Below are 144,179 nucleotides of genomic sequence, written 5' to 3'. Positions count from 1 at the left end.
TATACACACCATATGCACATATACATATATAAAATAATTGCTATTATATATATATATATATTTGAGGAAATTTAGTATTTGACAGTTGAATATTCTTAAATAATAATTTAGCATAGTATATTTCATATAAAGGTACTTCTATTGTTTCAAAGAAGTCAATTCTTCCTTCAAACTATACTACAACTATGCAATACAAATCAAATGACTAGTGGCTTTTTGTTTTAAGTATATATTCTAACCTTATGTGCACACATATAAATTTATGTACATATGAAATAGTTTCATGGTAAGAGATGGTAGTTCTATAATAATCTTAACAGTATGGCCTACTATAATAAATAACAGTTTTATTAATGAACCGATGCAAAAACTACAGAAATTCACTAAATGTATGTTCTTTATGCAAATTATTTTGACAGCATTCTTTTAATCATTCGTCATATTTAATTTCAATAAAATAACAATTTATATTTTAGAGATTTAGAAATTTTAAATTTATTTTAGTATTAATAATAAACATAAATACAGAATTAGGAAGGCAGCAATAAGAAAAGGCAACATAATTAAGCTTCTGTGTTGTGATTCAATTTTGATTATCATGCAGTAAATGAAATTGAGAAGTAGAAGTTGCTTCTATCATCACAAATTTCTCCCTAATCCCTATGCTACCCCTTCTCATACAGCCATAGATTTTCTCCACTATAGAGTATAATTTTGGAAAAGATGTTTCACTGTGCATTTATATCACACTCCTCTATTAGCAAGTACTGCTTAAAGCTGTACTTAAAGCACTGACTGCTCTTCCTGAGGTCCTGAGTTCAATTCCCGGCAACACATGTTGGCTCACAACCATCTGTAATGAGATCTGGTACCCTCTTTGGGCCAGCAAACATACATCCAATCAGAACACTGTATACATAATAAATAAATAAATAAATAAATAAATAAATCTTTAAAGAAATAAAGGGTTTATTTAAAAAAATAATTAAAGTAAAGAGTATCTAAGAAAACACAAATTCACGAGGCTGAATGAAACTGGTGAGTTTGAGGTTAGGATAAAGAAAAGAATAGGAGATTTAGTGCAGGCATCAAGAAATCCAGAAAATCAAAAGGGGGAAAGTTGTGTTGTTTATCATGAGCCATGGTGAGAATTTTGTCTTCTACTCTGCATCAACAAAACAAACATCAGCAATGTACATTGAGGAAGGTCGTCACTTAATTGTATACTAAAATAATATAGAATACAAATGACTACCAAGGATATTATATGAAGCTCTCAAACACTATTTTTAATATATTTAAAATTGGAGTTATGCTTTCCTTAAAGGTAATTTTTATTATTTTCACTTTTACGCTTGCAAAAGAAAAAATGAAATAAATTGTCTAATTAAAGCTCTCTAACTCATAGATATAAAACACAAGATTGGGAGTTGTTAAACACTCTTCAATCGAAACCATATTACTAAGCTGGAAACAAAGCAAGAGAGAGAGAGGAAGGTCAAAAAAAGTAACCACATTAAAAAGAGATGTGCTACTTCCATGGTTTACCATTCATTCAAGCCCAGTCTTGTGTTGTTTGCACAAATTAGAATTCATACATATAAGCGAATCCTGTTATTTCATGGTGGGTGAGATGATTCTGATTCAAATATGACCTCATGACACCTTTGCCTCCAGAGGCCAGTCATTTTCTCCTTAGAATTTCCAAATGCCAGTTAGACCCAGGAGAGCCAGTGACCTTGGAGACTACTATGTAAGGAATACTAGGAACAAACACTGAAAAAGAAACATCACAGACATATATACACCAGTGTCACTCCTAGAGAAGAGCCTTAAAGATAATGGCAACACTCAGGCCAAGATTTCTTCCATAACCAGGTAAGAAGTGACATTCTGCTGATGTTTGCAGTCGCTCCCTCCCTCAAGTCTTCCATTAATTTTCCTACTCAGAACTTGTCCAGTTGTGCTGAAGCTACACAGAGTTGATGCCTACATATAACACTTCAACAATCCTATGTACAAAGTAAATATTCCCTCAAATGCTCCTCTGTTCGTGCAAATGCTAGAGAAAATTTGATGAATAAAATGAACAGTTCTTGTGCAAAAAGAACATTTGTTTGACTGAGAACTGGCTTTCTCCTAAGAGACTTTGAATGGTTTGAAAGAAAGTATATGTCAAATACAGATCCATGGTTGGAGGCAACATAGTAAAATGAGGACAATTGTTGGGAACAGTGAGACCCCAGATCCTGAATTTCTTGTAATCGCCTGATCTGAGTGCCTTCAACTGCTCTGAGCACGAGACCTTCAGGAGTTTCTGATGGCAGGAGAGTTGTTTTTGGTGGGTTTGACTGGGGTGTGGCTATCTCTATATAATCTGCCCCTGATCACAATAAAGAAGGCATTCTTAGCGAATTCAAGGATGATCCGTGTTGCTGTCTCTCTGTCTGTGTGTATTTGTGTATTTTAACCTCCAGCCACTTGCCCGAAGCTCACGAACTGTGTGCCAGCGCACAGAGTACAGACACGGGGCGCGGTGCTCGGCAAACAATCTTCTCAAGAAGTGAGATTTAAAAACGTGTTTTAATGGGACTCCATGTGTTTTATAACTTTCCATTTTAATATGGATATATGATGAAGGAGAATAAGCTTTATCTTGGTGAACTTTTAAAGGAAAGTGTCCTGTGCCAACCAAGTCCCCATTGTTTCCTTCACAGCACACGCAGAGAGATTTGCCACAGAGGTCTGGAAATGGAAGTGCAATCTATACATTCGCACATCCGAAATTTGAGCAATACGGACCAGTATTAAATTTGTCTGATTTTCTATTCCATTTGTTTCCCAAAATGCTGATGTGAGTTATTAAAATTATTTTAATTACTCAGGTGAGTTCATCAGTTTTATTCTAACAACTTTCTTTCAAAATGGGCTTTGAATCTACGAATTAGAAACTAGATGGTTAGGACAGAACATGTCTTGTGTCATAGATAGATAGATAGATAGATAGATAGATAGATAGATAGATGATAGATAGATAATAGATAGATAGATAGATAGATAGATAGATAGATAGTAGATAGATAGATGATAGATGATGATAGATAGAAAGAAAGAAAGAAAGAAAGAAAGAAAGAAAGAAAGATAGATAGATAGATAGATAGATAGATGATAGATAGATAATAGATAGATAGATGATAGATAGATAGATAGATAGATAGATAGATAGATAGATATAGATAATAGATAGATGATAGATGATGATGATAGATAGATAGATAGATAGATAGATAGATAGATAGATGATGGATGGATAGATAGATGATAGATATTTATATTTGTGTATATATAGCAAAATAGTAGATATAGATATAGATGTAGATATAGATATATATAGATATTTATATTTGTGTATATATAGCAAAATAGTAGATATAGATATAGATGTAGATATAGATATATAGTTGATGTCTAGGTTTTAACAAACACAATGGGCAAAAATATATAGTTTTAAACATATATTAAAAAAGGAAGTTAAATTAAAATGATAAATTTTCAGATCACCCACACCAAACTATCAAAAAAGTGTTCTTATCATCAAATGAACGTGAATGAGAGGGCAGTGTTCTTTCTCTTTTGGATATGATATACTAGGGAAGTAAGCAACTATTGAACAATAGCCACAGCCCAGTTGGTTTACTTTATGTTATTAAAATTTGCATATTTGCTTTGAAAATTGGAAGCTGTTGAGAGAGTGTACAATTGATATATTTGCTGTGCTGCTGTATTGAACAGCATTGTCTCACAAACCATTACACAGAACAGTTGAATTTGATATCAATGTCTTTGTCCCCCAGCAATTTGTCTTTTTAGTCTTACGTTGTTTGTTTTTTCTTTTCAGCTGTTAACGCTTGAAGAAATGCCTAAAAGGAACTACACTGGTGTGACAGAATTCATTCTGTTAGGGTTTGCAGTCCATAGAGAGATAGAAATCATTCTCTTTCTGCTCATTCTAGCCGTCTACAGTCTGACTGTGGTGGGAAATGTAGGGATGATTTCACTAATCAGGTTGGATTCTCGACTTCACACCCCCATGTACTTCTTCCTCAGTAATCTGGCATTTGTGGATCTTTGCTATTCCTCTTCAGTAGCCCCCAAATTCCTGGAGACCCTACTCACCAATAGAAGGTCTGTATCTTTCTATGCTTGTGCAACCCAACTTGGGTTTTTCCTGAACTTCTTGATTTCAGAGATGTTCCTCCTTGCTGTCATGGCTTACGATAGCTATGTGGCCATTTGTAACCCTCTTCTGTATATGGTGGTCATGTCTCAGAAGGTATGTCTACGGCTTATAATGGGTCCCTACTTATACAGCTTTGTGGTTGCTTTGCTCCACACAGTAGTTACTTTCCAACTCATTTATTGTGGTCCTAATATAATCAATCATTTTTATTGTGATGATGTCCCTTTGATGGCTCTTGCCTGCTCTGACACCAGCCTCAAGGAGATTCTGATATTCATCTTTGCTGGATTCAACATGATCAGTTCTTTGGCTACTGTTCTTATTTCTTACTTGTACATTGTGGCTGCCATATTGAGAATCCAGTCCACAGAAGGCAGGTGCAAAGCCTTCTCAACATGTGCTTCTTATCTCACGGCTGTGACCATATTCTATGGAACACTCATCTTCATGTACCTGCAGCCAAAATCAAGCCATTCCCTCGACACAGACAAAATGGCCTCAGTGTTTTACACAATTGTCATACCCATGCTCAATCCCATGATCTACAGTTTAAGGAACCAGGAGGTAAAGAATGCTCTGAGGAAAGCCCTTGAAAAATGCCATGTAGTACCTCTAAGGCACCTCAAGAAAGGAATTTCTTGACCAGGACCAATGCAATACACAGAAATGTCTCTTTGTATCTCTGAAATAAATTCATTTTTATCATACTTCTGATGAGTAAAGTCCTTCCATTTCCCACCTAAATTTTAACATGTTAATGGACATCTATAGTCTCAGTATTCCTATGGGAAGATTGGAGGCTGGGACAGAAGATCCCAGAAGCTTATAAGCCAACTAACATTATGTGGGCTATGAAGAATGGTAGGAGATGTGTCTCAAACAAGATAGGAGGTGACAGACAACAACAGAGATTATTTTCTGACCTCCACACAGACGTAATGGCACAGGTGTGCCTCTACTAACACATGAACACACACACACACACACGCATACACAAACACACTAGATTTTTTTCAAAAGACACTAGTTTAAGGCTTTGATAAACTATTTGTTGACTGAAATTTAGCCCTGATGTCACTGAACAGAAAGTGAACACAGTTGGTAAATCTAGCTTTGGCTTTCTACTTTCTTTTCTGTTCAATGCATTTAGTAAAAGATTAGCAGTTAAACCAGAGTTATTCTAGGAAAAACTTTTAAAATGTACTTATTTTTGCTAGTAAGTTTATTTCCTACCTGTCTGTAAAGTTCATCATGTGCATATCTGATATGCTTGAAAGCTAGAAGAGAGTATCAGATTCCCTAATCCACTAGTTGCTGCTGGGTCTCTAACCATGTTCCTATGTAAAAGAAGCAAGTATTCTTAACTATTTGGGATACCTCTCCTTGCACTTTATCTGTACCATGTATGCTAGTCATCACGTTTCACTGTATCTTTTACAAACAAAATAATTATGACTTTCTGAAATTAATTTACGTCACCATTAAGGTTATGTGCCAAGTGGACTACACAATGTTGCCAATTCTTTATCTCTAGGTGTATCCATAAGGGTTTTCTAGAAGAGGTTAGCACTTAAAATCAACAGAGAAAGCCATCTCACTAATGTGGAGAGACATAATCTGATCTGTCTAAGACACAAACAGAACAGAAAATGTAGTTATAGGGTGATTTTTCTTCCTTGGTCATTAAGCTGAGGTGTCTGCCTCCCCTCAGACATCGGATAATGATTTTCAAACCTTCCAACTTTGAGACTTATGCCAGCTCATCCTCATCGGGCTTCATTTTCAAGCCTTCATGCTGAGGCTGGAAGACTTTTGAGTTCACAGGGTATTCAACACATTTTGAATTAAATAATCTACCAATGCATATTTTTCTTTGCAAGTATTTTGGTATATTCAAGCCAAAAGTCACGTGAGGGAATGCCTACAAATTCATGGAAACTGAACAGTCAACTACTGAACCATACCTGGATTAAGGAAGAAATTAAGAAAGAAATTAAAGTCTTCCTGGAATTCAATGAAAATAAAGAAACAACATACTCAAACTTATGGGACACTATGAAAGCAGTCCTAACAGGAAAGTTCATAGCACTAAGTGCCCACTTAAAGAAAACAGAGAAGGCTCACATTGGAGACTTAACAGCCCACCTGAAAGCTCTAGAAAAAAAAAAAAGAAGCAGACTCACCTAGGAGGAGTAGAAGACTGGAAATAATCAAACTGAGGGCTGAAATCAACAAAATAGAAACACAGAAAACAATCCAAAGAATCAATGAAACAAAAAGCTAGTTCCTGGAGAAAATCAACAAGATTGACAAACCCCTATCCAAACTAATCAAATGACAGAGAGCAAATTTGCAAATTAATAAGATCAGAAATGAAAAGGGGGACATAACCACAGACACAGGAGAAATTCAGAGAATCATTATATCTTACTACAAAAGCCTATATGCCACAAAACTGGAAAATGTAAAGGAAATGGACACTTTTTTAGATAAATACCATATACCAAAGTTAAACCAGGACCAGGTGAACAATCTAAATAGACCTGTTAGTCGCGAAGAATTAGAAGAGGTTATCAAAAACCTCCCTTCCAAAAAAAGCCCAGGACCAGGTGGTTTCAATGCAGAATTCTACCAGAACTTCCAAGAAGACCTAATACCTATACTCCTTAATGTATTTCACAATACAGAAACAGAAGAGGCATTGCCAAATTCCTTTTATGAAGCTACAGTTACTCTGATACCAAAACCGCACAAAGACTCAACCAAGAAAGAGAATTATAGACCAATCTCACTCATGAACATCGATGCAAAAATCCTCAACAAAATACTGGCAAACCGAATCCAAGAACACATCAGAAAAATTATCCATTATGATCAAGTAGGCTTCATACCAGGGATGCAGGGCTGGTTCAACATACGAAAATCTATCAATGTAATCCAGCATATAAATAAACTGAAAGAAAAAAAATCATATGATCATTTCATTAGATGCTGAAAAAGCATTTGACAAAATTCAACATCCCTTTATGATAAAAGTATTGGAGAGATTAGGGATACAAGGGTCATACCTAAATATAATAAAAGCTATATACAGCAAGCCGACAGCTAACATCAAATTAAATGGAGAGAAACTCAAAGCCATCCCACTAAACTCAGGAACACGACAAGGCTGTCCACTCTCGCCATACCTCTTCAATATAGTGCTTGAAGTTCTAGCAATAGCAATAAGAAAACATAAAGGGGATCAAGGGGATTCGAATTGGAAAGGAAGAAGTGAAACTTTCGTTATTTGCAGATGATATGATAGTGTACATAAGCGACCCCCAAAACTCCACCAAAGAACTTTTACAGCTGATAAACAGCTTTAGTAATGTGGCAGGATACAAGATAAACTCCAAAAAATCAGTCACCCTTTTATACACAAAGGATATGGAAGCAGAGAGGGAAATCAGAGAAGCTTCACCTTTCACGATAGCCACAAACAGCATAAAATATCTTGGGGTAACTCTAACCAAGGAAGTGAAAGATCTATTTGACAAGAACTTTAAGGCATTGAAGAAAGAAATTGAGGAGTATACCAGAAAATGGAAGGGCCTCCCTTGCTCTTGGATTGGGAGGATCAACATAGTAAAAATGGCAATTCTACCAAAGGCAATTTATAGATTCAATGTAATCCCCATCAAGGTCCCAGCAAAATTCTTCTATTTTCATTTTATCTCTTTTTTATAAGCAGGTCTTTTAATGAGTACTGTTTATAGTTTCTTAGTTTTCAAATGTGCTCATGTTAAACACACAAAACAGTAGATTTGAAAGTTGAAACCACCCACTCATGAGAGAAAATGTGCAGTATTTGCCTTATTGCATCTGCATTGCCTCTCTCAGTGTCTTAGGTTATGTTTCAAAAAGCATTAAGTTAGATAATCATCTTTGAAAAATGTATAGGCTTAAGTCATTCTAACCATGGGAGAACTTCATTCATTCAAGGAAGGAAGTGGTAACTCAAAAAGGACAAAAAAGCATAACCTGTTTCTCTCCCCCTCGATCCTGCCTCCAACCTTCCTTCAGCACCCAGCCCACCCAACAGGCTCCCTCTAGTTCCCATCCTGCCATTCCCCCAAACTCTACCCCAGTTTACCTAGAAGATCTTTTCTACTTTCCATTCTCAAGGAAATCTATGCATTCCTCTTTGGGCCCTCCTAGTTATCTATCCTGTTTTGGGGCTAGGGAGAAACCCTGGTGCTAGGGAAACCCCAGGAACTCAAAAGGATGACCTCAACTAAGACTCTAGCAATAGTGGAGAAGGTGCCTGAACTGGTCATCAACTGTAACCATATTGTTGATTTCCCTAATTGCTATCAGATTTACTCTATTTGGTAACTGATGAAAGCAGAGGCAGAGATCCACAGATAAGCACTGCATTGAGCTTTAAGCGTCTTACTGAAGAAATGAAGGAGGGATTATACCAGCCAGGGGGTGGCCATGATGGGGGAACTCACAGAGACAGCTGACCCGAGCTCAGGGAGGCAGGACCAACAGTAAAGGAGGCTGCAGAGACCGACCTAGGCCCTCTCCAAGTGTGTGACAGTCCTGTAACTTTGTCTCATAGTAAGGTTTCTAACAGTGAGAACAGGACCTCTCTCTCCCTTCCACCCTTTCTTCTCCACCCACCCCCACAAGGACTTAACCGTACTTCTTGTACTGGTTTCTAGGGAACCTTTTCTCTTTGGAGGGAGGCATTGCTCAGCCTAGACATAGTAGGGAGGGACTTGGACCTTCCCCAAAGCAGTGTGCCTTACCCGCTCTGGGAAGTAGATGGGGGGTAGGGTGGGGGAATAGTTGGAGGGACTAGGAGGAGGGGAGGGTGAGGGAACTGTGATTGATATGTAAAATGAAAAAAGATAGTTTGTTTTCTTTTAAAAAATACATGAATTAAAAAATAAAATAAAAACCACTAAGTATCGGATTTCCACATTAACATTTATTAGCCAAACCTATTAGTGATTACCTCCAATTGAATTAACACAAGTTTTTAAATAATATATGTTTTCATAACATGGTTGAGTATGTAAGAGAAAACATGCTTATTTTTTAAAAGACAATCATGTTGCAAAGCTGGATCTTAGAGCTTGTGTAAGGGTTGTTCATAGAAAGGTTTCAAGCTAGGGATTTTGTGCTTGGTCATACACATTTGTATTAACAGGCCTATAAAATATCTGCTTCTCTGTCATTTTCTCAAGTTTGCCTTGGCGATTGCCTTGCTGGCGGCTTCTTTCACATCTTTGTTCCTGAGACTGTATATCATTGGGTTCAGCATGGGAATCACAGTAGTATAAAACACAGCCACCATCTTTCCCTGCTCCACAGACTCCTCCGTTGGTCTTCTGAGATACATGAATATAAGAGTTCCATAAAACATGGAAACAGCTGTCAAGTGTGATCCACAGGTGGAGAAGGCCTTTTTCCTGCCGTCAGCAGAGCGCATGCGCAACACCGCGACCACAATGAGCGAATACGATATGAGAACTACAGACAGGGAATATGTGAAGTTAATCCCGGCAATCACAATCATCGTGTACTCTTTGATGTACACGCCTCCGCAGGCAATCTTGATGAGAGGAGGATCGGCACAGTAGAAATGGTTGATTTCAAAGTTTCCACAGAAGTATAAACCATATGTCCACAGAGTGCAAATAAGACTCACCGAGAATCCGTAGACATAAGGCACAGAAATGAGGCGGACGCAGACAACCCTGGACATCTTGCTGCTATAGAGCAAAGGGTTGCAGATAGCCATGTAGCGATCGAAGGCCATCACAGCCAGAATGTAGACCTCCACGTGGACCAGGGCAATGAAAAAGTAGCACTGGATCAGACACCCCACGTAAGAAATTGTTTTTCTCTCAGATAATAAGTTTTCCAGCATTTTGGGGGTAACATTGGAGGAGAAAAACACATCCACGAAGGACAAATGACTTAGAAAAAAGTACATAGGACTCTGAAGATGAGGGCTGACACTGATCAAAATTATCATACCAATGTTGCCCAGCAGAGTGAGCATGTAAACCACCAAGAACACCACAAAAAAGAGAACCTGTAATTCCTGGCGCCTTGTCAGGCCCACAAGAAGGAATTCTGTTACATCTGTAAAATTTGGCATTGCCTTAATATAGAGCCTGTGGTTCCTGCAAAGAAAAACCTTTATAAATATATTTCTCATTCTTAAAAGTTTTGATTTAAATTTTTCTGTTCCTTGGTATACACTTTAAAAATTATGCAGTTTTTTTTCCCATGTGTCTACTGTTGGAATTAAATATACTATATGTAAAATGGTTTGCTTGATTGTGTAACAGAAAAGGTTCTAAATTTTCTAATCTGATACAGGGTAGTTTGGGACAGACACAGAGAATTTTATTTAATCTATAGTTAGGAAATTTTATAGGTAATAAACTATTAAAATGATGGAAGATGCAGAAACTCCAAAATCAAGATTTCCACAGCAATGCTTTACTGTGTGATTAGTCCCTAGTTAGCATGTCTTATCATAAACAATCATTCTAAGTGTAATGAATTTCTGCTAATTAAGTATTTTGGGGTAATTTGCAAATAAGTTTTAATTAATACTGTTCGTGTGAAAATTTCTTACAATAGGAGGGAGGGGAAACTGTAGTCAGGATGTATTTTGTGAGAGATGAATAAATAAAATGCAAAAGAGTTGAATATTACCTCTTAGGACAATTATTATGCAAATCTTTCCTCATTGTAGATTTTGTAAAATCTATAGCTTCAACATAAATAACAAAATCAGAATTTATTTATTTCTACACTCATTTTGAGGATCACAGAAATTTGATGATTTTGATATTCAAAATATATGGTGGAATGTTCATATACAATTTTTATCAGTGAAACTTCATTGAGAATATACAAGCATCTTTATAGCCTGAAGTTCCCTCAGTTTATACAGCTGAAGTCATGGGCACTCCTATGTAAAAAATACCTTGACTTAAAGTAAATAATACATATTTTCTCATTAGAATTTAATTTGGCAGTCCTTGCAATTGGTATGCCAGTTTTACATATAAAAACAGAAACTACAGCATTATAGCCTGTTCTCAAATGTATTTGATAACATAGTCTAATAATATTTTAATGTTAACTAACATTTATTGTTGAATATTCTCTAAGACAGAAACAAATCATTCAATTTCCACTTAAGTTTCTCTGTAACCCCAGAGATGTCTAGCCTTCAGAGACAAAGGGCTGTCACTTCTTTATTCTGTGCTAAATTCTGATGAACTCTCAAATGACAATTGACTTCTGCAAAAATATTATTTTATTACATAAATGAATATCATCTACCAAAATGGTAGAATGTGTAATTTACAGACAGAAAAATTTGATTGTACTAACATTGTACATTTCTCAAAAGGATAAACAACAAAATTATATATAACTGGATTAGTTACTCAAATAAATTCCCAAATTCATTCATGCATATTTAAAAAAAGTAGTCCAATAAATTTCTTTGTTAACAAAATAAGTCAGCGAAAATGGTATTAATTTTTCTTTTAAAGTGGAATGAAATATTACTATGTTCAACTATCAATCTACACTGCAACTACCCTAAAACATGCAGACCTACCTTGAAGGCAGAAGAGAACAATAAATGGTCATTTCCCACTATTTATCATATCATCTTGCTCATTAAGAACACTGAGGTAATCTCCCAAAGGTACTCCAAAAATAATTATGAAAGAAATCGTGGCTGAAACACTAGCAACATCTCCTGGGTGGAAGTTGAGTAAACTTGATAAAAATAATAGTTCTCAAAAATGAGATCAATATTGTTGACATTGTCTCATTTGCTTTTCACTGGCACATGGTTCTGTCCACTTTCCTCTGCAAAAAGTCAATTACAGATACAAAACATATGTGTGAGGATAGATCACTTCAACAATATGTGCTGGATTCTTCTTTGTGTCAATTTCAGATGTCAAAGGGGTTGGGGTTCAACATGTAAGCTACTTGTCAGAATTTGGATGGGTGGATGGAACTACACAGTAAATTAGGAAATCAACTATGAAGTTCATCCTTAATCAAGCAACTGTGTCAATATTCTATGTGAATTTGTGCAAATGTCCCACCTTTGATCGTTTTGTTTACAAAGAATAGAAAAGGTTTCATAGTGTGAGTGTGGGATCTCAGATAGCATGGGATAACATGCTCTGAACAATTGCATATGAAGAATTAAAATATATATAATTATTTGTATGATCTAACTTTAACATAGTTAAGTATCTGACTTTATGGGTTTGGTATTGGTGTTAACCTCAGACTGAAGAAAATATTCACATGTAAAATAACTGTGAGGGAATATCTTTAAATCCAGTTCAGACAGCTGACAAATTCATGAAATCTCAACTAGATTCTTCATAAGTTTTGTTTGCTAAGTTGGGGACAGAACTATACTCAGGCAATTTTTCCTCCACATACTTCAACATCTAAGAACTCAGTTTTCCTAAATTTCCTCATACCTATTGTGAAGAAATTCCATTATAGGAACACCTTTGCACAAGAAACTAATGACTTAATACACAAGAACTCCAGAAAACGAAGCTGTATCTTTTCTATACCAAAACAAAGTTGATTTTTTAAGAATATGAATTTTAATAGAATAAGTTGAAAATTTTCTGCAGATCCTTGTACTTTGTAAGTGAACACACAAAATCATATATCTTTATTTGTCAGATTCCAATATAACTGTTAAACACAGAGTATCCTGAATAAATTTTCATTGAAATGAAAAAATTAACTAAAATATAATGGTGCCTTATACGCACAAAATATTCCAGAGAAATGCCAGCTTAATTCTATAAGTTAACTCAAGAGAACATATTTTACAGAGGTACATCTACTTTCAAATTTTGACCTTTAGTCAGTATAAACATTATTCATAGAAGAAACATGAGAAGTGGGATATGTGGCCACATGAATATTACAATTGGAAGGATGGGAGAAGAGTGAGAAGTCTACTATGTCTAAAAATAACTGTAAAAGCATCTTTAAAAGCCAGGTTTTTATTATGAAAATCATAGTAATTTAATGAATTATCCCCTTCACATTCAAAGAAACTATAAAATGAAACCATCACATAAGCATTAAAAAAAAGACAGACTTGTGTGCTCTAAAAAAAAAACAATGATGATATTTCATAATTCATTCTGCAAAACACATATTGGTAATAAATGGGAGATTCATGTGAATCACTTGGAAGGCAAATGAAAAGGTGAGTGATTCAACAGGACTATTAAGAAGAAGCCAACTATTGCAAGTTGGCCCCCACACACAAATAAATAGATGTAATGAATTTTTAAATGAATGCTGTTTTTCATCTTCATGTGCACATGTATGGATATGTTCAAATGTTTTCACACATACATTAGATCCATGAAATTATCTGACATAAAAGGTATGTTAAGCTTAAAATTCTATGTAAACCATTATTAGTGAACCTTTATTTGGGCCATTACAATGTCAGTATAGAGGCATGCATAGACTCTGAGTTCTGAGAAAATATAAATAATAAACGGACTGGTTTTACTAAGTAAAAGACCTGTTTAGATCACCATGTGTGTACATTATTAAGGGGAATACGACAAACTAGCAAATATTTAAAATGTGTGTTTTAGAAGAATATATAAACAATATTACATTCAAAGTAATAATATTTAAATTATAACATTGAGGATAAATAATGGTGTAGTTTAGTATAGAAATGAAATCTAAAACTGTCATTTTTGTGTAATAGTAAACCGAAATAAACTCTTGGGTATAAACCAACTTTGAAAAGCAATGTTGCTGACAAAAATAAGGACATTCCATGGCTCTCTCTTTTCCATTTATATCCAAATCAGCAAATGCAGTTCTGAATCGATGCTCCAAATTCTGCTGGCTGGTGAAGCACAAGAAGCTTGTGTCTTAGTCAAGGAGTTGGCTTCAGTGTCCTGAGAAGAAACTCCCACTTCTTTGACTGCATAAGCACTTCAACAGTCTTGGATAATAGCACCCAAAAAGTTGTGTTGTCTGTTTTTATTTTTCTTATAAGGCTACACTCTCTACAAAAATAAACTACCCGAAGACTCTTCACAAACCTCTTGACACTAGGAGCAATGAATCCCTTATGAAGATGTTTAGTAAACACTGCTGTCTTTGCTCAAACAACAGATGAGAAAAGTTACCAAAAATACACCATAAAATTGATTTCTTTAGCATGACAATACTTACAAAAATATACTTCCTTTTTTTTTAAAAGGAAGAAGTTTCATTCTAAAATTACAAGTCATTGTACTCGTAGCACAGAACACTAGTGGATAATATTTCAACTATAGCACAAACATCGAATACTTTGTGCAGCCTGAAAAAGATGGATTAATAAAGAAGAAACAAGGAAAGGTATGAAAGACACTTAGCTCAAGAGATATGATATTTCACTGGTTAGATCAACCAAAAAATATTCATTAGGACACAGGTACCCATAATTTTTTATGTAAACCCTTTTTTGCCTGCCTCAAGGCAATAAATAGGATCTAGAAAGATGACTCACCAGATAAAATCCCACTTTGGTCTTGCAGAGGGTCTGAGATAAGTTCTTAGCACCTACAAGGTGACTAACAACCAACTGTATCTCTAGATAAAGGAAATCTAATGTTCTCTTCTAGTCTTCACTGCATTTTATCTCTCTCTCTCTCTCTCTCTCTCTCTCGTGTGTGTGTGTGTGTGTGTGTGTGTGTGTTTTACTCTACAATAGAGAGAGGAAAGGGAAAAGAGAAATATTGCAATTAAATTTTAATTTCAAAATAAACAAATCTCTGGGTATGGAGAGACGGCACAGCAGTTAAGAGCACTGGTTGCTCTTCCACAGGACTCAGCTTGATTCCCAGAACCCACATGGCAGCTCACAGCTGCCTGTAGCTCCTAGGGATTGATACCCTCTTCCACTCTCAAAGAGCTCCAGGCAGACATGTAGCACAGAGACACACACTCACTCACACACACACAACACACCGCAAGTATAAAATAAACAGACAGGTCTGCGAGCTGCCCAACCAGCACGGAGGCCTGATCTTTCGGCGCCAGGAGACCCAGCATTGGGGTGAGTTTCTGGCCCACGGCGCCAGCCTGGGACGGGGAGCTCGGGGGGTTTCTTGGCCCCCTGTCCTGCTTGGGCTCTCTGCAGGGCCTCTACTCCCCGGGTGCTGCCTCTTTCTTCCTGGCCCACCCAGCTTCCGTCCAGAGCCCTCCCCACTTCGCCCCCACTGCCCTCTTTTGGCGCGTGGCATCGCCCAGCCCAGCCTATCTGGGCGCTGAGTCCGAGTACCCGGGGCTCCCGGGGGGCAGCAGTTCCTTTGTTTCTGTGGCCTGCCTGCACCAAGCGGGGTAGGCGCTTTGTCTGCGAGCTGCCCAACCAGCACGGAGGCCTGATCTTTCGGCGCCAGGAGACCCAGCATTGGGAGAGCCAACATTGGGGAGAGACAGCATTTGGTAGGCAAGGAGACCTAATCCGGTAAAAGAAGATCCATAGGGAGCATTTGGAAGAAGAGATGGGCCGACGTCAAGGCAAGAATTCGCCCAACAAGCTGAAAAGCAACATGAAGCTACCAGAAACAAGCGACCTCACAACGGGAGGACAAGAACCCCTTAATCAAGAGGAAGGAGAAAAGATTGACTTCATGAAAGTGATTGACACCCTTAAAGAGCATGTAAAAAACGCCCTTATAGAAATGGATGAGAAATATAACAGAAAGTTTGAAGAATTGAATAAATCAGTGAATGATACCCTAGAAAACCAAGGAAAAACAATCAAACAGATAATGGAAACAGTTCAAGACCTGAAAACTGAAATAGAGGCAAAGAAGAAAACACAAACAGAGGGCCGTCTGGACATGGAAAATCTAGGTAAACGAATAGAGACTACAGAAACAAGCATAACCAGCAGAATACAAGAGATAGAAGAAAGACTCTCGGATTCTGAAGATACCATAGAGAAAATAAACACACTGATCAAAGAAAACAGCAAGTCCAACAAAATCTCATCACAAAACATTCAGGAAATATGGGACACAATAAAAAGACCAAACCTAAGAATAATAGGAGTAGAAGAAGGAGAAGAAGGGCAGCTCAATGGTCCAGAAAATCTATTTAATAAAATTATAGAAGAAAACTTTCCCAACCTAAGGAAAGATTTTCCTATGAAGGTGCAAGAAGCATACAGAACACCGAATAGGCTGGATCAAAAAAAAACATCCCCTCGCCATATAATTATCAAAACACAAAGCATACAGAATAAGGAAAGAATATTAAGAGCTGCAAAGGAAAAAGGCCAAATTACTTATAAAGGTAAACCTATCAGACTTACACCTGACTTCTCCATGGAAACCATGAAGGCCAGAAGGTCCTGGATAGATGTACTGCAGAAACTGAGAGACCATGGGTGCAAGCCCAGATTACTATACCCAGCCAAGCTTTCATTCACTATAAATGGAGAAAATAAAATTTTCCAGGATAAAAACAAATTTAAACAATACGCAGCCACAAATCCAGCCTTACAGAAAGTAATTGAAGGAAAATCACTAACCAAGGAGTCCAACAATGACCACAATAACTCAGACATCTAGAGACCCTTCACCAACACAAAACAAAGAAGGGAAACACACAAACTCTACGACTAAAAAAAATGACCGGAGTTAACAACCACTGGTCATTAATATCACTTAATGTCAATGGACTCAACTCACCTATAAAAAGGCACAGGCTAAGAGATTGGATAAGAAAACAGGATCCAACATTCTGCTGTTTACAAGAAACACACCTCAACCACAAAGACAGGCACCTACTCAGAGTAAAGGGCTGGGAAAAGGCCTATCAAGCAAATGGACCTAAGAAACAGGCAGGTGTGGCCATACTAATCTCTAACAAAGTTGACTTTAAACTTAAATCAATCAGAAGAGATGGAGAGGGGCATTTTATACTCATAACAGGAACAGTTCATCAGGATGAAGTCTCAATCCTGAACATCTATGCCCCTAATATAAAAGCACCCACGTACATAAAAGAAACATTGCTAAAATTCAAGGCAGCCATCAAACCGCACACACTAATAGTAGGAGACTTCAACACTCCTCTCTCACCAATGGACAGGTCAATCAGACAGGAACCTAACAGAGAAATAAGAAAATTAGTGGAGGTAATGAATCAAATGGACTTAACAGACATCTATAGAACATTCCATCCAAATAGGAAAGAATATACCTTCTTCTCTGCAGCTCATGGAACCTTCTCGAAAATGGACCACATAGTCGGTAACAAAGCAAACATCCACAGTTACAAAAAAATATTAGTAACCACCTGTGTCTTATCAGATCACCATGGATTAAAGTTAGAATTCAACAATAATGCTACCCCCAGAAAGCATACAAAGTCATGGAAACTGAACAGTCAACTATTGAACCATAGCTGGATTAAGGAAGAAATAAAGAAAGAAATTAAAGTCTTCCTGGAATTCAATGAAAATAAAGAAACAACATACTCAAACTTATGGGACACTATGAAAGCAGTCCTAAGAGGAAAGTTCATAGCACTAAGTGCCCACTTAAAGAAAACAGAGAAAGCTCACATTGGAGACTTAACACCCCACCTGAAAGCTCTAGAAAAAAAAGAAGCAGACTCACCTAGGAGGAGTAGAAGACTGGAAATAATCAAAATGAGGGCTGAAATCAACAAAATAGAAACACAGAAAACAATACAAAAAATCAATGAAACAAAAAGCTGGTTCCTGGAGAAAATCAACAAGATTGACAAACCACTATCCAAGCTAATCAAACGGCAGAGAGAGAATTTGCAAATTAATAAGATCAGAAATGAAAAGGGGGACATAACCACAGACACAGAGGAAATTCAGAGAATCATTAGATCTTACTACAAAAGCCTATATGCCACAAAATTGGAAAATGTAAAGGAAATGGATACTTTTTTAGATAAATATCATATACCAAAGTTAAATCAGGACCTGGTGAACAATCTAAATAGACCTGTTAGTCGCGAAGAATTAGAAGAGGTTATCAAAAACCTCCCTACCAAAAAAAGCCCAGGACCAGATGGTTTCAATGCGGAATTCTACCAGATCTTCCAAGAAGAGCTAATACCTATACTCCTTAATGTATTCCACAAGATAGAAACAGAAGGGTCATTACCAAACTCCTTTTATGAAGCCACAATTACTCTGATACCAAAACCACTCAAAGACTCAACCAGGAAAGAGAACTACAGGCCAATCTCACTCATGAATATCGACGCAAAAATCCTCAACAAAATACTGGCAAATCGAATCCAAGAACACATCCGAAAAATTATCCATTATGATCAAGTAGGCTTCATTCCTCAGATGCAGCGCTGGTTCAACATACGAAAATCTATCAATGTAATCCAGCATATAAATAAACTGAAAGAAAAAAACCATATGATCATTTCATTAGATGCTGAAAAAGCATTTGACAAAATTCAACATCCATTTATGTTAAAAGTCTTGGAGAGATTAGGGATACAAGGGTCATACCTAAATATAATAAAAGCTATATACAGCAAGCCGACAGCTAACATCAAATTAAACGGAGAGAAACTCAAAGCCATCCCACTTAACTCAGGAACACGGCAAGGCTGTCCACTCTCGCCATACCTCTTCAATATAGTGCTTGAAGTTCTAGCAATAGCAATAAGAAAACATAAAGGGGATCAAGGGGATTCGAATTGGAAAGGAAGAAGTTAAACTTTCGTTATTTGCAGATGATATGATAGTGTACATAAGCGACCCCAAAAACTCCACCAAAGAACTCCTACAGCTGATAAACAGCTTTAGTAATGTGGCAGGATACAAGATCAACTCCAAAAAATCAGTCGCCCTCTTATACACAAAGGATATGGAAGCAGAGAGGGAAATCAGAGAAGCTTCACCATTCACAATAGCCAAAAACAGCATAAAATATCTTGGGGTACATCTAACCAAGGAAGTGAAAGATCTATTTGACAAGAACTTTAAGGCATTGAAGAAAGAAATTGAAGAGGATACCAAAAAATGGATGGACCTCCCTTGCTCTTGGATTGGGAGGATCAACATAGTAAAAATGGCAATTCTACCAAAGGCTATTTATAGATTCAATGCAATCCCCATCAAGATCCCATCAAAATTCTTCACAGATCTGGAGAGGACAATAATCAACTTTATATGGAAAAACAAAAAACCCAGGATAGCCAAAACAATCCTATACAATAAAGGATCTTCTGGATGTATTACCATCCCTGACTTCAAACTCTATTACAGAGCTACAGTAATGAAAACAGTGTGGTACTGGCATAAAAACAGAGAAGTCGACCAATGGAATCGTATAGAAGACCCGGATTTTATCCCACAAACCTATGAACACCTGATTTTCGATAAAGGAGCTAAAAGTATAAAATGGAAGAAAGAAAGCATCTTCAACAAATGGTGCTGGCACAACTGGATGTCATCTTGTAGAAGAATGAAAATAGACCCTTATCTATCACCGTGCACAAAACTCAAGTCCAAATGGATTAAAGACCTCAATATCAGCCCGAACACACTGAACCTGATAGAAGAGAAAGTGGGAAGTACCCTACAGGAGCTGGGCACAGGAGATCGCTTCCTATGTATAACCCCAGAAGCACAGACATTAAGGGCAACATTGAATAAATGGGACCTACTTAAACTGAGAAGCTTCTGTAAAGCAAAGGACATAGTCAATAAGACACAAAGGCAACCTACTGATTGGGAGAAGATCTTCACCAACCCCACAACAGACAAAGGTCTGATCTCCAAAATATATAAAGAACTCAAGAAACTAGACTTTAAAATGCTAATTAACCCAATTAAAAAATGGGGCACTGAACTGAACAGAGAATTCTCAGCAGAGGAAGTTCAAATGGCCAAAAGACACTTAAAGTCGTGCTCAACTTCCTTAGCAATCAGGGAAATGCAAATCAAAACAACTTTGAGATATCATCTTACACCTGTCAGAATGGCTAAAGTCAAAAACACCAAGGATAACCTTTGCTGGAGAGGCTGTGGAGGAAGGGGTACCCTCATCCATTGCTGGTGGGAATGCCATCTTTTGCAACCACTGTGGAAGTCAGTGTTTCGGTTTCTCAGGAAATTCGGGATCAACTTACCCCTGGACCCAGCAATACCACTCCTGGGAATATACCCAAGAGATGCTCTATCACATGACAAAAGCATTTGTTCAACTATGTTCATAGCAGTATTATTTGTAATAGCCAGAACCTGGAAACAACCTAGATGCCCTTCAATGGAAGAATGGATGAAGAAAGTATGGAATATATACACGCTAGAGTACTACGCTGCGGTAAAAAACAATGACTTCTCGAATTTTGCAGGCAAATGGATGGAAATAGAAAACACTATCCTGAGTGAGGTGTCCCAGACCCAAAAAGATGAACATGGGATGTACTCGCTCATAATTGGTTTCTAGCCATAAATTAGGGCCACGGAGTCTACAATAGGTGAACCTAAAGAAGCTAAGTAAGAAGGTGAACCCAAGGAAAAACATATAGTTATCCTCTTGGCTAAGGGAAGTAGACCCAATTGCCGGGGAGAAAATTAGGATCTTGGGGGTGGGGTGGGATGGGGGTAAGGGGAGATGGGGAGAGAAAAGGTAGAAGGGAAGGAGGGGGGATTTGGGGAATCAGGAGAATTGGGATAAAGGAAAGGTGGATAGGGGAGCACGGAACCACAATTCTTAGTTAAGGGAACCACTTTAGGGTGAGCAAGAGATTTGACCCTAGAGGGGCTCCCAAGTGCCCAACATGAGGTTCCCAGTTAGTTCCTTGGGTAGCTGAGGATTGGGAACCTGAAATGACCCTATCCGAGAGCAATACTGACGAATATCTTGCATATCATCATAGAACCTTCATCTGGTGATGGTTGGAGACAGAGACAGAGACCCACACTGGAGCACTGGACTGAGCTCCCAAGGTCCCAATGAGGAGCAGAAGGAGGGAGAACATGAGCAAAGAAGTCGGGACCACGAGGCGTGCACCCACCCACTGAGACAGTGGAGCTGATCTACTGGGAGCTCACCAAGGCCAGCTGGACTGTGACCGAAAAAGCATGGGATAAAACCGGACTCTCTGAACATGGCGAACAATGAGGGCTGATGAGACGCCAAGGACAATGGCACGGGGTTTTGATCCTACTTAATGTGCTGGCTTTGTGGAAGCCTAGCCAGTTTGGATGTTTACCTTCCTAGATATGGACGGAGGGGGGAGGACCTAGGACTTACCACAGGGCAGGGAACCTGGACTGCTCTGTGGACTGGAGAGGGAGGGGGAGAGGAGTGGGGGAAGGGGTAGAAGGTGGGAGGAGGGGGAGAAGGGTGGGAGGAGGGGGAGGGAAATGGGAGGCTGGGAGGAGGTGGAAACTTGTTTTTTGTTTATGTTTTTTTTTCTTCTTTTCTTAATAAAAAAAATTATTAAAAAAAATAAACAGACAAATCTTTAAAAAAAATAAGCTAATATTTAAAGAAAGAACTGTATGGAAGTACTGGGCTTCTACCTGGGCAGAGAAGAGTTTTTTGCTGAAAGGGTTTCTTTTGTTGTTATTTCATTTGTTTCTTTGTTTGTTTTTGTTGTTGTTGTTTTGGGAGGGTTGTTTACTTCTATTGGTTTTGAAAATGATTCTTACAAGTGAAAAAAAGTAAGTAACTGTCAGGGGCTGAAACTGAAGGTAAAAAGTAGTGTCACCAGCACACCTCCTGAAAGTCCTGTGATACGTTATGACGGAACTTCTGTGTGGTTACAGCTCTGTCCTTCAGTCTGTGCTTTGTCAATGTTGTGTCTATGTGTACAAGCATAATTACACGTTTGTTTGTGGGCATATACATCCTTTTTCTTAAAGCTTTTAAAACTACAAATAGTCTTTCTGGGAATTACTACTAGAAGATGGAGAAGGAGGACACATATAGTTCACTCGTTTACTTTGACATTTGTTTTAAGATTGGATATTTTACTGCAACAAATACATAATTTTTATAATGTAAAGGTCATGAATATAAACTTGTAAAACAGGAGAATAAAACTTCCCACATTTATACATGCATTGGTCTTACACATAGCATGTAAACTGCTCATCTTTAGAGCCTGTGCATTACACATTTTGTTGTAAGAATATAGTTTTCCTCTATAAAACTAAATTTCTGCAATAAACTTAGACGTCATTCTCATAAACAGAACTTTTATTTGATTTATAAAGGTGAACTGATTTTACTTCGAAAGCATATTTCTTTTGACCAGCTTCCAAAAAGCATGTTTCACATCCTTGTTCCTCAGACTGTAAATGATGGGGTTCAACATGGGGCTTATAAAAGTATAGAACACAGCAATGATTTTGGATTGTTCGACTGACTTGTCTGTGGGAGGTCTAACATACATGCAGAACAGAGTTCCATAAAACACAGTCACTGCCACCAGATGAGACCCACAGGTAGAAAAGGCTTTGCGCCTCCCTTCAGCAGAATTCATCCTCAGGATGGCAATGAGAATGAACAGGTAGGAAATGAGAATTATAAGCAGGGAATTGGAGAGGTTAAATCCTGCTACCACAAACATAGATGTTTCCTTAATGAAAGTGTCAGAGCAGGAAAGTCTGATGAGAGGAGGGTCAGCACAGTAGAAGTGGTTGATGATATTGGAGCCACAGAAGGTCAACCGATATGTCCACATGGTTTCCATCAGGCCACTAAGAAAGCCATAAATATAAGGACCAGCAATCAGACGTACACATACCCCTTTGGACATCTTGCTGCTGTAAAGCAAAGGGTTACAGATGGCCATGTACCTGTCATAGGCCATCACCGCCAGCATATAATATTCAGTAATAACCATAGCAATGAAAAAATAACACTGAACTAAACAGGCAGCATAAGAAATGGTTTTCTTCTCTGATAAGAAGTTCACCAGCATCTTGGGAGTCACGTTGGTAGAATAGCACAGATCCAGGCAGGACAAGCTGGCAAGAAAGTAGTACATAGGAGTATGCAGGCGTGAATTTACCCTGATCAACACGATCATGCCAAGATTCCCTCCAACAGTGATCAGATAGATCGCCAGGAAGAGCACAAAAAGGATAGGCTGTAGCTCTGGACGGTCTGTCAATCCCAAGAGAACAAATTCAGTCACCAGGGAGTAATTGCCTTTGACCATGTTCTTAGGTGCCAGCATGATCACTTGGATGGATTAGAGAAGTGTAAATGAGAATGCTTGTTAGATATTTTCTCTTTTTTCTCCTATTCCCCTACCTCTCTCTTATTATTTATCCTCAAAACTGTTTCAAAGGTCTTAGAATGTCAGAACTACTACCCTGGATGTTCAAATCCTTAAAAAAGAAAAAAAAAAGGAAACTCTTTCTTTGGTGTGTATGTATGTGTGTATGTGTGTGTGTACACGCACTCTCAAGTGCATGAGTGGTATATGCACACTACAGTGTGCACGAAGAGGTCAGTACAAGCATGGGTGTTGTTCCTTCCCTCTTGCCTGGTTGGGGCAGACTTAGCATCTCTTGTTACTAAATTACCTTTTCAATATAGGGAAACTGAGATTACAGACACATATTACCACAATCAGTTTAAATACGTTATAGGGAATGCATGACCTCATGTATATGGTGAAAGGATAAAAGCAGGTGCTCTATGCACTGAGTTATTCCCCCAGTCAGGTCTCATAATCATGAGGGCTCATAATATTGAAGATCAAACATAGCCACATTTAGCTAAAAGCACAGGTGAGGTTCATTTCTACCCAGGAAGGATTCTTTTTTTTTTTTAAATTTTTTTAATGAATGATGACTTTATTGAACAGAATTCTGTAGAGAGGATATATCTTGTTTTAAAAAGACAGAGACAGGCATTCATATGTTTTCTTTTTTGTTTCCTCTAGACTTGTAAAGATTAGATAGTTCTCAACCATATTGTGGAGATCTCCACTACACAGCTTTCCAATTCTCAGACCAATTTTGGGTCTCTGAGACCCCTTACACCCCATGTAACAAGGTTTTTACCAGTGACCTAGATTTCCTTTAGCTTAGTTGATAATGAAGTCTAACTCTTACAGCAATTTTCACATTCATGAATTTTGTTCCTTATAAATGAAAGAAAGTGAATGTGAATAAACACGATGCAGATAATGCAGCTGAACACTCACCTACCATGCAGTTAGGGTGTAAGTTTTGATTTTAGTGCAAGTCACTTTCATCCACTGCTTTCTTAGTTTGATGGAGGAAGGTCATTGGCTAATAAAGGAACTGCCCTGGCCCATTTTATTGGTTAGAGGATAGGTGGGAGGAGAAAACAGGACAGAACACTGGGAGGAAGAGGAAGTGAGCTCAGAGACTCCACAGCTCTCTCGGGAGCAGACGCCTCAGCAGAGACACCATGCCCCGCTCCCGGCATGAAGCTCCGACCCAGGATGGACTAGGCTAGAATCTCCCCGGTAAGACCGGTTCTCACAGATTATTAGAGATGGGTTGATCGGGATGTGAGAATTAGCCTGTAAGTGCTAGAGCTAAAGGGCCAAGCAGTGCTTAAAAGAATACAGTGTCTGTGTAATTATTTTGGGGCATAAGCTAGCCATGTGGGCGGCCGGGTGTGGGGGACGCAGCCCTGCCGCCCCATATTACTACAGCCGGGGTGCTGGGGACGCAGCCCCGCCGCCCTTACTACTTCAGTTGGCGCCCAACGTGGGGTTCCAACTGAAGTAGTAAGGGCGGCGGGGCTGCGTCCCCAGCACCCCGGCTGTAGTAATATGGGGCGGCAGGGCTGCGTCCCCCACACCCGGCCGCCCACATGGCTAGCTTATGCCCCAAAATAATTACACAGACACTGTATTCTTTTAAGCACTGCTTGGCCCTTTAGCTCTAGCACTTACAGGCTAATTCTCACATCCCGATCAACCCATCTCTAATAATCTGTGAGAACCGGTCTTACCGGGGAGATTCTAGCCTAGTCCATCCTGGGTCGGAGCTTCATGCCGGGAGCGGGGCATGGTGTCTCTGCTGAGGCGTCTGCTCCCGAGAGAGCTGTGGAGTCTCTGAGCTCACTTCCTCTTCCTCCCAGTGTTCTGTCCTGTTTTCTCCTCCCACCTTAGTTGGAGCACACCATTATACCTTCTGCTCCAGGAACTGTTAAAACTAGTTTTCAGGATTCTTTCATACTAACGTAAGATTTTTTCACCTTTGTTTAGAAACGGTGGAGAAAAAGAATGGACTGGCTTTCAGCTGTATTTGATAGCAACCAAATAATATTATATCATATATATAATTTCATAATTATATATATTCACATATATATAATTATATATAATTATGAAACTAAAGGGTCTGAAATTCTCAGAACTTGTCAAACATTTGGAAATCATTATATTAGCAATGGCAGTGTGAAATTTTATGTGCAGAAGGTATAATGGTGTGTCCCAGGAAGGATTCTGTGTTATTCGATTGCCTTAGGATGAGGGAGGGAGTCATGATGCAATAATAGTCCAAATGGGAATGAACTTCCAAATTCACATCATAGTTTGTTGTGAAACTATAGTCTCCTTTTAAAAAAAATTAGAAAAGGTTTTCCCAGTGACTGGCTATAATATTAAAGTTTTAGAATATAGCATTTTTGTGGAAATGCAAAAGCATGAAGTTACTTGGAATAACAAAGATATATGTGAGTTACTAAATAAAGAATTTTACACACAGCAGTCTATATGACATAGATAAAGGAAATTTAAATCACTAATAATTAGGTCACATTTTCATCTTCTTATTAATTTATTTTCTCATTATTTTTCTGAAATGAAATATTTCACAGCCTATGTTATAATGTTGGCAACTCTGTTGTGGTAGTGGGTCAAAAATTTGAATTTAATTGCATTAACCACATGGAGAAAACGTTCAACTGTCTGTGTTATAGTAAAGCAAACATGAATGAAAGGAGTTAGAGTTACTCTTAGTACAAAAAAACATAGTATCATTTTTTTATAATTACAAGATTATACTTTCTGTGAGATAAAACCATACACTGGTATTCAAAAGGATTTTGTTAACATTTAATTCCTCGTGATGAATATCTAAACTGAAACAAACAAAAAAGTTGGAATACAAAAGTCATGATTTCCATTCCTACCTGAACTCAGGTAAAATTCTCCAAGAAACACATAAGGCCCAGCCAAGGAGCTGCTGAAAATGATTTATGCCCTATTTGTAATTGTCAGTGTTTATCCTTAAACTAATTTTCATCAGACCCCAAAGTAATAATTAAAGAAAACAGTAATTGGTTTAGACGTGAAATCACTTGAACCTTGGGATTTGAGAAATGGGATTGCATCACCTTTTAACCATCTTGAGTTACATATTTTGCTTGATTATGAATTGATCCTCAGGTTTTTTTTTTCATTAGAGATCACTACTGTTGCAAGAAAATTGCTAGAATAATTAGTAACAGTATAACGTCTTGACATAATTCATGGAATTTGGTTTTTTTTTGATCCTTTCAAAGCCAGAACTATGTACTGTACAACCCCTCACAATGATGAAAACATGAGTAGTCAAGTTACAAAACTCAACATGAAATAAATACTTTCTAATAATTTTCTTATTTTAGTGATTTCAGGCCAGAAAAATTATGTAATTAAACTTGATAAAATTATTAGAAAGCAAATTTGTACAGTATAGACATCTGTCAAATATATTAAGGATTTTCAGCAAGAGATAAGAACATCAAGTTTATCAATAAATAAGGTAATACACCATTCAGATTTGACAGAAGTCAGGAAACCATACTACATCAACAAATTCTTCATTAACTAAAAAAGAAAATAAGAATAATCACAGATATAGAAATTTAGTGTTGTATTGAGAACTGAAATCTACCTAAGCGGGGGTGGTACACACCTTTAATCACACACATTTGGGACCAGAAGCAGGTAGATCTCTGTGAGTTCGAGGCAATCCTGGTCTACAGAGCTAGCTATGAGACAGTTAGGGCTGTTACACAGATAAACCCTGCCTCAAAAAACAAACAATAAAAAAAAGAAGAAGAAAGGAGAGAGAGGGAGAGACAGAGAGAGAGAGAGGGAGAGAGAGAGAGAGAGAGAGAGAGAGAGAGAGAAAGAGAGAAGGAGGGAGGCAGGGATGTAGTAGGAGCTGCGGGCCTCTTCCCACACCCTGGCTCCTGGCCTCCTGGCTAGCTTATGCCCCAAAATAACAACACACAAACTGTATTCTTTTAAGCACTGCTTGGCCCATTTCTATAAATGTGTGTAGCACCCCAAGGTGTGCTTACTGGGAAGATTCTAGCCTACATCCATCCTGGGTCGAAGCTTCATCACATCTGCCCTAGAGAGGAGAGCTATCGAGTCTGAGCTAACTTCCTCTTCCTCCCAGCATTCTGTTCTGTTTACTCGGCCGACCTATGTTCTAATCTATCAGGGCCAAGCAGTTTCTTTATTATCCAATGACCTTCCTCCATCAGAGGGAGGGAGGGAGGGAGGAAGAACTCAAACCTACATTACATTGATGAATGGTGGAGTCTGAAGATGACTAATAGATGACAATGATCAGAATGAAGGACGACAAAGGAGGAGAGTACAGGATTGATGTAGACAATACTCAATATATAATAATTACTTATATGATAATTTACTTACTAATATAATATACTGTGAACAATAAAAATGAACAATGAAAACTGCAAAGGTATAGGTAATTCTTTCACAATATATGTAGGAAATAAATATCGCTAATAATGGGGATGAAGGATAGGCACCTATTCACCTCTTCACAAAGTTGTTGTCCCAGGATAAGTAAATAAAATATAAGAAATGAAACTAATAAAATTCAGTGGTATAGGAACAATTTTACTTACAGATGAAAAATGAAAATATTAAGGAATATTAATTAAGTAACTAAGAGAAACTAAGTAATCATCAGGATAAAAGTAGAAGCAAACATTTAAATGTTCCTACCATACAGCCTTGCAACAAACAAACATGGAAAAAGCAATGTGACATAAGACGTCACATGGCCTTATAGTTCTGAATTCTGTTTGAATACTGACTTGCAATTATATTCTTACCTTGAAAAGTTGAGATCTTTAACATTTGAATATATTTGACATAATAATCAAATATAAATATTTAAATATAAATATTTATTACATGTTATATATTTATAATATACTATTATCATAATGTGATATATTATTTATTATATATTATAGTAACATTTGAATTTAAACATTTATTTTTAATTATCAAAATATTCATAACAAATTATCTTTTTTCTTAGATATTTTATGGGTCAATGAATTATGAAGTAGCCAAGGTGATTTAAAATAAATAATAAAAACAAAGCATGCAATGATCTTAGGATATAATTTCTTAGTATGTAACTTAGTATGTAATGAATATGTGGTTTTATTTTATTTTAATGGTGAAATATAGCTTGCAACCATATTTAGCATGTGAGATGATCTGTATTGCTCCTCAAGTTCATCCTCTTAACACTGATCCTGGAGTTTTGAGATTTTGTGCTGTCAAAGAAATTTCTTTATTTGTTTACAGAAAAATCCTCAAGAACTACTGTTACTAAAAATAAAGCAAACTTTCTATCCTGAGTGTAATTGGGATGAAAAGGACCAGTCAACGCAAGGGGATCACTATCTGCAGCTTACTGCTGGCTTAGTTTCCCTGTCTCTTCTTTCTGACTTGAGCTTTACTCTGCGGTTAACCTTCTCTGAACTGTCAGATGAAGATGAAAACGAAAGTGATATGCCAGACCATAATCTTAGCAGGAAGTAGGCTGACAAAAGAGAGACCTGGACCAGCAAGCAGTCTTACATCTATAAAAGCATACTCCATCAGTTTCATGCTACTTGTATGGCTCCTTCTCAAGCACATAAGTAAGAAACATAAAAGCACCATCATGATCCATTTCCTCATTTTCATTAGCAAGTGGGGGAGTACAGCCGTACCATTGTTTCTTAAGTGTCCTTCATCAGGAAGCCTGATGGGTCTGTCTATCAATGGAAGGAAGCAAGAGCATGTTTATCCTGTTAACAATTGTGAACCACAAGTGCCTGTAGGAATGCAGGCAGACCACTTGGCATTGCACTGGGAAGTTTACACTTAAAATAGTACTTAAACAAATCTGATGTGCATATCAATTTGGAGATGTGGATTTGAATGGGCAGATATGAGGTGGATCATGATTCACCATTTCTATCTGCTATAGGGATATCTGTGTTACTAGTTTGTGCCAGCTGATGTGTTTTTGCTGAGAGAAAATGTCTGACAGGAGTAACTTAAGAGAAGAGGAATTTACTCGGGCTCATTGTTTAAGATGACAAGATCTCCTGAGTAATGTAGGAGCATGGGGACCTTGAGAGAGGGTTGAAGGGGAGGGGAGAGGCAGGGAGGGGAGCAGAGAAAAATATAGAGCTCAATAAAAATAGTTTAAGAAGATGTATAGTTATCGTGAAAGGAAAGCAGAGAGGCAGGAGAGAGGTGGCTCAGTCACAGTGTGTTCCCACTCAAAAGGCATGAGCTAAATGACTGTCTGTGCCTTCTTCTGTGTTCTCTTATATTCAGCCTATATCTTCAGAAAAGGGGATGATGCTGTGAGTTTTCAACATGAATATTTTACCCCAGGTTGTCCACTGTAGAAGTACCTCCTCAGGCAGAGGAAGAGATGTGTCTCCTAAGTGATCTTCAACCTAATCAAACTGACAATAAACATTGACTATCACTGATGCATCAAATACAGAGTGCTAAACAGGACAGCATATAAGGCCAGGTGATTTATCTCAAAACACATAACTTTTAGCTGGAACACAAAAAATATGGACACAGAGAATATTAAAAAGTCATCTAAATACAACTTTATTCATGACAAAACTATAGTTTCAGCTTATTTAAAAATGAGGTATAATTTCTGTCCTGATAACTTTTTGTCTGAAAATTTTTTTCAAAGCCTGCTTCACATCTTTATTTCTCAGGCTATAGATCAAGGGATTCAACATTGGACTTACAAAGGTGTAGAAGACAGCAATTATTTTGGATTCCTCAACAGTCTTGTCAGTGGGTGGTCTTACATACATGCAGAAGAGAGTCCCATAAAATAATGTGACAGCCATCATGTGGGAACCACAGGTAGAGAATGCCTTGTGCCTTCCTTCAGCTGATTTGATCCTTAGGATGGCAGCAATAATGAAAATATAAGACACCAGAATAATTGTGAGGGAACTGGAGAGGTTGAAACCAGCAGATATCAACATGGCATGTTCTTTTATAAAAGTATCTGAGCAGGAGAGCTTAATGAGTGGAGGGTCAGCACAGTAGAAGTGGTTGATGACATTGGATTTACAGAAGGTCATACTGAAGGTCAGGATGGCTTGGAACAACCCATCTGAGAAGCCATAGACATAAGGGCATATGGCCAAGGAAATGCAGACTCGCCTGGACATTTTCACACTGTAATGCAGAGGATTGCATATGGCCACATAGCGGTCATAGGCCATGACTGCCAGCATGTAAAACTCTGTGAGGAGAAGGGCGATGAAAAGGTAGCACTGGATAAAGCAGCCAACGAAGGAAATCGTCTTCTTGTCTGATAAGAAATTAGTCAGCATCTGTGGAGTGGCCGTTGAGGTATAACACAGATCTACAAATGCCAGGTTACTGAGGAAGAAGTACATGGGTGTGTGAAGGACAGAGTCCAGGCTGATCAGGGCCACCAGGCCCATGTTACCCAAGACAGTGACAAGGTAAACAAGCAGAAACAGCACAAAGAGGAGAGGCTGGATTTCTGGGCGATCTGTGAGCCCCAGCAAAATGAATTCTGTAATTTCAGTGCTGTTTGTGAGGGCCATTTCCTGAGAGTTGGGTTTTGGACTCATGCTGTGAAAATATAGGTAAAAGTGAAGATATGGTATAGTCCAGGAGTTTCCAACCCTGTTCTCAGAACTATCAGCATCTATGGAATGCTAAGAAGGGAGAAATTGTCTTTATCCTCAGTAGAGCACATCACTTGGTTATCTATGACCAAATCTTGAGCCCTGGAATCACAGATACAACATCGTGTTACAGACTGAGGAAGTTATACTTACGTATGTAGCAAAACACACAGAGACACACACAGAGTAGACACAAACATATGCATCCACATATGCATGTACATACATATGTGTGTTGCATCAACTATAATAAAAGAGTTCATGAATTTGCAACAGAGATATGAGGAATGCATGAGAGTGTTATTGAGGAAGAGAAGGAAAAGGGAAACGGTAAAATTACATTATAACCTCAAAAATTAAAGAGATCGTTTCTGTAAATAAATATTTTTAAAATAAAATTTTAATGACAGTTGAAAATGTTTTTCTAAAAATTATACCTTCTGAAATAGATTATATTATGATCTTTTTAGTATTCTTACTAAGTCCATGTTTCATTTGTGTAGTAATAAGGGCCGCGGGGCTGCGTCCCCAGCACCCCGGCTGCCTGGCTAGCTTATGCCCGAAATAACAACACACAAACTGTATTCATTTAATCACTGCTTGGCCCTTTAGCCCTAGCCCTTACTGGCTAATTCTGATATCCCAATCAACCCATCTCTAATAATCTGTTAGCACCGGTCTTAGTGAGCACCGGTCTTACCAGGAAGATTCTAGCCTAAGTCCATCCTGGGTCGGAGCTTCATCGTGTGCATCTTCCCTGGAGCTGGGAGCATGGCGTCGCTCTGAGGCGTCTGCTCCCGAGAGGAGAGCTGTGGAGTCTGAGCTCACTTCCTCTTCCTCCCTGCGTTCTGTTCTGTTTCCTCCTCCCACCTATCTTCTAACCAATGAGGGCCAAGCAGTTTCTTTTTATTTAACCAATGACCTTCCTCCATCATTTCCCCTTTTTCGGTTTAAACAAAAAAAAAAAAAAGGCTTTAACTTTAACATAGCAAAATTACATATAACAAAACAGTTATCAAGTAAAAGTTACAATGATCTTTATCATAATAACTAAGGAAAACTATAACTATAACTAACTATTCTTAACTCCATCAAAGACTCCAGAAAGATACAATACTACCTAAGCAAACAAGAAAAAAGCAACTTTTAAAACTCTAGAAATGACAGAGACATCTCACTGCCTGGACAGTCACCCAAAGTTCCTCTGTACCGTTGGGGCATCCATCTTCAGCCTTCAGGCCCATGGTATCCAGCAGACATTTCCATAAAGCAGGAAAATTCAAAGTCAGTTCAGTCACTATCTGTTGTGTCCTGCAGAATGTCTCACAGACTCTTTCATGAATCAGGAACCCCAAAAGATCATCTTACCATAGGCAAGTTCAGTAGTCCTCTCTCTGTGGGTTCTCTGTGTCCAGTTTATACAATAGTCCAGGCAAGAGCAGTTTCTTGCCCAAATGGCTATCAAACTCCATAAGGTGCCTCTTCGATGCCCATCTTCTTCTTGAAGAAAATTGGTGCTGCCAGGAGCAGACATGTCTTATTGTCATGAAAAGCCCTAAGTTATTAAAACATTTAAAATGCCATATTCTATAATCTTTGAAAAATATGAAGAATGCCTATCTAAAATATATCTATGTACATCTAGAAAATCTTAACTAACGTGACTACAAACTTGACTATTATGATTATCTATTAACAATCTATATTTCTAATTATACATTACATTTTTAAATGAACTATACAATCACAGTACCTTAATCAAAATCAGAAACACATATACATATAAAAAATGACCTTAAATTTATATCACTAAAACAAAATCCATATCAATGTAAATTATTCATATCTCTATCATATCCCCCTTTAAATGTAAAAGTACGTTTATAAACCATATTTGGGAACCTGGGCGCAGTTTTTTCTCTCCAAACTGCTTCCTGCTGAATGGGGGCGTCGTTAATTAGGTCTTTCATGGTATAACCTGTGTGCTAGTTTCATCTCAGTTGGCAGTTGAGCGAAGCAATTTTCTGAAGGTGTTCACACCAACCCTTCAGGAGGGTGTGGTCCATCATACCAAATCGGAATAGAAGAAATGAAACAAGGTCTCATCCTCTGTGAAAACAAAGTAAGAAACTCCTTTCCAAAGCATCATGTCCTTAGATCCACATTTCAAATTCAAGGCATTTTCAAAATATCTATGTTGGATTAGTTCAGCAGCATTTATAAACAAGTATCTTTTAGTAGTTTTTGCTCTTTCCTCAGCATTCAAACAATTCAAAGAGAGCATAATAGCATACAGTATCAAAAGTCTCTGTATTTTCCGTCATCATGCGGCTTTATTTTAATCTCTATTTCATTTCTTTTTACTTCTATTTTATATTCTTTGTATATCTTTGACCTGGAATAACTCTGTAGACCAGGCTGTCCTTAAACTCTCAGAGATCTGCCTGTCTCTGCCTCCCAGGCATTGGGATTAAAGGTGTAAACTACTACACCTTGAACTCACAGAGATCTGTTTGCCTCTGCCTTCTAGGCACTGGGATTAAAGGCATGTGCTACCATACCTTGAAGTCACAGAGGTCAATCTCCCTCTGCCTTTCAAGTGTTGGGATTAAAGGTGTGTACTACTACACACAACAACTCTCTTCCTTTTTTTGTTTGTACACGTGAAGAATCCTGGTTAAGATGTGGTCCCTCCTATCATTGGCCCATCCTTATCTGTCCTGTCTGGGCTTCAGCCTCATCCTATAAGATAGTCCTACAAGCTGTACTGTGTGAATTCCTTTACTAGAGACAAGTGCCCCTCAGGTTGGCAAAATTTTCCTTCTCCCAGAATTAGAATCTTGGGAGAAATTCCCATTTCTTTGTGGTCCTTTGTTTCAATATTCTGAGAGCCAGATTGAGAGACACAATGTCTCTTTAGAACATCTTAATTTTTCCCAGTTAGAACATGAGTTTTGATTGCATGAAGGCAGAAGAAGAAAATGCAAGCTGGATGTTTCCAGGAAGCAAAGGTACTTTTCCCCTGAATGACTGACACTTGTCAGTGAATATACTAAACTTCAGTATCTGCCATGAAAGCTGTCGAGTGGCCTGAATATGCTTTTAGAAGACAGTTCAGCAGGGGAAAATACCACTGTGCCATTCTGTGCTCGTAAAAGAGGAGTTACGCAAGTATGTTTCAGATGAACAGAAGAAACATAACCAGCTCTTCTTGAACAATCATTGTTACGGTGACTTAAAACCTGAATAGTCAGAACATACTAACTGCTGTTAGAAGCACAGTTCATACTGCTCAGAACTGACCTCCTTCCTAGACTTCTTTGGTGTGCTCTTAATCACAGGAAATACCAAGATTCCTGTTTACCACTGATTTCATAATTAAAGAAAATCCTACCTATTTAGGAATTAAAGTTAAGCGATCTCTAAAGCAGGCCAAATTAGTTACTTGGCCTGATTTAGAAAGCAGTTATTTACACCTGAATACAGAGAGGGAGGAAAAACACAGACCAACTTACGGCTCTGACATGCACCACTCTTCTTAGTCTCTGTAGAATTCTCTTGATGCTCTATAAAATGTAAAAATATTCCCCTGTTTATAATTGCTTGAGGGAAGTGGGCCAAACTAAGCCAATCTGCAGAGGGAATGAAGAATGGGAAGATGAGCCTCACAGCGGGGACCACTTCTTGGCTTTAATAGGAGCATTTGGGGATCCAGAAACTAATAAACTACCTCAGTTGGCTTATATTCCACACTTCGATATTTAAAAGTATCTTTAATTTGAGCTCTGCAGAGGACATAGTTTATTGTCTATTTAATATGCTAAAAATAAATTAGGCAAACTCAGTCACTTTTGTCTATTGTTCTCTAAGAAATTATAAAATCCTATTATTTGATGATTGAAGTAAATAATAAAAAAGAATTCCATTTAAATTAAAATTCTAATAAATAAAAATAATTATATTAATAGCGATAGTGTTCAAGTGTGAGATGCTGAGCAGGTGAAACCACTTGTTTTTAATCCTGATGATATGATTCTTTTCCCTGGGACTCACAAAGTGGAAAGAGAGAATAGGTTTCTCAGTTGTCAGTTAATTGCAACAAATACCCATGGCATGTACATACCTATACAATCCCACCCATGCTCATAGGTAAATCTAATTAGAATTTTTTAAGGACCTCTTCAGAAACTGCAACCATTCTTTAATATTCTTCATTCTTCTCAGTATGTATATACTTATTTGGAGATTAGTTATTTTACTTGAATAAACAAAGGGAGTGTTTTTCTTATTTTATTTATATGTGTGTGTGTGTGTGTATGAGCATGAAAACACTCCCAGATGTATTATGTAATAAATGTGTACAAACACATATACATATTTAAATATATGTATAAATGTTTAAATCATGTAACAACATTTAAGCATTTAACAGAATAAATAATATCAACTTTTATATGATATAAGTTTTTATATATGTCTACAATGCACGCATGTAAAAAAAGAGGAGCATGCGTTATTTTGGAGCTTCTTTTATATTGGTATTGTGTTACATTTTTTCTAAGCATGCTATTCCAAGTTTAACTGGCATCATGAATTCCAACACCATAACTTCATAACCTAAGTAGTACCTTTGCTAAACACAACATGTACTAGAAATGAATGTCCCTAAATTTTCAAGATGAGCTATACATTTTTGTGTGCTCCTGTCCCTTCCTCCCTTCTTCTCTTCTACCATCTCAAATGACACATGCTCTAATTAACTCAGGAGATCTTGTCATTTTCCCCTTTCCGTGTAGTTCCATGTATGTCTCTTTGAGGTCCTCTTTGTTGTCTATATCTTTAAATCATTTGCTCCCTTATGAGCCATAAAGTCTATTGAATGTGTCAAAGATGAGCAACATCGGCAGCTGTTTTAGATTCAAGAAAGATTCAACTCTTAGCCTATGTACTTGCAGAGAGACATGTCCTTCCTTCTCCCCCATCATGACACAGAGATCTAAATGGAACTTTTGGGTTGTCTTTCAAGTTTGCATGCAGTAAGGCATGCAAAGTATGGTTTAATATATCAGTACATTCTAGAAGGTCTCCCTAGTTTCCCCATTTATTGCATATAAGAATCAAACACATCACCATTAATACTTTTCCATATTTCTTTTTGCTTTATTAATTCATCTTGTAACTCATTTGAGATTAAGAAGAAATGAGTATCTTTTTCAAAATATTATTACTTTTAATTATTTGTAGACATTTGTGTCTGCATGTGTTCATGTGCACATGAAAACAGATGTTTGGTGATATCCAGAGGTACATGACATCCTGAAGCTGATGTTACAGACAGTTGTGTCCCAGACATGAGTCCTGGAAACCAGACTTCTTTAATCCTGATTGTACAAATGCCTTGTTTTTTACTTGATAGATAAAATTATCACGATGATTTTTTGCTTTGTTTGATAACCATTCAGCTTAGCTCCAAAATATGGAAAAGTCTAGCTCTAGGTATGAGTTATAAACCTTCAAGTTGTTGGTCACAGAGAACTTATTGACTTCCTAAACAGTATAGACTATTGCCATTACTCTTGGTGATATACTAGAACTTGATGTTAAGATCCTATCTCTGAAGAGATCACACACTGGGGTCACAGGACATGGAGAAGTCAAGTCAGTACCTACCTGGAGCATTCTTCTATTGTCTAGTTTAAATAGTGCCATAAGGTGCAATATGGGATGCTTAGAGAGAAAGCCATGAATAGCCTGACTCAGAGGTGAGCATGGCAACCAATGCTAACAATCAGCCTGGCAAGAAATGCTTGTTGTTGCAATGAATGTTATTAGGATAACCAGCCAAATTCTGCCTTAACATAAGGCTTAATCCAAGAGACAGAATTCAAGCCTTGTACTGTAACCTGAGTCAATAACCTATGACAGGATAAAAGTCAGGCCCTAGGGAAGAATCTACTACTATTATATGATAAATGAACATAATACCAAGATATCATCTAAATATCCATCCTTACAATCATTAATTAGTACTTCTCTCAATCGTATTCAGAGAAGCTTCTCCTGATGGGAGATGTCATTCTTTATATGTGTTGTTTTTATTAGTTAATGAATAAAGCTGTTTCAGTCTATGACTTGGCAGAGTAAAGCCAGGTAGGAAAACTGGACTGAGGTTTATAGAGAGAGTAGGTGAAGTCAGAAAGATGCCATGGAGCTGCCAAAGGGAAAAGACACAAGTCAACCACCAAGGAAACAAGACATGTAGAAAATGAGGTAACACCATAACCTTATGGCAATACACAGATTAATAGAAGTGACTTAATTTAAGACATAGAGCTAGGTAGGAATAGGCTAGATGTAAATATTCGGGTCTGGGGAGCCAGGAAACATACATTCTTCATTGCAGTGGATGGCACTGTATATAGTATTATAACTGTATGACGTTGTACACCCATTAATATATGTGCTTTACCCACAAATGTCTGATCAACTTAAGTTATAGAATAAATGTTATGCATTGTACTTGTTGCAAAGTCAACAGAATGGATATTGTATCTTCATTCACTATGCTTGAAGTCTGGACTTGGAGAAAGACATCAATTAACAAGCAAAATGTTTCTTGCCTTGAGTTTTTGTATTTACTACGTGAAGGGAAACTAGCCCAGTGGAACGTGTGTCTCTGGCAGACCTTGCCCTTCTCTCCCATTCCCTCTGACTTGCTAAAACATTAAATTATATTCCTAAAAGAAGTCACCAAGATCTATTCCATTTTTTTGGCCACTTCTTCCACCTGAGGCTTACTACCAAAGTTCAGCAATCAGAAACCCCCTATGCTTCACCTAATTAAAAAGCCCAGTTGAAATTAACAACCTCATTCTAAAATGGGTTTCTCCCAATCTGTCTTCTCTCTATTCAAAGGCAATTATTTGCCACCTTGGAAGAAAAACTCCTTCCACCTTCCCCTTCATCTTTGTTCACTATCTCTTCACCAAAGCATCCTAGCCCATTCTAACACATATCTCCCCTTTTCTTCTCTTAAAATTATACCTGCAAGGTAATTTTGATGGGGGAGAGTCTTCTGTTTTGTGTTAATTTCATTGGTTAAATAAAGAGACTGTCTTGGCCCTTTAATAGGACAGAAAATTAGGTAGGTGGAGTAGAAAGAACAGAATCCTGGGAGAAAGAAGCAGATTCAAGCAGTTGCCATGATTCTCCCACTCCAGACAGACGCAGGTTAAGTTCTTTCCTGATAAGCCAGTTCGTGGAGTTACACACATTATTAGAAATGGGTTAGATCAATATGTAAGAGCTAGTCAATAAGAGGCTTGAACTAATGGGCCAGGCAGTGTTCAAAAAAAGAATACAGTTTCTGTGCAATTATTTCGGGACATAAGCTAGCCAGGTGGCGGGAAGCAACCCTGCTGCTCATATTACAACAGGGTGCACCCAACATGGGGATAAATCCACTTAAAAAACCGGAGAGGGCTTAAAAAAAAGAAAGAAGAGAGAGTTTAACACAGCTTTTGTCTGTTTCTGGGTGGCTGCTGCAAAGAAATTGTCCTGACTCAGCAGCAGGAAAAAAAAGCTGCAGTTTTAAAATGCCGACTTTCTGGGCTGTGCCGCCATTGCGATCTCTGTCTGGCTCCTGAGGCAGACAGAGCTTTTGAATGGAGCATTTGGACTAAAGTGCTAAGGCTTGCTTGATGGTAATGTGGACTGCTGTGTGCCTGGAACTGTGTGTGGCTCAGGGACACCAAATGGCTCTGAGGCAGGAGTGGCTCAGCTCCTCCATGCTGAACTGTGCTGGTCTCAGGCAGGAACTACTGTAATTTCCATAATAACAGGGCAGTTAAGGTTTAGACTCCGCAGGACACAGACGGTACCATATTACCCCTACATGGTGCAACTTAAGTTTTTAAGAACTGCTTAACATTTTAAGAAATGCTTCTGGATAGTAAAAAAATTTACAGATTCACAATAAAACAGATTCAGACATAAAAGACCACTAAATGAACCACATTGTTGGATGAGTGTACGTAGGCTTGAGAGAGAGAAGAAAAAGAATATAGAGAATAAAGTTAATGGTTTAAAAGAAAGGGTAAAGTCTTTAAAGAGACAGAATAAAGTGATAGAATAAAAATAAGCCACATAAAAATGGAAAATCACAGAGTCTGGATTCTTTGTATTATTGTGTTTTCTTTAAAATTTTTGACTGTAAAGGAGCTAAGTACAGAGAGACATTTCATTATATGGGCTGCCAAATGGAACCAGAATGGATATCATAAGGGTATTATGACTTCAGAATTTGGGTCTAAGGATATAATGTTTTGGAGAGAGTCTTCTTTTGTTTTCACAGAGGATGAGACTCTATAGATTGCTTCTATGCCAATATGGTATGATATACCATGCCCTCCTGAAAGGTTGCTGTGAACACCCTCAAAAAATTACTTCACTCAACTGCTGACTGAGATGAATCTAGCACACAGGTTATACCATAAAAGACCTGATTAACAGCGCCCCCATTCAGCAGGAAGCAGTTTGGAGAGAAAAATCTGCACCCATGTTCCCAAATATTCTTTATAACTGTTCTTTTACATTTAAAGAGGGATATGATATAAATATGAATAATTTGCATTGATATGGATTTTAAGGTCAATTTTGTTATATGTATATGCATATTTCTAATCTTTATTAAGGTATTGTGATTGTGTAGTTCATTTAAAAATGTAATATATAATTAGGAGATATAAGTTGTTAATGGATAATCATCGATAATAGTAAAGCTTGTAGTCATGTTAGTTAGATTTCCTAGATATGTAGAGATATATTTCAGTTAAATAGGCATTCTTCATATCTTTCAAAGACTACAGAATATGGCATTTAATGTTTTAATAATATAGGGCTTTTCATGACAATGAGACACTCTGCTCCTGGCAGCACCAATGTACTTCAAGAGGAAGATGGGCATTGAAGAGGCTCCTTATGGAGTTTGATAGCCATTTGGGCAAGAAACTGCTCTTGCCTGGACTATTGCTTAAACTGGACATAGAGAACGCACAGAGAGAGGACTACTGAACTTGCCAAAAGGTGAGATGGTCTTTCGGGGTTCCTGACTCATGAAAGAGTCTGCGAGACATTCTGCAGGACACAGCAGAAAGTGACTGAACTGTCTTTGGAATTTCCTGCTTGATGAAAATGTCTGCTGGATACTATGGGCCTGAAGGCTGAAGATGGATGCCCCAACAGTACAAAAGAACTTTGGGTGACTGTCCAGGCAGCGAGATATCTCTGTCATTTGTAGAGTTTGAAGTTTCTTATTTCTTGTTTACTTAGGTAATATTATATCCTTCTGTAGTCTTTGATGGAATTGAAGAATAGATAGTTAGGTATAGTTTTCCTTAGTTATGATAAAAGATAAAGTAGATGTAAATATTGTAACTGTAATTCTTGTTTGATAGCTGTTTTGTTACATGTATTCTTACTATGTTAAAGTGAAAGCCTTTCTTTTTTGTTTAAACAGAAAAAGGGGAAATGATGGGGGGAGAGTCTTCTGTTTTGTTTTAATTTCCTTGGTTAAATAAAGAAACTGCCTTGGCCCTTCAATGGGACAGAAAATTAGGAAGGTGGAGTAGACAGAACAGAATCCTGGGAGAAAGAAGCAGATTCAAGCAGTTGCCATGATTCTCCCACTCCAGACAGATGCAGGTTAAGTTCTTTCCTGATAAGCCAGTTAGTGGTGTTACACACATTATTAGAAATGGGTTAGATCAATATGTAAGAGCTAGTCAATAAGAGGCTTGAACTAATGGGCCAGGCAGTGTTAAAAAAAAATACAGTTTCTGTGTAATTATTTCGGGACATAATCTAGCCAGGTGGCAGGAAGCAGCCCCGCCGCTCTCATTACAACATCATTTGCTGCTTTTTTGGCCAGAGTTAGAAAGCAGCCACTTTAACTCTTCTACCCTGACTAATTAAGTGTTGCTCTGTGAAAACAGGTGTTTAGGTAGTGTTTGTGCCTAATTCGGGGCCTTAGTAGGGAACCTCGCTGTTCCAGAATCCCCTTCACAGTGTGTCTACAGTAATGTTCTTCCACAAAAACTCATGTGGCAGTTTCTCTACTCAAGGAGGCCTTACTCAAATGTTATTTCCACTGAGAGCTGGAAAATATTTAGACTTACATAATTTAATTTGTCACTTGGTTTTCATATTATCGAGAACGTGGAAATATGCAATGATACTTTAAGAATAGAATGGATACATGTATCCTGTCTAGTATTGGCATAGAATATATCAATGCAAACATGTTATTTGAGTCAATATTGATATACCTAACAATGCTAGTTAAAAGGGAAATAGTTTGCAGAAGCACAGAGGAATTTCATCTCCATCAAGGTTTATAATTCTACAGATAGATAAACACCTAACCACTGAGAAAACTCTAATAGTGATAAGATACATTAAGTTACAAGATGCGTTTTTCTGAAAAAAAATATTTTAGTATCAAAATATAATGAATCAGTTTGATATCATGTAACAATTTGGGAGTTATAACAAGGGTCTCATTACCTTATTTTCTTTTTTGGTTGAGGTTGAAAATTGTTCCTCTAAACAAATAATCAATAAATACCTAAAATTAATAATACATGTAATACAAACTTTATTGCATTTTTGAAGAAAGCTAACTCCTGATAAGACCAAAGAAAGAACCAATAAAATAAATATATTTGATAATATGCAAAATAAAAGGTATTTTTAAAATATATGACAAAAATGAGTTAAAATGGAGACTATGCATGTGTATAACTAAGTAGCAAGAAAATTATAATACTTTAAGATAAAAATCTCAAGTAAATTTAACAATATAGAAATATAATAATTGGTAAACAGACAATACAATGCATTAGGCTTTATCACAAAAGAAACTAGAACAAGCAATGAGTAGTCTAAGCTGTGATCATAAGATCAGAATTACACAGATGCACAGGAAGACCATTCATTGATAAGGTTAAAACATCAATGGAAGCTAGCTATTCACAAAGAACACGCAAGGCCCTGTACCTGTCTTGGCAGGAATGAGGATGTTCTCAAGGGACAATTCTGTTCCTCTCTTCGCTATCACACTACAGAAACAATGGATCCCCACTACCACCTCCACTGGAATACTCTAGAAATCTCATGCTGGATAGAGGAAACTCCTGAGAATATGGTGCCAAATAAAGGGGAGCTTATTCCCCTAGAGCTGATTGAGAACTTGTCAATTCATTTCGCAGGAAAGACTAGAGCTGAGACATTGGAGATTGACAGGACCACAGAGCACTTTGACCAAGACTTTATAATTATGCATAATTCCTGCCTTGTATTTAAATCTAATACTTAGGATCACAAAGATGGACTTGGGCTGTCACTGTACGCTTTTCCTCTTCTTCTAGATGTGGCCTTATTGAATAAATAATTTTTGCCTTTGTTTTCTCTGCTTCTCACTGTTAACTGTGTTTTTAGTTGGGCTACTGAGGAGGAGTCCCAAAGCCTGGCGTATTAGAGCTGCCAAGATCATGAGGCACAAACACCTTCCATAACTCTAATAAAGGAACGGAGATGTTGCAAATTGAGTGTGGTGATGGTTTGTTTGTGCTCTAACAAATAAAGCTTGCCTGAAGATCAGAGGGTGGATCTAGCCACTAGTTAACATTAGAGGCCAGGTAGTGAGAGCACACACTTTTGTTCCCAGAACGTGGGGCCTCATGCCTTTGATCCCAGTCCATATGAGTGAGCCATCCACCTTTTATCCTAGCACTAGGGAAGTGGAAACAGGAATATAAGGCAGGAAGAGACAGGATCTCAGCCATTCTTTCTGAGGATTTTACAGAGGTAAGAACTCTAATGGCTGGCTGCTCTGCTTCTCTGATTTTTCAGCTTTTACTCCAATATCTGTCTGTAGGATTTTATTATTTGACCATTTCAAAACTAGCTACAATTGACAGTCATATGCAACTATAAAAAAGCACAAAGCACAGTCGACAAAAAAAATATACATTTCAAATAAACATCCATATGCAATGATGTCATTAGTTCAGCATTGTCAGTTGAAAGACACATTTTCAAGAGATAATATGATGAGTTATATATCCAAAAAACATTTTATTGCCTTACAATATGTATTAAAAATAAACAAACAAAACTTCTTCTCTCTATGGATAAAAAAAAATCTGCAAAGACTGAGGGTTCACTGAAGGTGGCTCCAGGATTTATCCCTACTGCTTGGACTGACTCTTTGGAACCCATTCTCTTTGGATGGGGACCTTGCTCGGCATGGTTATAGTGGGGAGGGCTTTGGTCCTTCATTGGAGCAATGTGCCTTACCCTCTCTGGGGAGTGGATGGGAGTTGGTGGGGGAAGGTGGAGGAAATGGAAAGAAAGGAGAAAGTGAAAACTGGGATTGGTATGTAAAAATGAAAAAAGATAGTTTGTTTCCTTTTGAAATAGAAAAGAAAAAATCTTCAAAAAATGGTAGCTATCACAGCATTCAATAATTATATAATTTACCTCTATAAGTCAGTGTGGGTCTTATGGATACAATAATCTTTATTGATTAAAATAAGCTCTGTCCCTTCTCCAGTTTTGAAATTATGATTCTACAAAAAAAAAAATCACCAAACTTACATTTTAATTCCCAGCTAATGAATAAAAACTAACTAGTAAATTCTACACATGAATTCAGAAATAAAAATTTTAAGCAGTGGCAGAAGAAGGTTTGTTTATTTAAAACACTTTGTCAGTTAATAAGAATGTTTTATATACCTGTAAGCCTGTCAACTTCACTCAGCAATTATTTCTGTATAAATTTTCTTATCGCATTTTTCACATCTTTGTTCCTCAGACTATAGATGAATGGGTTTAACATAGGACTTACAAAGATATAAAAAACAGCCGCGATTTTCCCTTGTTCTACAGATGTCTGTGAAGGGGGCCTGAGGTGCATGCAGAACAATGTTCCAAAAAAGATGGTCACAGCTGTCAGATGGGATCCACAAGTGGAGAAGGCCTTGCGCCTCCCCTCCGCGGAGCGGATTCGCAGGATGGCTGTAAAGATGAGGACATAGGAGATGAGGATGATGGTGAGGGAGCAGGTGAGGTTCGATCCGGCCACCACAAACATGGCCGTTTCCTTCACATAGGTGTCCGAGCAAGCAAGGACCATGAGAGGGGGGTCTGCACAGTAGAAGTGATTGATCTCATTGGGTCCACAGAAAGTCAAACGAAGCATCAGGATTGTCTGTATCAGACCATTAACAAAGCCGTAAATGTACTGTACAGCTACAAGAGAGAGGCAGACCCCTCTGGACATTTTGCTAGTGTATAACAAGGGCTTGCAGATTGCCACATAGCGGTCGTAAGCCATCACTGCAAGCATGTAATAATCTGTGATCACAAAGGCGATAAAAAAGTGGAACTGAATAATACAGCCAATAAAAGAAATGCTCTTTCTCTTGGATAAAAAGTTAACCAGCATCTGAGGGGCAACGGTGGTGGCATAACAGAGATCCACAAAGGAGAGGTGGCTGAGGAAAAAGTACATGGGGGTGTGAAGCTTAGTGTCACTTCTGATTAAGAATATCATGCTCACGTTGCCAACCACTGTGATGAGGTAGATGATTAGGAAGACCACAAAGAGCATAGACTGCAGCTCTTCTCTGTCTGTCAGTCCTAGGAAAATAAACTCAGTCACGGCTGTGTAGTTTTTCTTTAACATTTTGCTTATTTGGCTCCAGACAAGGTCTAAAGAGGAAAAAATTTAAAGCTCATAAATATTGTACATGAAACTAATCATCATTCTGCATGATCCTGAACCCTCTTTTTTCAAACTTGTAAATGCACATGGAAGAAAAATGAGCCAGTGCACTGGAGAAATAGCTCAGAGGTTAACAACCCTTTTTGCTCTTGTAGAAGATTGGATTCAGTTCCCAGTATCCATCTGGAACTTCAGGACCAGAGACGACACTGCCCTCCTCTAACTTCTGCAGTCACAAGGTACACACATGCTGCACATACACACTTGCTGACAAACTACTGATATACATGAAATTAAATAAGCAAATCTAAAACAAATTAAAATTAAGCAGCTTAGGGATGTACGGTTAATGTTTAAAATTCTATCAAATTCATATAGAATTCTTTGTGTGTGTGTGTGTGTGTGTGTGTGTGTGTGTGCGAGCACGCAAAATTTTTCTCAATATTTTCTCTGTTTTCCCTAAACATGGTTTTCCTCCCCCAAAACAATTTTTGCCTAAAATGATGTTTTTCTCCAAATATACTTTAAGATTTCCTTTTACAAATGTTAGCCTTTGAAACTTAAATAATTTTCCCTAGCTAATTCAGCTGGGGGATTAAACTGAAGCATGACACATATCCATGTAAGCATAAGCTCTCTCTACTTACTCTTCTGATCCCAAGATATCTTCCAAGCTGATCCCTCATTCTTCAGCTGAAGTTCCTCATCCCAAATAGCTTACCTCACAAAGCTCTCATACCAACAAAACTCTTGGTTTATAAAAAAAAATAAGATTAGTATCTGCTTTTTTGCTCATGCAGAAAAATAATTGTTTTGGGAGAGAAGGCACAAGTCAATATTAAATATTTATGTCCACAAAATATTCATACATAAATGTATATGGCATACATGAGAGAATTAAATTCTATACATAGACCTGTGTGTGTAGATGTACATGTGCATACATTGGTTGGTGTCATGTGCTTGTGAGGAGCATTGAAAATTTTGTGCTAGGATGGTAGGGGAGAGTGAAAATATGCTGAGAAACAATTCCTCAGACCATAATGAATTGCTACATCTTTATCTCAGTCTAAGACTCATAGAAAGTTTCAATCAATGCTAAAACATAAATTCTACACAGGTTTCCAAAAGCATAAATTCTATATTCATTTGTAGCATGATGAAACAATGATCATGTTATGAACCTACCTGAGATAATACTGCAGGCATTACTGCAGAAATAAAGAGCTCCAAGATATTATACCATGGGACCCTTGCACTCTTTTTGATGCCATAGGGCCACACATAGCAGGGGTATTACCCCACTCTTTCATGACAAGCACAGTACCAGGGACAGAAAGAAGTTGTGTACCACTCCGTATAGCCTTCTTGCCCTTTGTTATTCTACAAATAAAGAGTCAAGTTTTCTTGGATAGGGTATTAAAATACAAAAGTAAAGTTATAATTGGTAAATGAATACCTGCTCTGAGAAATATAGATGATCATAAGTAGTGATATTACTAAGTCATTAAAGTAGAATTCAGGTAAACACTTATTTTGTCTGTTAAAATGCGTACCTCTAGATATTAAAATTGAGAAATGATGATCGCTGCTCCTACCTGTGAAAGGAGAATGACTTTGCAATGGCAGCACCAATGTAAAGTCGCTGAGTAGTTTATAAGAACAAGCTCTCACAGAACCAATTCCCAATGGTTCAATTACCACTTAGAAAAAGTAGTTTGGATTATGAAAAAGCCCCAGCTTCCTGTTCAAAATCCCTAAATCCATTGAGAACAGTTTTTCCCACTCTTCACAGTCATCAGAAATACAAATCTTCCAAGAATGGGGAACCAAAGGACTCTTTTCTTATTTAGTTTGTGCTAAGGATCCTTATTTTTAATTGTTTTTCTTTATATGCATATACTAATTATATACTGCTGATAGGGGCCCCAGGATGAAGCCCCCACTTTTTATCTAATACTAAGCGGTCAGTCCTGAAATCATATACATAAAAACCACTCAGCAGGTTGCATTTGTATATTTATGTTTATATATTCGCATATAACAACAATAAAAATCAGAGTATTAATTTGAAAAGGAGTAATAGGGCAGAGAGAGGGTTGAAAAGAGGAAAAAAGAGTAGAAATTTATTGATTTATTATTATTTGTTCTTTATATAGAACCTTGGCTATAGCGCTGGTTAGCCTGAAGCTTCCTGTGTAAACCAGACTGGTCTAGAGACTTAAATCTTCTTGCTTCTTCTTAGAGTGCCTTCTGGGTTTAAGGCATACATTATCACACCTGACCTTAATTATATTTTAATTAAAATAAAGATTACTATATAAATAAAATAAATATTTTAAAATATACAACATTTTGAAATATTGACTGACTATTTTGGAGTCTAGAAAGTGATGAAGGTTCAGTCAACTTACCTTGAACTGGCTGTTTACCCATTTTGAACCTCTCATCTGGCTTTTTTAATAGAAATAACAATTACTACTCGTGTATTCTCAGATATAGCCAGTCAGATGAGAAGACTCCCTCTTTGTTCCAGTTGTATTCTCTTTTATTCTCATATTTCTAATTATTTCCCCAATCTGGAGTTATAGACTTACATGTAATTAAGTTGGTGTTCACTAAACTAAAGCTGACTTTGACTAATGGGAGGTACAGGGAAATGTCAGAGGCAGGGTAAGAAAAGTACCTATATACCATTCTCATTCACTTCTTGTCTTAACATGAGAATGATAAGGTTTCCTTGTCCATATAAGAACTCCTTCTTGAACATGTCTTGTGGAAGGCAGCAGCTTAAGTTGTTTATTCTGGCTCCAGCTCTCAATGGCTTTGGAGCAGGAACACCGTTCTTTCTCCAGGACCTCAAAGTGGGGATTTTTTTTCTGTCATAAGCCTCTTTTGCTTCATTTTCATTAAGGTCAGCTTTTAAGATTACATTTGTTCTTATTCATCATTAGATTCTTTTAAGCTCAGAAAATAGAGCAGAACCTTGCTTTAGTGTTGTAAAGAGACCTCTTGTTGGTTCCTGGCTTCTCAGCCCCAAAATAATCACACAGAAACCATATTATTTAAATCACTGCTTGGCCCATTAGCTCTAGCTTCTTATTTGCTAACTCTTACATCTTAACTTAACCCAGCTCCATTAATCTGTACATCAGCATGAGGCCATGACCTACCAGCAAAGTTTCAGCATGTCTGTCTCCAGCAGTGGTTCCATGGCGTCTCTAAATTCCTTCTTCTTTCTGCAAGCATTCAGTTTATTTTTCCCCACCTAGCTCTGTTCTCCTATAGCTCTGCTATATGCCTAAAGTCAGTTCCTTTATTAACCAATGATATTCACAGCATACAGAAGGGAATCCCACATCACCTTGGTGCTGTATCTCCAATCTAGACCAGAATGACAACATCTTAGGTATTCAATACAATGGGATAAAAATAACCACAATAACTATTTTATATTTTGTTAATGTTTGAAGTGTTTCTGGTTTGCCAGTGTTAAAGGTTAGAAGGATTAATGAATCACCCTCCATCTGGGTCTTGATTCAATTGCTCAACTGAGAGTCACATGATACTCAAATACTAAAATTACTGGCAATATGGTAGGCAAATTCGTGTTTGACCATGCTGCTTGCTTGAGAATTAATTTTCTTTTCTGTCCCTTTGTATGTACATAACATAGGTATGACAGAACACGTATTTAACACCCAGTATCAAGTCCTACAATGCTCTGTGAAGGCAGGAATGCAATATGAAGAAACCAAGTGGTATTGGCAGGAGTACAATTTGGCAAAGCATTAACAACACGTGTTAAATGTACAGAAGTTCATATATTTTAGACCCAAATCAGTGGCACCTTTTCAGAGATACATATTTATAATTGCATGAAGTATGTCATCAGTATTTCATATCAACAGGAAAGCACAAATACACAATTGTTTCTTCAGAACAGATGCACACGCTATGAATATATGGTATATGTACAGGGACTGTAGGAATGAAAAGTGCTCCTAAATGAATTACTATGTGTAAGTCTAACTATGTTAGTGAAAATACAATTGGGAAAGAGAAATGACCAATTTCCTTCTATGAAGTTTGAAATCTAGCAAAACCATGGCATACTAACCGATAAATATACAAACAGCTATCTACTAAGGTAGTTATACAGAGGGTCTAGAAACTTTCAAGTATTTGCTGCAGGAATGAGGACAGAAACAGAACCAATGAGGGAGAACTTCTATTTCAAATACCAGAAATAACTGTGACATCATAAGAAAATCTGATAGAAATGACTTGAATTTACAAGGGAAGATATTATATTATATTTTTGTCTGTTAGTGAGCTGCAAATAGTTTGCTTCAAAATAAACAAATGCCATCTTAAAATAATTAAGCGTTATAGGTGGATATCACCTTAATTGTATGTGGACTGCAATTCTCTAAGAACAGACAATACAGTAAGTTGAAATATGAGATTTTTGTACATGCAAAGTAGCAACATGTTGGGCTGGAAAGATGACTCAGAAGTTAATGCACTGACTCTCTTCTGAGGACCTGAATTCCGTTCTCATTACCCACCTAGTAGCCAGCTGTGAACTCCAGTTCATGTAATTCCTCATTCTTTTCTGGACTGAACAGGAAGTACATGAACCTGATTCTCAAACACAAATGAAAGCAAAAAACTACTTACATAAAAAAATTAATAAATAGATCTCAAAGAAATGAAATCTTAAATATATATGTGAAAATTTCAACAATATGACAAAAATATACAATGGAAAACCTATGTCTTTACATTAAAAAGTATCTAAATATATAGGTAGGAGAAATAGTTTAATAATTGATAATTCTAAATGGATAGAAAAATATAAACACTATAATATTAAAATAGGCAAAGGATGGGAACATATCACAAAAAAACAAAATTGAAACACAAATGTGACTGTTAAAATATAATGAGTTTTATGCAAAAATAACTGTACATTAATATGGCTAAGAATTTAATTAATTTAATTTAAATTAAATTATTATTTATTTGCAAACACTAGGCAATGATAACAGAAGGGTAGAAGAGCAGAGGCACACTAGTGGGGATTCATGCTCAATAACAGAAAAATACAAAGCCCTGCTAAGGGAAATTTGGTATTTCCATCAAAATCGTATGTACAAAGATTACATCAGATTAATAAAATTATTTGAAAGCTCTATCTTGCAGTAATAATCTCAGCCATATCTCTGAAAATTTTATGAGTTAACATCTAAAATTTCAAAAGGAAAGAATTGACCTACTGTGGTGGGCAACTTTCTGGAAAATACTTTGAAGAACACACATACCTATGAATAAAGGAAGCTACTGCTACAGCAGTAGGCAATTCTACCTTTGATAACAGATCTACCATGTTACAGATTTACTTTACAGAGCATGGGCAGTATCTCCAGTCCAGTTTTAGAATTCTTTTTTATTCATTCAGGATAGTATGTAGCAACTACCTTACAAAACAGAATACACTACTGTAATTTATATCATTTCTGAGAGACAGAAATTAAAAGTAATCAGTGTCAGAAAGTTACTAGGAATTGTTTTAGAGAGCAAAGAGCTTGAACACCTCTCAACTTACTTCATGAGCACTCCCTTCTTGACAACTTTCCTGATGGCTCTTTTCACATCTTTGTTTCTCAGGCTGTAGATCAAGGGGTTTAACATCGGACTTACAAAAATATAAAAGACAGCCACAACTTTCCCCTGCTCAACAGACTTCTCAGAAGGAGGCCTGAGATACATACAAAACAAGGTCCCATAGAAAAACGGTGACAGCCACCAGATGGGATCCACAAGTGGAGAAGGCCTTGCGCCTCCCCTCCGCGGAGCGGATTCGCAGGATGGCTGTAAAGATGAGGACATAGGAGATGAGGATGATGGTGAGGGAGCAGGTGAGGTTCGATCCGGCCACCACAAACATGGCCGTTTCCTTCACATAGGTGTCCGAGCAAGCAAGGACCATGAGAGGAGGGTCTGCACAGTAGAAGTGATTGATTTCGTTGGGTCCACAGAAAGTCAAACGTAGCATCAAGATTGTCTGTGCCAGACCATTTGCAAAGCCATAAATGTACGGGGCAGCTCCAAGAGAGAGGCAGACACCTCTGGACATTTTGCTAGTGTATAACAAGGGCTTGCAGATTGCCACGTAGCGGTCATAAGCCATCACTGTGAGCATATAGTAATCCGTGATCACCAGGGCAATAAAAAAGTGAAACTGTATGAAGCAGCCAACAAAGGAAATGGTTTTTCTCTTGGATAAAAAATGAACCAACATCTGAGGAGTGACATTGGTGGCATAACAGAGATCCACAAAGGAGAGGTGGCTGAGGAAAAAGTACATGGGGGTGTGAAGGCTGGTGTCACTTCTGATTAAGAATATCATGCTCACGTTGCCAACCACTGTGATGAGGTAGATGATTAGGAAAACCACAAAGAGCACAGGCTGCAACTCTGCTTGATCAGTCAATCCCAGCAAAATAAACTCAGTCACTGTTGTATAGTTTTTCTTTAACATTTTTCTTACTGACATCAGACAAGGCCTGAAGAATGAAATAACAATGTAACTGGATTTTCTTCATTATGCATTATGTCAATCACATTATCTGATGCATTTTTTTTCAGTTTTTCAAACTGTTAACATAGGTAACATAAAGAGAAGCCTAATAATCATTTGACTGATGTTATAAATATCTAAATTAATAGAGAAATTGTGACAGGAAGCAGAAAGGCAAATAATATACAGTAGAAAGATAATAGGTCGATGGATGTTAGATTGATCAATATATAATAGCTAGATCATTGGTTCTCAATCTTCCTAATGCTATGAATCTTTAATACAGCTCCTCATGTAATAGTGACTCTCAAACATAAAATTATGTTTACTGCTTCTTTATAACTGTAATTTTTCTACTGTTATGAATTATAATATAGATATCCGTGTTTTCTGATGTTCTTAAGGAACCCCTGTAAAATGATTGTTTGTCCCCCCAAAGGGGTCATGACATACATGTGGAGAACTAATGAACTAGATAGATACATAGATAAATTATATATAGACAGATGATAGTTGGATGATAGAAAATGTAGCTATAGTTTTAATGATGTTCTAAGATTTTTTGCAAATCTTTTCATATCTCAAGTGTCTTATGGTTGACAAGTATTTATCACATTTCTTTATTATTTCCTTGAACATACAGAGCAAATGTTTTTGTTCTTATATGTAATCCTTTTGGGGGGATGTATCTGAGCCTTCTCTATTTTTCTCACAGCTAAAGGGGTTTCAAGAACATGTTGGGCTGGAAAGATGACTCAGAAGTTAATGCACTGACTCTCTTCTGAGGACCTGAATTCCGTTCTCATTACCCACCTAGTAGCCAGCTTTGAACTCCAGTTCATGTAATTCCTCATTCTTTTCTGGACTGAACAGGAAGTACATGAACCTGATTCTCAAACACAAATGAAAGCAAAAAACTACTTACATAAAAAAATTAATAAATAGATCTCAAAGAAATGAAATCTTAAATATATATGTGAAAATTTCAACAATATGACAAAAATATACAATGGAAAGCCTATGCCTTTACATTAAAAAGTATTTAAATATATAGGTAGGAGAAATAGTTTAATAATTGATAATTCTAAATGGATAGAAAAATATAAACACTATAATATTAAAATAGGCAAAGCATGGGAACATGTCACAAAATCAAAATTGACACACAAATGTGACTGTTAAAATATAATGAGTTTTATGCACAAAATAACTGTACATTAATATGGCTAAGAATTTAATTAATTTAAATTAAATTAAATTATTATTTATTTGCAAACACTAGGCAATGGTAACAGAAGGGTAGAAGAGCAGAGGCACACTAGTGGGGATTCATGCTCAATAACAGAAGAATACAAAGCCCTGCTAAGGGAAATTTGGTATTTCCATCAAAATCGTATGTACAAAGATTACATCAGATTAATAAAATTATTTGAAAGCTCTATCTTGCAGTAATAATCTCAGCCATATCTCTGAAAATTTTGTGAGTTAACATCTAAAATTTCAAAAGGAAAGAATTGACCTACTGTGGTGGGCAACTTTCTGGAAAATACTTTGAAGAACACACACACCTATGAATAAAGGAAGCTACTGCTACAGCAGTAGGCAATTCTACCTTTGATAACAGATCTACCATGTTACAGATTTACTTTACAGAGCATGGGCAGTATCTCCAGTCCAGTTTTAGAATTCTTTTTTATTCATTCAGGATAGTATGTAGCAACTACCTTACAAAACAGAATACACTACTGTAATTTATATCATTTCTGAGAGACAGAAATTAAAATTAATCAGTGTCAGAAAGTTACTAGCAATTGTTTTAGAGAGCAAAGGGCTCGAACACCTCTCAACTTACTTCATGAGCACTCCCTTCTTGACAACTTTCCTGATGGCTCTTTTCACATCTTTGTTTCTCAGGCTGTAGATCAAGGGGTTTAACATCGGACTTACAAAAATATAAAAGACAGCCACAACTTTCCCCTGCTCAACAGACTTCTCAGAAGGAGGCCTGAGATACATACAAAACAAGGTCCCATAGAAAACGGTGACAGCCACCAGATGGGATCCACAAGTGGAGAAGGCCTTGCGCCTCCCCTCCGCGGAGCGGATTCGCAGGATGGCTGTAAAGATGAGGACATAGGAGATGAGGATGATGGTGAGGGAGCAGGTGAGGTTCGATCCGGCCACCACAAACATGGCCGTTTCCTTCACATAGGTGTCCGAGCAAGCAAGGACCATGAGAGGAGGGTCTGCACAGTAGAAGTGATTGATTTCGTTGGGTCCACAGAAAGTCAAACGTAGCATCAAGATTGTCTGTGCCAGACCATTTGCAAAGCCATAAATGTACGGGGCAGCTCCAAGAGAGAGGCAGACACCTCTGGACATTTTGCTAGTGTATAACAAGGGCTTGCAGATTGCCACGTAGCGGTCATAAGCCATCACTGTGAGCATATAGTAATCCGTGATCACCAGGGCAATAAAAAAGTGAAACTGTATGAAGCAGCCAACAAAGGAAATGGATTTTCTCTTGGATAAAAAATGAACCAACATCTGAGGAGTGACATTGGTGGCATAACAGAGATCCACAAAGGAGAGGTGGCTGAGGAAAAAGTACATGGGGGTGTGAAGGCTGGTGTCACTTCTGATTAAGAATATCATGCTCACGTTGCCAACCACTGTGATGAGGTAGGTGATTAGGAAAACCACAAAGAGCACAGGCTGCAACTCTGCTTGATCAGTCAATCCCAGCAAAATAAACTCAGTCACTGTTGTATAGTTTTTCTTTAACATTTTTCTTACTGACATCAGACAAGGCCTGAAGAATGAAATAACAATGTAACTGGATTTTCTTCATTATGCATTATGTCAATCACATTATCTGATGCATTTTTTTCAGTTTTTCAAACTGTTAACATAGGTAACATAAAGAGAAGCCTAATAATCATTTGACTGATGTTATAAATATCTAAATTAATAGAGAAATTGTGACAGGAAGCAGAAAGGCAAATAATATACAGTAGAAAGATAATAGGTCGATGGATGTTAGATTGATCAATATATAATAGCTAGATCATTGGTTCTCAATCTTCCTAATGCTATGAATCTTTAATACAGCTCCTCATGTAATAGTGACTCTCAAACATAAAATTATGTTTACTGCTTCTTTATAACTGTAATTTTTCTACTGTTATGAATTATAATATAGATATCCGTGTTTTCTGATGTTCTTAAGGAACCCCTGTAAAATGATTGTTTGTCCCCCCAAAGGGGTCATGACACACATGTGGAGAACTAATGAACTAGATAGATACATAGATAAATTATATATAGACAGATGATAGTTGGATGATAGAAAATGTAGCTATAGTTTTAATGATGTTCTAAGATTTTTTTGCAAATCTTTTCATATCTCAAGTGTCTAATGGTTGACAAGTATTTATCACATTTCTTTATTATTTCCTTGAACATACAGATGCAAATGTTTTTGTTCTTATATGTAATCCTTTTGAGGGGATGAATCTGAGCCTTCTCTATTTTTCTCACAGCTAAATGGGTTTCAAGAGATGAAGCTATATAGCTTCATGAAAGCAAGATCTCCTCACATGTGCTTCTTCATTTGCATAGTGTTCTTTCGGGCTATAATTTTCCTCACTCTCATACACCTCAAGTAAACGTTTACCAAGAAATATTTTTTAACTCTTCATACACGGCTCAAGTTCTCGCTTGCTCAGTACATTTTGCTCATATAGAAAATATTTGGTATGGGACAACAAAAAACGCATTACCTACTTCATGTATTCAAAATATATGTATGGCTACAGTCCATGAGCAATGAACATTATGGCTATGGATGATTCTTGGTGATAAAATAAATAATGTGATATCCTACAAGACTTATTCCATGACATCTGAATATTTGTGAATGGTGTAAGTGCATCTGAGCATGCCAGGCCTGGCACACTTGAAATTCACTCTCCCACTAGTGCTCCTTGTGGCTCAGCTTTTCAAAGTGTCCGAACCATTGGTCTTTGGTTTTCCAACAGAGTCGTGACTAATTGGCTCGTGTCAAGTTTCGTTTCCAAGTGAGAAAGGTAGTTTAGACAACACATCTTCATGGAATCTATCTCTGATTAATTTTTCATAACAAATAAAGTTTAGAATCATGAACGTGTCCAGTTTTTCAAACAAATGGTTATAGAAATTATGGCACTATACTTTTACTATACTGTAATATCATGAATTTAAAAGGAATCACAAAAATTACTGACTACCATCTGATAAAGCAAGTGAGAATAAGCATATAATTACTGAGAGTCCGCAGAATACAACCATGCCCAGGAATATGCTCTCCATAACCTTATTTTAAAATCTTAGTTGTTTTTGGTTCTAGTTGTAGGACTTGAGTGAATTATTAACATTATTGTACTTTAGTGTTCTAACTCATGAAATATTTTTATATATAAATCAATTCTATGTGAGGAAGTTAATACAGGAAACCCTTATAGGTACATCTGACATGTAGCAACTGCTTAAGAAGTTTTAGTGATTAGAATCATAATGAAGATGAGAGCCAGGTTGTGAGAAAGATTCATAATCAAAGCATGAACTCCTTAAGAACTAAGGCTGTGGTTTTTATAAGTTTATGGATACATAAACACCTAGATAATTGTTTTTCTATTGGAAGCAGACAATAATATTGATAGGTAATACTCTTTTTGGTCTATCAACTTTTCCATTATGTGAATATACACTTCTTGGTCATTATAAGTACTTTAACCTGAGAACAGAAGCATTTCAATGTAATTGATCCTTAATTCAAAATTATAAGTTGAAAGTCATTTTAATTTACCAATTAAAATGTTTGTTTCAGTTCCAAATTTTCAATAAAGTGTGAATATCCTACCTGAAGCAGAGTAGTTCACAATGGTGGCCTTGATATGCAGACATTCGGGATTTTATAACAGAATTGTTCCAGAAGGAGCAAATCCCTATGGTTCTATTATTCTTTCCAGAAGAGGTTTGCATTATAAACAACTTTTGACACTGATGAACTCATTGGTGAGTTGAGTTTGACTGCTCAAATCATAAAGGAATCAAATCTCTAAAGAATGGTAAAGCAATGGGACTTATAATTTATTTTTGTTTACAAGGAATGTTTCAATAGATTTCCATAATGTTTCTCAATACTTCTGTCTTGAGAAAAACCCTTATTTTCTTGCTTTAGTCTCTAACATTTAACAGCACACAGGAGAGAGTTTTAGAGTCTGAAAATCCCTAGCATCAGCTAATTTTTTGTGTGTTTGTGCTACCCATTGATTCCAAAACTTGCATTCATCTTTTCAACGAAAATAGAGAATGTGATGTCTTTACAGATACTATAGGTGTGGTGACAATTTCTCTTTGACTCTGGCCTCACCTTCTCCCTTTTTTCCTATCAGCCATTAGTAACTGCTCCATTGAAGTTACTGTGGTTTTTATATTACTCTGACTTTTGTTAATGGGAAGAACTAGTAATGGGAAAGAAGTGTTTCCTCTCACTCCATTTCTGGTCCAACATTAGCATGCTAACACGATCACAAGCTTCTAAAAATTCAGCACTGGGAGAAGAAAGTAGTATGGGGTTAGTTTTTGGTGCTAAAGAGATCCAAAACAGATTTGGAAATAGTATCCAAAAGCTTTGCTTCCTTCCTCTGTTGAATCACTTTGTTTGGATTATATCTTCAATCGTATCTCGATCATCAGTGTTTTTTCTTGTTTGGCAGTACACATTTGGTGCTATATTCCCTAGGGAAGACTTCCTCTATTGTTTCCAATATCCCTCAGTTATCTAAAGTTCTTAATGTGTTGTTGTCATTCCATGGATTTTACCTATATGCATGAAGTAAAAATTAGTAAAAATGAAGCCATGAATTTAAAGAAGAGCAAGGAGAAGGGTTATATGGGAAAGTGAAGGAGGAAAGTGAAGGGAGATATGTTGTTTTATTACTGTATCATAATCTCAAAAATAAAAAAAAATGTCTGTTAAAAAGACGGAATTTAGAAGTGAAATTTGAGAACTGTCGAGCATGAAGAGGAAGAAAGAAATGTAATTAAATTACCGTTTTAAATCAGACTATGGAATGAAGCCTACTTGATCATAATGGATAATTTTTCGGATGTGTTCTTGGATTCGGTTTGCCAGTATTTTGTTGAGGATTTTTGCATCGATGTTCATGAGTGAGATTGGCCTGTAATTCTCTTTCCTGGTTGAGTCTTTGTGTGGTTTTGGTATCAGAGTAACTGTAGCTTCATAAAAGGAATTAGGTAATGACCCTTCTGTTTCTATATTGTGGAATACATTAAGGAGTATAGGTATTAGCTCTTCTTGGAAGTTCTGGTAGAATTCTGCATTGAAACCATCTGGTACTGGGCTTTTTTTCGTAGGGAGGTTTTTGATGACAGCTTCTAATTCTTTGCGACTTACAGGTCTGTTTAGATTGTTCACCTGGTCCTGGTTTAACTTTGGTAAATGGTATTTATCTAAAAAAGTGTCCATTTCTTTTACATTTTCCAGTTTTGTGTTATACAGGCTTTTGTAATAAGATCGCATGATTCTCTGAATTTCCTCTGTGTCTGTGGTTATGTCCCCCTTTTCATTTCTGATCTTATTAATTTGCGTATTTTCTCTCTGCCGTTTGATTAGTTTGGATAGGGGTTTATCAATCTTGTTGATTTTCTCCAGGAACCAGCTTTTTGTTTCATTGATTCTTTGTATTGTTTTCTGTGTTTCTATTTTGTTGATTTCAGCCCTCAGTTTGATTATTTCCAGTCTTCTACTCCTCCTAGGTGAGTCTGCTTCTTTTTTTTCTAGAGCTTTCAGGTGGGCTGTTAAGTCTTCAATATGTGCTTTCTCTGTTTTCTTTAAGTGGGCACTTAGTGCGATGAACTTTCCTCTTAGCACTGCTTTCATAGTGTCCCATAAATTCGAGTATGTTGTTTCTTTATTTTCATTGAATTCAAGGAAGACTTTAATTTCTTTCTTAATTTCTTCCTTAATCCAGGTATGGTTCAGTAGTTGACTGTTCAGTTCCCATGAGATTGTAGGCTTTCTGGGGGTAGCATTGTTGTTGAATTCTAACTTTAATCCATGGTGATCTGATAAGACACATGTGGTTAACTGAGATGCAGGGCTGGTTCAACATACGAAAATCTATCAATGTAATCCAGCATATAAATAAACTGAAAGAAAAAAACCATATGATCATTTCATTAGATGCTGAAAAAGCATTCGACAAAATTCAACATCCATTTATGTTAAAAGTCTTGGAGAGATTAGGGCTAGAAGGATCATACCTAAATATAATAAAAGCTATATACAGCAAGCTGACAGCTAACATCAAATTAAATGGAGAGAAACTCAAAGCCATCCCGCTTAACTCAGGAACACGACAAGGCTGTCCACTCTGGCCATACCTCTTCAATATAGTGCTTGAAGTGCTAGCAATAGCAATAAGACAACATAATGGGATCAAGGGGATTCGAATTGGAAAGGAAGAAGTTAAACTTTCGTTATTCGCAGATGATATGATAGTGTACTTAAGCGACCCCCAACACTCCACCAAAGAACTTTTACAGCTGATAAACAGCTTTAGTAATGTGGCAGGATACAAGATCATCTCGAAAAAATCAGTCGCCCTCTTATACACAAAGGATATGGAAGCAGAGAGGGAAATCAGAGAAGCTTCACCATTCACGATAGCCACAAACAGCATAAAATATCTTGGGGTAAATCTAACCAAGGAAGTGAAAGGTCTATTTGACAAGAACTTTAAGGCATTGAAGAAAGTAATTGAAGAGGATACCAAAAAATGGATGGATCTCCCTTGCTCTTGGATTGGGAGGATCAACATAGTAAAAATGGCAATTCTACCAAAGGCAATTTATAGATTCAATGCAATCCCCATCAAGATCCCATCAAAATTCTTCACAGATCTGGAGAGTACAATAATCAACTTTATATGGAAAAACAAAAAACCCAGGATAGCCAAAACAATCCTATACAATAAAGGATTGTCTGGAGGCATTACCATCCCTGACTTCAAACTCTATTACAGAGCTACATTAATGAAAACAGTGTGGTACTGGCATAAAAACAGAGAAGTCGACCAATGGAATCGTATAGAAGACACGGATTTTACCCCCAAACCTATGAACACCTCATTTTTGATAAAGGAGCTAAAAGTATACAATGGAAGAAAGAAAGCATCTTCAACAAATGGTGCTGGCACAACTGGATGTCAACCTGTAGAAGAATGAAAATAGACCCATATCTTTCACCGTGCACAAAACTCAAGTCCAAATGGATTAAAGACCTCAGTATCAGCCCAAACACACTGAAAATGACAGAAGAGAAAGTGGGAAATACCCTACAACAGATGGACACAGGAGATCGCTTCCTATGTATAACCCCAGAAGCACAGGCATTAAGGGCAACATTGAATAAATGGGACCTACTAAAACTGAGAAGCTTCTGTAAAGCAAAGGACACTGTCACTAAGACACAAAGGCAACCTACTGACTGGGAGAAGATCTTCACCAACCCCGCAACAGACAAAGGTCTGATCTCCAAAATATACAGAGAACTCAAGAAACTCGACTTTAAAATGCTAATTAACCCAATTAAAAAATGGGGCACTGAACTGAACAGAGAATTCTCAACAGAAGAAGTTCAAATGGCCAAAAGACACTTAAGGTCATGCTCAACTTCCTTAGCAATCAGGGAAATGCAAATCAAAACAACTTTGAGATATCATCTTACACCTGTCAGAATGGCTAAAGTCAAAAACACCAAGGATAGCCTTTGCTGGAGTGGCTGTGGAGGAAGGGGTACCCTCATCCATTGCTGGTGGGAATGCAATCTTGTGCAACCACTGTGGAAGTCAGTGTTTCGGTTTCTCAGGAAATTCGGGATCAACCTACCCCTGGACGCAGCAATACCACTCTTGGGAATATACCCAAGAGATGCCCTATCATATGACAAAAGCATTTGTTCAACTATGTTCATAGCAGTATTATTTGTAATAGCCAAAACCTGGAAACAACCTAGATGCCCTTCAATGGAAGAATGGATGAAGAAAGTATGGAATATATACACATTAGAGTACTACGCTGCGGTAAAAAACAATGACTTCTCGAATTTTGCATGCAAATGGATGGAAATAGAAAACACTATCCTGAGGGAGGTATCCCAGACCCAAAAAGATGAACATGGGATGTACTCACTCATAATTGGTTTCTAGCCATAAACAAGGGTCACAGAGTCTACAATAGGTGAATCTAAAGAAGCTAAGTAAGAAGGGGAACCCAAGGAAAAACATATAGTTATCCTCTTGGCTAAGGGAAGTAGACAAAATTGCCGGGGAGAAAATTGGGATCTTGGGGGTGGGGTGGGATGGGGGTAAGGGGAGATGGGGAGAGTAAAGTTAGAAGGGAAGGAGGTGGGCCTTGGGAAAACAGGAGGATTGGGATTAAGGAAGGTTGGACAGGGGGGCACGGAACCACAATTCTTAGTTTAGAGAGCCACTTTAGGGTTGGCAAGAAACCTGACTCTAGAGGGAATCCCAGGTGCCCAGGCCGAGGTCCCCAGTTAGTTCCTTGGGCAGCTGAGGATAGGGAACCTGAAATGACCCTATCCTAGAGCAATAATGACGAATATCTTGCATATCATCATAGAATCTTCATCAGGTGATGAATGGAGATAGAGACAGAGACCCATACTGGAGCACTGGACTGAGCTCCCAAGGTCCCAATGAGGAGCAGAAGGAGGGAGAACATGAGCAAAGAAGTCGGGACCACGAGGGGTGCACCCACCCACTGAGACAGTGGAGCTGATCTATTGGGAGCTCACCAAGGCCAGCTGGACTGTGACTGAAAAAGCATGGGATAAAACGGACTCTCTGAACATGGCGAACAATGAGGGCTGATGAGACGCAAAGGACAATGGCACGGGGTTTTGATCCTGCTTAATGTGCTGGCTTTGTGGGAGCATAGCCAATTTGTATGTTCACCTTCCTATATATGGAGGAGGGGGGGGACCTAGGACTTATCACAGGGCAGAAAACCCTGACTGCTCTTTGGACTGGTGAGGGAGGGGAAAAGAGTGAAGGGAGGGGGAGAAGGGTGGGAGGAGGGGGAGGGAAATGGGAGGCTGGGAGGAGGTGGAACCTTTTTTTTTCTTTTTCTCCTTTTCTCAATAAAAAAAAAGAAGGAAAAAAAATAAATCAGACTATGTTGTAATGCTACTGACAAATCACATGTCTCCTTTAATATAAATATTGCATATTAATGACCCAAATTACCCCTCCATTTTAAAGTACTGAAAGACAAATTTGTCAGAACTTTAGATTTTTTCCATAAACCAAGACTCCAAAATGTTCAAGCTTTATAATAACTATAGAAGATTTATTTTCTGCAAAAATCTATTGTGCATTTTGCAGCAGGATTCCCTTAGATTTTCTGTATTTACATTTAAGTGAAAACATTAAAGAATCAAATATAAGACAATATAATGAAAGTTAACAATACATGTTGGAAAACCTAGATGTCCAATAATGAAGGGGTTAAGATGAATGGAAAATATAGATTTTTACCTTGCTGTTTCTGTGATTGAATCTGTCACTAAAACTTTTTAGTACTACAACACCTTGTCTAGAAAATAAGATTTCTGAGGGTCGTGGTGGCGCACGCCTTTAATCCCAGCACTCGGGAGGCAGAGGCAGGCGGATCTCTGTGAGTTCGAGACCAGCCTGGTCTACAGAGCTAGTTCCAGGACAGGCTCCAAAGCCACAGAGAAACCCTGTCTCGAAAAACCAAAAAAAAAAAAAAAAAAAAAAAAAAAGAAAAGAAAATAAGATTTCTTAGTTGCTAAGGAATCCCATCAGGACGGATGAGTATGTGCTATCCAGGGGCGGACTGTCCAGGAAGAGAGCACAAACCTCCCTCCCCCAGCTCCTTCTGCAGGGCTGTCTTTCTTTCGCACGACCCAGCACCCCCAGCTCCCCTCCCCAACCCTCCTCTGCTGTATGCTAGGTCCAGTGCTAAAGTACAGTTTTAAGTTCCTAAACTAAAGCGACCCACCCAGAGCGGTGAGTGCCTGCCTACGGGGCAGGCCTCAGGGTCCCCTGTAAGGGAGCCGGGCACCTTCAGCTCTGGGGCCAGGCTTCCTGCACGGTCCTGGATACCACCCCCCCTTGCTCCATTCATCCTGTTGGCCCTGGATCATTGGGCTACCAGCGGCCCTGTTTAGTTGCTGAGGAATCCCATCGGGACGGGAACGGTTCCTGCTTCTACACTGAAGAGATATACCCAGAGAGTCAATCACAGCAAAGACTGGACCAAGAGACCAGGCCTCTCCTGGCTCCATTTGAAGGAAGAGATGGGAAGGCGCCAATGCAAGAATTCCTCCAACAACCTGAAAGGCAACATGACACCACCAGAAACCAGGGATCCCGAAATAAGAAGAATTGTACACCCTACTCCTGAAGAAATAGAAGAAATCGACTCAAAAGTGAACTATATGAAAATAATAGAGGACCTTAAACAGGAGGTGAAAAACTGCCATAAACAATTAGAGATTACAAACAAAAAAATAGAGGAAATGAATAAATCGGTCAAAGACACGCAAAAAAACCAAGAGAAACAAGAAAAAGCAATCAAACAGGTTAGGGAAGCGGTTCAAGACATGAAGAATGAAATGGAAGCAATGAAGAAAGCACAAACCGAGGGAAGAATGGAGATGGAAAATCTGGGTAAACGAACAGGAACGACAGAGACAAGTACTAACAACAGATTGCAAGAGATAGAAGAGAGAATATCAGACACTGAAGATACCATAAAGAAAATAAACACACTGATCAAAGAAAACAGCATAATGAACAAATTCTCATCACAAAACATTCAGGAAATTTGGGACACAATAAAAAGACCAAACCTAAGAATAATTGGAGTAGAAGAAGGAGAAGAAGTGCAGCTCAATGGTACAGAAAATATACTTAATAAAATTATAGAAGAAAACTTTCCCAACCTGAAGAAAGAGGTACCTATGAAGGTTCAAGAAGCATACAGAACACCAAATAGGCTGGATCAAAAAAAAAACATCCCCTCGCCATATAATAATCAAAACACAAAATATACAGAATAAAGAAAGAATATTAAGAGCCGCAAAGGAAAAAGGCCAAGTTACTTATAAAGGTAAACCTATCAGACTTACACCTGACTTCTCTATGGAAACCATGAAAGCCAGAAGGTCCTGGATAGATGTACTGCAAAAACTAAGAGATCATGGATGCAAGCCCAGACTACTACATCCAGCCAAGCTTTCATTCACTATAAATGGAGAAAACAAAATTTTCCAGGATAAAAACAAATTTAAAGAATACGTAGCCACAAATCCAGCCTTACAGAAAATTATAGAAGGAAAATCACTAACAAAGGAGTGCAACAATGCCCACAATAACTCAGTCATCTAGAGACCTTTCACCAGCGCAACTCAAAGAAGGGAAACACACAAACCCTACTACTAAAAAAGTGACCGGAGTTAACAACCACTGGTCATTAATATCACTTAATGTCAATGGGCTCAACTCACCTATAAAAAGGCACAGGCTAAGAGATTGGATACGAAAACAGGATCCAACATTCGGCTGTCTACAAGAAACACACCTCAACCACAAAGACAGGCACCTACTCAAAGTAAAGGGCTGGGAAAAGGCTTATCAAGCAAATGGACCTAAGAAACAAGCAGGTGTGGTCATACTAATTTCTAACAAAGTTGACTTCAAGCTTAAATAAATCAGAAGAGATGGAGAGGGACATTTTATACTCATAACAGGAACAATTCATCAGGATGAAGTCTCAATCCTGAATATCTATGCCCCGAATATAAAAGCGCCCACGTATGTAAAAGAAACATTACTAAAACTCAAGGCAGCCATCAAACTGCACACACTAATAGTAGGAGACTTCAACACTCCTCTCTCACCAATGGACAGGTCAATCAAACAGAAACCAAACAGAGAAATTAGAGAATTAATGGAGGTAATGAAGCAAATGGACTTAACAGACATCTGATTATTCCACCCAAAGAGGAAAGAATATACCTTCTTCTCTGCAGCTCATGGAACCTTCTCGAAAATTGACCACATACTCGGTAGCAAAGCTAACTTACACAGTTACAAAAAAATATTAGTAACCACCTGCATCTTATCAGATCACCATGGATTAAAGTTAGAATTCAACAACAATGCTACCCCCAGAAAGCCTACAAACTCATGGAAACTGAACAGTCAACTACTGAACCATACCTGGATTAAGGAAGAAATTAAGAAAGAAATTAAAGTCTTCCTTGAATTCAATGAAAATAAAGAAACAACATACTCGAACTTATGGGACACTATGAAAGCAGTCCTAAGAGGAAAGTTCATTGCACTAAGTGCCCACTTAAAGAAAACAGAGAAAGCACATATTGAAGACTTAACAGCCCACCTGAAAGCTCTAGAAAAAAAAGAAGCAGACTCACCTAGGAGGAGTAGAAGACTGGAAATAATCAAACTGAGGGCTGAAATCAACAAAATAGAAACACAGAAAACAATACAAAGAATCAATGAAACAAAAAGCTGGTTCCTGGAGAAAATCAACAAGATTGATAAACCCCTATCCAAACTAATCAAACGGCAGAGAGAAAATACGCAAATTAATAAGATCAGAAATGAAAAGGGGGACATAACCACAGACACAGAGGAAATTCAGAGAATCATCCGATCTTATTACAAAAGCCTGTATAACACAAAACTGGAAAATGTAAAAGAAATGGACACTTTTTAGATAAACACCATTTACCAAAGTTAAACCAGGACCAGGTGAACAATCTAAACAGACCTGTTGGTCGCGAAGAATTAGAAGCTGTTATCAAAAACCTCCCTACGAAAAAAAGCCCAGGACCAGATGGTTTCAATGCAGAATTCTACCAGAACTTCCAAGAAGACCTAATACCTATACTCCTTAATGTATTCCACAATATAGAAACAGAAGGGTCATTACCTAATTCCTTTTATGAAGCTACAGTTACTCTGATACCAAAACCACACAAAGACTCAACCAGGAAAGAGAATTACAGGCCAATCTCACTCATGAACATCGACGCAAAAATCCTCAACAAAATATTGGCAAACCGAATCCAAGAACACATCCAAAATATTATCCATTATGATCAAGTAGGCTTCATTCCTGAGATGCAGGGCTGGTTCAACATACGAAAATCTATCAATGTAATCCAGCATATAAATAAACTGAAAGAAAATAACCATATGATCATCTCATTAGATGCTGAAAAAGCATTCGACAAAATTCAACATCCATTTATGTTAAAAGTCTTGGAGAGATTAGGGATACAGGGGTCATACATAAATATAATAAAAGCTATATGCAGCAAGCTGACAGCTAACATCAAATTAAACGGAGAGAAACTCAAAGCCATCCCACTTAACTCAGGAACACGACAAGGCTGTCCACTCTGGCCATACCTCTTCAATATAGTGCTTGAAGTGCTAGAAATAGCAATAAGACAACATAATGGGATCAAGGGGATTCGAATTGGTTTTTTGTGTGTTTTTTTGTTTACTTTTCCATTTTTTTATTGAGAAAAGGAGAAATAAAACAAGTTTCCACCTCCTCCCAGCCTCCCATTTCCCTCCCCCTCCTCCCACCCTTCTCCACTTCCCCCCACTCCTCTCCCCATCCCTCTCCAGTCCAAAGAGCAGTCAGGGTTCCCTGCCCTGTTGTAAGTCCTAGGTCCTCCCCTCCCCATCCATTTCTAGGAAGGTGAACATCCAAACTGGCTAGGCTCCCACAATGCCAGCCCATTACGTAGGTTCAAAACCCCGTGCCATTGTCCTTGGCTTCTTATCAGCCCTCATTGCTCGCCATGCTCAGAGAGTCCAGTATTATCCCATGATTTTTCAGTCACAGTCCAGCTGGCCTTGGTGAGCTCCCAATAGATCAGCTCCACTGTCTCAGTGGGTGGGTGCATCCCTCGTGGTCCCAACTTCTTTGCTCATGTTCTCCCTCCTTCTGCTCCTCATTGGGACCTTGGGAGCTCAGTCCAGTGCTCCAGTGTGGGTCTCTGTCTCTATCTCCATTCATCACCTGATGAAGGTTCTATGATGATATGCAAGATATTCGTCAGTATTGCTCTAGGATAGGGTCATTTCAGGCTCCCTATCCTCAGCTGCCTAAGGAACTAACTGGGGACCTTGGCTTGGGCATCTGGGAGCCACACTAGGTTCAAGTCTCTTGCCAACTCTAAGGTGGCTCCCTTAACTCAGAATTGTGCTTCCGTGCTCCCCTATCCAACCGTCCTTTATCCCAATCCTCCTTTTTCCCCAAGTTCCCCCCATTCTCCCCTTCTCCCTTTACTCTCCCCATCTCCCCTTACCACCATCCCACCCCACCCCCAAGATCTCAATTTTCTCCCTGGCCATTTTGTCTACTTCCCATAGCCAAGAAAACAACTATATGTTTTTCCTTTGGTTCACCTTCTTACTTAGCTTCTTTGGGATCACAAATTGTAGACTCTGTAACCCTTTTTTATGGCTAGAAACCAATTATGAGTGAGTACATCCCATATTCATCTTTTTGGGTCTGGGTTACCTCACTCAGGATAGTGTTTTCTATTTCCATCCATTTGCATGCAAAATTTGAGAAGTCATTGTTTTTTACCGCAGCGTAGTACTCTAGTGTGTATATATTCCATACTTTCTTCATCCATTCTTCCTTTGAAGGGCATCAGAGAAGTCGGCCAATGGAATCGTATAGAAGACACGGATTTTAACCCACAAACCTATGAACACCTCATTTTTGATAAAGGAGCTAAAAGTATACAATGGAAGAAAGAAAGCATCTTCAACAAATGGTGCTGGCATAACTGGATGTCAACCTGTAGAAGAATGAAAATAGACCCATATCTATCACCGTGCACAAAACTCAAGTCCAAATGGATTAAAGACCTCACTATCAGTCAGAACACATTGAACCGGATAGAAGAGAAAGTGGGAAGTACCCTACAGGAGCTGGGTACAGGAGATCGCTTCCTATGTGTAACCCCAACAGCACAGACTTTAAGGGCAACATTGAATAAATGGGACCTACTAAAACTGAGAAGCTTCTGTAAAGCAAAGGACACTGTCACCAAGACAAAAAGGCAACCTACTGACTGGGAGAAGATCTTCACCAACCCCGCAACAGACAAAGGTCTGATCTCCAAAATATATAGAGAACTCAGGAAACTAGACTTTAAAATGCTAATTAACCAAATTAAAAAATGGGGCACTGAACTGAACAGAGAATTCTCAACAGAAGAAGTTCAAATGGCCAAAAGACACTTAAGGTCATGCTCAACCTCCTTAGCGATCAGGGAAATGCAAATCAAAACAACTTTGAGATATCATCTTACACCTGTCAGAATGGCTAAAATAAAAAACTCCAATGATAGCCTTTGCTGGAGAAGCTGTGGAGGAAGGTGTACCCTCATCCATTGCTGGTGGGAATGCAATCTTGTGCAACCACTTTGGAAATCGGTGTTTCGGTTTCTCAGGAAATTCAGGATCAACCTACCCCTGGACCGAGCAATACCACTCCTGGGAATATACCCAAGAGATGCCCGATCATATGACAAGAGCATTTGTTCAACTATGTTCATAGCAGTATTATTTGTAATAGCCAGAACCTGGAAACAACCTAGGGGATTCGAATTGGAAAGGAAGAAGTGAAACTTTCGTTATTCGCAGATGATATGATAGTGTACTTAAGCGACCCCCAAAACTCCTCCAAAGAACTTTTACAGCTGATAAACAGCTTTAGTAATGTGGCAGGATACAAGATCAACTCCAAAAAATCAGTCGCCCTCTTATACACAAAGAATACGGAAGCAGAGAGGGAAATCAGAGAAGCTTCACCATTCACGATAGCCACAAACAGCGTAAAATATCTTGGGGTAAATCTAACCAAGGAAGTGAAAGGTCTATTTGACAAGAACTTTAAGGCATTGAAGAAAGAAATTGAAGAGGATACCAAAAAATGGATGGATCTCCCTTGCTCTTGGATTGGGAGGATCAACATAGTAAAAATGGCAATTCTACCTAAGGCAATTTATAGATTTAATGCAATCCCCATCAAGATCCCATCAAAATTCTTCACAGATTTGGAGAGGACAATCATCCACTTTATATGGAAAAACAAACAACCCAGGATAGCCAAAACAATCCTATACAATATAGGATCATCTGGAGGCATTATCATCCCTGACTTCAAACTCTATTACAGAGCTACAGTAATGAAAACAGTGTGGTACTGGCATAAAAACAGAGAAGTCGACCAATGGAATCGTATAGAAGACCCGGGTTTTAACCCACAAACCTATGAACACCTCATTTTTGATAAAGGAGCTAAAAGTATACAATGGTAGAAAGAAAGCATCTTCAACAAATGGTGCTGGCACAACTGGATGTCAACCTGTAGAAGAATGAAAATAGACCCATATCTTTCACCGTGCACAAAACTCAAGTCCAAATGGATTAAAGACCTCAATATCAACTGAACACACTGAAAAGGATAGAAGAGAAAGTGGGAAATACCCTACAACAGATGGGCACAGGAGATCGCTTCCTATGTATAACCCCAGAAGCACAGACATTAAGGGCAACATTGAATAAATGGTACCTACTAAAACTGAGAAGCTTCTGTAAAGCAAAGGACACTGTCACTAAGACACAAAGGCAACCTACTGACTGGGAAAAGATCTTCACCAACCCCGCAACAGACAAAGGTCTGATCTCCAAAATATATAGAGAACTCAAGAAACTAGACTTTAAAATGCTAATTAACCCAATTAAAAAATGGGGCACTGATTTGAACAGAGAATTCTCAACAGAAGAAGTTCAAATGGCCAAAGGACACTTAAGGTCATGCTCAACCTCCTTAGCGATCAGGGAAATGCAAATCAAAACAACTTTGAGATATCATCTTACACCTGTCAGAATGGCTAAAGTCAAAAACACCAACGATAACCTTTGCTGGAGAGGCTGTGCAGGAAGGGGTACCCTCACCCATTGCTGGTGGGAATGCAATCTTGTGCAACCACTGTGGAAGTCAGTGTTTCGGTTTCTCAGGAAATTCGGGATCAACCTACCCCTGGACCCAGCAATACCACTCTTGGGAATATACCCAAGAGATGCCCGATCATATGACAAAAGCATTTGTTCAACTATGTTCATAGCAGTATTAATTGTAATAGCCAGAACCTGGAAACAACCTAGATGCCCTTCAATGGAAGAATGGATGAAGAAAGTATGGAATATATACACATTAGAGTACTACTCAGCGGTAAAAAACAATGACTTCTCGAATTTTACATGCAAATGGATGGAAATAGAAAACACTATCCTGAGGGAGGTATCCCAGACCCAAAATGATGAACATGGGATGTACTCACTCATAATTGGTTTCTAGCCATAAACAAGGGTCACGGAGTCTACAATAGGTGAATCTAAAGAAGCTAAGTAAGAAGGGGAACCCAAGGAAAAACATATAGTTATCCTCTTGGCTAAGGGAAGTAGACAAAATGGCCAGGGAGAAAATTGGGATCTTGGCGGTGGGGTGGGATGGGGGTAAGGGGAGATGGGGAGAGAAAAGTTAGAAGGGAAGGAGGTCGGGCCTTGGGAAAACAGGAAGATTGGGATAAAGGAAGGTTGGACAGGGGAGCACGGAACCACAATTCTTAGTTAAGGGCTCTACTTTAGGGTTGGCAATAAACTTGACCCTAGAGGGGCTCCCAGGTGCCCAAGCCGAGGTCCCCAGTTAGTTCCTTGGGCAGTTGAGGATAGGGAACCTGAAATGACCCTATCCTAGAGCAATACTGATGAATATCTTGCATATCATCATAGAACCTTCATCTGGTGATGGATGGAGATAGAGACAGAGACCCACACTGGAGCACTGAACTGAGCTCCCAAGGTCCCAGTGAGGAGCAGAAGGAGGGAGAACATGAGCAAAGAAGTCGGGACCACGAGGGATGCACCCACCCACTGAGACAGTGGAGCTGATATATTGAGAGCTCACCAAGACCAGCTGGACTGTGACTGAAAAAGCATGGGATAAAACTGGACCCTCTGAACATGGCGAACAATGAGGGCTGATGAGACGCAAAGGACAATGGCACGGGGGTTTGATCCTACGTAATGTGATGGCTTTGTGGGAGCCTAGCCAGTTTGGATGTTCACCTTCCTAGATATGGACGGAGGGGGGAGGTCCTAGGTCTTACCATAGAGCAGAAACCCTGACTGCTATTTGGACTGGAGAGGGAGGGGGAAAGGAGTGGGGGGAGGGGGAGAAGAGTGGGAGGAGGGGGAGGGAAATGGAAGGCTGGGAGGAGGTGGAAACTTGTTTTTTTTTTCTCCTTTTCTCAATAAAAAAAAAAGAAAATAAGATTTCATTGACTTTGGCTCCTTTATATTTATATACTTATCCAATAATAATAATCAAAGATAACAAGGCCATGAGTTTGAGAGGGAGTCAAGTACATGACTTGGAAGGGGTTGGAGGGAGAAAAGAAAGGGGAAAGGATTTAATTATATATTCACTAAAATTAAAAGTTATCACAAATATTAAGATTTCACTTGTAATTGTAAATCTCAAGAAAAATAAGATTGCAGTCACTCCTAGAGAAGTATTTCCACCAAAGTATCCTTGGGTACAAAGAAGTTGACAGATACACAACATTGCTCCAAATTATCAAATTTTAAATCAAAGTGATTGTATTGAGAAATATGTAGATTATACAGCTAAGTGAGTCTGATTAATAGTCTTAGCAATATATATAATGATGTCATTCAATATAGAATTTTCAGACTTGGAGAAGCTATCTAGATGAATGCTATACTTTAAGAAAACTAACAAATGTCATAGGACTAAGATCCATATCTTTAATGTTAACAAAAATAGTCAATTAATTATCTGGACATCCAGTCAAATTCTTTACCCTTGACAATGTATCAGAAATGATCTCATGAATCAAACATTATGAAATATTTTTGGCATATACCTTTAACCACATTATTCAAAGAAGTTCGACTGTAAGAGTTACAAGGGTCACAAATTTGTGATCATATACACCTACATGAAAGCAAAACATTTTATGGAATCATTGAACACTAACTGAAGCCTATTTGTAACTTTTCTCCTAAAGAGGGTATTTATTAATGTAAGTAACATAGATTATAACAACTTTTTTCCCTAAAGAAATTAATTTCAAGAATAAATGAGAAAAATTGACGTATGACAGTTCAGGTTGCAGACAGACATGACAGAGACACATGGGTTGCATGTAACAACACAGCTTAAAAAGAAAGAAAGTGATTACAACTAAAAACATTCATACATTGATGTTTATTGAAAGAGTTTTTCTTTAATCACTTGTTTCATGGCATTAATGACATCCTTATTCCGTAAGCTATAGATTAAGGGGTTCAACATTGGGCTCAAAAAGGTGTAAAACACAGCAATTACTTTGGACTCCTCTACAGACCTCTTTGATGGGGGTCTCAGGTACATGCAGAAAAGGGTTCCATAAAATACCGTGACTGTTGTCAGGTGGGAACCACAGGTAGAAAAGGCTTTTTGCCTTCCTTCAGCTGAACGGATCCTCAAGATGGCTGCGAAAATGTAAAGGTAAGAGAGAAGAATGGTACTGAGAGAACTTGAAAGAGTAAAGCCAGCAACCACAAACATGGCCATCTTTTTGACATGGGTGTCAGAGCAAGCCAGCATGATGAGAGGAGGGTCTGCGCAGTAGAAGTGGTTGATTACACGGGAGCCACAGAAAGACAGGTGGAAAGTGAGCAGAGTCTGAGAGAGCCCATTCAGGAAGCCAAACACATAAGGAAATGTGACGAGAGACACGCAAACGTTCTTGGACATCCTGGTACTGTAATGCAGAGGGCTGCAAATGGCCACATAGCGGTCCAGTGCCATGGAAGCAAGGATATAAAATTCAGTGATCACCAGAGCAATGAAGAGGAGACACTGAGTGAAGCACCCAGCATAGGAGATTGTCTTCTGGTCCGAGACGAAACCACGCAGCATGTTGGGAGTAACATTAGAAGAGTAGCAAATGTCTACAAAGGAGAGGTGCCCAAGGAAGAAGTACATGGGCGTTTGCAGGTGGGAATTGGTCCTGATCAGCACAATCATGAACAGGTTTCCTGCCAGTGTGACGACAAAGATGAGCAGAAACACCACGAAGAGGATCCTCCCCAGCACTGGGCTGTCTGTGAGTCCCACAAGAATGAAATCCTTACCTGCAGTAGTATGGTTTAGGGAAGTCATTTTCTTACACTTGCAAGCTGAAAATGACAAGAAATATGAGAAGTGCCTTTTCTTTTGTACCGCCCATCAGCTTCACTCATTTCTTCAAGTTCTTATTTTCATCAGTTATACTTCTCAGTATACACACCATCTTTTCAGTGTTAATTCTTAATTTTGCATCTTTGTGTCATGGCTCCATTTCATTTTTTCTGTATCTACTTCTCTCTCTCTCTCTCTGTCTCTTTCTCTGTTTCTGTCTCTCTCTCTCTCCCTCTCTCTCGCTGTCTCCCTAGATAACACACTGACAACATGCTTACATGAAATTTGATTTATTTCTTTCACACTTCCTTCTTTACATATATGTATCATCTTGTATTTTTGAGTACATCTGTGTTTTGAAAGTCCCTATTAAGCCAGGTGCTGGTGGCACATACCTTTAATCCCAGCATTCAGGACGATGTTAACCTCTGTCAGTTCGAGATCAGCATCATCTACAAGAGCTGGTTCTAGGACAGGCTCCAAAACTACGGAGATACCCTGTCTCAAAAAACCAAAAGAAAAAGAAAAATTAGAAAGTTCTTACTTTTATTATATTTTCCAAGCTTTGTGAAAATAAAAACTAAATAAATAAAGCCAAATGAGCAAAGTAAGAAAGAGTTACTTCTGTCATGCAAATTGACCAGTCATATATCTTGTGTTTCCAACTTTTCTCAGCAGTGATAATCTCTCATTTCAGATACAAAATAAAACTGCTTCATTTCCCTTATAACCCATAGATTTCTCATCTAACCTTAGCTATCTAGAGAGAACTTAACATGTAAATTTTGTATTTTAGTATGGAACAAAGTTTTAGAATCAAAACTTATACTTTCTCTTCACAATTCACACATTTGTTCATGTGTGCATGCAAATAGCATTATAGGAGTTCATAAAGTAAACAAACTTCCCAATTCTACAGCACACATTACACTGTAGATATTAATCCTAGCAAAACTAGGCAAATGAAATGAGCCATTTTGTAAAGGTAGCATTTACACTGTCAATAAAAAAAAAAACATCTATCTTAGGACTAGTGTCGACTTTGGGTTCTTATTTTTATGTTACTAGATCATTCATGCAAATATTAGCATATGGAACCATAGATGTTTTAACAATGGCCTCTCTCTCATGGTGTGTGAGGGACTGAATAAAAAAAGATCACAAATCTTAGTCTTCCAGTATCACACACTCAGACAGCTATGTGCTTGTTCTCCGACTGTGTATTTGAAAAACATGCAAATGATGTAGATTCTTCAGTGACACAAAAATATCAAAATATGATTAGAATGGCCAATTTCCAAAATTAATATGTTCTCAAATGGGACAAGACAACATGCAAACATTCACAACAATTTTACTTACCAAATGCAGCAAGTAACCAACTGTGTACATATATGTACCATGTATTATAGAAACAAAGTAGAGGGATTTATAATGTATTGATTTGAAATTGCCCCATGGGTTTCAAAAATAATTCTAAGGATCCAATTAATATATTCTTTATTCTCAGGGGCAGAACACTAATTTGATATTTTGAGGAACTGTTTTTCCTTTGAGGCCAAAATTTCAGTTGAATCTTTGTGTACACAGGTTGCCATACTCTGCATAAAATCTCAGCATAGTTAGAAAAGTATACTGTCATCATTATTAGCCTTTTGGCTATGATCAAGTGAAGTATCTCTTATCAGCTTAAACCTGTTACATCCTTAATATGAGGAAAATATATTAAATGCATTTTTGGAATTATGGTATGAAAAAGAACATTGCGCCATCACACCCATATGTCAATCTGATCTTGAAGCACTGCCTGAAACAATCCCACAAAGAATTAAAAATAAATAAGTTGTGAGCTAGAAATTCCAATATGTAGGAAAATAACAAGAATTTTATTTGTTTCTTTTTATCAAGTGTGGAGACTACTCGTTTGTTTCTCGGCACCCCAGACCTTAAATCATGCAGAAACTATAGTAATTAAGTCACTGCTTGGCCTATAAGCTCTAGCTCCTTATTGACTAGGTCTTACATCTTAAATTAACCCATTTCTATTAATCTGTGTATCACAAGATTAATGATTAATTAATTAAAGATTAATTAATATGGCAAGATTCCAGCACATCTGTATCCTGTGGGCAGTTACACGGCACCTCACTGACTCTGCTTACTTTCTCCCAGCAATTAGTTTTGCCACCTAACTCTATTCTTCCCTGACATAGGACAAAACAGCTTCTTTATTCATTAACCAATGAAAGCAACACATATACAGATGGACTTCCCACAGCAAGTACACTAAGTATACAGCTGTTTCTTCTTATGAATATAGAGTAAGGTCATGGGTAAGAAGTTCTGAATGAGAGATGTAAAAAAAAAACAGTTGATAGGGGATTTTAGCAAATCCATTGAACAAGTACAAAAAAAAACTGATCAAGTCTGGCTTGATTTATAGATCAGGGTATCAGTAATTACACTGGAATTATGTGACTTGTGGAGTTATGTTTCAAGACACTAAGAAGCACAAGCCAGTCTTAAAAACATGATCATTACAACTTGTAATTGAAGAGGAAATTTAATAAAGATCCCAAAAGGCTTGAATACTGTTTGGCAAGGTGTTCATGAGTGAGTTTAGGAGTAGGAAGATGTTTTCATTGGCACTTGCCTTTCAATGTGCAGATAAGTTCAACTCAAACCACTTGAGTGTGTCAAAATATAGTGCGACGATCAGAGGGGAGGCACCCTCAATTTCCATATCATCCAAGTAATTCAATGGAAAATTAGCATTCTTTTATTTCTAAATTAAAATATTTTTATTGTAAGACTAGAGAATTTAGCACCTGCCTCGTGACTACTTTGTCAATCTGAGTATGAAAAACTTTCTCTCCTTCCATTACAATATGAGATAAAATTAGTGTAACTTAGTTCTATATTCGAGGCCCCTACTGGGGATATGGAGATTAGAGACTAATATTCCTAATGAAATCTCTTCAAAGTTCTACCTGAAATCTCAAACGATGGGAATACCCAGGAAGAAGGTGACACAGAATGATCACAGAGGAGTTCTGACTCACATCAAACTTCCAGCTTGGTGCCTTGTCCACTCTGCTGTGTTCTTTTTCTCTCAGGGATGTCCTGCTTATCTGCTTCACTGATTACTACTTGACTTGTGTCTTCTTAGCTACTGTTGTTATTTGAATGTGATTGGCTCCTATAAATTCACAGGAAATGGCACTGTTGGGAGGGGAAGTTTTATTGGAGTTGGTCTAGCCCTGTTGGAGGAAGCGTTTCACTGTGCAGGTGGGCTTTGGGGTCTCCTTTGTTCAAACTTCCCTCAGTGTGACACTCATGACACTCAGACCACTTTGCGTTGCCCGAAGGTAAAGATGTAGGACTCTCGGTTTCCTTTCCAGAGTCATGTCTGCCTGCACACCATGTCCCACCATGATGACAAAACCTCTGAGAATATAAGACACCACAATTAAATGTTTTGCCTTTATGAGAGCTGCCATTGTCATGTGCTAGGATTGCTGAGACTCCTAATTTCTCAAGGAAAGGTGATTGTGCTATCTGCCCATTCCACAGCCCCAAAATGCAGGACAAACAGACACAATAGGGAGTCGAGTCAAAGCAGGAACTCAGTTAATTACTGTGAATATCAGCTTATATAACTTAAGTGACATCCTGTGATGTGAGGGTCCCTCCAGACAATGAGAAGCAGCCAAACCCCCTCTGGCTAGATGGGGCATCTAACTAGTTTTTGCTGTCTCATCCTCATTCAAACTCAAGACAGGCTTTTCTCTGTCCTATAGGCCTTGAGGTACAAGCCCTGAGATAATTTTGGCCAGTCATGGTGTCTCTTCACAGCAATAGAACCATAACTTACTTCCTTGCTTAATAAAATGGAGGCTTATAGAGGAAGAAATCCAGCGTCAACCTCAAAACACACACACATACACACATACACAGACATAGATTCTCTCTCTCTCACACACACACTCATAAGCAGAATTGCATGAAATAAATCCATTATCAATAAACTCTGAGTCCCCAAAATTGGAATTAGTATCACATTAAGTACAGAAAGAAAAGCTTAGGTTGGGATTGACGGTTAATGTCATTCTACTAAAGGGAGATTTAATGTCATTCTGTTAAAGAGAAGTTACAGAAACAAGCTGAGTACAGAGTAGAGCAGTAGTCTCAAGACAAGTTTCATTCATTAATTTCATTTCAACAAAATCAATTCATTTTTTTATTCATTTTTAATAAAATGACAGATTTTATTATGAAATTTAACCACAAGTGAGTCCAGTTTTGAATTCACGACTCCACGTTCCCTGTATCTTCCATCCTGCCTGTTGTATGAGTCTGAATCTGTATCCGACTGAAAGCTGACTTGTGACTGCGTCCATGGTTTGAGGGATTCTGCATGTCTGTTTCTAACAGGGCTTCACTCTGTTGTTATCAAACAGCACAGAAAGCATCACATGGGAAAAGACTACTGTGAATTTTTTACAGAAATTTTAACAGAATCTTACAGGGGATTATGTCACTACCTCCCACTGATCGCCACTGATCCAGAACAAAAAAAAAAAAAGTACTAGAAAGAACATCATTATTAACCCATACCCTTAACTGTTGCTTTCAGTCTTTAGGGTAGATTTTAAAAGGTTTCTTTCAACCTTTGTATTTGATGCTTTCAGAAAATATTACCCATGCACTGATCTTGGTCAAGGACACAGAAATGTACACAATTTAAGAATTCAGCTATGAATTATATTAGGTTATAGAACCTAATTACATGGGAAATTCAAGGCAAGTAAATGTTACCTTTATGTCATTTCTTTAAAAGTAGGCAAAAAACAAACAAACAAACAAAAAACAGCCTAAGTAGACAGTACAATAGGAATCTTAAGTCTTAAGTGACCTCAAAGTATGCTATTAACTCTGGCTGTGAGGTTCAGCAATACTTCCATCCTTTTAGGATAAGAGACATTTTCATGTAGGAAGAACACTGTACACATAACAAGCAAATCTTGTTTAAAAAGGTGCATTTTCAGAATGCTACGTCACTACATAAAGGGATTCACAATCATGCATATGAATACAGATTATTGCTGATTATTGTTGTAGAAGCTGACTATATATATATATATATATATTTGAGACAGGGATTTTCTTTAGCTTTGGAGTCTGTCCTAGAACAAGTTCTTTTTTTTTCTTTTTTTTTTTACTGGCAATATTATTTTACTGAAGACCTGGAGTTGCACAAATAGTTCTTTAGAACATAAAAGGATTCATCCATCACAGTTACACTGAGTATTTAGAAGAGGCAAGTATAAAACAGTTCTGCTTCTACATGATACAAATTCCACATAATAGCATGATTTCAACAGTATATTAGAGCCGAGTCATCTTCCCTAGAGCGGCTGATGATTCCCACAGGGGAGGGAACAACGCGAGCGAGTTGCATGAGTAGTCAAGCTTCTTTCCGTTCCCAAGTTCACTTTAGTTACAGGAAGCTAATGAGGCCAGTCTTGTCACTGGAGCAGAAGTCACAGGACTGTTCGGAACTCATCGAAAATGAAGTTAGGCACATGTGCTTCAGCCACCCTGCGGGGGAGCTTTGTGTATCGGACATAAACTAAAACACAGAAGATTTGGACCGCTTACCTGGAAGCCATAATGAAGGTTGGACAGATGCAGATCCTGAGACAGCAGATTGCCAATGAGCTACATTCCTCGTGTCGATTTGACTCCAGACATCTGGCTGCTGCTCTGGACAACCTCAATAAGGCTCTCTTGGCTGACATTGAAGCCCACTATCGGGACCCTTCGCTTCCCTACCCCAAAGAAGATAACACACTCTTATATGAAATCACAGCCTATCTGGAGGCAGCTGGCATTCACAACCCACTGAATAAGATTTACATAACAACGAAGCGCTTACCCTACTTCCCGATCGTCAACTTTCTCCTCTTGATTGCTCAGTTGCCAAAGCTTCAGTATAACAAAAATCTAGGAATGGTCTGCCGGAAACCTGCTGACCCCGTGGACTGGCCACCACTCGTCCTGGGACTGCTCACTCTGCTGAAGCAGTTTCATTCCCGGTACACCGAGCAGTTCCTGGCCCTGACAGGCCAGTTTATTCGCTCCACAATGGAGCAGTGCACAAGCCAGAAGATGCCTGAAATGCCTGCAGATGCTGTGGGTGCCCTTCTGTTCCTAGAACAAGTTCTTATAGACCAGGACGGCCTCAAATTCAGAGATCTGCCTGTCTCTGCCTCCTGAGTGCTGGGATTAAAGGTGTTTGCCACCATCACCCAGCAGAACTTAGATATTTCTTTAAAAAAATCACAGATACCATAACCATATTTAAAATTTCACTTACATCAGTAAATGCAGGGCTTAACGTTATGAGTCTATCTTCCTTCACATCCCATCCAGCATCCTGATGGGTTGAGAATTTATGTGTCCCAAAATTAGGATAACAGAGGGAGAATGAGAAAATAAAGGGTTTTTTTAAGCTATGGACTCTGGTAAGCCCATTAATTTCTGTGCCAAAGACTCCACATTTCATAATGACAGACATAATAACTCCCTCATTATTTCATTAACAAGGTATAAGTCAGTCATACAAAAATGAGAATTAAATTTTTCGAGCACTTGGAAGAAATTATATAACTCCTAAAATTCAACAAAAATGACCACACAACATACCCAAACTTACGGGACACAATGAAAACAATGTTAAGAGGAAAGTTCATAGTATTAAATGCCTACATAAAGAAGCTGGAAAAATAACACTAATGAGTTAACAGAGCAGCTGAAAGCTATAGAACCAAAAAAACTGCAAACTCACCCAGGAGAAGTAGATGAAAGATAATAATCAAATTGAGAGCTGAAATCAACAAAATAGAAACAAAGAAAATAGTACAAAGAATCACTGAAACAAAGAGTTGGTTCTTGGAGAAAATCAACAAATAGACAAACCATTATTCAAACTAAACAAAAAAGAGAGAATATCCAGTTTAAAAAATCAGAAATGAAAAGGGGACATAACAGCAGACATGTTGGAAATCCATACTTCAAAAATCTGTACTCCACAAAATTGGAAAATTTTTATAAAATTTTTAAAAATTGAAAAATTTAAAGGAAATGAGCAATTTTCTGGATAAATATCACTTACCAAATTTAAATCAAGACCAAATAAGCAAAGTAACTTGATGAATAACCGCAAAGAAAAGAGAAACAGTCATCAAAAATCTCCCAACCAAAATTATTTTTTATTTACTTTATGTCATTTGATTGTTGAGTAAGGAATCAAAGCAATCATTTTGTGGTGTTCTTTATATTAGAAAAAAGACACCATTGTAAAAAAAACAGTAAAATCATTTATCCTTTTTGAAATTTTCTATAGGTTGCAGCATGTCATCTTTCATGGGGTATGATTTTACCTTTTTTTTCTTTAGGACAAGTTGGTTAGAATCTAAATTTCATATAAATTAAGACAATGTATTTATATAGAATCTTGAATAGTAAGAAAAAATAGTTTTTCTAATTTCAAAATGGTAGATTTACTTTAAAAATATAACTAGAAGGTTTAAACTACAATATGAAATAGTCAAAAAAGGAGTAACTAGAGGCATATGCTGCTGCACAAGAAGTAAATCTGAGATACTAGGTTCATCCTACAAGAATACTATGTAATAACAGATGCCAAATAATAACACATAAACATCTTCCTAAACCAAAATTTTCTGGCAGAAATTTCCCTTGAAGACCTCTTTCATGGCATTGATAACATCCTTGTTCCTTAGGCTATAGATCAAGGGGTTCAGCAATGGGCTCAAAAAGGTGTAAAAAACTGCTATTATTTTGAACTCCTCCACGGACTTCTCTGATGGAGGCTTTAAATACATGCAGAAAAGGGTTCCATAAAATACAGTGACTGTTGTCAGGTGGGAACCACAGGTAGAAAAGGCTTTTTGCCTTCCTTCAGCTGAACGGATCCTCAAGATGGCTGCGAAAATGTAAAGGTAAGAGAGAAGAATGGTACTGAGAGAACTTGAAAGAGTAAAGCCAGCAACCACAAACATGGCCATCTTTTTGACATGGGTGTCAGAGCAAGCCAGCATGATGAGAGGAGGGTCTGCGCAGTAGAAGTGGTTGATTACACGGGAGCCACAGAAAGACAGGTGGAAAGTGAGCAGAGTCTGAGAGAGCCCATTCAGGAAGCCAAACACATAAGGAAATGTGACGAGAGACACGCAAACGTTCTTGGACATCCTGGTACTGTAATGCAGAGGGCTGCAAATGGCCACATAGCGGTCCAGTGCCATGGAAGCAAGGATATAAAATTCAGTGATCACCAGAGCAATGAAGAGGAGACACTGAGTGAAGCACCCAGCATAGGAGATTGTCTTCTGGTCCGAGACGAAACCACGCAGCATGTTGGGAGTAACATTAGAAGAGTAGCAAATGTCTACAAAGGAGAGGTGCCCAAGGAAGAAGTACATGGGCGTTTGCAGGTGGGAATTGGTCCTGATCAGCACAATCATGAACAGGTTCCCTGCCAGTGTGACGACAAAGATGAGCAGAAACACCACGAAGAGGATCCTCCCCAGCACTGGGCTGTCTGTGAGTCCCACAAGAATGAAATCCATCCCTGCAGTAGTATGGTTTAGGGAGGTCATTTTCTTACACTTGCAAGCTGAAAGTCCCAAGAAATAAGAGCAGTGCCTTTGCAATTAGCGATGAGCTGTAGTCCTCACTGATTTTTCGTTGGACTGCAGCACAATTCCCTTTCTTGTCAAATGCTTTTTAATATCTACATATCATATCCTACCTGTATTTTTGTAATCTGTTTGTGGTTTTCTTTTTATTATATCCCTCTTAATCACACAGCAGGCAAGCAGACAAAAACAACTGAGGTCTCACTGTCTTTCTTCTTTCTCACAATTGTATGCATATTCCTTATAGACAGATGCTTTCACATGTATATTTACACAAGTATGCCTATGTTCATAGCGATATCCATGTAGAATGCATTTCTACAGTTTCTAACAATTTGAGATCAATATTTAAGAAAAACGTTTTAAAGGCGCATCACTTTTTCATTTCTCTCAAGCAAATGAAGGAATATTTGTTTCCAGTAATTGAAGCTGCCATATCCTGTGCATTTGAAGTCAGAATAAAATAAATAAAATATCAACATCCAATCCATCACGTTACTTTCAACCCACAATGGTCAATAAAAGAATGAGGAGTACCTGAAGTTCTGAAATTTGTCTTAAAAATTATGATAATCTTTCATAATCTAAGAAATTTTTCAACAGACCATGGTGCTAGTTGCTTGAACTCTCAATAACCTGGTGGGTTACAGAAAGAAATTGGCGATATCTGGGTACCCTTGAAAATAGTTTTTTATTAATTAATTTTAAAAAAATATCTTTTCTCATTTTACATACCAATCCTAGTTCCAACTCCCTCCCCTCCTCCTTCTCCCTCCACCTTCCCCTCTACCCCACCTCTATACAGCCTTGGGATAGTTAATCAACATAGCAAAACCTTGTTTCCAAAATCCAAAGCCCCACAGCACCAACAACAACAACAAAGGAATAACCCTAAGAAACCAAGAATTGTTCTCTTTATGTTGGATGTTTATCAATAAATTAACTCCTGTGCACAGCAAACTCCATTTTCTGACATTATTCAACAATATAAGGTTATAGCAGTATATCATCCTGTGTCCTCCCATAGTGTATTGTGCAGATCAAAAAGGAATAGATACTAATTCATACAGAACCCTATGCACCATATTGTCAAATGAAAACAAGTTATGATATTAAAAAAGCAAAGGAAGAAAGATTTCAGATGGAATAAAATCCCTTTCTGAGAGGGAGTATTTGAACAGCCTAAAGGATATTCAAATGTCTGTGATAAATCCATCTTTATAGTGTGATTTTCTTGCTTGTGTAAAATGTTCTTATATTCTAACCCATTTATAAGACTATCTACTAGAGAAAGCACAGATTCTTAATGCCAGTATGACCTACCATCCAGAATTTCTATGTTTGGAATATCATGACAAAATTGCCTCAATATTTGGCTTTAAACCATTGTTTACTTGCTTCTCACAAATACATTAGAATTCACATATAATAGTGGATGTTTTAGAATCACTACATATATTGGCATATGAATAAAATTGTCAGGAGTAACTGATAATATATTTCCCCATGATGATAAGATACAATCCATACACAAGCACACAAACATATATTAGTTATCAAATACAAAATTTAACCTACCTGCAAATATTGATTTACTGTGCATCATACAATGTAGTAAGATTTATGATATATTTTCTTGGTTAATCCCCTAAGTATCTAAAAACAGCTTTAAATGTACAATTTAAATGTTCTTTAATTCTCAAGAAAATAATCTTAATTTGATGTTGTGAGGAGTTTATTCACCTATGAGGACAAAACCTCTCCCTAACATGTGTAAACAACTCTTCCCTCGTTCTTGCTCTCTCTCTCTCTCTGTCTCTTCTCCTCTTTTCTCTCTCTCCTCTCTTTCTCTACCACTGCATTTGCGATTTTATCTATTAATTTAAATAATAAAAGAAAAGGTGATGTAGTTAGAAGATGTTTTGTATATTTAGCATACAAAAGTAAAAGAAACTCCACCTGGAGTTTCTCATTTTATTCTGTTCATACTAAGAAGAAATAATCCAATGGGACTGAGGTATAAAGTATAATAAGTGACAGTTTTAAGAAAAGATCACTGAAAAAGCATAGTACAAATACAATTCTTTACTTGTTCTCCAATTCATGAATTTCATTGAACTAACTCCAACTTAATATTTTGGTTATCCAAAGTAATTCTATCCATAAAAATTTGATTAAAAACTAAATGTTGCTTCCTCAGAATCAAGAAAATCAAAAATACCCATTGAATATTTAGTGTTAAGAAATATTTTAGTTAGCAGAAAGCTAATCATTTGCAAATTATATTTTTTCTCTGTAAAAAAAATGAGATAATACTGTTTGTCACAAGAAATTTAAATAAAAGAACAGAAAGAAATTGTAAGCTTATAGTGTACAGGAAATTACTTTCCTCTCTAAATAATGGCGTGAATGTTCTGGTATAAACCAAACACTTTCTTATTTGATTAAAAGTCTGCTTCAGAAGACTGGACCAATAACCCACGAGAGACTAATGCATAACCCTAAGGCATGCCCTGATACTATTTCTCAGCTAAATGAACATGATGTCAAACATTACACTCATATATTAGTGCACCTCTCAGTCCTTATCAGAGAACCTTCCTTTTGTAGTAAATGGAGATTAATAGAGACTCTCAGCTGGTTATTGAGAGAGAACAAGAGACTGTAAAGCGTTAGTATTAATTCAATGTCTGTATCACACTCCCTGCCTTCAAAGCCCAGGGGTGAGCAGAGAAGAAGGGGATGAGAAATTGCAAGAAGAGAGGTACTAGACATCTGCAGCAAAGTATTTTTTTGGACATAACACGACTATTGCAGAGGTGCATTCACATGGCTGTGGCCCCCAAACCTGCAAAAGTTCAGGGCAGCCATATTTATTATATGAAAGACTAGAAATATCACAAAACAAAGACAATGTAGCTCTGGTTGATTTTTAATTATAGAAGAGTAAGTCTCCAATTCAATGTTATTATAGATCATGTCAAAGTTAAGGAAATAAAGTATACAAAAATAATCAGAAATAATTCATTTCCTCTGTAAGATTGTGTCTATGATAATCTGGAAACTTATGTATTGCAACTCTTTATTTATTACTGAAGTAAGAAAGTAAAGCTTGTCTAATTGTTAAGAGAATTTAGAACACTAGAAATGTTGCCTGGATGAGACAAATTGCCATCAGTCCTCCATAATTTATTTTCAGAGACACAATAACAACATTTGGATCATAACAGCACAGCGGTGTTTATTCCTCATGATCTGAGGCAGCTGATAGAGTGGAAAGAAGCAAGCATTAGACACTCCTTTGGTTCTAAACTTCACAGACTCTGCTTCATTGTGGCATATTATCAAAAATATCAATTGTCACATTGCTCCAGCATTGATTTTCTCCTACCCTAATGAAAAACACAATACTCATATCTTATTTAACAAATGTTTAATAACAACTCTATGCCATCCTGGAAGAAATATAAATAAAACACAGAAATGCTTAGAATTCTGCCGTGTTTCAAATAATTTAAGAAGATCAAAATATTTCCATCTAATGGCTGCTGTTCAAATTCCTTAATATTTGATAAGACTTTTAATTATCTATGGTATTCATGAGTGCAGTGTGAGAAAACATGAGGATGATATTGGTAATGCATATCTGATAAATTAGTTAAATGTGCCTATCATTATTCAAATATTTATCATATAACTGATGTTTTGGCAATTCAAAATGCATAGTTAATTTCCATGTATGACATTGATCATATTGAAAAAAAATTGTCTTGGAAAAATTTCTGATTCTACTAGAGAGTACACACATTTTATTTATGATTTGTATTTCTCAGATGGGTCCAAAAAACATATTTATGAATTGAAGGAGATTAAGAAGTATCTGTAACATCTTCCATGAGGTCCCTACCCAAGCCCAGCTGATGTCAGCAGTATACCCAGACCTCCAGAGCTATAAGGAAAGTAAATCTCTTTTCTGTATCAAAAAAGTATCTGTAATTCCAATATATCAACTTCAATACATAGAAACGACTTAAGATATCAGACAGCAAATTTTAAAATCTACAACATCCTGCACAGCTTAAGGATGAAGAGCATAGACTTATAACACACGTTTCTGTATGATTTTCCTCACTGCCTCCTTCACATCTTTATTTTTCAAACTGTAGATGAGAGGGTTTAGCATGGGAATCACTACTGCATAAAACACAGAGTCAACCTTGTCCTGCTCCATCGAGTAGCTAGTAGTAGGCCGCAAGTACATAAAGAGAATAGAACCAAAGAAGATGGTGACAGCCATGAGGTGGGAGGCACAGGTAGAGAACGCTTTGTGTCTTCCTTCTGCAGAAGGCATCCTCAATATAGCAATGAGGATGCAGAGGTAGGAAATGAGAACAATCAGAACACAGCTGAGGACAATAAAACTGGAAAAAGCCATGATCACGATGCCATTAATGTGAGTGTCAGAGCAAGAGAGTTTGAGCAGGGGCAGGGTGTCACAGTAGAAATGGTTGATTTTATTAGAGCCACAAAAGGACAATCTGAAAGTCATCCCTGTGTGGATGGCTGCATTGCCAAAGCCTGCAAGGAATGAAGTAGTCACCAACATAAAACAAATTCTCCCAGACATGAGAACTGGGTACAGCAAGGGATTCCAAATGGCTGCATAGCGGTCGTATGCCATCATGGCTAGCAGGAAACACTCAGTACCCAAGAAGGAGCCAAAGAAGAAGAACTGGGCAGCACAGCCATTGAAAGAAATGCTCTTATCCTCAGCCAGGAGGTTTACCAGCATCTTAGGAGTGACAGAAGAAGAGTAAGAGGCATCGACAAACGAAAGGCTGCTGAGAAAGAAGTACATAGGTGTGTGCAGAGAGCGGTCCACCTTAATTAGTGCCATCATGCCCAAATTACCTACAAGCATCACCATGTAGATCACCAGAAACAATGCAAAGAGGATGTTCTGCAGGTCTGGATTGTCTGAGAGTCCCAGAAGGATAAATTCTGTCACTTCTGTCTCATTTTTAGCTTGCACTCCTTTCACGATTCTGACCATCCGTGCTGCAACATAAGAGAAGTTGCATTGCACAAACATAACTATATATCTAAAACATGTAAATTCTAAAAGAATAGTGAAAACTGAGGAGATCAATAATATATTAATGCATCTGGTATGATGTTAAAAATATTGTATCTGAAAATTTTGTGCCACCTCCTAAGGACCTTGAGACAAATACTTTATTGTCGTTTATCTTTGGCTGCATTTCATATCATTTATTGGTTAATTACAACATATCCTTAATAGTTATTTGTGTTTATTAGTTATTATAATTAAAATGATATTTTTCTGGAGAAAATGGCACATTTTTTAAAGCACAGAGTATTTCTTCAGAGTCTTAAAGTAAAAAGTTAAAAATAATGAAATGTGACCAAAAAGGAGTCAACAGTGAGAACAATAGCAAATTAGTTGAACTTGTAAAGGAGGGAATGATCTATGAGTTGTTACAACTATAGAAAGAAATTGGGGATATCCTGATATAGCCTGTAGGGTTTTAGTATCATACTAATTTTAGAGAATTAGCAACTATAAAAATATTCGTCTGTTTAATATTTAGAATTTTTAGTAGTTGGAGAATCAGATTTCAAAATTGACATAAAAGCCATGATCAAAAAAGCAAGATCTTCCTTTAAGCCTGTAACTGAGAATCACAGAATCATAACGATCCTACCATGGGTTGTGAATGTATTGCTATAATAAACTGAACCTCTCCATGACCTGAAATAAAGAATTTTGTATGATTTCCACTTAATGAACAATAAAATGTGAAAAATAGGTACGATAACCTCATTTATATGTCATATACCATGTATGTATAAAATGCTCACCCATTAGCTCATTAGAATATAAAAATATAGCTCATTTTAATTTTAACTATCAGTGAAAAGCAATTTAATAATAATAATTAATAAACACAAAAACACTAGAAGTAGCATAAGGAGTTTTCTAGCATTACATTGGATCTATGTAATTTAATATAATTAAATTATCTATAGTAATTTAAGTGGAAGAATCAATCTCTTGCAAACAGCACTGGAGAGAGATATAGTACAAACAGTAAAAAGTAAATCCCAATCTAGATGTCCAGTCTATGTTTTCCAAATAAAATATTGATGGCAATAACTATCAGTAGATTGTTTCAATTATAATCAAGTTCTCAAATAATTAATTAGTAAAAAAAATATGCTAGACTAGGTGTAAATTCTTAAATGATGAGACAAAGCACATAATTCTGCATCACTCATTGAGGTGTATAAGATGATGAAGGTGTCATTGCGCCTGCAATGCCATATGAGTCTCCCCACAAACCAATGGTGGAGTATTATCAGGTACTGTCAAAAGACTGTGTGGTATCATACTCAAGTGCTGCGGTTAAGGAAGCATGGGGGCACTCTCTAGCCAGTGGTGCATCCTAAAGCATCACATAGATTTTGTGACGCACAAAATTTTCCCATCTTCAACACCATATTGCATTATGCCTATGGGCCCCTGGCACAGATGGATACCCTGGATCCACTTTCACAGAATGATAATTATCTGTGAACCTCAATAACAATTTTAGAAGCAAAGAAAAGAATAATGGATGTTTTTTTTTTGTTTTCTCCTCCCCAACACGTGATCCTGAGAGTTTAACAAAAGAAATAATAATAAAATGCCTCAGATGCAATAATAACAATTAATGGAAAAAACCTACATACTTAATGTATAAATTTTTAATGACATCCTTTACATGACATGATTGTTAATTGTTCATTTTTATTATTTTTATTTTGTTAGTTTTCATAGGGTTAAACAGTGTGATCTCCTTTGCATAGAGAAGAAATGTAACTTATGAATCATCAACTTGCTGGGAATTACCAGTTTTTCCTCATGTCTTCCACATTTATGCTCAAAGTCTCATTCTATTAGCATTTGTGATCACTCAAAAATATCAGCAAGTGATGTGAACAGTTGTATGAAGAACAACCAGCTAACATTCTGAGCTACCTTAACTCTATAGAAAATACTTAGTTACAATAAAAGTCAGCATTTTTTGACAAGAGCATGTGATTACTGAAAATCCTTTGTTAGAATTCCCAATAGTGAACAACCTTTTATTACCCAAACATGGTATGAGCTGTATCTCATACTATGAACAGCAAGCATCCATCCCTTGTATTAAAAAAAAATAGCTGTTCTGTTTCCCTGCAATAGCCACCTTCATGCTGCTGAAATTTCTCAAACTGCTGTCCCAAGGACGAAGGTTTCTAGTTTTAAATTTCCAACAGTTTTCTAAAATAGATGTGAGATTTTTTTTGGCTGTTTCTTGTTATTGAAAAAAAAATATGACCCGCATTAGGCTGGGCATAGTGGCACACATGTTAATCACAGCACTCGGGAGACGGAACCAGATAGATCTCTGAGTCTGAAGCCAGCCTAGTCCACATAGAGAGTTCTAGGACATTCATGTCTATATAGAGAACCCTGTCTCAAAAATGACTCTAAATCATAGCATTTATGCTGTATTTCTCTCCTAATACTCTGAAGTGTTTAATAAAGAAAATTATGGTAGCATTTACATCACTCAATAATGTTGGTACTCTGTCACTGAATGACTGAGAAAATTCATAAGGTTGCAAATTTCTTCATGTCAGAAAGTTAAACAAACTACATATTTAGATTGTTCCATTGCCTTTTTCAATTTCTTGACTATAATTAGATCTGTCTGCTCCTTTCTCTTTCTTGCCCAAATTCCTACACAGCTACAACTCAGAGGAAAAAGGTCCTTCTTTTTAGAGAAGGCATGGTCTTTGATTGTAAAGAATAATAAATAGTTCAGATAGACTGAAGATACTGTTCTGTACACGAATAGGAAAACAAATTCTTTTCTCTGCATTCAATAGTTGATTGATTCTGTCCTTTGCTTACCATGTCAAGATACAGTACCTCTCAAACTTCAGTACCACTAATACAGCTGCTGAATGGTGCACAATTATCACCAGTTAGAGTCTTAGGATATACTAGACTACTGTTATTTATTTTAAGTATGATATCTTTCAGGTTCTTTCATCTCTAAAGACTGTACCTCCTCTGTTGCCTCATAGTAATCTACTGCTTTTCCCCTGTGAAATTAAGAAAATCTCAATTCTCTTTTGTATTTTTTTGCTCTACTTTTGGGATGCCTAAGCTCAAAGGAGAGTGCTCTGGGATTCTGGATTCCAAACCTTTATTCACTATATTTTATTTTATTCAGTGATGGTTGGAGCTTGTGTGATGAGAAATAATGAGTCTTCAGAATGTCAGGCTGCTACTACCTCCATTTAGCTTCCTATAGTGATGAACTTAGCTGCACAGATAAGAATTATGGAACAGCATAGTGGAGAGGACACCCAGCAGTTGAGGACAAAGGCTATATAGACTTGAGCTCTGACCCTGCAAGGCACAGGTTATATGACTGTGTCTTTAACTAAACTCCTTGCCCCTTAGCATCTCCATCTCTGTCACCTACATCATCATTCTCTGCAGAAATCAAGTAATGAAGTTGAGATGCCACAATTAGTACATCTAGATGGCAGATATACTTAAACTATTGTTCTAATTATTCTTTATCAATAATAATTCAGGAGTCAATTATAGGGGTAAGAACATGAAGGCTAAGGGAAGCAGAGAAGCCACCAGTACTCTCCTACCTGCTCTGTTCTTTCCTCTAAAGGGGCCTAGATCCCTCGTCATCTCATCTTACTACTTTCTGTCCTATCTGTCAACAGTCCTTCAAAACCTTCATGGTTAATTTGGTTCACAGGTGGTTATTTCTATCCTCAAGCTTTATTTGATAGAACATGATCAAAATATCACACAACATGTATTACAGACTCCCTAGACATAATCCTCTGAAGTAATAAGGGCGACGGCGGGGCTGCGTCCCCAGCACCCCGGCTGCCTGCTCAGCTAGCTTATGCCCCGAAATAACAACACACAAACTGTATTCATTTAAACACTGCCTGGCCCATTCTCTTCTAGGCTAATTCTCACATATTAATTTAGCCCATTTATAATCATCTGTGTGTAGTACCCCAAGGTGCGCTTACCAGGGAGATTCTAGCCTAGTCCATCCTGGGTCGGAGCTTCATCCCGGGAGCGGGGCATGGCGTCTCTCTCTGAGGCGTCTGTTCCCTAGAGGAGAGCTGTCAAGTCTCTGAGCTCACTTCCTCTTCCTCCCAGCATTTTGTTCTGTTTACTCCTCCCACCTATCCTCTAACCAATAAAATGGGCCAGGGCAGTGCCTTTATTAGCCAATGACCTTCCTCCATCATTTCCCCTTTTTCGGTTTAAACAAAAAAAAAAAAAAGCTTTAACTTTAACATAGCAAAATTACATATAACAAAACAGTTATCAAGTAAAAGTTACAATAATCTTTATCATAACTAAGGAAAACTATAACTATAACTAACTATTCTTAACTCCATCAAAGACTCCAGAAAGATACAATACTACCTAAGCAAACAAGAAAAAAGCAACTTTTAAAACTCTAGAAATGACAGAGACATCTCGCTGCCTGGACAGTCACCCAAAGTTCCTCTGTACCGTTGGGGCATCCATCTTCAGCCTTCAGGCCCATGCTATCCAGCAGACATTTCCATAAAGCAGGAAAATTCAAAGTCAGTTCAGTCACTATCTGTTGTGTCCTGCAGAATGTCTCGCAGACTCTTTCATGAATCAGGAACCCCGAAAGATCATCTCACCTTTAGTCAAGTTCAGTAGTCCTCTCTCTGCGGGTTCTCTGTTTCCAGTTTATGCAATAATCCAGGCAAGAGCAGTTTCTTGCCCAAATGGCTATCAAACTCCATAAGGATCCTCTTTGATGCCCATCTTCCTCTTGAAGTAGATTGGTGCTGCCAGGAGCGGAGTGCCTCATTGTCATGAAAAGTCCTCAGTTATTAAAACATTAAATGTCCTATTCTGTAATTTTTGAAAGACATGTCTATCTAAAATATATCTCTATATATCTAAAAAATCTAACTAACATGACTTCAAGCTTTACTATTATCAATGATTATCCATTAACAACCTATATTTCTTAATTATACAGTACATATTTAAATGAACTACACAATCACAATACCTTAATCAAAATCAGAAACACTTATATATATAACAAAATTGACCTTAAATCTCTATCAATAAAGCAAAATCTATACTAATGTAAATTATTCATATCTATATCATATCCCCCTTTAAATGTAAAAGGACGTTTATAAACCATATTTGGGAACATGGGCGCAGTTTTTTCTCTCCAAACTGCTTCCTGCTGAATGGGGGCGTCGTTAATTAGGTCTTTCATGGCATAACCTGTGTGCTAGTTTCATCTCAGTTGGCAGTTGAACGAAGCAATTTTCTGAAGATGTTCACTGCAACCCTTCAGGAGGGCGTGGTCCATCATACCAAATCGGAATAGAGGAAATGAACAGCGTCTCATCCTCTGTGAAAACAAAATAAGAAACTCCTTTCCAAAGCATCATGTCCTTAGATCCAAATTTCAAAGTTAAGGCATTTTCAAAGTATCTATGTTGGATTAGTTCAGCAGCATTTATAAACAAATATCTTTTAGCAGTTGTTTGTCCTTCCTCAGCATTCAAACAATTCAAAGAGAGCATAATAGCATACAGTATCAAAATTCTCTGTGTATTGTCCATCTTTGTGCAGCTTTGTTTTAACCTCTATTTTGTTTATTTTTACTTTTAACTCTTTGCTGTTTGGGACAGGTTCTCTGTATCTTTGACCTGAAGTAACTCTGTAGACCAGGCTGTCTTTGAACTCTCAGAGATCCGCCTGTCTCTGCCTCCCAGGCGGGATTAAAGGTGTAAGCTACTACACCTTGAACTCACAGAGATCTGTTTGCCTCTGCCTTCTAGGCACTGGGATTAAAGGCGTGTGCTACCATACACAACAACTCTCTTCCTTTTTTTGTTTTTTACTTTAAGAACTTCAACTTTTAGTCTGCATATATTTTTAACACACTTTAAACCATTTAAAAATTTTCTTTGTCTTTGAATCTCTCTTTACTGTATATCTCTCTTTTTCTGACCACATGAGTCTTTAATTTACCAAGCAATATCGGTAGGATTAAAGGCGTGGCTTTGCCAGCTAGATCCAGTCCATTCCTTAGCTTTCCAGCCTCATGGCTGAGGTATTGGCTGTAGCCACGTTTACTGTGACAATTCTATGGCATTTCAAGGTCCCTGCCAGCAAGTGAGCTACAACAGACAACACTCAAGTCCTCTCTCGGTAGCCGGCCCTCCTGCCTCAAATAGTCAGAGTTTGCCCTGGCAGGATGGCCCAGAAAGCCGGCATTTTTAAACGGCGCAGCTTTTTTCCTGCTACGGCTGAAAACCGAAAAGCATGCGTTCAGCTTTTCGTCAACACCGTTTAAGTGTTTCGTGGCAGGACCTCTTAATGAGCTGCAGGCTTTGCAGCTAAAGCTGAGTCAGGAAGCCTCTCTTAGATGAGGCACTTGCTTGCCTCTAGCAGGCAGAGTAGAACCGAGAAATTGCTGCTACCAAGAAACCAGGCACAATGCTTTCATTTTGTTCTAGAATTATTTCCCAAGCTGTCTCAGGCTTTATGTGGAAGCAGTTGTCCACGTGGGCGCCATATGAAGTAATAAGGGCGACGGCGGGGCTGCGTCCCCAGCACCCCGGCTGCCTGCTCAGCTAGCTTATGCCCCGAAATAACAACACACAAACTGTATTCATTTAAACACTGCCTGGCCCATTCTCTTCTAGGCTAATTCTCACATATTAATTTAGCCCATTTATAATCATCTGTGTGTAGCACCCCAAGGTGCGCTTACCAGGGAGATTCTAGCCTAGTCCATCCTGGGTCGGAGCTTCATCCCGGGAGCGGGGCATGGCGTCTCTCTCTGAGGCGTCTGTTCCCTAGAGGAGAGCTGTCAAGTCTCTGAGCTCACTTCCTCTTCCTCCCAGCATTTTGTTCTGTTTACTCCTCCCACCTATCCTCTAACCAATAAAATGGGCCAGGGCAGTGCCTTTATTAGCCAATGACCTTCCTCCATCAATCCTCCTTCTTTTCAGAGTAAGAAACCATTACCAGCTTACATTTTCTAGATGGAGAACCTTAAGACTTGCAATGTCCAAATAATTTTATTCTGCGGGTGACACATACGTGAAATTAGTTTATCAAAATCAGATGATGAGTGCATTGTTAGCAGTATTTTTGAAAGTGTTGTCATCAATTTCTCTGGGTATCATTTAATCAACCCGACTTTACTACATGATAGATAATGAAATATTCAGGAGATATATTATTTAATCCACAAAATATCAAACCAAAATGTTTACATTGTTTGCCCTCTGTCTTAATCTGCTACCTTACCTTACTGATATTCTAGGGTAAAAAGAAATGCTATGCAGCTTTCAATAAAAAGCCTGAAACACACCTATTCTTATTTGTGTGTGTATATACATACACAATCCTAAAAATAACCTGTTCAGTCTGTATAATGTTACTTGTACGTACATTTCAGAACTGACCACTTGATATTTGATAACCTTTAGTATGTTCTTCCCTGGTTAATTTTATTTCTTCCATTCTCAGAATTCCAGAGTTGCTTCGCCAACATGACTCTCTAAACATGAACTGAACAAGGACAATACAAACAGACATTCTAAAGTGGAGAGGGAGAGCCCATGAGACCTCAACCCTATGCATATCCCTTTTTTCTTGCATCTTTTGTTTCAGTTAACTCTCCTTCTCATCTTCATCCTCGTCCTTCCAGATCTGTCCTTGCTTAAACTTTCCACCCAGGTACCCTGTCACTATTTTCCTCACCAAACCTCTCCTAACCCCTCAGTAGAGATATTCTTCACCCCAATAGCCCTTTTCTTTGGGGAGACAAGATAATTGAAATAATAAACTGTTGTAATAGGAGTGGTGGGGCTGTGTCCCTAGCACTCCGACTGCCTGGCTAGCTTATGCCCCGAAATAATTACACGGACACTGTATTCTTTTAAACACTGCTTGGCCCATTATATCTAGCCTCTTCTCAGCTAACTCTCGCACCTGGACTAGCCCATTTCTAATAATCTTTGTAGCACCCCAAGGTGCGATTACCGGGAAGATTCTAGCCTACGTTCATCCTGGGTCGGAGCTTCATCGCATGTGTCTGCCTGGGACAGAGGAGCATGGCGTCTCTCTGAGCTCACTTCCTCTTCCTCCCAGCATTCTGTTCTGTTTATTCCTCCCACCTATGTTTTAACTTATCAGGGCCAAGCAGTTTCTTTATTGCTTAACCAATGAAATCAACAGATTGATATATGACACTCCCACATCAATAAACTTCTTATAAATCTAATAGAAGAAAGGGGTGGGTTCTAGTCTTAACTGAGAATACTATGAAATGTAAACCTTTTGGATCTATCCCAGAATTATTCTGACCTATTGAGTTAATGCCATCATAATATATAAGATTCAAGACATATTTGCAAAGCAGGCTTGTTTATAAAATAATTAAGGAGAGGGCACCGGCCCCTTGCACGACCATGTCCATCCTCTACGTCTCCCCTCACCCCGACGCCTTCCCCAGCCTCTGAGCCCTCATCGCCGCCCACTACCGGGAAGCAAGCAACGCCCCGGGTGGGGAGACCCGCACCCCTGCATCTGCCTGCAGCCTCCGCCGAGCAGCCGGACTCCTCTGCTGCCGCCTCGCCTGCCCGCCCTGGAGCAGGCGCCCCGCGGGCTGTGGGTGTGGGGCGCCCCGGCTGTGGCGCAGCTGCTGTGGCCGGCAGGCCTGGAGGGTCCCTGGGGCAGCCCGGCGGCCGTCCTCGTCCAGCAGTGGGTCAGCTACGCCGACACCGAGCTAGTGCCGGCGGCCTGCGGGGCGACACTGCCCGCGCTGGGACTCCGGAGTCCGGGGCAGGATCCCCAGGCTGCCCTGGGTGCCCTGGGCAAGGCCTTGAGCCCCTTGGAGGACTGGCTTCGGCTGCACACCTACCTGGCCGGGGATGCGCCCACTCTGGCAGACTTAGCTGCCGTGACAGCCTTACTGCTGCCCTTCCGATATGTTCTGGACCCCACTGTCCGCCGGATCTGGGGTAATGTGACTCGCTGGTTTAACACTTGTGTCCGGCAACCGGAATTCCGGGCTGTGCTAGGAGAAGTGGTCCTGTATTCGGGGGCCAGGTCTGTCCCTCAACAGCCAGGTCTTGAAATCACTGCACCCCCAAAAACAGCTGCTCAGCTCAAGAAAGAAGCAAAGAAACGGGAGAAGCTAGAGAAATTCCAGCAGAAGCAGAAGGCCCAGCAGCAGCCCCCACCAGGGGAGAAGAAACCAAAACCAGAGAAGAAGGAGAAAAAGGACCCTGGGGTCATTACCTATGACCTCCCTACCCAACCCGGGGAAAAGAAAGATGTAAGTGGCACCATGCCTGACTCCTACAGCCCTCAGTATGTGGAGGCTGCCTGGTACCCTTGGTGGGAGCGTCAGGGCTTCTTCAAGCCAGAGTATGGGTGTCCTAGCGTGTCAGCACCAAATCCCCGAGGGGTCTTCATGATGTGCATCCCACCCCCCAACGTGACAGGCTCTCTGCACCTGGGCCACGCGCTCACCAATGCCATCCAGGACTGCCTGACTCGATGGCACCGTATGCGTGGGGAGACCACCCTGTGGAACCCGGGCTGTGAACATGCATGCATTGCCACCCAGGTGGTGGTGGAAAAGAAACTGTGGAGAGAGCAGGGTGTGAACCGGCACCAGCTGGGCCGTGAGGCCTTTCTCCAGGCGGTCTGGAAGTGGAAGGAGGAGAAGGGTGACAGGATTTACCACCAGTTGAAGAAACTTGGCAGCTCCTTGGACTGGGATCGAGCCTGTTTCACCATGGACCCTAAACTGTCAGTAGCGGTGACAGAGGCTTTCGTTAGGCTCCATGAAGAAGGTGTCATCTACCGTAGCACCCGCCTGGTCAACTGGTCCTGCACCCTCAATTCTGCCATTTCTGACATTGAGGTGGATAAGAAGGAGCTGACGGGTCGCACCCTGCTCTCTGTGCCTGGCTACAAGGAGAAGGTGGAGTTTGGGGTCCTCGTGTCCTTTGCCTACAAGGTCCAAGGCTCAGACAGTGACGAGGAAGTGGTGGTGGCAACAACTCGGATTGAGACAATGCTGGGAGACGTGTCTGTGGCTGTGCACCCCAAAGACTCCAGGTACCAGCACCTAAAGGGAAAGAGTGTCATTCATCCGTTCTTGTCCCGGAGCCTCCCTGTTGTCTTCGATGACTTTGTGGACATGGAGTTTGGCACAGGTGCCGTAAAGATCACCCCTGCCCACGACCAGAACGACTATGAGGTCGGGCAGCGGCATGGGCTGGAGGCCATCAGTATCATGGACTCAAAGGGGGCGCTTTACAGTGTGCCACCGCCTTTCTTGGGCCTGCCCAGGTTTGAGGCTAGGAAGGCAGTGCTGGCTGCACTGAAGGAGCGGGGACTGTTCCGTGGCATCAAGGACAACCCCATGGTGGTGCCGCTTTGCAACCGCTCCAAGGATGTGGTAGAACCTCTACTAAGGCCACAGTGGTACGTGCGCTGTGGGGAGATGGCTCAGGCCGCCAGTGCGGCTGTGACCCGGGGCGACCTCCGTATCCTGCCTGAGGCCCATCAGCGGACTTGGCATTCTTGGATGGACAACATTCGAGACTGGTGCATCTCTCGGCAGCTGTGGTGGGGCCACCGAATCCCTGCCTACTTTATCACCGTCCACGACCCAGCTGTACCCCCTGGTGAGGACCCTGACAGACGGTACTGGGTGAGTGGACGCACGGAAGCAGAGGCCAGAGAGATGGCAGCACGCGAGTTTGGCGTGTCCGTTCACAAGATCAGCCTTCAGCAAGATGAGGATGTATTGGACACCTGGTTCTCTTCTGGTCTCTTTCCCTTTTCCATCCTTGGTTGGCCCAATCAGTCAGAAGACCTTAATGTGTTCTACCCTGGGACCCTGCTGGAGACGGGCCATGACATCCTCTTCTTCTGGGTGGCCCGGATGATCATGCTCGGCCTGAAACTCACAGGCAGACTGCCCTTCAGAGAGGTCTATCTCCACGCAATCGTGCGTGATGCTCACGGTAGGAAGATGAGCAAGTCTCTTGGCAATGTCATAGACCCCCTGGATGTCATCCATGGAGTTTCTTTGCAGGGCCTCCATGACCAACTATTGAACAGCAACCTGGACCCCACTGAGGTGGAGAAAGCCAAAGAAGGACAGAAGGCCGACTTCCCAGCAGGGATTCCCGAGTGTGGTACAGATGCCCTGCGCTTTGGACTCTGTGCCTACACATCCCAAGGTCGAGATATCAACCTGGATGTAAATAGGATCCTGGGGTACCGCCACTTCTGCAACAAACTCTGGAATGCCACAAAGTTTGCCTTGCGTGGCCTGGGGAAGAGTTTCTTGCCCTTGCAGACCTCCAAGCCTGAAGGGCATGAGAGTTTGGTGGACCGCTGGATCCGCAGCCGACTCACTGAGGCCGTGAGGCTCAGCAATGAAGGTTTCCAGGCCTACGATTTTCCGGCCATCACCACCGCCCAGTACAGCTTTTGGCTCTATGAGCTCTGTGACGTCTACTTGGAATGCCTAAAACCCGTGCTGAATGGAGTGGATGAGGCAGCAGCGGAATGTGCCCGGCAGACCCTCTATACCTGCCTGGATGTTGGCCTGCGGCTGCTCTCACCCTTCATGCCCTTCATCACGGAGGAGCTGTTCCAGAGGCTGCCCCGGCGGACACCAGCAGCTCCCGCTAGCCTGTGTGTCACCCCCTACCCAGAGCCCTCAGAGTGCTCCTGGAAGGACCCCGAGGCCGAAGCTGCTCTTGAGCTGGCGCTGAGCATCACCCGAGCTGTGCGCTCCCTGCGTGCGGACTACAACCTGACCCGGACCAGGCCTGACTGTTTCTTGAAAGTAGCTGACGAGGCCACAGGCGCCTTGGCATCGGCGGTGTCAGGCTGTGTGCAGGTGCTGGCCAGTGCGGGTGTGGTTGCTGTCCCGGCCCTGGGGGCTCCTGCACCACAGGGCTGCGCTGTGGCTGTGGCATCAGACCGCTGCTCCATCCACCTGCAGCTGCAGGGCCTAGTGGACCCAGCCAGGGAGCTAAGCAAGCTGCGGGCCAAGCGAAGTGAGGCCCAGCGCCAGGCTCAGCGGCTGCAGGAGCGCCGTGCTGCCTCTGGCTACTCAGCCAAGGTGCCCCTTGAGGTCCAGGAGGCAGACGAGGCGAAGTTGCAACAGACAGAGGCGGAACTCAGGAAGGTGGATGAGGCCATTGCTCTGTTCCAGAAGATGCTGTGACCCCCAACTCCAACTCTCAAAGCCCCCATGGTCCACCAACAGGGATGGCAGCAATAAAATATTTTGTCAAAAAATAAATAAATAAAATAAAATAATTAAGGAGAAAATTGACCCTTAAAGATAAATTTTAAATATAGAATTTAAAACAATATAATTTAAAAACAATCACTGAACATTATTGCTAGAAGAGAAATAAGAGCCAGGTGGTGGTGGCACACACTTTTAATCCCAGCATTCAGGAGGCAGAGGCAGATACATCTCTATGAGTTCAAGGCCATCCTGGTCTACAGAGCAAGTTCTAGGACAGGCTCCAAATGTACACAGGGAAACCCTGCCTTAAAAAAATAGAGAAGGAAACTACATATTTAAATTTTTCTCATCTTATAACACACTGGTATTTCTTGATCCATCCAAACAAATATAACTTCCAACACACACACATACACACACCACAATTTAATTTGACAAATGTTTATTGAAAACAACCTGCCTCTTTTAGGCAGTGTAACAACAGAGTTAAAATACTACGACTCTAACCTGAAAAAAAAAACATTAATAGATAAATTGACAGCAAAGTCAACAATCCCCTACTTTAGCTACAGTCCATCATTAGCATAATACCTGCTAAGATTCTTTGTTGTGTCTCATGCAGGATTTTTGACAACAGAACACATGGAAGGTCCTACCATCGAGTCACTCGGTGCTGTGCAGATCACTAAAGGGTATTTGATGGCTCCCAAAAGTCAACTAACAGTGTACAGCTGTCTTCCATGTTAGAAACCATGCCATGCTGAAAGGATTATCTTGTTTCAAATTGTAGGTCTTCCTACTGCCCAATCCACACAAAGAGACCACTGTGGAATGACAGCTTAGGACAAGAAAGAAGTAGCAGAACTCCAGAACTAAATTTCATGTAGGATCCACTGAGGTCTTTATGCAGTTTGTCATGTTTCAACTCACCCCTCATCCTGCTTTATTCCTGAAAATACATACCAATAGCCATGCTGAAAACAATAACTCTTTGTTTAAAACTCAATCAAAGACACTAAAATAAATAATTGGTAAGAAAGGAAGGTATCCATATACACACAGAGAACTGCAAACATAAGTATGTATATATACACATACATAATGAAGCAAACTGTGAAATTGCAATTATCTAAACATATACATTTTAAGTTGATCCCATGTCAAACAATTTTTAATATTTTGGTGCCACATCTCCATCAAGTATTGGTTTGATTCATGATAAGAGTACATGTAGATAATATAATACACTAGGAAATTAAGATTAAGATGAGTGTTATCTCAAATCATCTATATGCCTATAAATGTTTTAAGCAATCGTACTATTAAAAGAAACATTGAAAATACAATATAAATGACATAAGGTGAAAAAACTTAGTCTGGCCTCAAAGCACACGTTTCTGTACAATCTTCTTCACTGCCTCTTTTACATCTTTATTTTTCAAACTGTAGATGAGAGGGTTTAGCATGGGAATCACTACTGTATAAAACACAGAGACAACTTTGTCTTGCTCCATCGAGTAGCTAGAGGTAGGGCGCAAGTACATGAACAGGATTGTTCCAAAGAAGATGGTGACAGCCATGAGGTGGGAGGCACAGGTAGAGAACGCTTTGTGTCTTCCTTCTGCAGAGGGCATCTTCAGTATGGCAATGAGGATGCACAGGTAAGAAATAAGAACAATCAGAACACAGCTGATGACATTGAAACTGGAAAAAGCCATGATCACGATGCCATTAATGTGAGTGTCAGAGCAAGAGAGTTTGAGCAGGGGCGGGGTGTCACAGTAGAAATGGTTGATTTTATTAGAGACACAAAAGGACAATCTGAAAGTCATCCCTGTGTGGATGGCTGCATTGCCAAAGCCTGCAAGGAATGAAGTAGTCACCAACATAAAACAAATTCTCCCAGACATGAGAACTGGGTACAGCAAAGGATTCCAAATGGCTGCATAGCGGTCGTATGCCATCATGGCTAGCAGGAAACACTCAGTACCCAAGAAGGAGCCAAAGAAGAAGAACTGGGCAGCACAGCCATTGAAAGAAATGCTCTTATCCTCAGCCATTATCCTCAGCCAGGAGGTTTACCAGCATCTTAGGAGTGACAGAAGAAGAGTAAGAGGCATCGACAAACGAAAGGCTGCTGAGAAAGAAGTACATAGGTGTGTGCAGAGAGCGGTCCACCTTAATTAGTGCCATCATGCCCAAATTACCTACAAGCGTCACCATGTAGATCACCAGAAACAATGCAAAGAGGATGTTCTGCAGGTCTGGATTGTCTGAGAGTCCCAGAAGGATAAATTCTGTCACTTCTGTCTCGTTTTTACCTTGGACTCCTTTCACGGTTCTGACCATCTGTGCTGCAACATAAGAAAAATTGGAGCATTGCAGTATTTAGATGAATGTAGAATATAGATGATATAAATATTTATGAATGTAATGGTGAAAACATAAATGCATTTATAGAGATTTTTGATACACATGAATTATTTCAAAAATAATAAAATATTGGTACCATAGTGAAAAGTATCTTGGAACTGACATCAAGTCCAATCTCTTATAACTGAATTTTGAGTATTGGCTTCTGAAGACTTTAAACAGAATTATGATCTACTGACTTTAATTGTGCTGTGGTTAACTATTTTGAGATATAACTGTCTTCATTGTTAATGATAAAAAAATTGTAAATAAATGCCTACTACTTATAACTGAAGAAACATTGCATGCCTTCTTTAAACAACTGATTCTTTTTGACATTACATATAAAGAAGTTCAAAAATATTAAAATTCTGAAAAGTGAGTCAATAATAACAAGGAGGATCTTTGAATTTCTATATGCTTTACATTTTCATAAAATTGAGGCTATCTTCATGCAGTCACAGGATTTAAATAAACTAAACATCAAAAAGTTCAGTAATATCCTCTAATGATTAGAGAACCAGGTTTTAAGGATGTGTAAACACTCATGATGAGAAAAAAAACATCAGCAGCCAGTGCAGTTCAAACCATTACCCTGGAAGGCACAAGATCACAGAAGAACTATTACAAATCAGATTTACTACAGATAGCAATTGTTTGCTAGATTCCTTAAGCTCTAAAACCTGATTTAACAATTACATGGATGCAAGCATTAGCAAGAGAACCAGCATGATGTTACCCCTTGAAGAAACAGTCTTGATATTTACCTTATCAGTTAAAATAAATTTAGTTAGCCATACTAACAAAATAATAGGGCCATAAAACGTAGCACATAGAATTATCTAATGATGACAATGAATCAAAAGAAATTCTTTATTATAATAAAATAGAAATGTAAGCAAAATTAACACCTAGCAACATGGAGTGAAGTCAAATAGAGGAGAAAATAACAGAAAGGAAAAGGACAACTCAGAAGAGACGCCAGCCTTATCCTCTAAGCAACAGCTTCGATGAGAATGTCAACCAGCAAGAGTCTTCATGCCCATTCCAGGTGTTTTTCTTTATCTCATATTACTTAGCAGTAAACTAAGGCGGCATAGCCTACTCAGGAAATTAGGGTTCCGTGTGCTATACCACCCACTTATCACTCACAGAAAGGTGGTACTTATACTTTATAAAATTAAAGCATTACCCAATATCTTTGCTCACAGTGATAATGAAAATGGTATTGAATGCACGCAACCAGTTAGAAGAGAGTACAAAATCTGATTTTATCTTTTGTTACTATATAAAAACCTCATCAATTAGTGATGGAGTCTTGGTAGGAATTATCCCAGGAGTATCCATTGGAGTATGGGAGTTTTCAGCTAATCAGTGGTACATTTTCTGAGACAATGCACAATTGTAGTATTAGCTTTCCTCAATATGACCATTTTCCACGTCAATGATTCACTGGCACTGATAAACTGTGAGAATGGCATCTTTAGGCTCTGGAGTGATGGCTCAGGAGCTACCATCACTGGCTACTCATGCAGACAACCAGGGTTTGATTACCAGGACCTAAAAAGTAGCTCATAACAACACCAGTTCAAGGGAACCCAACACTCCTTGATACTGCACATGTGTGGTGCATAGCCATGCAGGCAGATGAAACACTCATGCACATAAAATAGAAAATAGACCTTAAAAATAATTTCATCTTCAGAAAATAAAAATAAATCAATTGCCACATTTCCAAACATAACTCCCATGAGAATAGAATTCTAACAAAAACAGTGAAAGCAGTGCCTTATAACATCTACTAATGATGAATAGAAAGTAATATTAGTTAGGACAGAAAGCATTACAATGTGCTGAATATGCTTTTAATTATGTCTGTGCACTATAAGTCCTGTTTTAAATGTCTTGGTTACGTTATTATATTGTATGCCTCTAGGATAAGCAGAGAGCAAATCTAAAGTGCAAATCATTAACTTGCCAAGGGTCACAAAGCTCCTCATTGGAGCATAAATATAAACTAAAATTCAATCTTGGTTAGTCAACTTTCGAGGTCTTTTACAATAGCGTCATCAATGCTGAAGTGGACACTGGTGCACAGAGGGATGGCAGCTCAGTTTTACGAGCCCCATTCATACTGCTGAACTGACTTAGTTACAGTGATGTCCCATATCAGCTGGGGTTACAGCTCATAACCAAGCATGTGTGTGGTCTGGGCCAATCATAATTGTTGCCCAAAATGATTATATCTCCACCTAAGAAACTATAACTTCATCTAGTTATTGCAAAATATAATCGTTTTTGTAACCTTATTTGTGAGTCATGTTCTTGAAACTTCTTTTCTTTTGTTCTTATGTAGATCCTCCCTGTGTCTAAAATGGAACAGAATACCCTCCTACCACAGTCTCTCCATGGCTGGGATTACAGCGATGAGCCGCCAAAACTCACATCCCTCCTCTCTTTTAATAAGAATATGTCCTGTTTCTCTACAATGTGCTTCCAATCTTGCTGTGATTTTGCAATCAAACCCACAAATCAGGCAATAATAAACATGTCTTTGCCAATCTACATGTATCTGAAAATAGCTGTAAGATATCCTAATGTACTTCCTACTTTTAAAATCGCAAGGAGTGGTAACTGAGAAGGCTTGAAATAAAGAAGAAGGATAATGATGTAATTTTATTACAGTCTCAAAAACAGAGAAAAAAGTGAATTTTAAAAAGCCCTGGAATCATATTACTTATTGCTGCTTATATTTATTCTAACAACTATAACTATTTGAGCAATAGAAATGGGTTAATTTAACAAACCTTCTTCATCGCTAGGAGCTTTTGGAATTTTGCGTCAGTCGGTAACTAAGGAAAATAACAGCAGAATAGACGTCACTTCAGGTCAATTCTTTCACCAAGCAGCATAATTAAAAGATTCCCCTTACTGTATGCAACTGCTTGACCTCTATTGATCTTGCTGTTTCTGTTCTATGCCTAAATTCACAAGCAAGCAAGCAATTCAGCCTCAGCAAGTATACGTCTTCCTTTTTGAAAGAGTGATTGAACCTCTTGACTCCACACAAAGAAAAATAATGAGACTTATTTCTGTCAGCTTTCCTTAAATGTGAGCATGCCAACTTACTATACTGTAATGACGTTCCTTTCAAAGGAAACCATCCGTCAGTGTGCTCCAGCTGCGTGTAATCCACTGTTGCCAGAGACTTCACAACACACCAGATAGGAGTCACACTCACTTAAAGTAACATGTGGTTCTCATTCCATGGCCTCTGGGGACTGATTTTCTCATGGGACATCCATGAAATCTACATGTCTCCTCTCTGAGATTTAGAAAACATCAAGTCTCCTTTGCATTTCTTTGTTTTGCCTTTGGGAACACAGAACCTGTTGGAGAATGATTTTTGAGTACTCTGTTCCTAAGCACTATTATTGCACATCTTTCCTGTCTCCCCTGAAAGCTGGGGCTGTATCTGCTTGGAAAATTTGAGTCCATAAAACAGCACTATCTCTAGTGTTATTTTCTACAAGAAAGCTATATACACACAAGAAGTTGGTCATTGGATAACGTTTAGGGGTGAGATGAGGAGACACTGGACAATTGAGACCCCAAGGGTTGTTTGGGGGGGATGACAGCTCCACACTGTGACTCAGTGACTATGTCACACTGGGATGCTTCCTACGCCTTTATTAGCTATATCGTCTGCAATTGCTTTGAGATGAGTGTGGATTGCTGCATTCAGTACGCAGAGATAATAAATAAGATTATACATATGCAGTTAGAAAAGAAGAAGCATAAATTTGTGAAAGAGTGGGGGACACAGGAGGTATTGGATGAGGGAAATGAAGGAGTGGAAAAGATTTAAATTTAGTCTTCAAGTATGAAAGCCTCCAAAAATTAAAATTTAAGAATCATTTTCTCACCTTTACACCCATTTTATACACATATCTAGAATCTTAAAAATCATAATTATCAAAATGCAGGATGGTGTGAGGTTTCCTTGGGAGACTCTGAAGCCATGTTCTATACATATTCAATCTGACCTGATCACTCCAGTGAGTGAGCACAGCCTGGCCTACATAGGAAAACCACTCGTGGATGGCACACTAAAAAAAAAAATCACATATTCAATGTGTAAATTTTGATGTGCTTAGATTTTTGAAACACTGATGTCATACAGAAAGTTGAATTTATGGACATACACCTCAAAGTTTTCTTTTAATTTATAACATAGCAGGATGGTCCTGCTTTTTTTTTTCTTTACCTTTTCTTCTCTTTCCTTTTAGTTTCTGTTTGTTTGTTCTTTAATTTTATTTTTTAATAGTCTTTTCTCATTTTATATACCAAACCCAGTTCCCACTCCCTCCCATCCAGGGAGGAAGTGGGTAACCAGCTGAGTTTTCTTATCTCTCTATCTTTAGCTAATGACTCATCACCTTTTCTTTAGTACCTTGATGGCATTCTATAGGAAATGGCTTTCTCAAAGGACATTTGTAGACACCGGCATAAACAGAAAACCTTCTTATTCATCACCTAATCATACCTCACAAGAGTCTTCAGCCTAGAGAAAAAAAAAGCCTGCACGGGAACAATATGGTGAGATAGTGAGGGCACCTTTAATCCCAGCACCGGAGAGTCAGAGGCAGGCGAGTCTTGGTAAATTCAAGGCCAGTCTGGTTAACATAGGGTGTTCCATTCCTGTCAGGGCATCATAGAGAGACCTCATATGCAAAAATAAATAAAAAAGAAAAAGAAATAATAAAAGATGAAATGACAGTGTTTACAACAGATCATCATTATAGCATTGTATCTTCAAATAAGCCTGCACATCTTTTTTATTATTAATCTCAGGGGATAGAGGAAGTAAAATGTCTCAGGGGATGATGTTCATCATATCTGAATCTCTAGTGGATGCAGAAAACCATTTCATAATATTTCTTCTGGGAAACAATGCGTGACTCTGAGAATTAAATACCTCCTGCCCATGGGTGCGGCAGCGGGAGGCGCAAGTGGCCCTGAAACAGACGGGGCCAGTCACAATCTGTGACTCGGTTGTGGAACACTCACTACACTGGACCCATCTGAGGAGAGAAAATCTTCCGCTGCTACCACAGGAAGAAAACAGGTCAGCTCTCTGTTGGGACAGGATGGGACACCTGCTCAAGGTGGTGCACATTGGCCAGTCTTCCTCCGAGTCCTGGAACTTCTTGGCCCCGGGTCCTTTTAATCATATCAGAAACAGCAACAATGCTCAGGCCTGTTTTAACTTTTATTTGCTGTTGGAAGTGAGAATTTAAAAACTGATAACACTAAAGATCTCCACCACACCCAATTTGCAGATCCGAAATCCACGCTCAAAAGAGCAGTTCACGGAGCTGAAACAATCACTGCAGGAGCTGTGGCAGCATCTCCAGATTCTTAATCCTTGTTCTTTTCATTTGTAGACGCCTTCATATATAGGAAATTCAAATTCAGGTGAAGAATGTAAGGTTAAAATTTGTTTTGCCAGCACTTAGTTTTATAGGACAGAGTTGTTTCTAAGTCTGCAGATTTACAGTTTTGAGATTACAGCCTACTTTCTACCCATCTTTAATTTAATTTAGAATTAAATACTCCCCCCCTCCAGAGAAGACAGCAGTTTTTGTGCAACAACTATGAAATAAACATTTGATACCATTTAAAGATTTATGAGTATGAACTTGTGTACTGAATTAAGCATTAATCGTAGTACACAGTGACCAAAAGCATTCAATATTCCAAACAAAATGATCAATGCACCCAGAAGTTTAGATATAGCCTAGCTGAGTTTTGCTCAGTATTGTTAAGGTAAATACTTTTCTTCCTATTTAACTAGTGACAACTCTTGAAGACAAATACTGTGCTGAGAACTGTCAGCAACAAATAGTCCTGGCTGCTCTTCTCTGTCCACAACACACAAAAACAAGCACTGTGTTTTGTGGTGAACGAAGCATCTTTCCATAGTCTGCTCTTTTTATTCAAATCTTGGATCTGTAAAGAGGGAGGGATGCATTGCTAACCAAAGTGTTCAATTGAGTGACACAAAGACAGTTGTGGGTCTGAAAACTAACTCGTTACAAGGTAGCGCTTGCTCCTGTAAACACGACAGTTCAGCCACAAATAACAGAACCAGTTCAGCCACAAATAACATAAAATATCTTTGCAAATTCCCTCCATGAGGGTTGTTATTTCCCAAGGAGTGTGACCCGCGAAATAATACATGAATTCAAATGCAGTAATGAGGTGAGAGTAAGTAGGACATTGTTGTCTAATTTGTTTTGGTTTGCTTCTTGATTGTTTATTGGGGCAACTACATTGAATTACAGTTGCCATAGAATACACCTGAAGCACATACTATTTGCTGTATTTTAATATATATATATATATATATATATATATATATATATATATATATATATGCAAGCATGAACTCATCATTACAAACAACATCGGAAGTCAACTCACCATAGGCAAAGGATTTCTTGGAGCTCTATGCACTGCTACTTCTTATTTAGATGTGTGTGTGTGTGTGTGTGTGTGTGTGTGTGTGTGTATTTCAAACAGTCATACATCTGCTTTCCATCACTATTAATTACTTAATCACTCATTTTATTTATTCTGTAAATGGGATAATGCAAAGTATCCAGTTCTTACGTTTTCTCCACTGAGTGTAATTACTTTTGTACTCAGCCTTCATTGTAAAGATATCAATAGTTTTTCCTGTACTTGGGTAGCGTAGCACCATGTGCGGACACTGTAGTCTATTAAGCTTGTTCCCATGCATGAACACTTTACATTTTTGATGGATGAATGATAAAATCACTACTTACGGGTTTACTTTTATAAGAGGCTAAGCACTTGCACCCTTTACACTACTACTAACCATGATTAAAACTCTGACTCTTTTACTTCCTTGTCAACACATGTGTATTATCTAAACTTCATTTATTTTAATATGCATTTATGAGTATTTTACATTTGTTTAATTTGCATTTCTCTAATATAAATACTTGAGTATTTTATTTTTTAAAGATTAAATTCATTTAAGACCAAACACTACACTCTGTGTAATCAGGAATGATGCAATTTTCTAATGAAGCTTTTTAATCTCACAGAAAATTTTAAATATGTATTCAGTTATAGTTGTGTGCGTGTGTGAGAGAGAGAAATGGGGAGGGAGAGAGAGAGAGAGAGAGAGAGAGAGAGAGAAAGCATACGCATGCACATGCTCATGTGTGCGCAGTTTCATACAGAAGTCTAAAGGGACCATAAAATCGACAGGAGCTAGAGTTACAGGTCTTTGTGAGCTGCCTGTCAGTTCTAGGAACCAAACTCTAACCTTCTTAGAGATCAGCAAGTATTCTTAGCATCTGAGCCGTCTTTTCTAACCCTCAGTTAGAATTTTCTTTTTAGATAAAGAAATTTTATGCTCTAAAAATGAGTAATAAAGAGAAAATGTAATGGATTACTTCCACAACTGTCTTTACATTTTTGTTCGGACATTACAGCCGAAAAATACTTTGCCTCCTTCTGTGTAGAGCTAGCTGCTTCTTTTCTTACTCAGGTCTCAGGTTTCTATGTGAGTTACAGATACAAACCTTTGTCAGAAAGGTGTGTCCCAAACAAATCCTTCCAGGCAGGCCTTTCCATGCTGATTCCCAGCTGATCTAATAGACATGATAGTGTGCACAGTGAAATAAGAATAAGGTGACAGATGTATGCCTGGAAAACAGGAAGCTTCTCGGAGAATATTCATCTCAGACAACTGCTTCTGTTGTGGTTGATTGTATTCTTGTAACAATTTAATGCTAAGGGTTTGACTTGGAACTGCTTCTAATCAGGATTTAGTCTCACCTACTATGAATTCCCACAGTCCCATAAATACATCACTCCCTCAGCTTCTTGTCCTTTGTTATGCAGTAAACCACGGAAAGGACAGGCAAGGTTCCTCTCTTACAGTTTATGTCTGCATCCCACCCTTTCCTAAATGACCTTCTACTCAGTCTTGTTTGATTTGTTTTAGTTTTTCACTGCCTTTAATCCTACAATTGAATTGACAGCCAACTAATCAAGGAGGGAAGCAAAGCATCACAAATGGGTATTCCTGTGTTTTGCTTCAGGGAGAAGATCATCATAGCCGTATCGTTCCTACTAGGGAATCCAGTGAATAATCACAGAGAACAGGTTAAAACCTGATGTCTTGTTTAAATGACCTCAGCTTGTTAAGGCTGTTGAAGAGGCAGAACTTGCTCACTCAGGAAGCTCAATATCTTCCACAAATGCGTGCACCTGCAAAGGATCCACAGCCTTGACAAAGTCCTCTGAGTCACCATCGTAGTCGCTGAATTGAATGAGAAGGTAGAGATTTGGGTATCGTACAAAATAAAACTTTCTTTAATTATAAAAAAAATAGTCTACAATATCCTGAGCACATAATTGCTTAAGTTGATTGTTAGCACATCCCATGACAAGAAATATACTAAATTCATTAGTAAACTAAACTTAAACACACATACACACACAAAACACTGCTTGGAGCAATGGATATAGAAAATCACTCAGTTGTGACTGAGTTCATCTTTGTAGGCATCACTCAGGATCCTCAGCTGCAGATCATCTTTTTTGTGGTCTTCCTCATTGTTTACCTGGTTAACGTTGTAGGGAATGTTGGCATGATCATCCTGATCATAACAGATAATCAGCTTCATACTCCTATGTACCTTTTCCTCTGCAACCTCTCCTTCGTCGACCTGGGCTACTCCTCAGCCATTGCTCCCAGGATGCTGGCTGATTGCCTCACGAAGCACAAAGTTATCTCTTTCTCCAGCTGTGCCACCCAGTTTGCTTTCTTTGTGGGTTTTGTGGACGCCGAGTGCTACGTCCTAGCTGCCATGGCATATGACCGGTTTGTGGCCATCTGCAGACCCCTCCACTATAGCACTCTCATGTCCAAGAAAGTCTGCTTGGCCCTGATGCTGGGCTCTTATCTGGCGGGCCTAGTCAGTTTGGCGGCCCACACTTCCCTCACATTCAGCCTCAGTTACTGTGGTTCCAACATCATCAACCACTTCTTCTGCGAAATCCCGCCACTCCTGGCTCTCTCTTGCTCAGATACCTACATCAGCGAGATATTGCTGTTTAGTTTGTGTGGGTTCATTGAGTTCAGCACCATCCTTATCATTTTCATCTCCTACGCTTTCATCCTCATTGCGATCATCAGAATGCGATCAGCTGAAGGCCGCCTAAAGGCGTTTTCCACCTGTGGGTCTCACCTTACTGGAGTCACCCTGTTTTATGGTACAGTCATGTTCATGTACCTGAGGCCAACATCCAGCTACTCCCTGGACCAAGACAAGTGGGCTTCAGTGTTCTACACCATTATCATTCCCATGCTGAACCCCTTGATCTACAGTTTGCGAAACAAGGATGTGAAAGCTGCCTTCAAAAAACTGATCGGAAAGAAATCTTAATAATTACCGGAAGTTAAAATCTGGTGGTAGACAGATAAATGGTAGACAGAAGGACGGTATCATAACATGCTAAATGTAGAATGTCACTCAAGTTACCATCTTCTTGTTGAACAAACTTGAAAGAATTTTCTAGAACCTTTTGCAACCTGAATCTCTTCTAGTTTCTACAACTACTATGATAGGTGGAAGTTATCTCATTTTACAAACAATAAAATTAAAGCACCAGCAAGTCAACCAACTTATCAAAATGAATAGAACATAAAACTGGTCCAAGGGCCACACTTCACACGGCAAGCATTCAAGTTATGAATTACATAGAAAACAACCCATATGAAGATTCTGTGACTATTTAGCTGTGTAATCTTAGTCAAGTTAGTGATTATCTTTAAAAACAAGTTACCTTTTATCATAAAAATTCTTTAGAGTTGTTTGAGCATTCAACACCTTCTTGTAATGTTTTTGATCAAATCCACCCCATTTCTTCCCCTCCCATTCCTTCCCTATCTGTTTCTCCCTTCAAAGTTCATATTCCCCCTTTTTAAAATGGCTGAGTCCACTTAGTGATGCCTACATGTGCAGTCGTATAAAACCATCTGCTGGGGCATGGGCAGCCTCTGAGGCACTGCTCTCCTAAAGAAAACTTATACTCCCTTCCCCAGCACCCATTAATCGCCAATAGCTCCTAGTTTGGGGGTGAAAGTTCATGACCCTCTCTACTCATCCATGCTGGGATTCTGTCTGGGTAGATCATGTGCAGGTCGTGTATGCACAACCACAGCCACTAGGAATTCATGTGTGCACCTGCTCTATCATAGCCAACAAATAATGTTTCACTACAGATGTCCACTACCTTAGAGTTTTAGAATCCTTCTGCTTTGACCTGTGACAATCCTCGAGCCTTGATAAGACTGGCTGTTTCTAGAATAATAGTTCAGCGCTAAATTGGAAACCTTGTAACATTTTACAGCATCTACTTCTCCACTACTAGGTTCCCACCATGTAAAGCACACCACTAAGGTGAGACCCACAGGTGGAAAAAGCAATTATACTTCTTTTGATTTATAAATTACATACCCATATTTATGTTGGTCAATGATCACACCACCAATGAGTGATAAGCTGAAGATGAATACTTTTAATTTTTTAAATTGTTTCTAATGAGCTATGTATATTTCTCTACTTCCCTCAGTTCATTCCATTTTTATGCCGTAGTTGCAGATAGAAGTGTTTCTAGCTAAAGTACACAAAAGTTGTGTATATAACTTCAATCCTCACACTTTTAATCTCAGTCCTACCAGCTCTGTCAGTTAAATCTCTTGGTATCTGTGTACTTCAATTTCTTTATCAATAGAAAAAAGGACTATATTTATATTATAATATATTATATCTATCATATCTCATAGTTAATAGATCAATAAATCCTATATATTTGAAAAAACTAAGAGCTGTTTTGATTTGAAAATAATCATAAAAATGGTAAATATGTTGATCATATTCTCCATAATATATTGTAAAATTTATAATCATCGGTTTCTTTAATACAAAAACTAGAGTTTGTATTACTTTCTTAGTGGCAGTAAAGAAAAAAATTGATGGAATGGGTACAAGTAGAGATAGCAACATGATATAAAACTGAGATTCAATTGTACTTGTTCTGTATTTGAAGTATATGCCCTCAGGAAGAATATTTCAAACAATCAATAGTTAAGATTGATGGAAAATATAAGATACACAATTTTATGAAGTTTAACTTTTTAAAAACATACAACAAATGCAAATGTCTAATATCACAGGAAAACTATTGATAAATATTAAGAATCACAAAGTTCTATATTGATTCACAAAACAACAGTGTATTTTCTCCAGAGATAAGAAAAATTTTATGAATTATAGGGCATTTTAATCATCTTTAAATCTTGAGCAAAAAGTTAAGGAGAAGAAAATGAGGCAGAGAATTACACTAGTGAAATAAGGTACAGAGTCGGAGACACTTGGGCTCCATGTGCACCTTCATTATCTGGCAACATTTAAAGACATGAAGCTTATTCCTTTGGAAGAAAGGAGTTTATATCTTGTGCATAGTAGAGAATAGATTCTCTGCTCCCTGCAATCATGTAAAATAGCTAATCCCACAGCACTCTGCCCTCCAGAAATCTATGCATTATCTTAATTGGACTTCATTACAGCATGAAGTTTTTGCTCTTTATAACTCTTCATATGTTTGAAGAAAGAAATTGGAGAGGATAGCAAGACAAATACCAAATATTAAAACTACCGAGTAAATTGATTAGACTCTTGATTAGTTGCTTTGCCTTTTTCTTTTACTTTACAAATATTTAGATTTTGTGTTTATAGTGACTACCTACATAATTAGAGCTGTCTTTTACTGATTGTATGTGGCCCTTGAACTTCAGTAAAAGAAATATTTGTATTATATATACTAGATATTACTAAAAAATGAATTTCTATCTTTTATTTTTAGTCTAAAGTGAGAATAAACAAATAGGAAACTCTTTTATTATAGCCTTTGCTGGAGAGGCTGTGGAGGAAGGGGTACCCTCATCCATTGCTGGTGGGAATGCAATCTTGTGCAACCACTTTGGAAATCAGTGTTTCGGTTTCTCAGGAAATTCGGGATCAACCTACCCCTGGACCCAGCAATACCACTCCTGGGAATATACCCAAGAGATGCCCTATCATATGACAAGAGCATTTGTTCAACCATGTTCATAGCAGTATTATTTGTAATAGCCAGAACCTGGAAACAACCTAGATGCCCCTCAATGGAAGAATGGATGAAGAAAGTATGGAATATATACACATTAGAGTACTACGCTGCGGTAAAAAACAATGACTTCTCGAATTTTGCATGCAAATGGATGGAAATAGAAAACACTATCCTGAGTGAGGTTTCCCAGACCCAAAAAGATGAACATGGGATGTACTCACTTGTAATTGGTTTCTAGCCATAAATAAGGGTCACAGAGTCTACAATTGGTGATCCTAAAGAAGCTAAGTAAGAAGGTGAACCAAAGGAAAAACATATAGTTATCCTCTTGGCTATGGGAAGTAGACAAAATTGCCGGGGAGAAAATTGGGATCTTGGGGGTGGGGTGGGAGGGGGGTAAGGGGAGATGGGGAGAGAAAAGTGAGAAGGGGAGGATGGGGGGAACTTGGGGTTAAAAAAATACCAATCCAAATTTCCACTCCCTTCTCTCCTTCCACACACACTCCCACTTTTCGCCCCTCTAATCCTAAGAGAGAACAAAGCACCCTGCCCTGTGGCAAGTCCAAGGCCCTCCCTACTACATCTAGGTTGAGCAAGGTATACATCCAAAAAGAATGGGATTTCAAAAAGCCAGTACATGCAGCAGAAACAAATCCCAGTGCCACTGTCAGTGGCCCCTCAGGCTGCCCCAACTGTCAACCACATTCAAAGGGAATAGTTTTGTCCCATGCTCTTCCACTCCCAGTTGGAGTTGGTGAGCTCCCATTAGCTCAGGCAAACTGTCTCAGTTGGTGAACTCCTCATGGCATTGACCTCCTTGCTCAATAGAAGAGCAAGAAGAGAGATATCTTGATTGAGGGAGTCATTATTGGGTTAGCAGGAAACTCTAACAGAAGGAGTTTATCTCTACATGAGCAGCAAGCTAAATGTAGACTTTACTGTTGGTTATGTTTAATACCAAACTATATTTGACTATTCTCTCAATCAAAATAATTTTTTTTTCATTAGAAACGCCACTGACTTAAAAATGTCCAAAATACAGAAAACTGTATTTTCACCAATATGCAAATTTGGGGAGATTGTATGAACATTGGGGAGTTAGCCCTTAATAAATCAGAAACAATTCAAGACTTATATTTTGTCCCATCAATCTTCAGAATGTGCACATCATAGTAATAATACCGTTCACTGTTCACCAGGACCATTTGTTCATGGCCTAACAGCTCCTGCCTTCCTGGCCACCTCTTGCTGTTCTCATTGTTTCCTATTCCTGGTATTTTTCTTACTTTCCCTCTGCTGAGACAGCTATTCTATTCCACCAGCCTGGCATCTTTCCTTCTGGTGCTGATTTGAAGCTTAGAGGAGGACACTCTGCCTATTGCTGTGTGTCATTATCTCTTATGATCATTTTCTCAAAATCGCATTCATTCCAATGCAATAGCTGTCAGTACACACACACACACACACACACACACACACACACATATATGTATTTGTGTATTATAAATAATTATAAAAATATCTCATTTTAACTAATATTATATCACATAGTCATTCAACAATAGGTTACAAGGGAATTAAATTATTGATTAGTCTAATATATGTATGTATATATAGTCTTTAGTCTTTAATTGAAAATAGATTTTTTCATATAATATATTCTGATTACTCTTTGTCTCCCCCATCTCCACCCAGTTCTTTTCCACAGCCCTTCCCACCCAGATCCAAACTGTTTCTGTTTCTCATTAGAAAACAAGCCCACATCTAAGGAATAATTATGAAATAAAAAATAAAACAAAACAAGTCATAATATGACAAAACAGACAGAAGTAAAAAAGCACAAGAAATGTATTCAGACAGTGACACACAATTACACACACACAGGAAACCCAGAAAAACATAAAACTAGATAATATATGTAAGTTAAAAAGAAATTTTCTGACAGAACAAAAGATGAAAAACTTTCAAGCAAGCTGTTGAGCTCGATTTGTGTTGGCCATTTACTGCTAGGCATGTGCCCTACCCTTAAGAGTAATTGGTTTCCCTGACAAGACTCCTTTCAAGAAAACAATTTTTCATTTGAAAGTGGTTATTAATTAGAACCAGCTATGGGGTTGGGGGTGGGGGTCTGTGTCCACATCTCTCAGCTCTAGGATCCCAACTAGTAAAGACCTGTGCAAGCCATGTGCATGCTTCTTCGGTCCCCTGGAGTTTCTATTTTCTGTCTTCCTTGGTATACTCCACTCTCTCTGGCTCTGATACTTTTACTGCCTTCTGTTTTGTAGGGTTCCCTAAAGCCTGAAACATCCCATTAAGCAAGGTCTTATATATTGAGATAAACATGAAGTCTGAACTGATATGTAGACTATGAAGTCCTATCTCCAAGGAGACTATAAGACTGTCAAAATTGTGGAATCTTCCATCAGAAAGACATAACTTATACTACTACATGTGTTGAGAATTTACATTTCTTTTATTAAAATTATTTACATTCTCTAGGCAGAGGTAAAAAGTTTTATCTTGCTGACAATTTCAATTAATTCATTGTACAGCCTGATTCAGGAGATACACACTTTACCAGTGAGTAACAAAATGCATTCATTCAATAAATGCAATTGTTTTGACACAATAAAGCCCTGCTGTGTACTTGGAAGAAAGATTTAAAGATTTAAAAGATTCCTATTGCTTCAGATGGATTTCTGTTTCTTATGAAGGGTCATGAAAGAGCTGGTGATCTAAGTATTTTTTTTATTCTCTCTCTCTTCAAACTCAGCTGGTAATTATTTTATATTAACAGTTAAGCACATGTCCCCTTCACAGATTTTATGTTTTCTGTCTTGTGATAGCTCTTCTCAGAGACCCTTTCACATCCTGGTTCCTTAGGCTGTATATTAGTGGGTTGAGCATAGGTGTTACTACAGTGTAGAACACTGCAATGACCTTGCCACCAGCCCTGGAGGATTTTGACTGGGGTCTCATATACATAAAGATGGCAGTTCCATAGAATAAGGTCACAACTGTCAGGTGGGAGGCACAAGTAGACAGAGCCTTGTGCCTCCCAGAGGCTGACCTCATTCTGAGAACGGAAAGAAGGATCCGGGCATAGGAAACAATAATAAGAAGGAAAGGGATGAACACGATGATGATACTGAACACAAAAACCACCAGTTCAGTGAGTGAGGTGTCAGTGCAAGCCAGCCTCAGAACTGAAGGAACCTCACAGAAAAAGTGGTTCAGGACATTCGGTCCACAGTAGGGCAAACTCAGTGTGAGAACATTGATAACCATGGAACTCAGGAAGCTACTGGCCCAAGAAATGGCTGCCAGCTGGACACAGGTGCTTTGATCCATAATAACAGTATAATGAAGAGGGTGACAAATGGCCACATATCTGTCATAAGCCATGACACCAAGAAGAACACACTCAATCATTCCAAAGGAGAGTGAGAAGTACATCTGAGTAGCACAGCCGGCAAAAGGGATGGTCTTCTTACTCCCCACCATGTTGGAAAGCATCTGTGGGACATTGGTGGATGTGTAACAGATGTCCAAAAAGGACAAGTTAGTGAGGAAGAAGTACATGGGGGTCTGCAGGCGAGGTTCTATCTGGATAATAGTGATGATGATGATATTCCCCACCACTGACAATATATAGAAAAACAAGAATACAAAAAAGAGAATCAGCTGTATCTTGGGATCAGATGAAAGCCCCAGGAACACGAACTCAGTCACTGTGATGTTTATTTTCATATGATCCATCTTGTCCAGCCACCTCCCTTTTAGAGAATCAGGCACGCCCCTGAAACCAAGTTCCTAGCTGGGCATTACTTCAGACCAGTGATTAAATAAAATAGTGAAAGATCTTAGTGTTGGATGGGATCTTATGTGTCTGAAGTTGAGTGCAATTGGGAAGATGCCTTCAGCTTCTGAAGAGGGTTTTCAGATGAAATCACAATGGTAAATTCATAGCTCGATGTAATTATCAGAATTATTGTCATTTCTAAAAGAGCATTTCATTTTGTCAGCCAATAATCACTCCATATTCTATTCATTCTTCAGATCCTTTGTCATAAATCACCTACTTCAAAGTGATCTGAATCTGGTTTTCTTCCACAGCTAACAAGAGAGCAGGAGGGAATAGCATTCATGGAGACAGGAATGAATGCCACTGTTGCATGCACAATCACCTGGTCACTAAGTAAAGACCAAGGTGGCAGCATAGGCCACCTCAGAGTTGTCGTGCTATGTCTTACACTGCACAGCCACCCCAGACAGAGAAGAACAAGGATGAATCCCAGATAAAGCAGGCATGAGCCACATTAATATCTGTCTCTCCTCATTTCCCAACCTTCATGCTGTGTGATATGGAATGGCCTGATTATGTTTAAATAATAATAATAATAATAATAATAATAATAATAATAAATAACAACTTATGAGAATTTAAGGATTGAAGAAAATATCTGAATAATTGTATGTAACAATAAGAAGTAATACAAAAAAAAGTCTAATGCTGGTAGTGCTAACAAAATATGATGATGCCACCTTTACCTGGAATTCACATCCAATATTATAACCATTGGAAATAAATAACATTACTGAAAAGGAGCTAACCCTGTTAAAATTGGGGGAACATTTTACTGAGAGGTCCTTAGCCTCTTCCCATTTGCCCTGAGGAAATCCACAGTGTTGTATTTAGCTCACCTCATTCCAGCCCAATTAAGAGAAACAACCTAGAAGTATATGAGATAGCAAAGAAATCTTGAGCACAGACATTGCTGAGGAATATTCGTCAGCCATTCATCCATCCTTTTCTCTATCCTGTCTTCATTTTCTCATTTCCTTTTCATGTATTCCTTTCAACAATGTTTTGATAGTCACTTTGTATCAGAAGACATCTGTAGTTAGTAGATACAATAAATACTCTTGATCCTCTAAATGAGCGGGTTGTCCATGGAACCTTGTGAAGAGTGAAGTTTTCTGGTGCCTGAAGACGTGTTACATATGCTAAAGAAGCTTATTCACAAAAAAGTGTTTATAGGTCATGAAGTGGCCTCAGCTTGCAAAATATCCATTTGCATGTACCGTTCTTAGAGATATTTCGAACACTTGAACTTAAAGTTTTCAGGTAAGATAGTAATTTGAAGTGATGTTACGATATCTAGACTGTGAAATCTGGGAACTAAAGCAAGGATGGACTTAGAAAGTGCTGAGTTGCAGGTTTCTTTTCATCTTAGGAAACAGGGGAAAGTGAGAGTAGGGGAAGGTTTTCAGGCATCTTTGCAGATCCTCCACAAAGCCCTTAGACCTTATATTATAAACATAAATGTTAGTGTGGTTGTTAGAAGTGATTACAATGGCAACAGATGGCATCCCTGGTCTCCTCAGTAGATCAGAATTCTCTATGGATAATAGCATGGTGACACACAGTCAGGAGAGTGGATGACTAGGGTTTCAGAACTCTGGAGGGTCTTCTTCCCCATGTGCCTGGCTCCTTCACACACTTGGCTGAGAGGCCTTACACCTTCATATCACCAGTCTGTGCCTTGTTGAGCTCATCTGTAGATCTGGACAAAAATATCATCTATTTCAAATATTTGATGTGTGACCAGTAAATTTAATGAGATACTGAATGCAAACACAAAACAAAATTAGGCCTTGGTCATGAGTGTTCAATATATGAAAACTCATTGTAAAATCATCATGTAATATGACTCACATTATAGAACTCTTAGATCTACAGAATAAAAATTGATGACAATCCTAAAATTATAAAGGAAAACTACATCTTTGACACATGAAATACTTTTGATTTGCATTTATATGATTTAACTATTTATTAATTATCTGAAGTTCTTGGATAATTACATATTTGTTAGAGGATCATACAATAAACATGCATAGGCACACCATTGTCAGTATATACTAATAAAATCATATCAAATTTATAGTTTCAGATCTTTAGATATGTGTTCACAAAATTGAGTGAATGTAAAGAACGTCAATATTTTGGGTAAACTTCTAAACACACTACATTTTAAAGTGTCACATAATAGGACAATCCCTTAATTCCTGCTTGTGCAATTTGCCTCAGAGAGCATCTTTAGTCACTTATACCTTCAACTGTTACAAACATCTATAAACAACACAATTGTAGAGCTATTGTGAGTAGGAACCAACTCTCTAACTACCTGAACACACAGTTGTGTCCCATTCTCAAAAAGAAGGGAGAAGTACTTAAAAAAATCAGTTGAGTTGGCATCATGATTAGAAACCAGAATATGTGACTAAATTATGTTTTTCCTAAGTAAGGTTCATTGGCATTATATAACACAAACCATCCAGCATATACATGCTACCATGATAAAGTGGGTAACAAATGTCTGGATATCTTTACAATCAGTCAGAAAAGTCTTGTGTACCACTATTAGTTCAATAACAAAACCAAATATAGATGAAGGTTACACATGAACCTCAAACATAAATGTAGTCAGTACGTTTTCTGATTTAATCAAGCTGTTTATTACTTACATTTGATTGTTAGATTTGGTGGACATTAAGGTTACTTTTGATTTTTTTTTTTTTTGGTAACTACTTCTCTCCAGGGAAAATTTTGCCAAGTAATATATTGTAGTGATTAAAAGAACAAATTCTGGAAAAGAAGACAAGAACATGAATGATGACCCTAATATTTTATACTGCATTACTTGGGCAAGCAGAGTTTATTTCTGTCCTATGATAAGTGAGAACTGTGTTAGTATTAATTTATGAGATGGTGTAGATATTACTAGAGAATATGTCCAGAAGCTTAGCAGAGTATTTAATATAGAACTTTATAAATCACAACAAATAATATTTTATAGATCACAGGTTGACTCAATTTGCTACAAATATTGTTGTTCTTTCTATGGTTATTTGTTTAAACAAAAAATCTCATGTGAAACAATCTTTCCTTAAGCATCATGTGTAATTCAGGTCAACCTTAAGCTCCTGATCCCTGCCTCTCTAGCTCTCAAGTGCTGTGATTATAGGCACACACTACTGCATGCAGATTACTAAAATCTGAATTTGATATGATCATATTATTAATATTTAACATATTACTCTAAAGGCACTTAAAGTCTACTTTGGCTCATATACACCTTGTTGACAAAATGTGTGTTTTACTTTCATGGTTTATCTGTTCCTCAAAACTGACATTTATTGTTACAAATAAAATATAAGAGCAAAGTAGTTTAAGGGCTAAAATAGTAGAGATTACCTCATAAAACATTCGTGAATGTAAGAAAAGTTAATCTATTTTAAAACCAAATTTCTAATGAATTCATCACTGACATGAAAATTATGCTGGAAAAATAATCACTGTTTGAACAAGTAAGGATATAATTAGTAGTAATTAAATGTTATATATTGATGTTAGATTACCACTTGTCAATAACTGATTTCTTGAACCAAAATGAATATTAAAATGTGGAAAAGAAAGAGGAAAATGTGGAGCTCTCAGGAAGGAAAAACTTAAATCAACAAAAAATGTCTATGAAATACTATATGAACCAAAGGAAGTATATAACTTCCCCATGATAGACATTTACTTTTCTAAAAAAAAAGGAAATCTGACCATATTGCTACCTACTATGCTCTTTATTAGAGTTGTAAATACTTAAATTTCATCTTCACGATACCTTACTTTAAATGCAATAATGTTGTAGATCACAGAGGCTGTTTAAATCTTTAGAGGATTATTTAAACATAGATAATAATCTATATTTAATTCCTAAAGATAATACTAATTACTGATTATTATAAATATTAATTTTATACCTCAAAATCTACTGCACTTAAAACTATCGGTACAATGTATCCCAAATCATAGGAAATTCATGGAAATAATCTTTGATATACCTGTCCTCTCCACCTATAAATGTAAAGAAAACTCTTCAAGGGATAATGCTGGTGAAATTCATGAAGTAAGTACAGATTTACAGAAGTGACACTGTAATGATAGTACTGCTAGATTGCAACCCAGCCCTTTTATATAATGAAAGAAAAGGATAGCGTACACACAATAAAATTTCTAAATCATCTTAGTTATTTATCATGTTTGACAACTGACTGAATTTTAAATACTTAAGGGAAAATGTCCCAGCCCAGTAATTAAAAATTAATTATCTGTCCTGAGGAAATCCTGGATGATGCATTTGGTTATTGTTTTTCTCATAGAAATTTGTGTACATAATTTGCTTACATTTTTCCATTGTCAGAATATTATTGTTAATTCTTCAATTTACACTGCTCTAGGACAAGACAGATATCTTAGACTTAAAGATTCAATACTGTATCAATGTCAGAGATACTTTACAAAGCCATGATCTAATCTCAATCTGTGAAATAGGTTCTCCAAGAAGTAAGCAATTTTGAAATGTTCAAAGAGTTCTCTTTCTGTACAGTTCATACATGAGGAAAAATGTGTTTGTGTGTTATATATATTAATGAAAATGTCAAAAAAGAAACTCATGATTTTGCACAATGGCTATAAGATAATTTTAAAACTAAAGTGAGTACAGACATAAGAGTGGCAATACCTGAAAAAAATACATCCTCACATAGCAAAGTAAAGTTGAATTTTAAGATGTCTAAGACCCTAAAAAACTTTCAATTTATCCATATAGTAGAAATAATATTATGTTCATTTCTTGTCAAAAGTGCCCAGAGTAAGCAACTGTTAATTGCAGAGCCCAACATGAGATATCTATATAATCTCTCCTAAGCTTCAGAAATACATCACCGAGGGGCTGTAAAGAATGCAAGAGCCAGAGCATGGAAAGAGGTTCTCTGGAATGCGGACTTCGGGACATGACATGTCTCCTGCATTCATGAACACATCCCAGTAGTGGGTGGCGACCTGCAGAAGACCGGCACAAGACAGGATCCATTAGCATTCCAGAATGGAGAGAGAAGGGACTCATAAAGTCTCACTCTTTCCTGAGTGCTACAGGCAGTTCATGGCGGCAGGTGGAGACAGAGTCATGGTAGTTGAGAAATGGCCCTTGCTCAAATAAATATCCCTCACCTTGCTCCTGGAGTCAACCCCATTTAGAATTGTGTTCCTTTCTAAGTGCGGTAACTCTACATGCATTTCTTACAGCATGGCTGCTGAAAAGTTTTTAAGGAAACACTAGGCCATGCACTCAAACCTACGAGTCATGAGGACCAGTGTTTTGCTTTCAAGAGAATCAATTCCTTTTGACTGTATTTATTTCCCTCCATAAAAATGTAATATATGTTAATTCAATGATGTGTTCTAATATATCCATCAACTCAGAAATTTTTGTGAAAAGAAAATCAGAATTTTATTATTTTATCAATTCTAGTTATATAGTCCATTATTATCTACTGGGAAGTCCTAATAAGCAATATATCACTAAAATTTATTTTCTTCTGTAAAAGAAATTCTTCTCGTTGATCATTATCTCCTTTCCTCTTATCTCTTCTCTTTCCACCCCACATTGCCCACAGACTCTGACAAAGACCTTTCTGCCCCTCTGTGATATTGAAACATTAAAGATTCTCTACATTAATGAGATCATGAGATATTGTATTTCTATACCTAGATCATTTCGCTTAGCACAATGTTCTCCAGTTCCACCCACATCTCTGTGAGGGACAGGATTTTCTTCCTTTTTAGGCCCCACAGTATTCCCCTGTGTAAACACAGCACATTGTCCTTGTTTATACATTCAATTGTGGATATTTAGATTGTTTCTACATCTTTTGGAATTTTTTACTGCTGTCTGGGGCCAGCCTTCAGCAGAACAGGGCTTTGATGAGAATCCGCAGAGTTTGTGATGCTAGACTTTTCTATCTGAGGGGGACAGGAAAAAAGGCACTCACAAACTCTCTTGGTGGTTTCCTTCTTTATTCTCTCTCTCTCTCTCTCTCTCTCTCTCTCTCTCTCTCTCTCATGTTTTCCCACTGCTTTTATACCCCAACAGAATCTTGCAGGCATTAAAAGAGTCAAAACAGTTGCATTCTGTTTTTCAAGTGAAAGATTATAAATAAAAATATCTTTTTCATCTCCCTTACATGATTAAACATTTATGTATTACAGGTGAAAAGCATATTATCCCAAGAACCCACAAGAACCCACATACATTCAAGGTCAATCGACTTGCTATAGATTAACCAACTATGTTTGCAGGCAAGCTGTTCTTGTGAGGTCTTTTACTGGTAGCCTGCATTCTGCAGTACAAAGAAATGGCCAATTACTTTATTACTTATCTTGAAAGGTAATCTTATAAGGAATATTTTGTTTTGTTTTTGAGACAGGGTTTCTCTCTGTTGTTTTGGAGCCTGTTTCAGAACTACCTCTTCTAGACCAGGCTGACCTCGAACTCACAGAGATCCACCTGTGTCTGCCTCCTGAGTGCTAGGATTAAAGGTGTGTTTCACCACCACCCGGCTTTATAAGGAATTTTAAAGGAATCACAAACCTAATCTTGTGACATTGAGCCTATAATTCGCTATCCTAGAGAAGCTAAGTAAGAAGGTGAACCCAAAGTCAAGCATATAGGCATCCTCCTGAATATTAACCTTCATCAGGCGATGAAAGGAGACAGAGACAGACACCCACATGGGAGCACCGGACTGAAATCTCAAGGTCCAAATCAGGAACAGAAGGAGAGAGAGCATGAGCAAGGAACTCAGGACCACGACGGGTGCACCCACACACTGAGACAATGGGGATGTTCTATCGGGAACTCACCAAGGCCAGCTGGCCTGGGTCTGAAAAAGCATGGGATAAAACCGGAATTGCTGATCATAGTGTACAATGAGGACTACTGAGAACTCAAGAACAATGGCAATGGGTTTTTTGATCCTGCTGCACGTACTGGCTTTGGGGGAGCCTAGGCAGTTTGGATGCTCACCTTACTAGACCTGGATGGAGGTGGGTGGTCCTTGGACTTCCCACAGGTCAGGGAACACTGATTGCTCTTCGAGCTGATGAGGGAGGGGGACTTGATGGGGGGGGGGGGATGGGAGGCAGTGGCGCGGAGGAGGCAGAAATCTTTAATAAATAAATAAATTTAAAAAAAATTAAAAATAAATAAATAAATATATGAGTTCTCAAAAAAATAAGCAAAAAAAAAAAGGGGGGGGCACACGCTCATGCCCTAGCATGCATGAAGTGGTCATAGGACAGCTTTGTGAATCTGCTCTCTCTTTCTACCTTCACAACCTGTTTCCGGGTTCAGAGAACTGAATTCAGATTTATGGGCTTATGACACAGCACTTAACCTACTGAGCCATCATGCTGGTCCCCCCAAATGGTATTGTTACTAAAACAACAATGATACAATACTTCAAGTAAATGAAAATATAATAAAGTTTTTTTATTCATCATTACAAAACAGATATTTTTAAAAATTAAAATGATAAATACCAATTAAAAAAAAACTAATCTTTAAAAAAAAAAAGCAAAAAAGCCGGGCAATGGTGGCGCACTCCCAGCACTCGGGAGGCAGAGGCAGGTGGATCTCTGTGAGTTCGAGACCAGCCTGGTCTACAGAGCTAGTTCCAGGACAGGCTCCAAAGCCACAGAGAAACCCTGTCTTGAAAAACCAAAAAAAAAAAAAACCTAATCTTTTATATATGAAAAAGAACCAGTCATGCTCATCTAACCTTCACAAAATCTTGGATTCCATCCCAGCTCATCATATAAGTGAACATGTGGTGCATATCTGTAAAGATGGGTGATGGAGAAAAGATCAGAAGTTCACGGTCATCCTTAGCTACAGAGAGGGCTCAGATGAAGCCTAAGTTATATGAGAGTCTGTTTCAAAAACCAATTGTTTTAAATTATCCATGTAGTAAACTATTTCTCTACTGTACAGCCTCATCATCCTATTAAAAGAAACATGAATTTTACACTGAAACTGCACTGGGCACAAACCCTAATTGTATTATCTTGTCTTGATATTTGTAAGGCAATTACTTCCATACATATGTGCTTGACCACAGTATTAATTGCAGTATGTATTTCTGAGGTTTTGAAAATAGAGTGCTTTTGTAAAGAGTGGTTTCCTATACATAATACTAAACATGATCTTAGCCATTTCTTGTATTTCACTTTGAACAAAAAAATTAATAGACTTTTGTTTAATTGCCTTTCAGGCACTTTCAAAACTGTGAACCCCTGAGGCAGGAAAGAAATCGTACACAAGGGAATCTGAGCTGGAATAAGTTTCCTGGATCTGCCCTGTAGTCTTCTGCTGGTTGTGACTGTGGCAATTGCAGGTAAGTGTTCTATCCTGGGTAGCGACAGCAGAACCTTTCATTAGTTATCTTTCACATGAAATACATAGGGATCTGGGAGAAGAACTATGGAAGTTAGACCTGTAAAGATACAAGAAGGACAAACATTCTAATTTCAGGGAGAAACAATGAGAAATGCAATGGAACACATGCTATTCAAGGGTAGAAAGAGGGTAATGGCAGATCTTACACTTCCCCGTGACAACATCTCTTACCTCTTAGGGTTATCCTCTGGTCTCTAGGTTAATATAGCCCAGCCTAAGAGAGCCACAGAGCCCAGCAGCCACTGATAACCTGAAAGAAAGGAATGACTTTCTGATTAAGTAGCAGGGCACACACACAAGCACACAAAAACTTGCTCTTGAATAATTGTTAGCTTACTTAGCAAACCCCAATTTGGTGATTTTTTTAAAAATTTTGCGAATAATGCTTCAGTTCATAGAATATGAGAATTCTAAGGAATAAATGAAATACTATATATGAATTACTAGCTGTGCTTGAATCAGAGAAAATTGTTATAAATAATTAAGTATGATTTTTATGTTGTTAGTTGTGAGCACAGTCTTTAACGGCTGAGCCATCTCTCCAGCCCAGATTATGATTTTGATAAATAAAAACTAAGAAGACTATCATGAGGAGTCAAGCAAATTAGAATCAGAAGATATTAGGATTCAGATTAAATTCAGAGGTTTTCAGGGATTTTTCCCAATAGAAAATCTTTGTATAGTTATAGCTTTGCTAAAACTATTTTTATTTTGTACAAATTATTTTACAATATATGACACACAATTTCATAGAAAAAGTCAAAATGAAACTTTATTTTGAATAGGAGAAATATTAAATTGATGAAATATTGATATTAAATAATTGTTGGTGATCAGTTGAAAACAGATTAAAAACAGGAGAAAGGTCAGAGAATAGATTGTAGTAGATTGCTTGAACAACATATTTTAAAATTCATTTGAGATTATATTAAAATCTGAGACTACAAAAGTTAGAATTATAAAGATACAAGAAGGACAAGCATTTTAACAGCAGGCAGAAACAACTAGGAATGTATTAAACACATCCTATTCAAGGACAGAAAGAGGTAATGGCAATAATGAGAAGAAGTGTAGGGAATCTGAGCAGAAAGGTAATGAAAGCCATGGCCTCACCACCTTTCCAAGATTATGAACATTTTTCAGAATAGGTTCAAGCATAACTCAAGTGTTTAAACTAAAGAACACCATGATAAACTGACATTTACACATAACCAACCACTCTGGATGCCATGTTGACTCAAGTCAGGCAAAGAAAGAGCTAGGAGTTATCAAGCAGATGGACAGGTTTATACAGGTTAAAACAAAACCAGCAACAGCAGTGACTTCATGTCAGAGGCACACGTTAGAGCAGTTGAATACTGACTGGATAATGGGGCTATTTTGGTAAATAATCAGAGTCAGTGTGAAGCTAGAACTCAGTAAAGAATGTGACTGACTGAATTTCTACAATGTGGAATAATGCCTCGCTCCCCAGTGTAGGAAGTGCAGGGAGGAACGCACAGAACTGCATTTTTCCTCAGATCTCAAATGACCTCATATTTAAGGATATTAGAACCTAAGTACCAAAAGTTTATGAGAGAACATAATCAAGAAATATAACATTAAAAATCCTTCACACGTGTTGACCATTTAAAGTCATCAGGATATATTCATAAAGACTGGTGGGAATGTGAAGGAGAAGCACACAATTGATTCATCAGTTTTTTCAAAATTCAAAATATTGAATAATGATGCCAAAATATATAGTAAAAAACAGAGCAAAGAAACGCAGGCAGCTATGAGAACCTGGTGAACAGGCAAACAGTTTGGCATTCAACAGAAAAAAGCGATCAAGTCAGATTAGACAAATTTAATTTTATATATATATATATATATATATATAAAAAGTCACATGAGGCCACTGAATTTGTCATGGAGTAAGATTTTAACATCCCTCATGGTGCATCATATGTCTTTATATATTTTAATCAGAAATAAATCTGGTTATTAAGATTGATATTAAAAACATGAATATTATTAATATAAACACTTCTCTAGTTTTTAATGAACATACAGATAAAAAGCATTTGTCAGAAATTTTATTTGGCTACCAAATAAAAATTATTTCTAAAGGAATCCTTCGAGTGTTGCATCTGAGATTTCCATGATTACCATGAGGAATAGTCTGATTTACCCTTTTGCATAGTAATTAGTAAACACTTCTTTTCTATCTTTTAAGGTGAGAATCTTTACATCCATGGAGAGGAGCAACCGCACGGTATCTGAGTTCATCCTCTTGGGATTCACCTCTGACCCTGTCATGCGGCTGGTCCTGTTTGTGCTGTTTCTCATCATGTACATGTTGACTGTCCTAGGAAACAGCACCCTCATCGTGTTGATCTGCAATGACTCCAGACTCCACACACCCATGTACTTCTTCATTGGAAATCTGTCTTTTCTAGATCTCTGGTTGTCTACTGTCTACACTCCAAAGATCCTAGTTATCTGCATCTCTGAAAACAAGAGCATCTCATTTGCTGGCTGTGTGGCACAGTTCTTCTTCTCTGCTGGGCTAGACTATAGTGAGTGTTACCTGCTGGCTGCTATGGCTTATGACCGCTATGTGGCCATCTCAAAGCCACTGCTTTATTCCCAGGCTATGTCTATAAAACTGTGTACATTTTTTGTAGCAGCCTCCTACATGGGTGGCTTTATTAACTCTTCTATCATCACCAAGAAAACTTTTACCTTTGACTTCTGTAATGACAATGTCATTGATGACTTTTTCTGTGACTTGCTTCCATTGGTAAAACTGGCTTGTGGTGGGAAGGATGGATACCAGGCCCTGATGTACTTCCTCCTGACCTCCAATGTCATGGCACCCATCGCCTTAATCCTGGCCTCCTACCTCTTGATCATCGCCACCATCCTGAGAATCCGATCTACTCAGGGCCGCCTCAAGGCCTTCTCCACCTGCTCCTCACACCTCATCTCTGTGACCTTGTACTATGGCTCCATTCTCTACATCTACTCTCGTCCCCGCACCAGCTACTCTTTAGATAGGGACAAAATTGTTTCAACATTTTACACAGTGTTTTTCCCCATGTTGAATCCTTTGATCTACAGCCTGAGGAATAAGGATGTGAAAGAGGCTCTGAGCAAACTCTTTAAGTAAATCAAGATCATTCACTTACGAGAAGCACAGAGAATGTGAAATGTACTTATGTGAATGTTGGTAAATGTGCTGCTGATCTCACCCTTAAATAGGTAAAAGTTTTTCCACCATTCCTGCATGACACTTCAGGAGACCTACTTTAGAAAGAAGGTTAATGTATGTACGTACAAACACTTACTATAAAATATGCAGGCTTGTGTTGTTGCCACATTATCTTAGATTACAAATAAAACACAAAGCTTATAATTCATTGTCTAGCTTTGAAGAGTGACAGCTCACCACTGTAGTAGAAAATCTGATTTGTGAGTATATAGAGACCAGTATGTATACAATTATTAGCTCTTAATGAGATCAATGTATTTAATTCATTTCACTATTTTCCTATGGCTAGAAACAAGTGTTTCTAATATATTCCTTTACTTAACAATATGAGTGAAACTAGAAAATATGCCATTCAAGAAGCAAATGACTGGTTCCCAAACTAAAACTATGATAGCAAATGAATTCTTAAAACTATCTTTATCAGAAACACATCCCCCTGCTCTCTGCTTTGAAACCAGGGTCTCTCAATGCACCATGTACAGAGAGTGGATTCTAATAATTTGAGAGAAAAGTAAGTTTCCTTCTGTAAATACAGATAATAAAATATTAAGATACCATAAGCATGACTGATCAAAGTGTGTGCTCATTTTCATTCTGTATGGAAAGGAACCCTTGGCTCCAGTATAATCTATAAATTATAGTAAATCTAAGAAAATAGAAAGGTGAGTATAGCCAAATTGTGATTGAGTTCATAGGATTGACATTTTAGAACACATCCAAGGCTATGGCAAGTTCCTTCATGCTTTATGTGAAGGGTTATAACCTCGAAGTATTCAGAGGAATCTTCTACATGTATTTAAAATTTCAGTATAAACTCTTCATGGAATTTGTTGAAGTGGAAAAGTTTGCAGTTCTTAACATAATTAAATTTCATAGTGTATCGTCAATATACAAGTTTTAATAAATTAAGTATTTTAATTTTTAGAATTTACTTTTTCCTTTCGATTCCATAGGAACATTTTCATGGAAGTCTATTAATGGTTGTGGAAACATTTTTTAAAAAATCATTTACTTTATTTCTTGAGATTATAATATACTTACATCATATCTTCAAATGTTCTTTACCCTCCATCTCATCCTAGGCAACTCTCTTGCTCTCTTTCCAATGTGTGGTCCCTTTTTCACTAATATTAACATGAATGCATATTAATATGTATTTGTAAATACTTAAGTACAACTTGTTACTCTGTATACTTCGTAACTGTGTGTGTGTATTTGCAAGGTTGACCATTTGATACTGGATAACTAATTGGTGTTGGTGTTCTTTTCCATTAAAAAGGCATTTCTCCTGCTCACAGCACACCTTAGTTACCTATAGTTCTTTGTGTAGAGTTAAGGTGTCATGAGCTTCACCTTTTTGACTTTGACATGCCTACTGTTATTGTCGTTGCTCAGTTCATGTTTTGTATGTACAGCTTTGCAGGGTATGTTATTATTGGATTCATTCACAAAATGTTTTATACAGGGAACATTTTTAAAGGGTACATGACTTTAGAGTCACTATGTCATAAGTCTCTTGAACTTAAATATTCTACTAAAAAACTCAGTTGTTTGCTGTATTCATTTGTATTCTTCATAAAAATCAAACAAGTATGATGTCTCTGTGGGGCACAGGCTCACATGAAGACTGGCAATATTTATCTTCCATGTTGCTGAGCAGGCTAGAAACCTAGAGCATTCTGTGCTCCACAGGAAGCTCCAAGCAGAAACTCTCACATTTACCCATCACTTGCGCTACTGGGAATTGACTCATTCTTTTCACTTGTCCTCACCTGAGTGGTGATCTCACCTAAAATTACCTTGCCAAGAACATGTTCTGTTCTATATTCTGCATTCTTAATAAAGTAATTTTGGAGAGATATATGCCTTTACCTATTTATTAGTTAATTACCTAACCCTCTACAAACATTTATGAATAAATACAATGCAGGGATTATGGTAGGCCTAAGATATTTATACAGTGAGCAAAACCAACAAAGGCTAAGTCATCTCGAGGCTTATGGTTTGGAAACTATTTAAGAAACATAAAATCACCAGTATATGAAATTTTGCAACATAGGATGTGTTAAAAGTAAAAAAAAAAAGTTTACTTTAAAAAAGAAATCTAATGGGTTTGGAATTTTGATTTATTCATTTGTTACAAAGTCAGATTCTCAAAGATCAGTTGATAATATCCAAATTTAAATGTGTTATCTTGACTTTCTCTGCCCATTTATTTAAAACCATGCAACAATTAAAAGATTAGTATTTCTAACTATGTTGTCAGAGAATAATATCCAAACTACATGATATTTGAAGTATCCAGTAAAATAATTCCCCACCTATCATGTTTGACTGCCCTGGATCAGAGAAATAGAGTTGAGAGAGTTCCCTGGTTATCTTTGAATATTGTTTTTCTTTAATGTCTGAACTCATCCAAAGCCTAAGTACGATCTAGATCTTAAACCCACATTAAAATGAATCTGCTTTATGCTTTCTCCCCAGCCCTCCAAATTAAGTCCTCTTGCATTTACAAATCTGAGTCTCTATGAGAGATCAGGTGTGGTGGAAGCTGCTGTCACTGTACCCAGCACTCCCTGGCCTCTCATTCTTCCAATGCAGGGTAAGTTAGACAGTTTCATCATGCCAATAAAATTCCAGTATTCTTTTCAAACGATATTTCTTTGATTCTGGAGAACTTGCAAAGACTGTAGCAGCAAGCACAGGACCAGGTCTGCCCAGATCTGCTGCATATATACTACAGTTCAGTATTTTCCGGGACTCCTGAGTGTGTGAACGAGTGGGTCACAGATTCTTGTGCTTTCCCTTGGGATTTTTTTTGTTTGCCTTATCCAACTTTGATATGACGGTTTTGTTTTATTTTAGTATATTTAATTTTTGTTATGTTTTGTTGCTGTCTCTTAGAAGCCTGATCTTTTCTGACTGGATACAGAAAAAGAGTGAATCTGGATGGGAGCAACAGTAGGGAGGAACTGTAAGGAGTAACAGGAAGAGGATTTGTAATCAAGATATACTGTATATGTTATATATATGCAAATACATACAATATAAGAAAATCTATTTTCAATAAAAAGTAAATAAAAGTGAAACAATAGTTTTAAAGTTTTCATATTGTAATGCATTAAATAAGAAGGACATTACATAATCTGAATATAGTTTTGAAATTTGAATAAACGGAATTTTGCTTCAAAAAAAGGACATTCCTTGTGTCATTTGTAGTATAGTTATAGTCAGACTACAGTGTGAAGAGTACAGTACTGGGTCTAGCAGGTAGTAATATACATTTAAATAACAATCAGTATCTTTTCCAGGGAGTGAAGGATGTAATACTTTATTTCTAAAATATCAATTGAAAATTAACTGGATAAAATAATTAGGTCATTCTGACAACACCAATTTTCTTTTCAATAGTGAAATTCCAAACTTGAGTTTTAGGCTCTTTACTTGCATGTATAAGAGTTTAAATATTTCAATTACAGTCTTTAAAAGAATAACTAACATATCAACTGATCCCCTGGATTGTGACATTCATTTAACTGTGAGTTGACATAAAATACCTGGAAAAAGAAAACAACAATGGGGTCCAAAATAGAGCTGAATATTTGTTACCTTTTCCATTTAGTTATAATATTTTAATTCAATGGAGCTTATATTGAAGTAAATCATAATTATTAGTACTTATATTCTTAGGTTAAAGTAAGAACCTCAAAATGATTTAATTTATATTATTTATTTTAAGATTTATTTTGGCGAGCTCTCAATAGATCAGCTCCACTGTCTCAGTGGGTGGGTGCATCCCTCGTGGTCCCGACATCTTTGCTCATGTTCTCCCTCTTTCTGCTCCTCATTGGGACTTTGGGAGCTCAGTCCAGTGCTCCAGTGTGGGTCTCTGTCTCCATCTCCATCCATCACCAGACGAAGGCTCCATGATGATATGCAAGATATTCGTCAGTATTGCTCAAGGATAGGGTCATTTCAGGTTCCCTATCCTCAACTGCCCAAGGAACCAACTGGGGACCCCAGCTTGGGCACCTGGGAGCCCCTCCAGGGTCAGGTCTCCTGCCAACCCTAAAGTGGTTCCCTTAACTAAGAATTGTGGTTCCGTGCTCCCCTGTCCACCCTTCCTTTATCCCAATCTTCCTGCTTTCCCAAGGCCCGACCTCCTTCCCTTCTAACTTTTCTCTCCCCATCTCCCCTTACCCCCAACCCACCCCACCCCAAGATCCCAATTTTCTCCCCGGCAATTTTGTCTACTTCCCTTAGCCAAGAGGATAACTATATGTTTTTCCTTGGGTTCCCCTTCTTACTTAGCTTCTTTAGATTCACTTATTGGAGACTCCGTGACCCTTATTTATGGCTAGAAACCAATTATGAGTGAGTACATCCCATGTTCATCTTTTTGGGTCTGGGATACCTCACTCAGGATAGTGTTTTCTATTTCCATCCATTTGCATGCAAAATTCGCGAAGTCATTGTTTTTTACCGCTGAGTAGTACTCTAATGTGTATATATTCCATACTTTCTTCATCCATTCTTCCATTGAAGGGCATCTAGGTTGTTTCCAGGTTCTGGCTATTACAAATAATACTGCTATGAACATAGTTGAACAAATGCTTTTGTCATATGATAGGGCATTTCTTGGGTATATTCCCAAGAGTGGTATTGCTGGGTCCAGGGGTAGGTTGATCCTGAATTTCCTAAGAAACCGAAACACTGACTTCCATAGTGGTTGCACAAGATTGCATTCCCACCAGCAATGGATGAGGGTACCCCTTCCTCCACAACCTCTCCACCAAAGGTTTGTGCTCTTTCCTAGTGCAGACCTCTGTTCCCATCCCCAGAATCCCCCTGCTGCCTATAGTTCTTTGTGTAGAGTTGAGGCCCTATGGGCTTTTCCCTGTCTGCTTTAGTATGGCCGTGGTGTTATCCTTGTTCAGCTCAAGTTTAAGTAGTCATGTGGTGAGACTTTATGGGTGAAGCTTCTGATATTTTAAGATACAATCTCACAACACACTAGCTGATAGATCTCTGACTCTTACAGTCTTTAAGTCCCCTCTTCCACAATGTTCTTTCAGTCTTAGGAGGAAAAGTGCTTTGCAGATATAACGAATGAGACTGGGCTCCTTAACTCAATGTTAATCAGCATGGCACAATAGCCCTAAGGGTGGAGTAGTGGTAAGCATACCTTAGAGTAACCAACAACTTTCTAACTGGACAAAAGACCTGCTCAACAAGTGGAAAGACATGGCTTGCACTGGAAACCTATCAAACTAATGCATGCTAGTGAAGCCACGGGTACTGGAGGAGAATCTACATCTACCACTTTCCTAAATCAGCAGAATCCCTAACAAAAATCTCAACATTTGTCATTATTTCCACAGAGATCTAGTCTTCCCCTCTCATAAAAAGGACTTTTCTTTGCAACTACTGCAGAACTTTAAGGAAAATGCAAATGAGGTCCTAGCCAGGAGCTGTTTTCATTTTTGAGAAGTTTACAAATGAATAGTTTATTTGTTCTAAGAAAAAAGATTCAATGTCTAGCTAGAAATGGGACATTATTTTCACAACCACTATCATCCTGCCAGGGCTCAGGGATTATCATAGAATAAAAAGCAGAAGCAATGTGAGGGCTGTAGGATGGAGAACAGTGTGGCAAATGGTGACTATTTGGTGATATCACAGAGATATCACTCTTGTGAACTCTTAGTAGCTGTGACTATTAGCACAAGACCTTTACTCAAGATTAAGCCAACCAACCTCTCAGCTTAGATGGAGGAATACTTTTGAAATATTGGCTCTTAATGAGAAGCTATTAGTAGCAATTACCTGCAGAAGGAGGAATGCCTATATTTTTTAATGTATTCTCATTGATAAATTTCTTGTGTCACAGATCATGAGCCCACAATATCCATATATATATATATATATATATATATATATATATATATATATATAATAGTATTAGTTGACTTGGTAGGTTATAAAAAAATGACAAGAAGTTGAGATGGGCATATGCTAAGGGCATGTTGGGGAAGGTGTAGGAAGGAAATTGGAAGATAGATATGATCATATGTCATTATGAAAATTTCAAAAATTAAAATAAAAACAAAAACATTGAACAATCAAAAATGACTGAATAGTCTTACAAAGAATATCTATGTAATAGTGAATTCAAAAAAATGTGACATAATTATGGGTATATATTTTTAGAGTTCCTATGACCTACGTCTTTAAAGGTACAGGGGGAAATGTTATGAGCATAGAAGCGAGATCCTAGAAAGAGGCTGAGCTGTCAGAAGCCATTCTCAAAGACCATGCCTGCAGTCATTGTAGCATAGATACAGGTAAGGAGCCTGGGGAAAAACCTGCACCTTTTACCCTCTGCTCTGACATTTACACCCATGAACTCATAGGTAGACAGACAATATAGAATCCCTGTGATTGATTAAGACAGCTCACATGATAATATAAAATTAATGGGAAACTGTAGAATGTACTTGTAGAAATAATAAACAGAAATAACACTATGGAGGGAAATACATAATTTGATATGTAAATTTAGATACATGAATAACTAAAGTATATATATGTGTGTGTGATATATTGCCACACAAATTAAGAGAGAATGAAAAAAATTATAACTGATTCACTTTTTCATGAGATCAACATAGTCACCAAAAACTTTCCTCCATCATATTTAAGAATACCCAATTTATCAGCATGCAGTTTTAATTGTCCTGTGAGTTCTTTCCCTGCAGGCTATGAAATCCTGAGGGTTTTCAGAAATCTACAACTCTGGGAATCCAGAGCTGGCATAAAGGATTAGGAGTAAAAGAAATGCAGATTTAAATGCAGATAAGACGATGCTGTTGGTGAAAACTAAGTGAGTTTTGTAAATTCCTACTTGTTTTTAGATTTGTATTTGTTTCTAAAATCAGCACAATAGCTCTTTGATAAAAAAAAATATGTGGTAAGGGCTAGAGAAAGAGATATCTTCATCAGCTTTCTGCTTCTACCTTTGGAACTGCTGATAGTTTCTTAGGGAAACAGAATTTCACATAATTAGAGGCAAAAAAAAGCAATAGACATTAAGAAAATTTTACAAACAATCAATACAGAAGGCATAACCCAAGAGACAGCCTCAGAATATCTCAAGAGCAAATGAGATAGGAGAATAAAATAGCAGACATTAGTAGTCTGGGACAACGTGAATCAAGAGAAATTCATAGCTGCTTCAAGTGGCTATTCTTGATAGAAGGAAGTCTCAATCATACACTTAATATAGAAAAATGCTGACAATAAAAGCCATCTTTAAAGGCAAAAGTCTGTATTTTAGCAATTATAATGGAAAACTATTTCATCTTTAGATCTAATACAAATATATGACTTTTGTTAGGAAGGCTATCACAGGGCCTAGTGTATGCTGTCAATTACCATGGGTTTTTTTTTTCTTCCCATTGATACAGCCTCAGTTTCAAAGCCAGTCCTTTTCTCATGCACCAAGTATCAGAGGAACACTCAACCTCAAGAAAATACATGCTCTATTTTTCAATTTGCAATCCAGGTTAACTTGTAAATGTTGAATTCCAAGTGATAAGAATTACGTTTTGAATATTAAAGGAACATAACTCTGTGAGGCTTAGTTACTTCTTCTACAATAATGGTCCCATGAAGAAATGGAGGCGTGTCAAGAACAGCAGGGAAGACTGTGGCTCTCGTTAGAGTCACCATGAAATTGGAAGTGAAGAAGAAGTGACAGAGAGGAAAGGAATGATGATGGAAAAGTAGAAGTATATCATGAGGTCAGAAAGAAGAGAGCCAGTGAAAATTTGACCAGCTAAAATATTTTCAATAAAGGCAATATCACCACATTCCACTTGGTAGCATCATAGGACAGGTATTTTGAATGATAATATACTAAGAAATGTATCTGTAATGTTTTATTTAAATGTTTCTGTAACCATAGAAATTGTTGTCATCTGTATTATACGGGACAATCAGGTTAGGTCTACATAAGTAAGCTGTCTGGGATCATAACTATAGATATTCTTTACATCACATTAAAACAGAACACTCTTCACTGCTCGTGTTTTTGGAAGTTATTATAAAACACATTTAAACGTTCACTTTCGAGCTTTATAGCATTGTAATGTATTCAAATACACGGCCTCTTTTCTCATTGATTGTTATTACATACACACACACCCATACACACACAGAGCAGGGGAGGAAGACAAACAGACATATATATATTTCTAAATATAATCTGCTCAGTCTGTGTAATATCACTTGTATGCATGTTTTCAGGCTGAGCATTTGGTAGTGGATATACAACTCGTGTTCTCCTCCCTGCACAAACTGTTTCTTCTACTCTCAGCAATGTAGTTCCTTTGGTAGGGCTGAGGCCTCAGGCTGGCATGTCTGATGCTCTTGCTCATCTCATGCTTAGGCAGTCAAGCTATTGGGAGTTTATGAAAGTATCTTCTGAAATTACTAGAACAAACAATCTCACAGCAAGCTCCCTGATCCTCTGACGCTTACAATTTTTCTTCCCTTCTTCCACAATGTTCCCAGAGCCTTAAGTGTGGGGCTGTTTTTTCGGGTGTGCCCATGGGAGCTGGAATCCACAAATGTGCATTTTAGTGGATGTGGTTGTAGTTGTCTCCTTCTATTGACAGGAGGAGAGGACAACACTTATCTATAGTTATAAGGACAAATGTTTAGATTGTTGTTAGGGATTTTGCTAGTTTAGTAAAGTAGGAGATGAATTCTTTCCTAAAAGATCCATGACTTCATTAGCATTTAGAGAAGGTTTCCAGTTTCAGGCATGATTTCTGTCTTGTTGAACAATTCAGTAGTGTTTGTTACCACTTGTTACTTGTGTTATTATTAACCTTTTAGGCTATCATGTCATACTAGTTATTATTGTTATTTTATGTCTATCAATGTTTGCCATCAGGTATAACCAAACACCATCAGAGGCCAGAAAAGTGTTTTGAACACCCAGGACTTGGAGTTACATGTGATTGCCAAATACCATCTGGGTGGCTAAGAATCTAACCTATAGCATCTGGAATATAGCAGGTGTTCTTAACTGCTTAGTCATCACTCCAACTCCTATTTTTTTTTAAAAAATGTCAACTCTTGTTTGGTGTGTGTATGTTGGTGATATGTGGAGCCAAATGCTACTGGAATGTCTGTTGAGGTCAGAAAACAACCTTATGGCATTCTTTATCTCCATTTACCTTTATATGGGTTTTGTATTGGAACTCAGGACACAAGACTTAGTGAGCCTTCTCATCTCCACAGAAAAGATGGGTTACAATGGTTTCCTATATACCCATTTCAGCAGAAATTTAAAGAAATGTTTTATTTTTCCATTTGGAAGAGATGGATAAATATCTTTCATCTTGTCAATGAAATCTTGTAGCAAGTGCTGTCATTGTCATCGTCTTCTTCTCTTCTTCTTCTTCTTCTTCTTCTTCTTCTTCTTCTTCTTCTTTTCTCCTGATTGTCTTCGTCCTCTTCTTCTTTCTTCTACTCCTTGCCCTCCTTCTCTTCTTCTTCTTCCTCCTCCTCCTCATTGTCCTCTATATCAACATTAACATTATTTTTGAGTTTTCCAATCTATATCTCATACTTTGAATCCAGATATACTTGAGGTTACTAGGTTGCCTAGGCAAAACTCAAAATTGTTTCAACCATTCTGCTTCTATTTTTCTACTATTGGGATTACAAAAAGGGCTACTACATATATATGTGTTCTTATTATTAAATTCATTGAAATTATTATTTTTAAACTTGGAGATTCCTATCACCTGAAAAAGAAATGTAAGTTCTTATGCTGCTGCTGTTTATATTACAGGAGCTTATCAAAAACAATATTCACATTTCACACTCATAAAGACACCTAAACTTCTGCACTCCCTGGTGCAAGCTCCTTGAGTCATGGAGAGGGGAAATCACACAGTGACTGAGTTCATCTTGCTGGGCTTCTCAACCAACCCTGTGATGCAAATGATACTCTTTGTCCTGTTCCTTGGAGTGTATTCTCTGACATTGCTTGGAAACACTACCCTCATCATACTGATCTGCAATGACTCCAGACTCCACACACCCATGTATTTTTTCATTGGAAATCTGTCTTTTCTGGATCTCTGGTATTCCTCTGTCTACACTCCAAAGATCCTAGTGACCTGCATTTCTGAAGACAAAAGCATCTCCTTTGCTGGATGTCTGTCTCAGTTCTTCTTCTCTGCTGGATTGGCCTATAGTGAGTGTTACCTCCTGGCTGCCATGGCTTACGATCGCTATGCAGCCATCTCCAATCCCCTACTTTATGCTCAAGCTATGTCAAAGAAGGTGTGCAGCTCCTTGGTTATATATTCCTATACAGGAGGATTTGTCAATGCAATTATATTAACTAGCAACACATTCACATTGGATTTCTGTGGTGACAATATCATCGATGACTTTTTCTGTGATGTACCTCCTCTCATAAAGCTGGCATGCGACGTCAGGGAGAGTTACCAGTCTGTGCTGTACTTCCTTCTAGCCTCCAATGTCATTACTCCCACCCTGCTCATCTTGGCCTCTTACATCTTTATCATTGCTGCCATCCTGAGGATCTGCTCCACCCAAGGACGCCTCAAGGCCTTCTCCACCTGCTCCTCACACCTCATCTCTGTGACCTTGTACTATGGCTCCATTCTCTACATCTACTCTCGTCCCCGCACCAGCTACTCTTTAGATAGGGACAAAATTGTTTCAACATTTTACACAGTGTTTTTCCCCATGTTGAATCCTTTGATCTACAGCCTGAGGAATAAGGATGTGAAAGAGGCTCTGAGCAAACTCTTTAAGTAAATCAAGATCATTCACTTACGAGAAGCACAGAGAATGTGAAATGTACTTATGTGAATGTTGGTAAATGTGCTGCTGATCTCACCCTTAAATAGGTAAAAGTTTTTCCACCATTCCTGCATGACACTTCAGGAGACCTACTTTAGAAAGAAGGTTAATGTATGTACGTACAAACACTTACTATAAAATATGCAGGCTTGTGTTGTTGCCACATTATCTTAGATTACAAATAAAACACAAAGCTTATAATTCATTGTCTAGCTTTGAAGAGTGACAGCTCACCACTGTAGTAGAAAATCTGATTTGTGAGTATATAGAGACCAGTATGTATACAATTATTAGCTCTTAATGAGATCAATGTATTTAATTCATTTCACTATTTTCCTATGGCTAGAAACAAGTGTTTCTAATATATTCCTTTACTTAACAATATGAGTGAAACTAGAAAATATGCCATTCAAGAAGCAAATGACTGGTTCCCAAACTAAAACTATGATAGCAAATGAATTCTTAAAACTATCTTTATCAGAAACACATCCCCCTGCTCTCTGCTTTGAAACCAGGGTCTCTCAATGCACCATGTACAGAGAGTGGATTCTAATAATTTGAGAGAAAAGTAAGTTTCCTTCTGTAAATACAGATAATAAAATATTAAGATACCATAAGCATGACTGATCAAAGTGTGTGCTCATTTTCATTCTGTATGGAAAGGAACCCTTGGCTCCAGTATAATCTATAAATTATAGTAAATCTAAGAAAATAGAAAGGTGAGTATAGCCAAATTGTGATTGAGTTCATAGGATTGACATTTTAGAACACATCCAAGGCTATGGCAAGTTCCTTCATGCTTTATGTGAAGGGTTATAACCTCGAAGTATTCAGAGGAATATTCTACATGTATTTAAAATTTCAGTATAAACTCTTCATGGAATTTGTTGAAGTGGAAAAGTTTGCAGTTCTTAACATAACTGAATTTCATAGTGTATCGTCAGATATACACGTTTTAATAAATTAAGTATTTGAATTTTTAGAATTTACTTTTTCCTTTGGATTCCATAGGAACATTTTCATGGAGGTCTATAAATGGTTGTGACAACATTTTTTAAAAAATCATTTACTTTATTTCTTGAGATTATAATATACTTACATCATATCTTCAAATGTTCTTTACCCTCCATCTCATCCCAGGCAACTCTCTTGCTCTCTTTCGAATGTGTGGTCCCTTTTTCATTAATATTAACATGAATGCATATTAATATGTATTTGTAAATACTTAAATACAACTTGTTACTCTGTATACTTTGTGACTGTGTGTGTATATTTGCAAGGTTGACCATTTGATACTGGATAACTAATTGGTGTTGGTGTTCTTTTCCATTAAAAAGGCATTTCTCCTGCTCACAGCACACCTTAGTTACCTATAGTTCTTTGTGTAGAGTTAAGGTGTCATGAGCTTCACCTTTTTGACTTTGACATGCCTACTGTTATTGTCGTTGCTCAGTTCATGTTTTGTATGTACAACTTTGCAGGGTATGTTATTATTGGATTCATTCACAAAATGTTTTATACAGGGAACATTTTTAAAGGGTACATGACTTTAGAGTCACTATGTCATAAGTCTCCTGAACTTAAATATTCTACTAAAAAACTCAGTTGTTTGCTGTATTCATTTGTATTCTTCATAAAAATCAAGCAAGTATGATGTCTCTGTGGGGCACAGGCTCACATGAAGACTGGCACTATTTATCTTCCATGTTGCTGAGCAGGCTAGAAACCTAGAGCATTCCGTGCTCCACAGGAAGCTCCAAGCAGAAACTCTCACATTTACTGATCACTTGTGCTACTGGGAATTGACTCATTCTTTTCACTTGGCCTCACCTGAGTGGTGACCTCACTTAAAATTACCTTGCCAAGCACTCTTCTCTAAAATGTGCTTCAAATGATACTGGGTCAAACTATTTCATTGGTTTTTAAAAAGAGGCAGACAGTAAAAACCATAGACACTAAGCCTGGCACTCCCCATTCTTTCCTGGTGAATCTTAATATATTTATAGTGATATGCCTGGATCCTATAAACTTATAAAATGCACACACACAATCTCTCTGGGTGTTTCTCTGTCTCTCTCTCTCAAGGGTATATGATGTATGTTCTGTTCTATATTCTGCATTCTTAATAAAGTAATTTTGGAGAGATATATGCCTTTACCTATTTATTAGTTAATTACCTAACCCTCTACAAACATTTATGAATAAATACAATGCAGGGATTATGGTAGGCCTAAGATATTTATACAGTGAGCAAATCCAACAAAGGCTAAGTCATCTCGAGGCTTATGGTTTGGAAACTATTTAAGAAACATAAAATCACCAGTATATGAAATTTTGCAACATAGGATGTGTTAAAAGTACAAAAAAAAGTTTACTTTAAAAAGAAATCTAATGGGTTTTGAATTTTGATTTATTCAGTTGTTACAAAGTCAGATTCTCAAAGATCAGTTGATAATATCCAAATTTAAATGTGTTATCTTGACTTTCTCTGCCCATTTATTTAAAACCATGCAACAATTAAAAGATTAGTATTTCTAACTATGTTGTCAGAGAATAATATCCAAACTACATGATATTTGAAGTATCCAATAAAATAATTCCCCACCTATCAAGTTTGACTGCCATGGATCAGAGAAATAGAGTTGAGAGAGTTTCCTGGTTATCTTTGAATATTGTTTTTCTTTAATGTCTGAACTCATCCAAAGCCTAAGTACGATCTAGATCTTAAACCCACATTAAAATGAATCTGCTTTATGCTTTCTCCCCAGCCCTCCAAATTAAGTCCTCTTGCATTTACAAATCTGAGTCTCTATGAGAGATCAGGTGTGGTGGAAGCTGCTGTCACTGTACCCAGCACTCCCTGGCCTCTCATTCTTCCAATGCAGGGTAAGTTAGACAGCTTCATCATGCCAATAAAATTCCAGTATTCTTTTCAAACGATATTTCTTTGATTCGTGAGAACTTGCAAAGACTGTAGCAGCAAGCACAGGACCAGGTCTGCCCAGATCTGCTGCATATATACTATAGTTCAGTATTTTCCGGGACTCCTGAGTGTGTGAACGAGTGGGTCACAGATTCTTAAGCTTTCCCTTGGGATTTTTTTGTTTGCCTTATCCAACTTTGACATAATGGTTTTGTTTTATTTTATTATATTTAATTTTTGTTATGTTTTGTTGCTGTCTCTTAGAAGCCTGATCTTTTCTGACTGGATACAGAAAAAGAGTGAATCTGGATGGGAGCAACATTAGGGAGGAACTGTAAGGAGTAACAGGAAGAGGATTTGTAATCAAGATATACTGTATATGTTATATATATGCAAATACATACAATATAAGAAAATCTATTTTCAATAAAAAGTAAATAAAAGTGAAACAATAGTTTTAAAGTTTTCATATTGTAATGCATTAAATAAGAAGGACATTACATAATCTGAATATAGTTTTGAAATTTGAATAAACGGAATTTTGCTTCAAAAAAAGGACATTCCTTGTGTCATTTGTAGTATAGTTATAGTCAGACTACAGTGTGAAGAGTACAGTACTGGGTCTAGCAGGTAGTAATATACATTTAAATAACAATCAGTATCTTTTCCAGGGAGTGAAGGATGTAATACTTTATTTCTAAAATATCAATTGAAAATTAACTGGATAAAATAATTAGGTCATTCTGACAACACCAATTTTCTTTTCAATAGTGAAATTCCAAACTTGAGTTTTAGGCTCTTTACTTGCATGTATAAGAGTTTAAATATTTCAATTACAGTCTTAAAA

The 144,179-nt window shown here is 38.1% G+C and overlaps 15 protein-coding genes and 1 non-coding gene across 16 annotated transcripts; 6 read left to right on the top strand and 10 right to left on the bottom strand.

Annotated features, from left to right (window-relative positions):
• The first annotated feature begins 3,916 nt into the window (after positions 1 to 3,916).
• Positions 3,917 to 4,882, top strand: LOC121466527 (olfactory receptor 1038-like). Its single transcript, XM_041680282.1, has one exon. The coding sequence runs from the start codon at positions 3,917 to 3,919 to the stop codon at positions 4,880 to 4,882; it is 966 nt and encodes a 321-aa protein (XP_041536216.1).
• Positions 4,883 to 9,464: 4,582 nt separating this feature from the next.
• LOC121466463 (olfactory receptor 5M9) lies at positions 9,465 to 23,527 on the bottom strand. Its single transcript, XM_041680192.1, has 2 exons — positions 22,928 to 23,527; positions 9,465 to 10,400 (listed from the first exon to the last, which is right to left on the bottom strand). Exons 1-2 carry the CDS (start codon positions 23,525 to 23,527, stop codon positions 9,465 to 9,467), a joined length of 1,536 nt encoding a protein of 511 aa, XP_041536126.1.
• A 6,749-nt stretch (positions 23,528 to 30,276) lies between these two features.
• LOC121466339 (olfactory receptor 5M11-like) lies at positions 30,277 to 31,233 on the bottom strand. The gene has a single exon (XM_041680003.1). The coding sequence runs from the start codon at positions 31,231 to 31,233 to the stop codon at positions 30,277 to 30,279; it is 957 nt and encodes a 318-aa protein (XP_041535937.1).
• Positions 31,234 to 44,140: 12,907 nt separating this feature from the next.
• Positions 44,141 to 45,064, bottom strand: LOC121466526 (olfactory receptor 1030-like). The gene has a single exon (XM_041680281.1). It carries the CDS (start codon positions 45,062 to 45,064, stop codon positions 44,141 to 44,143), a length of 924 nt encoding a protein of 307 aa, XP_041536215.1.
• Positions 45,065 to 50,710: 5,646 nt separating this feature from the next.
• LOC121466533 (olfactory receptor 1030-like) lies at positions 50,711 to 51,662 on the bottom strand. Its single transcript, XM_041680288.1, is given in 2 exon segments — positions 50,711 to 50,899; positions 50,901 to 51,662. Coding segments are annotated over 2 exon segments (939 nt in total). The 5' UTR covers positions 51,651 to 51,662.
• Positions 51,663 to 53,537: 1,875 nt separating this feature from the next.
• On the bottom strand, positions 53,538 to 54,488 carry LOC121466532 (olfactory receptor 1030-like). Its single transcript, XM_041680287.1, has one exon. The coding sequence runs from the start codon at positions 54,474 to 54,476 to the stop codon at positions 53,538 to 53,540; it is 939 nt and encodes a 312-aa protein (XP_041536221.1). The 5' UTR covers positions 54,477 to 54,488.
• A 17,673-nt stretch (positions 54,489 to 72,161) lies between these two features.
• On the bottom strand, positions 72,162 to 73,100 carry LOC121466560 (olfactory receptor 5M10-like). Its single transcript, XM_041680338.1, has one exon. It carries the CDS (start codon positions 73,098 to 73,100, stop codon positions 72,162 to 72,164), a length of 939 nt encoding a protein of 312 aa, XP_041536272.1.
• Positions 73,101 to 74,756: 1,656 nt separating this feature from the next.
• Positions 74,757 to 74,941, top strand: LOC121466662. The gene has a single exon (XR_005976788.1). It is a non-coding gene; the product is annotated as a U2 spliceosomal RNA (small nuclear RNA).
• Positions 74,942 to 80,851: 5,910 nt separating this feature from the next.
• Positions 80,852 to 81,802, bottom strand: LOC121466566 (olfactory receptor 5M10-like). Its single transcript, XM_041680345.1, has one exon. It carries the CDS (start codon positions 81,800 to 81,802, stop codon positions 80,852 to 80,854), a length of 951 nt encoding a protein of 316 aa, XP_041536279.1.
• A 4,138-nt stretch (positions 81,803 to 85,940) lies between these two features.
• Positions 85,941 to 86,894, bottom strand: LOC121466644 (olfactory receptor 1020-like). Its single transcript, XM_041680431.1, has one exon. The coding sequence runs from the start codon at positions 86,892 to 86,894 to the stop codon at positions 85,941 to 85,943; it is 954 nt and encodes a 317-aa protein (XP_041536365.1).
• An 8,540-nt stretch (positions 86,895 to 95,434) lies between these two features.
• LOC121466654 (valine--tRNA ligase-like) lies at positions 95,435 to 99,289 on the top strand. Its single transcript, XM_041680454.1, is given in 2 exon segments — positions 95,435 to 95,519; positions 95,522 to 99,289. Coding segments are annotated over 2 exon segments (3,789 nt in total). The 3' UTR covers positions 99,226 to 99,289.
• A 1,348-nt stretch (positions 99,290 to 100,637) lies between these two features.
• Positions 100,638 to 101,604, bottom strand: LOC121466655 (olfactory receptor 1020-like). The gene is given in 2 exon segments (XM_041680455.1): positions 100,638 to 101,327; positions 101,329 to 101,604. Coding segments are annotated over 2 exon segments (966 nt in total).
• An 8,624-nt stretch (positions 101,605 to 110,228) lies between these two features.
• On the top strand, positions 110,229 to 111,158 carry LOC121466637 (olfactory receptor 1019). The gene has a single exon (XM_041680427.1). It carries the CDS (start codon positions 110,229 to 110,231, stop codon positions 111,156 to 111,158), a length of 930 nt encoding a protein of 309 aa, XP_041536361.1.
• Positions 111,159 to 116,709: 5,551 nt separating this feature from the next.
• LOC121466314 (olfactory receptor 2G3-like) lies at positions 116,710 to 117,645 on the bottom strand. The gene has a single exon (XM_041679978.1). The coding sequence runs from the start codon at positions 117,643 to 117,645 to the stop codon at positions 116,710 to 116,712; it is 936 nt and encodes a 311-aa protein (XP_041535912.1).
• A 10,833-nt stretch (positions 117,646 to 128,478) lies between these two features.
• LOC121466612 (olfactory receptor 1013-like) lies at positions 128,479 to 129,396 on the top strand. Its single transcript, XM_041680391.1, has one exon. It carries the CDS (start codon positions 128,479 to 128,481, stop codon positions 129,394 to 129,396), a length of 918 nt encoding a protein of 305 aa, XP_041536325.1.
• A 10,050-nt stretch (positions 129,397 to 139,446) lies between these two features.
• LOC121466597 (olfactory receptor 1013-like) lies at positions 139,447 to 140,364 on the top strand. The gene has a single exon (XM_041680378.1). It carries the CDS (start codon positions 139,447 to 139,449, stop codon positions 140,362 to 140,364), a length of 918 nt encoding a protein of 305 aa, XP_041536312.1.
• Positions 140,365 to 144,179: the final 3,815 nt, after the last annotated feature.

The sequence above is a fragment of the Microtus oregoni genome, unplaced genomic scaffold (genome assembly GCF_018167655.1).
Source record: "Microtus oregoni isolate MIOR12 unplaced genomic scaffold, Mior012 000033F_ref0000390, whole genome shotgun sequence".
Classification (NCBI taxonomy): Eukaryota; Metazoa; Chordata; class Mammalia; order Rodentia; family Cricetidae; genus Microtus; species Microtus oregoni.
This window is presented reverse-complemented; position numbering and strand designations above follow the sequence as displayed.

Excerpts from the sequence above, each read along its gene's own strand:
- LOC121466527 (XM_041680282.1), top strand. The coding sequence starts at position 3,917 with ATGCCTAAAAGGAACTACACTGGTGTGACAGAATTCATTCTGTTAGGG.
- LOC121466463 (XM_041680192.1), bottom strand. The coding sequence starts at position 23,527 with ATGGTCAAAGGCAATTACTCCCTGGTGACTGAATTTGTTCTCTTGGGA. Across the intron at positions 10,401-22,927 it reads TTAAGGAAACATCTATGTTT|GCAATGCCAAATTTTACAGA; the intron begins GTGGTAGCAGGA and ends CTCTATATTAAG.
- LOC121466339 (XM_041680003.1), bottom strand. The coding sequence starts at position 31,233 with ATGGCCCTCACAAACAGCACTGAAATTACAGAATTCATTTTGCTGGGG.
- LOC121466526 (XM_041680281.1), bottom strand. The coding sequence starts at position 45,064 with ATGTTAAAGAAAAACTACACAGCCGTGACTGAGTTTATTTTCCTAGGA.
- LOC121466532 (XM_041680287.1), bottom strand. The coding sequence starts at position 54,476 with ATGTTAAAGAAAAACTATACAACAGTGACTGAGTTTATTTTGCTGGGA.
- LOC121466560 (XM_041680338.1), bottom strand. The coding sequence starts at position 73,100 with ATGACTTCCCTAAACCATACTACTGCAGGTAAGGATTTCATTCTTGTG.
- LOC121466566 (XM_041680345.1), bottom strand. The coding sequence starts at position 81,802 with ATGACCTCCCTAAACCATACTACTGCAGGGATGGATTTCATTCTTGTG.
- LOC121466644 (XM_041680431.1), bottom strand. The coding sequence starts at position 86,894 with ATGGTCAGAATCGTGAAAGGAGTGCAAGCTAAAAATGAGACAGAAGTG.
- LOC121466637 (XM_041680427.1), top strand. The coding sequence starts at position 110,229 with ATGGATATAGAAAATCACTCAGTTGTGACTGAGTTCATCTTTGTAGGC.
- LOC121466314 (XM_041679978.1), bottom strand. The coding sequence starts at position 117,645 with ATGGATCATATGAAAATAAACATCACAGTGACTGAGTTCGTGTTCCTG.
- LOC121466612 (XM_041680391.1), top strand. The coding sequence starts at position 128,479 with ATGGAGAGGAGCAACCGCACGGTATCTGAGTTCATCCTCTTGGGATTC.
- LOC121466597 (XM_041680378.1), top strand. The coding sequence starts at position 139,447 with ATGGAGAGGGGAAATCACACAGTGACTGAGTTCATCTTGCTGGGCTTC.